The sequence below is a fragment of the Microtus oregoni genome, unplaced genomic scaffold (genome assembly GCF_018167655.1).
Source record: "Microtus oregoni isolate MIOR12 unplaced genomic scaffold, Mior012 000003F_ref0000135, whole genome shotgun sequence".
NCBI classification, from domain to species: Eukaryota; Metazoa; Chordata; class Mammalia; order Rodentia; family Cricetidae; genus Microtus; species Microtus oregoni.
In genome coordinates, this window is record NW_024543062.1 from 5,643,720 (window position 1) to 5,787,898 (window position 144,179).

At 38.9% G+C, this 144,179-nt stretch overlaps 1 protein-coding gene and 1 pseudogene across 1 annotated transcript; one reads left to right on the top strand and one right to left on the bottom strand.

Annotated features, from left to right (window-relative positions):
• Positions 1 to 49,397: 49,397 nt before the first annotated feature.
• LOC121445965 (cytochrome P450 3A6-like) lies at positions 49,398 to 103,734 on the bottom strand. Its single transcript, XM_041648171.1, is given in 14 exon segments — positions 49,398 to 49,634; positions 53,761 to 53,923; positions 55,603 to 55,829; positions 58,333 to 58,493; positions 60,851 to 60,887; positions 60,890 to 60,919; positions 61,634 to 61,761; positions 68,526 to 68,674; positions 69,481 to 69,569; positions 69,809 to 69,922; positions 86,777 to 86,876; positions 89,809 to 89,861; positions 93,790 to 93,883; positions 103,541 to 103,734. Coding segments are annotated over 14 exon segments (1,503 nt in total). The 5' UTR covers positions 103,612 to 103,734; the 3' UTR covers positions 49,398 to 49,547.
• A 31,506-nt stretch (positions 103,735 to 135,240) lies between these two features.
• On the top strand, positions 135,241 to 135,707 carry LOC121445893 (annotated as a pseudogene).
• Positions 135,708 to 144,179: the final 8,472 nt, after the last annotated feature.

Here is a 144,179-nt window from a genome sequence, read left to right on the forward strand (position 1 = left end):
TATGAAACTGAAAAGTTTCAGCAGGACAACAGACACACTTAAAAAAGACAAAAGGGCACCCTACATTATAGTTTTCAAAAATGGGAAATGTTGTACCTCAAGACCTAGCTGTATCACCCCTTGGCATATATCAAGTGATGTTCCATACTACCACAAAGACACTTACTAAGCCATGTTCATTGCTGCTCTATTTATAATAGCCAAAACAATGAACCCATATAGATCCTAAATGTTCCTCAATTGCAGAAAGGTTAAAGAAGACTTGGTACATTTACACAATGGAGTATTAATGAGCTGTTAAAAAATAACATCATGAAACTTGTAGGCAAATGATTGGAATCATTGTGACTGAGGTACCCCAGACTGAGAAAGACAACTGTGGTATCTGCTTCTAAGCTGATATTAGCTGTAAAGAATAAGAATGTCACAATCCCCAGACCTAAAGAGGCTAAGTAATAAGGAGGGCTCAAGGAGGAATATAAAGATCTTCTGGAAGGAAAAATAGAAAAAAAATTCATTGATGGACTGAGAGCTGGTGGCAATGGGGACAGAAGGGATAAGGTGGGAGATAGGGATGGAGTGAGAGAGTACTGTGAGAGGTGACTTGAATATGGGAAGGCAGATTAGAAACCTAGTGCAATGGAAATTCCATGGAATTTATGAGGTTAACCCTATTGAAGACTTTTGGTAATGTGGGATTTGGAGCATTAAATGTTCATCTTTTGTAATCAGAGACGGATTCTAGTAGTGGAACTGGTGTGTCAACACAACCACAAAGCTCTTGGCCTATAATTTTTCCTGTCTGCAACATATGTTGGGGTAAAAGTGGCCCAGAACTTGTGGGACTAGCAAACCAATGGTTAATCCTACTTGAAGCCTAAGCCAGAAGACTGAGCCCATGCCTGACACAGCCTAGATGGTAAGTAGACAGAACTGGATAGCCCAGAGATCTGGGATAGAACCAAACATGACTGTTCAAAAAAAGTCTATGAAATGATTCCTAATAATTTTCTACTATACTTATAGACCAAAGTCTAGCAAAAATTTCCCCAGGGAGGCTTCATACAGAAACTGATTGGAGAAGATAAAGAGAGCCACAGCCAAACATTAGGCAAAACTTGGGTAGTCTCAACACAGGGGGAGAACAAATTGTTGGAACCAGATGAATCATGGACATCACAAGATCATGACCCAGAGAATCAACCAAACAGGGTTCATAAAGGATCACAGAGACTGAAATGACAACCATGCAGCCTGTATTGGTCTGATCTAGATATTATATTATGCAATAGGACATTACCACTGGGATGTGGAAATTAAGCAATAATTTGTGATGTTTATGGATTTCTCAATGAGCCATCTTTGTTTAATGTCTCAATGAGGTGTAACTCCTGATACTGAAGATTTACTTGATGTTATAAGATATTTTGGAGGCATTTTCTCCTTATTTGGGGTCTCTCTTTAACTTCTGGTTACATACATATATTTGTCAAGAAGCTTTTATAGTAATAGGTTTTCAATGGCATTTATTGTTAGTTTCCCCTCCCTGTATAGTCTACTCTCCCCCTATCTTCCCTCCTTCTTCCTACTTCATTCTTTGATTCTAGTCTGCCCTCTGTCACTCCATAACAATATATTATATTTCTCTCCTTCATTAGAATATCCTTCCTTCCACCCTGCTGCCTTAGTATGTACCTACTCTCTGAGGTATTCAGATTATAGCACTCATTGAAAAGGCTTAATAGCTGATACCCTTGTATAAGACCAAATATTTTTCTTTTGCGGTCTGTGTTTCTTCACTCAGGGTGTTTTTCTAGCTTTATCTATTTACCTGTAAATTTCATTTTTCCCAACTGCTGTATAATATTTCGCTGTGTAAAAATACTGTATTTTCATTGTCCACTCATCAGTTGATTGGTCAGGAGAATTGTCTATATTCTGTCAATCATGTTTTAAATAAATGCTGATTGGCCGCACAGGAAATATAGGTGGGAAAACCAGACAGGAAGTAGAAATGATGTAATGAGAACAGGAGAATTCTGTGAAGGAGGAAGCTGATTCCTCCCACTCCTACCCAGACCACCGAAGCAGCAGGATATGATCTGCCCCACTGAAAATAGGTACTGAGCCACATGGCTAAAATAGATCAGAAAAGTGGATTAATCAAGATGTGAAAGTTAGCCAGTGAGAGGCTAGAGTTAATGGGCCAATCAGTTTATAATTTATGAAAACCTATGTGTGATTTTCTTTGGGCTAAACAGTTGTGGGGTACTGGGCAGGACAGTAACCCCAACAAACAGCCCCCCCATCCATGTTACAGTTGATGAAGAGCCAGATTATTTCCAATTTCTGCTATTTTTAATAGATTAGTAACAAAAATGAGTGAGCAAGTATCTCTACGGCAGGATGTAGAGTCCTTTTATTATAAACACACTGGTGGTATAGCTGGATCTTAGGGTATAACTATTGAAAGCTTCTTCAGAGATCACCACATGGATTTCCATAGTCATACAAGTTTGCATTCCTAGCCAGGCAGCTGATGCACACCTTTAATCCCAGCACTCAGGAGGCAGAGGCAGGTGGATCTCTGTGAGTTGGCAGCTAGCTTGGTCTAACAAGAGCTAGTTCCAGGACAGGCACCAAAGATACAGAGAAACCCTGTCTCAAAAAAAAGTTTGCATTCCTATTAGCAGTGAATCAATTTTCCTCTTTCCTCACCAGAATGAGCTGCTATTTGTTTTATTGATCTTCACCATTGCAAATGGTTAACATGAAAAATCTCCAAATAGTTTTAATTTCCATTTTCCTGGTGTTTAAAGATGGTACCCATTTCATCAGATGTCTTTTATTATTCATGTTTCATCTTTTAGAAATGTTCTTCTTACTTCTATACCCAATTTTAAAATTGTGTTATTTGTGTTCTTGATTTTCATTTTTAAGTTCAACATATATCCCAGATACTAACCTACTATCAAATATGTAATTGATAAAATCTTTTCTCAATATGTAGAGTGCCTCCTTCTATGGGTATTGGTTTCCTTTGCCATACAGAGGAGTTTACACATGTATATCTGTGTTTCCATATTAAATTCAAGATGTTTTTTTACTTTTTGTGAAGAAATGTTTTTGTTGTGTTTTGATGGTATTTCTTTGAATCTGTAGATGATTTGGGGTAGTAGGGCAGTTTTCACAACAGTAGTCCCACTGATGAGAGAATATGGGAGACGTTCCCATCTTCTGATGCAATTGTCAGTGTCTTTCTCAATGACATCAAGTTGTTTTAGTTTTCAAATACACAAGTCATTCAGTTGTCTGGTTAGAATTATCACATGACACTGATTAAAGAAGAAAAGTTTTATCTTTGTAGTCATTATCTTGCAGTCATTTCAGAAGGAGTATTAGAAAAACATATTCAACTCCTATTGACAATGCAAAGGAATTTGAAAACTTTGGGAAGGACATTTCATGCATCACACAAGACTTCAGAAATATCATACAATTTTTCTGTCGCCTTGCATCACTTTAATATTTTACTATCTGTGTGCATTACTTTTCCATAAATAATATTTAATAAAGGAAATCCCATTATATCTCTTATTTTTGACATCTATAACTGAGACTATTAGTTATTTTACTTAAAAAAGATGTATAGCTGCAAAGATATTTCAGAAGGTAACTGATACAAAAAATAAAATATTTAAATATAATAAAGTTTTAAAAAGAGTGGAATTGCATATACCAGAATGAACAAGAAAATAACTTTGTGAATCACGGAATTAATAAAATGTTTTTCAAATTCATGAGACTTTATGAACTCCATTGGCTTCAAGGAGCAGAGTAAAAGAGAGGAGCACTATGTTCTATCTCCTAAATCATCTCAATTCACAAGATGTCATATTAACCATCACCTAAATTAAGATCTTCTTTGTTGAGTGCATGGAAATAATGAATTCACATACCTTAAAATGACAAGTATCTATAGCTTTCCAGGTACAGGTAAGGGCTCTCTGTGGAGACATGTCCAAGGATTTTTCTTCATTCTGATCAACTAAATTTATTCAATTTTTTCTTTCAAAATCTTATTTTGCTACTTTGACAATCATATGGCATATTTCTGGGCTGCTGGACTTTGTTCACCTGTCTGAATGAGGACTTCACTGGGCTTGGAACTGTAATGCATTGAGGGAGACAGAACAATAGGACAACTGTGCACAAAAACAATCTAAGAGAAAGCAGGCCAGGTACCCAAAGAAGTAGATTGATGTAAAATGTTTTAGAAGCATTGAAAATTCAGTGAAGGCAGGCCTATGGCTATCTAGACTTTATGGATTAATGGTCCAATCAAAAATATCCACCATAAGTTCAAATGTTTGAATATTTGTTCTCTATTTGATCAAAACCTTTCTACTTTTATCATATGATAGGGCATCTCTTGGGTATATTCCCAAGAGTGGTATTGCTGGGTCTAGCAGTAGGTTGATCCTGAATTTCCTGAGAAACTGCCACACTGATTTCCAAAGTGGTTGCAAAAGTTGGCATTCCCACCAGCAATGGATAAGTGTACCCCTTCTTCCACAACCTCTCCAGCAAAGGCTTTCATTGGTGTTTTTGATTTTAGCCATTCTGACAGGTGAAAGATGATATCTCAAAGTGGTTTTGATTTGCATTTCCCTGATTGCTAAGGAGGTTGAGCATGACCTTAAGTGTCTTTTGGTCATTCGAACTACTTCTCTTGAGAATTCTCTGTTCAGATCAGTGCCCCATTTTTGAATTGGGTTAATTAGCATTTTAAAGGCTAGTTTCCTGAGCTCTTTATATATTTTGGAGATCAGACCTTTGTCTGTTGCACGGTTGGTGAAGATCTTCTCCCAGTCAGTAGGTTGCCTTTTTGTCTTAGTGACAGTGTCGTTTGATTTACAGAAGCTTCTCAGTTTCAGTAGGTCCCATTTATTAAATGTTTCCCTTAATGTCTATACTACTGGGGTTATACATAGGAAGCGATTCAACTATGTTCATAGCAGCATTATTTGTAATAGCCAGAACCTGGAAACAACCTATATGCCCCTCAATGGAAGAATGGATGAAGAAAGTGTGGAATATATACACATTAGAGTACTACTCTGCCATTAAAAACAATGACTTCTCGAATTTTGCATGCGAATGGATGGAAATAGAAAACACTATCCTGAGTGAGGTAACCCAGACCCAAAAAGATGAACATGGGATGTACTCACTCATAATTGGTTTCTAGCCATAAATAAAGGTCACTGAGTCTATAATTTTTTAGTCTAAAGAAGCTAAATAAGAAGGTGAACCCAAAGAAAAATATATAGTTATCCTCTTGGCTATGGGAAGTAGACAAGATTGCAGGGCAAAAACTTGGGATCTTGGGGGTGGGGTGGGTTGGGGATAAGGGGAGATAAGGGGAAAAAAGTGAGAAGAGGAGGATGGGGGAACTTGGGGAAACGGGATCATTTGGATAAAGGAAGATTGGATAGGGGAGCAGGGAAGCACAAATCTTAATTAAGGGAGCCACCTTAGGGTTGGCAAGAGACTTGAACCTAGAGTGGCTCCCAGGTGCCCAGGGCGATGTCCCCAGTTAGTTCCTGGGGTAGCTGAGGATAGGGAACCTGAAATGACCCTATCCTATAGCCATACTGATGAATATCTTGCATATCACCATAGAATCTTCATCTGGCGATGGATGGAGATAGAGACAGAGACCCACACTGGAGCACTAGAGTGAGCTCCCAAAGTACCAATGAGGAACAGAAGGAGGGAGAACATGAGCAAGGAAGTCAGGACAGTGAGGGGGACACCCACCCATGGAGACAGTGGGGCTGATCTATTGGGAGCTCACCAAGGCCAGCTGGACTGTGATTGAAAAAGCATGGGATAAAACCGGACTCTCTGAACATGGCGGACAATGAGGGCTGATGAGAAGCCAAGGACAATGGCACTGGGTTTTGATCCTACTTCATGTTCTATCTTTGTGGGAGTCTAGCCAGTTTAGATGTTCACCTTCCTAGACCTGGATGGAGAGGGGAGGACCTTGGACTTTCCACAGGGCAGTGAACCCTGACTGCTCTTCAGACTAGAGAGGGAGGGGGAGAGGAGTGGGGGGAGGTGGAGAGGAGCGGGAGGAGGGGAAGTGAAATGGGAGGCTGGGAGGAAGCAGAAATTTTTTCAATAATAAATAAATAAATAAGCCTTTCTACTATTAAATCAAATCAACTTTTAAAGCCAAAACAGTATTATATGTTCTGTGATAAATATTGAGCCAGGCACATCCTATCCTCTCAAAACTAAGAGGTAATGGGCATAGACATACATTCTCAAGAAAAACAATATTGTTCAAACCTAAACAAAGCATATTTACAAAAATAGAGATGATTTTTCATAAGGTTTTTGCATATAGTTTGTTTTTCTCTAACTGTTCCTTGTGCTGCAAAAGGGTGCTGCATACCCAAGCCTCTTTATAAAGGGTAAACCTTTGATAAGGTGTTCTTTTTCCACCATGTCCCATTGTTCTTAAGTTTTTTTTTCCAGAATTTGGAGATGAAGTTAATGTCTCCTGTGCTCCAACCTTATATATGCCAATTAATGTTGTTGCTTCTCAACCTGTCATCTCTAAATCAGAAAAATTCCCAGTGTCTGTAATAAAAGTTATTATTTTCAGATGAAAATATGAGAATCATTGATTCTCAATTAATTTTAGGTGAAATAGTTCAGAAAAAATAGGGGTCTGGAAATGATTGCATTTGTTGCATGCACAAATGATAAAGTGAAACTAAAACCTACCATTACAGTCTTCAACATCATAAGAGGTAAGAGAGTTTGCAGGCTGGATGGTCCCAGCAGTATTCTGAGCTGTCCTGAGATCTACAGGTTCTGCTCGGTGAAACACCATCTTCATTGTCCTTGTCTTCTTGAGACCCATTGGACAAACATTAGTATGCAGATCCAAAACTAGGCCACACAGTTTCAACACTTCTTCATTCTGTCTCTCTGTGATATTCCTATCTCTTTTGTTCACTCCTTCCTTTCTTTTCCACGTTTTTCCTTTCTTCATCTGTTGTTTTTTTTTATTGAGAAAAGGAAGAAACAAAACAAGTTTCCACCTCCTCTCAGCCTCCCATTTCCCTCCCCCTCCTCCCACCCTTCTCCCCCTCCTCCCATCCTTTTCCCCCTCCTATCACTCCTCTCCCCCTCCCTCTCCACTCCAAAGAGCAGTCAGGGTTCCCTGCCCTGTGGTAAGTCCTAGGTCCCCCCCCCCCGCTCTGTCCATATCTAGAAAGGTGAACATCCAAACTGGCTAGGCTCCCACAAAGCCAGCACATTGTGTAGGATCAAAACCCTGTGCCATCGTCCTTGGCTTCTCATCAGCCCTCATTGTTCGCCATGTTCAGAGAGTCCGGTTTTAACCCATGTTTTTTCAGTCACAGTCCAGCTGGCCTTGGTGAGCTCCCAGTAGATCAGCTCCACTGTCTCAATGGCTGGGTGCACCCCTCGTGGTCCCGACTTCTTTGCTCAAGTTCTCCCTCCTTATGCTCCTCATTGGGACCTTGGGAGCTCAGTCCAGTGCTCGAGTGTGGGTCTCTGTCTCTATCTCCATCCATCACCAGATGAAGGTTCTATGATGATATGCAAGATATTCGTCAGTATTGCTATAGGGTAGGGTCATTTTTGGTTCCCTATCCTCAGCTGCCCAAGGAACTAACTGGGGACCTCGACTTGGGCTCCTGGGAGCCACTCTAGGTTCAAGTCTCTTGCCAACCCTAAGGTGGCTCCCTTAACTAAGAATTGTGCTTCCGTGCTCCCCTTTCTTACCTTCCATTATCCCAATCTTCCTTTTTCCCCAAGTTCCCCCAATCTTCCCCTTCTCCCTTTTCTCTCCCCATCTCCCCTTACCCCCATTCCACCCCACCCCCAAGATCCCAATTTTCTCCCCAGCAATTTTGTCTACTTCCCATAGCCAAGAAGATAACTATATGATTTTCCTTTGATTCAACTTCTTACTTAGCTTCTTTAGGATCACCAATTGTAGACCATTGACCCTTATTTATGGCTAGAAACCAATAATGAGTGAGTACATCCCATATTCATATTTTTGGGTCTGGGTTACCTCACTCAGAATACTGTTTTCTATTTCCATCCATTTGCAAGCAAAATTCGAGAAGTCATTGTTTTTTACCACAGCATAGTACTCTAATGTGTAGATTTTCCACAATTTCTTCATCCATCTTCCATTGAAGGGCATCTAGGTTGTTTCCAGGTTCTGGTTATTAGAAATAATACTGCTATGAACATGGTTGAACAAATGCTTTTGTCATATGATAGGGCAACTTTTGGGTATATTCCTAGGAGTGGTATTGCTGGGTCCAGGTGTAGGTTGATCCCGAATTTCCTGAGAAACTGAAAAACTGATTTCCAAAGTGGTTGCACAAGATTGCATTCCCACCAGCAATGGATGAGGGTATACCTTCCTCCACAGCCTCTCCAGCAAAGGCGATGATTGGTGTTTTTTATTGTAGCCATTCTGACAGGTGTAAGATGATATTTCAAAGTTGTTTTGATTTGCATTTCCCTGATCGCTAAGGAGGTTGAGCATGACTTTAAGTGTCTTTTGGCCATTTGAACTTCCTCTGCTGAGAATTCTCTGTTCAGTTCAGTGCCCCATTTTTTAATTGGGTTAATTAGCATTTTAAAGTCTAGTTTCCTGAGTTCTCTATATATTTTGGAGATCAGACCTTTGTCTGTTGCGGGGTTGGTGAAGATCTTCTCCCAGTCAGTAGGTTGCCTTTTTGTCTTGGTGACAGTGTCCTTTGCTTTACAGAAGCTTCTCAGTTTTAGCAGGTCCAATTTATTCAATGTTGCCCTTAATGTCTGTGCTGTTGGGGTTACACATAGGAAGCGATCTCCTGTGCCCATCTGTTGTAGGGTACTTCCCACTTTCTCTTCTATCAGGTTCACTGTGTTCTGACTGATAGTGAGGTCTTTAATCCATTTGGACTTGAGTTTTGTGCATGGTGATAGATATGGGCCTATTTTCATTCTTCTTCAGGTTGACATCCAGTTGTGCCAGCAACATTTGATGAAGATGCTTTCTTTCTTCCATTGTATACTTTTTGCTCCTTTATCAAAAATGAGGTGTTCATAGGTTTGTGGGTTAATATTCGGGTCTTCTATAATGATTCCATTGGTCGACTTCTCTGTTTTTATGCCAGTACCACACTGTTTTCATCACTGTACCTCTGTAATAGAGTTTGAAGTCAGGGATGGTAATGCCTCCAGACAATCCTTTATTTTATAGGATTGTTTTGGCTATCCTGGGTTTTTTGTTTTTCCATATAAAGTTGATTATTGTCCTCTCAAGATCTGTGAAGAATTTTGATGGTATCTTTATGGGGATTGCATTGAATCTGTAAATTGCCTTTGGTAGAATTGCCATTTTTACTATGTTGATCCTCCCAATCCAAGAGCAAGAAAGGTCCTTCCATTTTCTGGTATACTCCTCAATTTCTTTCTTCAATGCCTTAAAGTTCTTTCAAATAGATCTTTCACTTCCTTGGTTAGAGTTACCCCAAGATATTTAATGCTGTTTGTGTTATCGTGAAAGGTGAAGCTTCTCTGATTTCCCTCTCTGCTTCCATATCCTTAGTGTATAAGAGGGCGACTGATTTTTTGGAGTTGATCTTGTATCCTGCCACATTACTAAAGCTGTTTATCAGCTGTGAAAGTTCTTTGGTGGAGTTTTGGGGGTCGCTTATGTACACTATCTTATCATCTGCAAATAACGAAAGTTTAACTTCTTCCTTTCCAATTCGCATCCCCTTGATCCCCTTATGTTGTCTTATTGCTATTGCTAGAACTTCAAGCAATATATTGAAGAGGTATGGCGAGAGTGGACAGCCTTGTCGTGTTCCTGAGTTTAGTGACATGGCTTTGAGTTTTTCTCCATTTAATTTAATGTTTGCTGTTGGCTTGCTGTAAATAGCTTTTATTATATTTAGGTAGGACCCTTGTATCCCGATTCTCTCCAAGTTCTTTATCATAAAGGGGTGTTGAATTTTGTCGAATGCTTTTTCAGCATCTAATGAAATGATCATATGGTTTTTTTCTTTCAGTTTATTTATATGGTGGATTACATTGATAGATTTTCGTATGTTGAACCAGCCCTGCATCCCTGTGATAAAACCTACTTGATCATAGTGGATAATTTTTCTGATGTGTTCTTGGATTCGGTTTGCCGGCATTTTGTTGAGGATTTTTGCATCAATATTCATGAGTGAGACTGGTCTATAATTCTCTTTCTTGGTTGAGTCTTTGTGCGGTTTTGGTATCAGAGTAACTGTAGCTTCATAAAAGGAATTTGGCAATGCCTCTTCTGTTTCTATATTGTGAAATACATTAAGGAGTATAGGCATTAGGTCTTCTTGGAAGTTCTGGTAGAATTCCGAATAGAAACCATCTGGTCCTGGGCTTTTTTTTTGTAGGGAGGTTTTTGATAACCATTTCTAATTCTTCGCGACTAACAGGTCTATTTAGATTGTTCAGCTGGTCCTGGTTTAACTTTGGTATATGGTATTTATCTAAAAAAGTGTCCATTTCCTTTACATTTTCCAGTTTTGTGGCATATAGGCTTTTGTAGTAAGATCTAATGATTCTCTGAATTTCCCCTATGTCTGTGGTTATGTCCCCATTTTCATTTCTGATCTTATTAATTTGCAAATTCGCTCTCTGCCGTTTGATTAGTTTGGATAGGGGTTTATCAATCTTGTTGATTTTCTCCAGGAACCAGGTTTTTGTTTCATTGATCCTGTGGATTGTTTTCTGTGTTTCTATTTTGTTGACTTCAGCCCTCAGTTTGATTACTTCCAGTCTTCTACTCCTCCTAGGTGAGTCTGCTTCTTTTTTTATAGAGCTTTCAGGTGGGCTGTTAAGTCTCCAATGTGAGCTTTCTCTGTTTTCTTTAAGTGGGCACTTAGTGCTATAAACTTTCCTCTCAGGACTGCTTTCATAGTGTTCCATAAGTTTGAGTATGTTGTTTCTTTATTTTCATTGAATTCCAGGAAGACTTTAATTTCTTTCTTTATTTCTTCCTTAATCCAGGTATGGTTCAGTAGTTGACTGTTCAGTTTCCATGAGTTTGTAGGCTTTCTGGGGGTAGCATTGTTGTTGAATTCTAACTTTAATCCATGGTGATCTGATAAGACACAGGTGGTTACTAATATTTTTTTGTAACTGTGGATGTTTGCTTTGTTACCGACAATGTGGTCAGTTTTTGAGAAAGTTCCATGAGCTGCAGAGAAGAAGGTATATTCTTTCATATTTGGGTGGAATGTTCTATAGATGTTTGTTAAGTCCATTTGCTTCATTATCCTCATTAATTCTCTTCTTTCTCTGTTAGGTTTCTGTCTGATTGACCTGTCCATTGGTGAGAAAAGAGTGTTAAAGTCTCCTACTATTAGTGTGTGCAGTTTGATGGCTGCCTTGAGTTTTAGCAATATTTCTTTTATGTATGTGGGTGCTTTTATATTAGGGGCATAGATATTCAGGATTGAGACTTCATCCTGATGAACTGTTCCTGTTATGAGTATAAAATGCCCCTCTCCATCTCTTCTGATTGATTTAAGTTTGAAGTCAACTTTGTTAGAGATTAGTATGGCCACACCTGCTTGTTTCCTAGGTCCATTTGCTTGATAAGCCTTTTCCCAGCCCTTTACTCTGAGTAGGTGCCTGTCTTTGTGGTTAAGGTGTGTTTCTTGTAAACAGCAGAATGTTGGATCCTGTTTTCGTATCCAGTCTCTTAGCCTGTGCCTTTCAATAGGTGAGTTGAGTCCATTGACATTAAGTGATATTAATGACCAGTGGTTGTTATCTCCGGTCAGTTTTTTAGTCATAGAGTTTGTGTGTTTCCCTTCTTTGATTTGTGTTGGTGAAGGGTCTCTAGATGTCTGAATTATTGTGGTCATTGTTGGACTCCTTGGTTAGTGATTTTCCTTTTATTACTTTCTGTAAAGCTGGATTTGTGGCTGTGTACTGTTCAAATTTATTTTTATCCTGGAAAATTTTATTTTCTCCATTTATAGTGAACGAAAGCTTGGCTGGGTATAGTAATCTGGGCTTGCATCCATGGTCTCTCAGTTTCTGCTGTACATCTATCCAGGACCTTCTGTCTTTCATGGTTTCCATAGAGAAGTCGGCTGTAAGTCTGATAGGTTTACCTTTATAAGTAATTTGGCCTTTTTCCTTTGCAGCTCTTAATATTCTTTCCTTATTCTGTATGCTTTGTGTTTTGATAATTATATGGCGAGGGGATTTGTTTTTGATCCAGCCTATTTGGTGTTCTGTATGCTTCTTGAACCTTCATAGGTATATCTTTCTTTAGGTTGGGAAAATTTTCTTCTATAATTTTATTAAGTATATTTTCTGGACCATTGAGCTGCACTTCTTCTCCTTCTTCTTCTCCTATTATTCTTAGGTTTGGTCTTTTTATTGTGTCCCCATATTTCCTGAATGTTTTGTGATGAGAGCTTGTTGGACTTGCTGTTTTCTTTTATCAGTGTGTTTATTTTCTCTATGGTATCTTCAGAATCTGAGATTCTTACTTCTAACTCTTGTATTCTGTTGGTTATGCTTGTTTCTGTAGACTCTGTTTGTTTACTTAAATTTTCCATGTCCAGCCGGCCCTCTGTTTGTGTTTTCTTCTTTGCCTCCATTTCAGTTTTCAAGTCTTGAACTGTTTCCATTATCTGTTTGATTCTTTTTCCTTGGTTTTCTAGGGTATTTTTCACTGATTTATTCAATTCTTCAAACTTTCTGTTATATTTCTCATCCATTTCTATAAGGGCGTTTTTTACATGCTGTTTAAGGGCGTCAATCACTTTCATGAAGTCAATCTTTTCTACTTCTTCTGGATTAAGGTGTTCATGTCCTCCCGTTGTGAGGTCACTGGTTTCTGGTGGTTTCATGTTGCTTTTCAGCTTGTTGGGCGAAATCTTGCATTGGGGCCTGCCCATCTCTTCTTCCGAATGCTCCCTTATGGATCTTCTTTTACTGGATCAGGTCTCCTTGCCTACCCAACGCTGGCTCTCCCCAATGTTGGCTCTCCCCAATTCTGGCTCTCCTGGTGCCCCAACGCTGGCTCTCCCCAATGCTGGCTCTCCCCAACGCTGGGTCTCCTGGCGCCGAGAGATCAGGCCTCCGTGCTGATGGGGCAGCTCGCAAACAAAGCGCCTACCCTACTTGGTGCAGGCAGGTCATAGAATCAAAGGAACTCCCACCCGCTAGGGTGCCCCGAGGATTCGGACCCAGTGCCCAGACAGGCTGGGCTGGGTGAAGTTATGTGCAGAAAGAGGGCAGTGGGGCCGAAGTGGGGAGGGTTCTGGATGGAAGCTGGGTGGGCTAGGAAGAAAGAGGCTGTATGCAAGGAGGAGAGGCCCTGCAGAGCCTTCATCTGTTGTTATATGTGCAATGTATATGTGTGTCTGGCTGTATGGCTTGGAGTTAGTGCTAGTGTGGTAGTCTCTACATGTGGATCTATATATGTGAAAAGTATACATTGTATATGCATGTGGAGATTCTATGCATACGACTGTCTTTCAATTTCTCCCCATTTTTGTTTTTTGAGATGGCGAGAATGGATTAATTATAGGGATCTGCCTATTAACACCTGCTCAATTTTGATGTTGTAGACACACATGACTCTGTTTCTTCACAGTGGTTCTAGGGATCCAACTCATGATCTCATGTTTGCAACTGTGGATAATATTTACAACCCTGTTTCCAACTCTTAATACAACCTTAAAAACAATGGGTTTGTCTGAAAATATACATTCCCATTTAATTTCATGGGTACCTGCATCAGTTGAAAGAGTATACCAAGGAAGAATAAACAATCTATAAAACTCAATACAGATCCTTTAAGACAAGAATGCAATTTGAGTGTGATTCCACATGCCTTTAATCTAAAAAGAAATCAATATGTAGCCTGGAGGATTACATGTTTGAAACCAACTGAGTTATATAGCAAGTTCTAGACCTAAAATAGAACATAGTGAGAATACTCAGCCCCTTCTCACCCCATAAAACGGTAGGCAAATTTTTAGCAACACATAATACTAATATTACACCCAAAATATTGAAAGTTTATACCTAGATTTTATCAGTGTTTAATAGTGAAAACATGCACCCATTTATTTTCCATCCTTATGTTTATTTATTTTTTAAGAAATATAATTTTACATATCAATTCTAGTACACTCTCCCTCACATCATACCACATCCCCAAACTTTGCTCCACCTCACCCCCAATTTATTCCTCATAGAGGGTATGGCCTTTCATGGTGAGTCACTAAATTCTATCACTTGAGGCAGGACCAGGGACCTTCCTCTAAATCTAGGCCAAAAAAAGTATCCCTTCATAGGAAATGGGCTCCAAAGAGACAGTTCATGCACCAGGGATAAATACTGGTTCCATTGCCAGTGGTCCCACTAACTTTCCATTCCACATATCTGTCACCCAAATTCAGAGGGATTACCTCAGATTTATGCTTGCTCCTGAGATGTCAGTCCAGGGTGAGTGAGTTACCACTAGCTTGAGTCAGCTGTTTCTATGGGTACATCCTTCATGGTCTAGACCCCATAGTATAGCTACTCCCTCTCTATGACTGGAGTCCAGGAGTTGAGCACAGTGGTTAGCTGTGGATTTCTGCATCACATCTGCTTCCATCAGGATGAAGGGGCTGTGATGATAATTAAGGTATTCATAATCTGATAACCAGGGAAGGACAATTTAGGTACCCTTTCTACTGCTACTTATATTCTTAGCTAAGGTCATTGTTGTGGTTTCCTGAGAGTTTCCCTAGTACCTGGTTTCTTGCTAATCCCACAATGACTCCCTTTTTAAGGTATCTCTTTCCTTGTTCTCGCTCTCTGTTCTTTCCCAGCTTTATCTTCCTGATGCCTCATGTTCTCTCCCGAGCTCCCCTTTTCCCCAACCCAGTAACCTACCACCCTCCTCCATCCCTCATTCTGCTAATTTACTAAGGAAATATTGTCTACTTACCTTTCCCGGGGGATCCATGTATACTTTTCTTAGGGTTCACCATGTTCCTATCTTCTCTGGTGTCATGGACTACAGGCTAATTATCCTTTGATTTTTGTCTAATAGCCACTTATGAATGAGTACATACTGTGTTTGCTATTCTGTGTCTGGATTAACTCACTCAGGATGGTTTTATCTATTTTGCTTTTTATTTATTTATTTTTACATTTAATTGTTTTTAAAAAAACAACCTTTTAGCCGGGCGGTGGTGGCGCACGCCTTTAATCCCAGCACTCGGGAGGCAGAGGCAGGCGGATCTCTGTGAGTTTGAGGCCAGCCTGGTCTACAAGAGCTAGTTCCAGGACAGGAACCAAAAGCTACGGAGAAACCCTGTCTCGAAAAATCAAAAAAAAAAAAACAACAAAAAAAAAACAACCTTTTTTCATTGTACATGACAATTCCACTTCCCACTCCCTCCCTTCTTCCTATTCCCTCCACCTACCCTCACACTGCATCCCCATCGCGCCCTCAGAGAGAGTAAGAAACATTGCTTTGGGGAAAGGACAAGGCCCCCCTACTATATCGAGGCTGAGCAAGATACCCATCCAAAGAGAATAGTTTCCCAAAAAGCCAGTACAAGCAGTAGGGATAAATCCTTTTGCCACTGCCAGTGGCCCTGCAGCCTTTCCCACCATACAACTGTCACCCACATTCAGAGGGACTAGTTTGGACCTATGCTGTTTCCTTCCATGTCTAGCTGAAATTGGTGAGCTCCCAGTAGCTCAGAAAACTGTTTCAGTGGGTGTGCCCGTCATGGCCTTGACCTCATTGCTTGTATTCTCATCCTCCCACTCATCAACTGGGAGCTCAGTCCAGAGTTCTGATTCAGGTCTCTGCCTCTGTTTCCATCAGTTGCTGATATTGGTGATATGGTGATATTTAAGATATTCAGCCAGATGTTGTTATAATTTTGCAGGAAAATGGATGGAGCTAGAAAACATCATTTTGACTAAGGTAACCAAGTTACAAAAAACAAATATCACATGTACTCACTCATAAGTGGTTTTTAAACATAAAGCAAAGAAAACCAGCCCAAAATATCACAATCCCAGAGAACTTAGACAACAATGAGGACACTAAGAGAGACATACATAGATCTAATCTACATGGGAAGTAGAAAAAGACAAGATCTTTTGAGTAAATTGGGAGCATGGGGACCTTCGGGGAGGGTTGAAGGGGAAGGTAAGGCAGGGAGGGGAGCAGATAAAAATGTAGAGCTCAATAATAATCAATTTAGAAAGATATTCAGCCAGGCAGTGGTGGCGCATGTCTTTAATGCCAACACTTGGGAAGTGGAGACAGGCAAATCTCTGTGAGTTCGAGGCCAGCCTGATCTACAAGAGCCAGTTCCAGGACAGGCTCCAAAGCTACAGAAAAACCATGTCTTGAAAATAAAAAAAAACCAGGATATTCATCAGTCTGACTACAGCGCAAGGCCAGATCTGGTACCCTCTCCTCTACTGCTTAGGGTCTTAGCTAGATTCATCCTGGGGATTTCTGGGAATTTCTCTAGTGCCTGGTTTCTTGCTTGCCCAATTATGGTTCCTTAAGTCAAAATATATCTGTCCTTGCTCTCATGTCTGTGCTTCCTCCTTCTAGACTATCTCATTGTGCCCTTGTCTTCCCCTTCTGAGCTCTCTATTCCCCTCACACCCATGCTCCCAATTTTGTCATGTGATCTTATCTATTTCTCCTCTCCAGGTGGATCTTTGTATGTTATTCTTATGGTTTACCTTCTTACTTAGCATCTCTAAAATCATCAAATACAAGCTCAATATTCTTTGCTTTATAGTTAGCATCCACTTATGACTGAGTACATACTATGGTCATCTTTCTGACTCTGGGTTACCTCACGCAGGATGGTCTTTTCTAGTTTTATTCATCTGCATGCAATTTTCAAGATGCCATTGTTATTTTTTACCACTGAGAAGTACTCTAATTTGTAAAATTGCCACAGTTTCTTTATCCATTTTTCAGTTAAGGGGCATCTAAGTTGTTTCCATGTTCTGTCTATTACAAATAATGCTGCCATGAACATAGTTGAACAAATGTCCTTGTAGTGTGATTGAGCATCTTTTAGATATATGCCCAAGAGTGGTATTGCTGGGTCCTAAGGTTGGTTGATTCTCAAGTTTCTGCAAAACTGCTGTACTAATTTCCAAAGTGATTGTACAAGTTTACATTCATACCAACAAATGGAAGAGTGTTCCTCTTACTCAAAATCCTCTCCAACATAAGCTATCATTGGTGTTTTGATCTTAGCCAATCTGACAGGTGTAAGATGGTATATCAGACTTGTTTTGATTTGTATTTCCCTGATGGCTAAGGATGTTGATCATTTTCTTAAGTGTCTTTTGGCCATTTGAAATTCTTTTATTGAGAATTCTGTTTATTTCTGTACCCTGTTTTTAATTGGGTAATTTATAATTTTAATGTCTAACTTTTTGAGCTCTTTATATATTTTGGAGATCAATCCTCTGTCTGATTTGGGGTTGGTGAAGATATTTTCTCATTCAGTAGTCTGCCTTTTTGTTTATTGACTGTGTCATTTGCTTTACAGAAAGTCCCATTTGTTAATGGACTCTCTCAGTGTTTGTGCTACTGTGGTTGTATTTAGGAAGTAATATTCTGTACCCATGCACTGAAAGCTACTTCCCACTTTCTCTTCTATCAGGTTCAGTGTGATCAGATTTATATTGAGGTCTTTAATCCATTTGGACTTGAGTTTTGTGCATGGTGATAGATATGGATCTATTTTCATTTTTCTACGTGTTGACATCCAGTTATGCCCGCACCATTTGTTGAAGATGCCTTCTTTTTCCCATTGTATATTTTTAGATATATTTCAAGCTTCTTTCTCAAAAATCAGGTTTTCATAGGTGTGGATTAATATCTGTGTTTTTGATTCAATTCCATTGGTCAACCTGTCAGTTTTTATACCAATATCAAGCTGTTCTCATTAATGTAGTTCTATAATAGAGCTTATATGATGCCTCGGGAATTTTCTTTATTGTACATGATTGTTTGGGCTATATTGGTTTTTGTGATTTTCTATATGAAGTTGAGTATTGTTCTTTCAAGGTCTGTGAAGCACTGTGTTGGGATTTTGTTGATAGTTACATTGAATCTACAGATTTCTTTTGGTAGGATTGCCATTTTTATTATGTTGACCCTACCTATCTAAGAGCATATGAGATCTTTCCATTTTCTTGTATCTTCTGAACTTTCTTTCTTCAACAACTTAAGGGTATTGAATAGGTCTTTCACTTATTTGCTTAATGTTAGCTCAAGACATTTTATATGATTTGTGGCTATTGTGAATGGTGATGTTTCTCTTATTTCTTTCTCAGCTTCTTTATCATTTGTATGTAGGAGGGTTACTGATTTTTTTAGTTGATCTTGTATTCTGCCACAATAGTAAAGGTATTTATCAGCTTTAGGAGTTCCTTGGTAGAGTTTCGGGGGTCACTTATATACACTATCATATCATCTGCAAATAACAAAAGATTGACTTCTTCCTTTCCAATCTGAATGCCCTTGATTTCCTTTTGTTGTCTTTTTGTTCTAGCCAGAAGTTCCTGATCTGTGGTGAACAGATATAAAGAGGGTGGACGAGTTTATCTTCTTCCTGATTTTAGTGGATTCACTTTGAGTTTCTCTCCATTTAATTTGATGCCGGCTGTCAGCTTGCCATACATGGCTTTTATTATGGTAAGTTATATTCTTTGTATCCCTGTTCTCTCCAAGATCTTTATCTTGAAGGGGTTTTGACTTTCTTGAATGCTTTATCACCATATAATGAGATGATCATATGTTTTTTCTTCTTTTACTTTATTTATATGGTGAATTACCTTGATAGATTTTTTATATGTTGAACCATTCCTGCATCTCTGGGATAAAGCCAACTTATCATGGTGAATGAGTTTTTACATGTGTTCTTGGATTTGGTTTGCCAGGATTTTATTGATTACTATTTTTGCATCTATGCTCATGAGTGAGATTGGTGTGTAATTCTCTTTCTTGGTTGAGTCTTTGTGTGGTTTTGGTTCAGGATAACTGTAGCCACATAAAAAGTGTTTGACAACCTTGCTTCTGTTTCTATTATGTGGAACACTTGGAGGAGTATAGGTATTAGCTCTTCTTTGACGTTCTGGTGGAATTCCGCACTAAAACCATCCATCCTTGGGCATTTTTTGGTTAGAAGACTTTTGATGACAGCTTCGATTTCCTTGCAGATTATAGCTCTATTTAAATTGTCCAAACTGGTCTTCATTTAATTGTGGTATGTGATATCTATCCAGAAAATTGTCCACTCCTTTTATATTTTTTAAATTTGTGTAGTGCAGGTGTTTGTATTATGACCTAATGATTCTTTGTATTTCCTCACTGTTTGTTGTTATGTCCCCCTTTTCATTTCTGATTGTTTTAATTTGGATGTTCTCTCTCTGCCATTTGGTTAGATTGTTTAAGAGTTTGTATATTTTGTTGATTTTCACAAAGAACCAGCTATTTATATCATTGATTCTTTTTATTGTTTTCTTTCTTTCTATTTTATTGATTTCAGCCCTCAATTTGGTTATTTCCTGTCTTCTACTCCTCCCGGGTGATTCTGCTTTTATTTTTGTTCTAGAGCTTTGGGGGATGCTGTTAAGTCATTAGTTGTGAACTTTCTCCACTTTCTTAATGTTCACACTTAGTGCTATGAACTTTCCTCTTAACACTGGTTTCATTGTGTCCCATTGATTTGGGTATGTTGTGCCTTCATTTTTTTTTTGAATTCTAGGAAGTTTTTTAATTTTTTTTGGTTTTTCGAGACAGGGTTTCTCTGTGGCTTTGGAGCCTGTCCTGGAACTAGCTCTCTAGACCAGGCTGGTCTCGAACTCACAGAGATCTGCCTACCTCTGCCTCCCGAGTGCTGGGATTAAAGGTGTGCACCACCATCGCCCAACTCTAGGAAGTTTTTAATTTCTTTCTATATTTCTTTCTTGACCCAGAGGTGGCTCATAGAATGCTGTTTAATTTCCATGTGTTTGTGGGCTTTCTGAAATTAGTGTTGCTGTTGAATTCTAATTTTAAACCATGATGATCCAATAAGATACCGGGGTGTTGTGAGTGTCCCTTCTTCAGATCTTCTGGTGTGGGGATTATCTATTGCTTGTGTTTTTATGGTATAGTTTTTTTCCTTGGGTTGGGGTTTTCTTTCTAGTACTTTTTGCAGGGCTTAATTTGTGGATAGGTATTGTTTAAATCTGATTTTGTCATGGAATATCTTGTTTTCTCAGTCATGGTGATTGAAATCTTTGCTGGGTAGTCTAGGAAGGCATCAATGGTTTCTTATTGTGTGTAGAAAGTCTATTCAGCTTTTGGAGTTTCCATTGAGAAGATGGGTGTAATTCTGGTATGTCTGCCTTTATATGTTACTTTGTATTTTTCCTTTGCAACTCTTAATGTTCTTTATTTATATGCTTGTGGTTTTGATTGTTATGTGATGAGGGCTCTATTTTCTGGTCTAGTCTATAGGGTCTTCTGTCAGATTCTTGTCCTTTATAGGCATATCCTTCTTTAGGTTGGGAAAGTTCTATCATTTTGTTGAAAATATTTTCTGTGCCTTTAAGATGGATTTCTTCTTCCTCTTCTATGCTTATTATTCATAGGTATGGTCTTTTAATGTTATGCCAGATTTGCTGGATATTTTGTGTTAAAGATTTGTTGGATTTAACAATTTCTTTGATCAATGAGTCTATTTTTCTCTATTGTAGCTTAGACACTTGAAAGTCTCTCTTCCATCTCTTGTATTCTGTTTGATATGCTTTCATCTATAGCTCCTGAGTATTTACCCAAATTTTCCATTTCCAGTATTCCCTTGGTTTGTGTTTTCCTTATTGTTTCTATTTCAGTTTTCAAGTCATGAACCATTTCCTTTGCCTGCTTAATTGTTCTTTCTTGATGTTCATAAAGGGATTTTTTGATTTCTTCTATTTCTTATTTGTCTTTTCCTCTACTTCTGTAGGGATAAGTCCCACCCCTTGGGGGGGGGGCATTTTCGCCTCGGGCTAATGTCTGCCTATAAATTTGGTGAGCGTGCTCCCAGCCATCACTTCTGCTTTCCTGGTCTCCCCGGGAATGGTGGTTCTGTAAGTCTATTTCTACATTAAAGCTATAGATATATATATTTTTACAATCTGTCTGCATTCGTTTACGCTGTTACATTTTGGCGTCCAATGTGGGCTATTTTGCCCCAGACTCAAGCGGGTAGCCCGCTAGCTAGCACAGCACCCTCCTGGGTGCTGTTTTTTAGTTCGTGACTTGGGCCCCAGTGCTGAGTCCAAGACACACTCAGCCACACAGGCCCATTCTGCCCTGCCTGCTCGCCAGAGCAATTAACCCCTCCCTGCCTGCCTTGGCTAAGTTTGGAGCAGATCCCCACTGCCTGAATTAGCAGAAACTCAAGTACCTGTGGTTTTGCAACAAAAGCCGCCACAGTGGCAGATTTGGTCTGATACAAAGGGACGTGCCCGGTGGTGGTGGCGCACGCCTTTGATACCAGCACTTGAGAGGCAAAGTCAGGTGGATCTCTGTGAGTTTGAGGCCTGCTAGGCAGTGGTAGCACACACCTTTAATCCCAGCCCTTGGGAAGCAGAGGCAGGCAGATCTCTGTGAGTTCGAGACCAGCCAGGCGGTAGTGGTGCACGCCTTTAATCCCAGCACTCTGGAGGCAGAGACAGGTGGATCTCTGTGAGTTCGAGGCCAGCCTGGTCTACAAGAGCTAGTTCTAGGACAGGCTCCAAAAACACAGAGACCACCACTGGCAGGAACCGATCATTGCTGGTAAAAAAATTTTCTTTTATAAATAAAATGTCTGAACACATTAGTATTCAAGAATTTAACAGTTTTTTTTAATTGTACCATGTGGGAGATTTTATAAGAGGTGTCTATCACCCCACATCTATGGATCCCTCTGGGATTCGTAGTTTTCATTGGCACTAAATGGTTTGATAATAGAAATATGATGAAGTCTTTACGAGTTAAATCCAGGATTTGTAAGGCAGAGATTGAACGCTTAAAAACAATTGAGAATCAGTTTGAAGTTCTCCAGGCTGATGTTAAGGAGAAATTCATTACTATGGAAGAGGGAACAGCTGATCTGGATCGTAAGCTTCAATCCCTTTCTGTAGGAACTGAAACATTAGTGGCTGATATTAAGGAGAAATTCATTACTATGGAAGAGGGAACAGCTGATTTGGACCATAAGATTCAGTCCCTTTCTGTAGGAAATGAAACATTAACTGAGAGAATCAAAACTGCTGAATGTGACAATCAGATTTTGTCTAAAGCTTATGACAGATTGGTGGAAAGACTGTCAATACAAGAAGGCACGGTTTATGCCATAAAAATTATGTCCAAAGATGAGATGTTATCTCTAACAGACAAACTTCATACTTTAGAATCCTCAGTGAAGGTTTTGGAACATAATTCTGGACAGGAGATTCAGACATTGCAGAAGGCAATGGTGAATAGAATTGAAAAGATTGAGGAATTTCTAAATTCGGATGAAGAAGAGCAAAGGGTAGAAAGGCAAATTTTAACTACATCTATGGGTAAATCTCTCCAGGACAATTTCCACAAAGCTCTACCTACAGCTCTACCTGCCTTTCCAGTAATAACAACAGAGAAGGTGATTGGTTTCAGAAACCCTAGGGTCATCAAGGAGGATACAGGGGAGCCTGTCCGTATGAATGATCTCAAGGAAATAAAACAGGCTGTCATGACTTTTGGGATGCAAGCCTCTTTTGTTAAAGAGATGCTAAGATCTTGGGCCACGACAAGCAGAGCAACCCCCTCGGACTGGCTCCAGCTGAGCTCTGCGATACTTGAGAGTGGACCGCAATTGAAATGGAAATGCTCATTCAGGCAAGAGGCTAGACTTTTAGAACAGCAGGAAAAAGCAAAGGGAATTGACATTTCCCTAGATAAAATTCTAGATGAAGGGCTCTTTTCCGACCCTCAGGAACAAGCTAATTAGGATGAAAACACACTCTCCATGTGTACTACAGCAGCCTTAAGGGCTTGGGACAGGGTACAAGACCCAGGACAGAGAATGGAATCATTTGTCAGAGTTAAACAGGGTCAGAGAGAACCCTTTAGTGACTTTTTACAAAGATTAACTAAGGCTGTACAAATGGGGAGATCTGACCCAGAAACAAGACGTATAATTATTGAGTCTTTGGCTTATGAAAATGCAAATGTGGAATGCAAAAGGATTTTGGGGCCTTTAAAGCTCAGATCAGCGCCCTTGGAAGAATGGGTCTTGCATACACTCAATGTTGATACATTTGATTATGGCACTGAAGCATGGGTAGAAGAAGCAATTTCCAATGGTAAAAGGAGACACCAGAATACCAAATGTTTTAATTGTGGAAAAATGGGTCATATGAAAAAGAATTGTAGATAACAGATTTTCAGAAATAATAATAATAATAATAATAATAATAATAATGCATCTTTCAGAAATAATAATAATAATGCATCTTCCAGAAATAACAGAAATACGAGGACTCAGCCTTCAGGTTTATGTAGAAGATGTGAAAAAGGCAGACATTGGACAAATGAATGTAGGTCTACAAGAGATAGACAAGGCAACCCGATACAGTCGGGAAACGTGAGGGGGGGGGCTCACAGGCCCCCATGGCAAACATGGTTCAGTCATTTCCAGTTTCTGCAGAGAACGTGCCTCATCAGGACAATTAGGAAGCCCCATGTCTACTGTTACAAGCAATAATGATCAGAAAGATGAGTTATGTGTGTTTTGGCAAACTTCTATAAATAATCAAAGACCTAAGCTGAGAGTGTGTGTAAATGGCATTTTTATTACTGGCCTGCTGGACAGAGGTGCTGATGTAAGTATCATTACCCCAGAATCTTGGCATTCGTATTGGCCTCTTCAGAATGTAAATGTTCAGCTCCTGGGAATTGGAACCCTATCTCAAGTAAGGCAGAGCACGAGATGGGTTGAATGTATAAGGCCAGAGGGACAAATAGGAAAATTAAGGCCATATGTAGCCAATATCGCAATGAATTTATGGGGTCGTGACCTATTACAACAATGGAATACCGAAATTAATATTCCTGCTACTTCTAGAGCCTATATTTCTGAGAATAATATTAAAACATATTACAAACGGAGAAAACCGGCCATTCGGGCTGTACAAGAACAAGCAATGTATGTCCCTTCAGAGATACCAACAGCCTTGCCTCTAAAATGGCTGACTGAGAAACCAATATGGACAAAGCAATGGCCTTTAGCTGAGGAAAAGTTATAGGCTTTAGAACAGCTGGTACAAGAACAATTAGATGCTGGACATATAGAAGAATCTACCAGCCCTTGGAATTCTCCTGTATTTGTGGTTAAGAAAAGATCAGATAAATGGAGAATGGTGACAGATCTCAGGGCCATCAACAAGGTCATTCAACCTATGGGCCCTCTGCAATCTGGAATTCCTTTGCCCTCTTTATTATCAAAAGGATGGCCTCTCATAGTTATTGATTTAAAGGATTGTTTTTTCACTATACCTTTGCAAAAAGAAGATAGAGAAAAATTTGCCTTCACAGTGCCTACTTATAACAATTCTCAACCTTCGAGGAGGTACCACTGGACCGTCCTCCCCCAGGGTATGTTAAATAGCCCCTCCGTGTGCCAATATTTTGTGAACCAACCATTGCAAATAATACGCAAAAAATTTTTCAAATCTATTGTATACCATTACATGGATGACATTTTGTTATCATATTCAAACATGGATACCTTGAACAGACTGTTTGAAGAAATAAAGATACTTTTACCTAAATGGTGATTGCAAATCGCTCCTGAAAAGATTCAGAAGGGAGATTCTGTTAATTATTTAGGTTATAAAATAGGTTTGCAAAAAATTAAGACACAAAAAGCACAAATTAGGTGAGATCGCCTACGGACTCTCAATGACATTCAAAGACTGTTAGGAGACATTTCCAGTCTACGACCAGCTATTGGAATAACACCTGATCTAATAATTCAATTGAACAAAACCTTGGATGGTGATAAAGATTTAAACAGTCCCAGAGAATTAACAGCTGAAGCAGAAAAGGAACTGACAATGATTGAGGAAAAATTACAACAGACACATGTGGACAGGGTGAATCCAGAGATTGATTGTATACTTGTCATACTACCATCAAAAATTTCTCCTACAGGAATTTTAATGTAGAGAAATGGTATTATTTTGGAATGGATCTTTTTACCACATAAACCAAGTAAGAAACTGAAAACTTATGTGGAAAAAGTCTCTGAGTTAATAAAAAAAAAGGCAAGCTGAGACTTCGTCAACTAGCAGGCAGAGACCCAGCAGAAATTATAGTGCCTTTCACTGCTGATGAGCAAAAGAAATTATGGGAAGATAATGAACCATGGCAAAGAGCTTGTGCAATTTTGGGGGAGACATTAATAACAACTATCCAAAAAGCAAGAGGCTTAACTTCATAAAGAGAACTTCTTGGATTCTTCCTCGAATCATCCGTGATGCTTCAATAACTTGAGCCCGTACATTCTATACTGATGCCAATAAATCAGGGAAGGCAGGTTACAAATCAGAAGACTTTGGTAAGGTGGAACAAAGTCCGTATAATTCTGTCCAGAAGACAAAATTATATGCCATTCTTATGGTGCTAAGGGATTTTAAAGAACCTATTAATATAGTTACAGATTCACAATACGCAGAAAGAGTTATTTTACATATTGAAACTGCTGAATTTATACCTGATGATACAGAACTAACCTCATTGTTTCTCCAGGTTCAAGATTTGATCAGGAACAGGCTTTGCCCTATGTACATAACACACTTCCGATCCCATATGGGTCTGCCAGGTCCTCTAGCACAAGGTAATGCAGAAATTGATCAATTATTGATTGGTAGTGTGCTACAAGCCTCTGAATTTCATAAAAAACATCATGTTAATAGCAAAGGTTTGAATAAAGAGTTTTCAATTACATGGCAACAAGCTAAGGAGATTGTAAAGAAATGCCCTACTTGCTCTTTCTATAACCAAACGCCACTGCCTGCAGGGGCTAATCCAAAGGGCACCCAAAGGAATGAAATCTGACAGATGGATGTGTTCCACTTTGCAGAATTTGGCAAATTAAAATATGTTCATCACACCATTGACACTTATTCAGGCTTTCAGTGGGCAACTGCTTTAAGTTCAGAAAAAGCTGATTCAGTAATCACTCATTTATTAGAAGTCATGGCTATCATGGGTATACCTACACAAATAAAGATGGATAATGGTCCTGCTTATGTTTCTAGGAAAATGAAACGGTTTTTTGATTATTACAATATCAAGCATATTACAGGTATACCATACAACCCTACAGGTCAAGCAGTCATAGAGAGATCAAATCGAACTATAAAGGATATGTTGAACAAACAGAAAGGGGTGGAAAACACCCCCAGAAATAGGTTACATAATGCTTTGTTAACCTTGAATTTTCTCAACGCAAATGAGAAGGGAACAACAGCTACAGAAAGACATTGGATAACGGAAAAGTCTACTGAACTACAACAACCAGTTTATTTCAAGGATGTGCTGACCTCACAATGGAAGCCAGGACATGTGCTACATTGGGGAAGGGGTTTTGCTCTTATCTACACAGGTGAGGAAAAATTGTGGATACCATCAAAATTAATAAAGGTTCGGTTTGAAGAAGAGAAGCCACTTGGAAAAGATAAATAACAATTCTTTCTTAAGGATGGCGAGCATACTGATGGAAAGAAATACAAATAGGTTGGAGGCAGGGTTCTTTTCTTATCTCCACAGGAAAATACTCATCTTCAAAGAAATTAAGGGACCCTGAATATTTAATTACTGATGGATGGACACATTTTTGTAAGTATTAATTATATATATATATATGTGTGTGTGTGTGTGTGTGTGTGTGTGTGTGTCTTATTAAACATTTCTTTATAAATACATAGAGCTGGTTTTGAAGTTGGACTCTGGCTCAGTCCCTCTCCAATTCCAAGCCTGTTAATAAGAGAAAAACCCAGAGTTTCTGGAGATTCTGTCTCATGTCAAGAGCCATGATATGGGACAGAAAGAAATATGAGTTTAGAAAACATCTTTGCTTTTCTCCATATCTATCATACTTTTCATTGAATATATCTATCATGCCTTTCATTGAATATATATATATATATATATATATATATATATATATATGTCTATATTATTAATGTTTAAGTTTTTCACAATGAGCAATGAGTTTTTCCTGAAGTGACATTTGAAGTTTCCAGGAAGAAGATGGGGCCCCACAACAACTCAACCTGGTTGATATGACGTCATGATACTGATAGCTCTACTACAAGATCTGTTTTGGATACTAGCTGCACAAGACAATCCCAACTTGGTTAGCTGAAATGGTGCACATCTGGTACAACATTCTGGCCAGACCACATCTAGTACAACATTCTGGCCAGACCTCCACAAAATACTCAGAAACTATTTGCAATTTTAAAAGACATTGATCTTGAAATTTAACCATCATTTTACTTTCACAGGATCCCCCAGAAAGAACGTCGCCCCCATGACAGCTGGAAGTAATTCTAGAGGACTACATCCTCTCTCCCAGTAAAGTTTACCCCTGGGTTTAGGGACATCATTTAGGGGTTGGGAGGTTGGGGGGGAATTTTATAAACTCAGGGATAATTTTGAAAAAAAAAAAAGAGGGAATGATGGGATAATAGATTTATAATTGTGAGTTACTGCTTTTAGACAAATATATTGGTATCGATTCTTGTATATTGATACAAAGTTAAATTATATTGACTATTGTATGCATGCATGTTTCTACCTCTGTTTAAAACATTTTTATGTATTGACATATATTGTATTAATATATATATAGTATATATTACCATATTGCAGTGTACATTTCTACCTCTGATTAAGAAACTTATATAATGTTTATGTATTGATATATATTTACCATATAGCAATGTATATTTGTACAGTGTTTATATTTGGAGGTCATTATCCTCATTTGTTTCACAGTTGTTTATTGTCTTAGTCTTTAAGTTAGAGAGTTATTGAGAATTATATAGATAAATAGTCATCTAAGTTTGTCATTTATAATTAGACTAATCAGGTTTTTTAGATAAATAGAGATTATACTCAGTATAGATAGATAATCTTCGACCTCTTCAAAGAGCTGTAGAAAATGGCCTTTAATCTAACTCAGAGTTTCGTGATGGTGAGACACAATTGCTCCTGGCAACACCGCTCTATTCCCAAGAGAATGTTGAGCACCAAAGACACTCCACCTGGAGCCTTTCTATTTGGCAGGACTGGCCTTTGGGCAAAGAAATGCCCATACCTCAACCACTGACAGAGATACAGAGCTTGCATCAATGGATAAAACAGGACTGTCATATCCTGCCAAGACAGGGTAAGATAGTTTTGAAAAGTTCCTTGCCTTTAATAATGGTATGTCAGTTATGTTAGGCCTTAGCCAAAATTGGTTGACTCAACATTGCAAACGAGACTTTGGGTGATCGCCCAGGTAGTCAGATGTCTCTGTCAATTGTTGAACATTTTGGATATATCTTGTTTGTTGAGTAGTGTTTATTCCCTTCTCAGATCTTTGACGGAGTTGAAGATTATATAATTGTAGTTACTCTCTACATTATTTGGACTCATTGAGATAGAATGTTTAGCAAAGATTTTGTTCTCAATATTGTTTGTTATATTTATTATTTGTTGTTATTGTATATAGTTGTATTTGGTTTGGTTCTGTCTTATTTAGACAAAAAGGGGAGATGTAGGGATAAGTCCCTACCCTTGGGGGGAGTGTTCGCCTCGGGCTAATGTCTGCCTATAAATTTGGTGAGCATGCTCCCTGCCATCGCTTCTGCTTTCCTGGTCTCCGTGGGAATGGTGGTTCTGTAAGTCTATATCTACATTAAAGCTATATATATATATATATATATATATATATATATATATATATATAAATATTTACAATCTGTCTGCATTCATTTATGCTGTTATATACTTCTTTAAGGAAATTATTAATTTCCTCTTTAAAGGCCTCTATATTCTTCATTAAGTTATTTTTAAGGTCATTTTCTTCTTTTTTATCTGCATTGTGATGTTCAGGTCTTGCTAGTGTAGAATAACTAGTTTGTGGTGGTGCTATACTGCTCTTTATGCTGCTGAATGTTTTCTTACACTTCTTTCTGCCCATCTCTCCCTCCAGTGTTGAGGTCTAACCTTGACAAAAATACCACTTGCAAGAGTAGGAGCATGGGGATTAGAAATATAAGTAAAGAGTAGGAAGACATGAAACTAATAAAACAGATCACATCTGCCTTAGGTTTCCCATTTCTCAGACATTCCAACTATTCATGCCCATATCTTAGTTGCCCGGAGGGTGTGAAAAAATCAAATCTGTCTCTTACTACTGACCTCTGTCATTAAAGGAGTAAGGGAGAAAGTACCTCTCGGCTCTGGGTCTCTGAGGCAAGTTTCTGTCAAGAGAGTTCATCAGCAATTAGCTAATGATAAGCAAGGAGACAATACTTTGTGTTATACATACTTCTATGACTATAGTATCCCCTAATTAAAGGAGTGGAGGATCATCAGGATTGTGAATGCCCCTTTTGAATTGATATAGAGTGTTTCTTAACAGTACTCAGCTTATCAAAACCTAGATTTATTTTATTAAACATATAAAATTCAAGAATTCATTGGTAATGTCTAACTTTTCTTAGATAAGTTCTAATCTTTTTCTAACCATTAACATCTTATAGTTAACTAAAGCATTAACAGTCAATACCATAACACAATTTGTTAAATCAAAATTCTCTTAAATCCATTCTAACAAAAAGACAGGAAAAGGTTTCTATGATGGGTGAGAGTCAAATTAAAATGGAGCTTTTAAGCAATTGTTTCAGTCTCTGAGTAGTAGCAAAATCCCTTAGGCTACCCTCCTCATATCTGAACAGGGACTTCAGTTACTCTTGGTAATGAGTCTTTTTTTCCCTGATAGGAAAGTTGAGATAGCAGTTTTTAAGTTCTTTCGACATTTCAACAGCAGGTTAAACTCAGATTTTATCCTGAAATCTATATATAAAGTATAAAACAGTCAACGTTCAGAATATGCTTCTGGTCTCATTCCAAAGTAAACAAGACTTAATAGGTCTGGTAGTTTGTTCAGCAGGTCTATAAAGAGGCTGGGACTCACCATCACCATGATCTTCTTTCTCTTCTCAGCATATAGCATGTTATATGTCAGGATCATTGGTTCAGTTACCCCCTTCCTCAGCCTGCAGCATGGTGGTATGAGGAAGTTAAGAATATAGAGTCTCATTTTGACTCTTCTGTGGGAACATTAGCAGCTACAATGTCATCAGAGTTGGCACAATCTGCTGGATGCATCAAACCAGACATTCTGGAAGCCATCTCACTTGATCCTCATCCTGTGAAAAAACACAGACTTGGCTTTGACCCCATATTAGAACAGGGTCCTTTCCATAATCTAGTGTAAGAGTTTCTTCACCTTGCTTTAGCAAAGGTCACCATGGTGCCATCACACCAAAATCTGTCAATAGCAGATTGCTTATGAGCATCCATAAAAGGTGCATGTCTTAAGGCATTATGTGGCAAATTTTACTTCTCCTGATTTCATTATTTTAGGTTGTATTTTTAAGGAGTCATGGGCATGCTCCAAAATTCTTTTTCCTTGAGAATTATAAAGAATTCCTGCCTTATGTTTGATATTCCATTGGGAACAAAATTGATGAAATGCTTTACTAATATATGCAGACCCATTATCCATCTCTATGAATTTGTGGTCCCCATATCTGGGAAGCATTATTAAGCAATGAGCCAATGCATGCTTTGTGGCTTCTCAAATTTGTGCAGTGGCCTTCAAGAATCATAAATATGTATTAATTGTCACATGAACATATCTTAATTTGTCAAACCCTGCAATATGAGCAACATCCATTTGCCATAAATGATTAGGAAGTAGTCCTCGAGGATTTGCTCCCAGAAGAGGTACAACTAAATGCTAACTAAATATAACATTTCTAACAATTTGCTGAGTAGTTACTCTTGTTAATCTAAATTGTTTTCTTAAACTTAGCCCATTAACAACATATGCAACTCTTTTATTGGAAGAACAATCTGTAAAAATTAACATAGCATCTTGAGTTTGCTACAAGTTTAGAAAACTAAAGGAATATAGTTGCAGTTACAGATCAGCTGGTTAAAGATTATTAATCTGACCTTCAAATTGAACAAACACGATTGCCCAAGAATCACTATTTTTTTTGAAACAACCAATCAATCTGTTGCTTAGTATGAGGAACATTGATTACAGCCAGGTCTCTGCCAAAATATCTCCTAGATTCCATCCTACTCTTCTGTGCTAAGAAAGCTACTGCTTCAATATAAGGCTTAATAACTTATTTTGTATCTGTATCCATAAAAGGAGACTATTTTGCCATAATACTGCTGTAGAAGTAAGTTTTATAGATAATATGCATGCATGTCAAGGCTGAATGTAATTAATATAATGTACTTGCTTGTTTTGAATAGCATACTGAACCTGCATGAATACCTGTCTGGTAGCTTCTGGAAGTTGTCTAGTAGAACTGGTGTTGCAGGAATTCCTTCCACTCCTTCATCCAATAGCTGCTGAGATACCAGCCCACTGAGGCATGGTCTCACTCTCTTTAAAAAAAGCAGCAACTGCCCTCCCCTTGCTCTCTGACTTCCAGCGCTACTTCCAGCCACTAGACTCCTTTCCTAATTGCGCAGAGGGCTGTTGTCTGGGATGGTGATCTGTAAGTTTTTTTCCCTTTAAATATATAACCATTCTATTAATTATAATTCCAAACTGGTGTGGGATTGTTTGTGATTTATACCTTCATCTGGTGCCCAAACGTTTGGTTTTGGACCCCTCCTTCCCCCCACTTGACTGCCTGCCACCAGCTCCACTTGGCACGAGCCCTCCCTCAGCCACAGCCTGTGACCTGTGCATGGAGTCAGCAGTTCAATATGAACCACCACGCAGTGGCTTTTCTTGCTGCAATTCTTTATATTTTCTCTTTACATGCCTTAGATTGGCATCAAGTCCCCACACACCCTATCGCTTGCCTCCTCACATGGATTTAAACTCCACAGGACCGGACAGTCTCTGCTCACTTGGTTTGTTCTTTTCTGAGTTGGTTTTAAATCTCCCTTGCAAGTGCAGTGCTTAAATGGCACAATTCAGAGCACAAGCGGTTGCCATAAGCTGCAACCCCTTGGGGCAACTCTGTCACATTGAGGCATACGTGGCTTCCGGGTTGCTCTTTTCTACTCCTAGGTTTTTGACTCTGAGTTTTTGATCCATGTATGGAATTGATTTAATTCCATTTACTTTGTTGAGCAACTCATATTTCCCAGTTTTGAACAAATACTGAAACAGGACCCCATTTTCATCACCTTTGCAGTTGTCTAGTCACGACTTGGCAACAGTGCCACCTGCTGGATAATACAACAGTTTTCATTTCCAACACAAATTTTACTGCTTTCTTTACTAATACAATAGATTATATCATGCAAGGTTTATATGAATATGGTGATACCTTAATTTACTGGTTACCATGTTTCAGTTTTCTTTTCCATATTCTATCATGAAGGAAGAATATGGCGCTCCTAAGAATGATACAATCTTTACAGACTAATGATGAACAACTAGTTGAAAGGATTTAAATTATTGAAAACCAGAGGTTATCTGAACAAGTGGATGCTATGATAGACAAACTTGACTCCATATCCAAGGGTACTAGGAAGTTACCTGAAAGGGTTCAGGCTGTTGAATTTGATATTCAGATGTTATCACAAAGTTTTGATAAGGTAACAGACAGAATGTACCTCCAAGATGGGAATCAACATGATACAAGAAAAGTTTAAGAAGGACATGTTATCTTTGAAGGAAAAAATTAAAGCCTTGGAATCACAGGTGCAGAATGGGGACCAAAAAATTGATACCTTAGTGAAATCACTAGAAACACATGCAGGTCAGGAGATTCAGGATTTAAGAGAGACAATGATAAAAAGATTTGAAATGATTGAAGAAATTATTGAAGCTGGTGAACAGAGAAAAAAGGACAAGGACAGGATACAATGCCACCACCAGCTATTAGAACTGGCTTACCCAGGGTTTTAGTGACATACCCTGTAATTTATTCTGACAAGGCATCAACTTCTAAAGGCTCAAAGGGAGTCAAAGAAGCTAGATTGATGCCAATAGGAATGAATGATCTAAAAGAAATTAAGCAAGCTGTTGTTAATTATGGCTTGCACTCTGCATTCGCTAAGGAAATGATAAGGACTTTGGCTTCTAATTTCAGAACTACGTCCCATGATTTCTCTCAGTTAGTGTCTGCAGTTTTAGATGATGGACCTTCCTTGATGTTTGGAAATTAATTCAGAGAAGAATCCAGACATATAGGGCAGCAAGGAAGAGTAAAAGGTGAGGAAGTTTCCCAAGATCAAATTCTTGGTGTAGGAGCATATGCTGATCCACAGGTCCAAGCTATTTACAACAAAGAAGTATTGTCTCTATGTCACAAAGCAGCCTTAAATGCTTGGAATACAAAAACAAGATCCAGGCAAAAGGGTTGAAACATATGCCAGGATTAGGCAGTGACAGAGAGAACCCTTTACTGACTTTTTTGGAAAGGTTAATTAAGGCTCTGGACATAGGGGTAACAGACCCAGAAGCTAGGCAAATACTTCTTGAATCTCTGGTTTTTGAAAATGCAAAGATAGAATGCAAAAAGATAATTGGGCCTTTAAGGTCTAGATCAGCACCTATAAATGAATGGATTCAGCATACAATGAATGTTGAGACATTTGGCTGTAATGATGAATCTTGGGTAGGAGAAGAGATTTCCAAAGCTATGAGGAGACATCAAACTGCCAGGTGTTTTAATTGTGGCAAATTAGGACATCTGAAAAGGGATTGCAGGCAAAGGATTTCTAGGAATAATATCTCCTCTGGGAATGTCAAAAATAGGAGACCTCAGCCTTCAGCTACATGTATGTAGGAGATGCAGTAAATGCCGACATTGGTCCTACAAATGCAGGTCAGCAACAGAAAGACAAGGAAACCTGATACCATTGGGAAACCCCTTGAGGGGCCTCTCACAGGCCCCCAAGCTAAAAGTGGCCCAGTCATTCCCAGTTACAGTGGAGAACGTATCTCACCAAGAAAATTAAAAACTCCAATGTCTGCTGTAAAAAGTAATACTGGTCTAAATGATGAATTACATGTGGAGGATGAGTCAAATAATCCAGTAGGACAGAGTAAATGGATATTTTGGCAGACTTCTAGTAACAATCAAAGACCAAAGCTAAGAGTCTGTATAAATGGCATTTTTATTGAAGGCTTATTAGACACAGGTGTGGATGTAAGTATCATCACTACAGAATCTTGGTATCTGAATTGGCCTCTTCAAGAGGTAGATGTTCAGTTCCTGGGATTTGGAACCTTATCTCGTGTAAAACAAAGCACAAGATGGGTTGAATGCATAGGGCCTGGAGGGCAAATAGGAAGACTAAGGCCATATATAGCCAATATTGCAATAAATTTATGGGGCTGTGACTTGCTACAGCAATAAAATACCCAGATTAACATTCCTGTAGTTCCAGGAACTCATAATTCTGGGAAGATTATAATGAGTTATTATGGAAAAAGGTCACCAGCCATTCAGGCTGTACAAGAACATACAGCAAATAGCAAATCTTTAGGGGTACCAACAACTATAAATTTAAAATGGTTAACTGAGAAGACAATATGGATCAAGCAATGACCACTAGCTGGAGATAAATTACAGGCTTTGGAACAGCTGGTACAAGAGCAACTAGATGCTCACCGTATTGAAGAATCAATCAGCCCTTGGAATTCTCCTGTGTTTGTTGTAAAAAAGAAATCTGGTAAATGGAGAATAGTGACAGATCTAAGAGCTGTCAACAAGGTAATTCAACCTATGGGTCTGCCACAATCTCAAATACCTAAAGGATGGCCTCTTATAGTTATTGATTTGAAAGATTGATTTTTCACTATACCTTTACAAGAAAAGAATAGAGAAAAATTTGCCTACACAGTGACTACTTATAATAATTTTCAGTCTACTAGGAGATATCAATGGACTGTCTTCCCACAGGGGATGCTCAATAGTCCCATATTGTGCAAATATTTTGTAAGTAATCCATTGGAAATAATTCATAAGCAATATCCCAAGTCCATAATTTATCATTACATGGATGACATTTTGTTATCTAATTCAAATAAAGACACCTTAGAAAGGATGTTTGAAAAAGTAATGAAAGTCTTGCCTAAATGGGGATTACAAAGTGCTCCTGAAAAGATTCAAAGAGGAAATTCTATTAATTACCTAGGATATAGAATAAGCTTACAGAATATTAGTATGCAAAAGGCACAAATTAGGAGAGACAGGATATAGACTCTTAATGACTTCCAAAGATTGTTAAGAGACATTTCCAGTCTATGACCAGCTGTTGGGATAACACCTGATCTAATTGTTCATTTAAACAAAACCTTAGATGGTAAAATAGATTTGAATAGTCCCAGAAAATTGACAGCTGAAGCAGAAAAGGAACTGATAATGATTGAGGAAAAATTACAGGAGGGACATGTGAATAGGGTGAACCCAAATCTTAGCTGCATCCTAGTCATATTGCCTTCTAGAATATCTCCTACAGGGATTTTAATGAAGAGGGAAGATATTATTTTAGAGTAGATATTTATACCTCATAAACCAAGTAAAAAATTAAAAACTTATGTGGAAAAAGTCTCTGAATTAATTATAAAAGGTAAACTGAAACTTTGTCAACTAGTAGGTATAGACCCAGCAGAAATTATAGTGCCTTTTTCTAATGAAAAAAGAACTTATGGAAAGACAATGAACCATTGCAAAGAGTCTGCACTAATTTTGGGAGAAATTAATAGCAACTATCCCAAAAGTGATAGATTTAACCTCATAAAAGAACTTCTTGGATTCTTCCTAGAATTGTACGTGATGCTCCAATAACTAGAGCCCATACGTTTTATACTGCTGCAAATAAATCAAAAAAAGCAGGTTATAAATCAGAAGAATTGAGTAAGGTGGAACAAAGCCCTTATAATTCTGTCCAGAAGACAGAATTATATGCCATTCTTATGGTGCTAAGGGATTTTATAGAAGCTCTTAATATGGTTACAGATTCACAATATGCAGAAAGAGTTATCTTGCATATTGAAGCCACTAAATTTATACCAGATGACACAGAGTTGACTTCATTGTTTATCCAGGTACAAGACATAATTAGGAATAGGCTTTGTCCAATGTACATAACACACATCCAGTCCCATAAGGGTCTGCCTGGTCCTCTAGCACAAGATAATGCTGAAGTTGATCAATTATTGATTGGAAGAGTGTTGTAGACCTCAGAATTTCATAAAAACATCACGTCAATAGTAAATGCTTAAAGAAAGAGTTTTCCATTACATGGCAACTCGCTAAGGACATTATAAAGAGATTTCCTACTTGTTCTTTCTATAATCAAACACCGTTGCCTGCAGAGAGTAATCAAAAGGGTACTAAAAGGAATGAAATCTGGCAGATGGATGTGTCCCACTTTATGGAATTTGGTAAATTAAAATATGTACACCACACCATAGACATGTATTCAGGTTTTCAATGGGCAACTGCTCTGAGCTCAGAAAAGGCTGATTAGGTAATCACACATTTATTGGAAGAAACTGCCATTATGGGTATACCTGCACAAATAAAGACAGACAATGGTTCAGCATATGTATCTAAGAAAATGAAATACTTTTTTGCTTATTATAATATAAAACATTGCTGGGCAGTGCTGGCGCACACCTTTAATCCCAGCGTTCGGGAGGCAGAGACAGGCAGATCTTTGTGAGTTCGAGGGTAGCCTGGTCTACAAGAGCTAGTTCCAGGACAGGCTCCAAAGTTACAGAAACCCTGTCTCAAAAAAAACGAACACACAAAAAAATATATATAAAATATATTACAGGTATACCAAATAATCCTACAGGTCAGGCAGTTATAGAAAGATCAAATTGTACTATAAAGGATATGCTGAACAAACAGAAAGTGATGGAAAATACCCACAGCAATAGATTGCATAATGCTTTATTAACCTTGAATTTTCTTAACGCTAATGAGAAAGGAACAACAGCGGCAGAAAGACATTGGATAATGGAAAAGTCTGCTGAACTAAATCAACCAGTTTATTTCAAAGATGTGCTGACATCTCAATGGAATCCAGGAGATATGCTATGTTGGGGAAAGGGTGTTATTCTTGTTTCAACAGGAGAAGAAAAATTGTGGATACCATCAAAATTAATAAAGGTTTGATTTGAAGAGGAGAAACCTCTTGGAAAGGAAAATGACAGCTCATCCACAATGATGATGATCATACAGGTGGTAAGAAAAACATTTAGAATGGAGACAGGGTTCTTTTTTTATCTTCAAAGGAAAACACTCATCTTTGAAAAATTCAAGGGACCCTGAATGTTTAAATACTGACAGATGGAAAAATAAGTACTCAATAGGGACTTTCAAGAAAACTGAACAGGTTCTGTAAGTACAAAACTCTAGGATATACTATATTATATTTCTAAATTTATAGAGCTGGTATTGGAGTTGGACTCTGGCTCAGTTCCTCTCTAATTCCAAGCCTGTTGATAAGAGAAAAACCCAGAGTTTCTGAAGTTTCTGTCTCATGTCAAGAGCCATGATATGGGACAGAAAGAAATATGAGTTTAGAAAACATCTTTGCTTTTCTTCATATCTATTGTACCTTTCATTAAATATATCTATCATGCCTTTCATTGCATATATGTATGTCTGTATATGTCTATATAATTAATGTTTAAGTTTTCCACAATGAACAATGAGTTTTCCTGCAGTGACATTTGAAGTTTCCAGGAAGAAGATGGGGCCCCATAACAACAACTCCACCTGGTTGATATAACGTCATGATACTGATAGTGCTAATACAAGACCTGTTTTGAGTACCAGCTGAACAAGATGGTTCCAACTTGGTTAGTTGAAATGGTGCACATCTTTTACAACATTCTGGCCAGACATCCACGAAATACCCAGAGACCTTTAGTAATTTTAAAAGACATTGATCTTCAAATTTACCCATCATTTTACTTTCACAGGATCCCCCAGAAAGAACGTCACCCCCATGAGAGCTGGAAGTAATTCTAGAGGACGATGCCCCCTCTCCCACTAGAGTTTGTCCTTGGGTTTAGGGAAATCATTTAGGGTTGATTATAATTAGTATATGGTTGAGAGTTGGGGGAGAAATTTTATAAGCTCAGGGATCTTTTTTTTTAAAAAAAATAGTGGGATAATTGGATGATGGGATAATAGATTGGTACTTGTGAGTTATTGTTTTTAGACAATTATATTGGTATCAATTCTTGTATATTGATACAAAGTTAAATTATATTGACTATTGTATGCATGCATGCTTCTACCTCTGCTTAAAACATTTTATGTATTGATATATATTGTATTGATATATGTACATTTACTATATTGCAGTGTACATTTCTATCTCTGACTAAGATACTTATGTATTGTTTATGTATTGATATATATTTACCATTTTCAATGCATATTTGTACATTATTTATATTTAGAGGTCATTTTGTACTCATTTATTGCACAGTTGTTTATTTTCTTAGTCTTTAAGTTAGATAGGTATTGATAATTATATAGGTCAATAGTCATCTAAGTTTGTCATTTATAATTAGACTAATCAGGTTCTTTAGATACATAGAGATTATATTCAGTATAGATAGATAATCTTCAATCTCTTCAAAGAGCTGTAGAAAATGGGCTTTACTCTAACTCGAAGTTTCATGGTAGTGAGACACAATTGCTCCTGGCAACACCAATCTATTACCGAGAGAAAGTTGAGCACCAAAGACACTCCACCTGGAGCTTTTCTTCTTGGCAGAACTGGCCTATGGGCAAAGAAATGCCCATACCTCAACCACTGACAGAGATACAGAGCTTGCATCAATGGATAAAACATGACTGTCATATCCTGCCAAGACAGGGTAAGATAGTTTTGAAAAGTTTCTTGCCTTTGAAAATGGTATGTCAGTTATGTTAGGCCTTAGCCAAAGTTGGTTGCTTCAACACTGCAAATGAGACTTTGGGTGATTGCCCAGGTAGCCAGTTGTCTCTGTGATTTGTTGCATGTTTTGGAAGTTGTTTGATTGCACTTCCTAATTACTCAGGTAACATTATTTTCTTTCTCAGATCTTTGATGGAGTTGAAGACTATATAAATGTAATTACTTTCCTCTCATGACTTGGCCAAGTTATTTATTATACAAGACCTAAGCTAGTTAGAATAGGATATTTGTACTTATTGTATATAATTTTGTAGTAGGTTTAGAACTCTCTTACTTAAACAAAAGTGAGAGGTGTTGTGGGAGCTTCTTCTGCTCCTTCAGCCTATAGCCGCTGAGATACCAGCCCACTGGGGCATGGTCTCTCTCTCTTTAAAAAAGCAGCAACTGCCCTGTGCTCGCTCTCTGATGTCCGGCTCCACTTCTGGCGACTAGGCTCCTTTCCTGATTGCGCAGAGGGCTGTTGTCTGGGATGGTGATCTGTAAGTTTTTCCCCCTTAAATAAATAACCATTCTATTAATCATAATTCCAAACTGGTATGGGATTGTTTGTGACTTATGCCTTCAAACTGAGATCATTGCATCATTTAAAAATTATAGCTGGTGGCTCAAGATCTCCTATAGAATATTTAAATAAGATCTCTACCATTGGATGTTTTTATTAAAAGTTTGTAAGCTTTCTTTTAATCCAAGCTGCAAGTCTGTTTAGTTGATAGAGGTAACTTGCTCATTTACATTTTCACAGACACCAGACAAATGTCTGGGCCTGGAGCTATAGTTCATTGAGACTACTTTTTTATTGTTTTTATTTATTTATTTATTTATTTATTTATTTATTATTTATATTTTTTCAGCTTGGCTGTCAGGCTAGAAACCAGAATCTTGGCTTACAACTGAAGCTGGGACATACAGTGGGTCGAAGCCATGCTGTGTCTTCTTAGTAGTGTCCTGCTGGGCAGATAGAACCCTGAAGGCCAGTCCCTCATTGCCTGCTGTGCCTGGGAATGGCACAGGCTCTGTTTAGCAGTTCTGCCATAGATGTGATCAGCTGATAAACTTAGTTCCTGTGCCCAGCTGCCCGCCATTTTAGCGTCTCAAAGACTGCCACAAGCTTAGGCAGGTAAATCATAATTTTTCTAACTATCCTTGTTTTTTTATTTTAAATCTTGTAATCATAAAATTAGGAGAATTCATGAGTCCTCTGCTCTGTTAATCGCCATAGACTTGTCCATACAGGCTCCTTGGATCATGGGTCAATTAGCCTCTAGGCATTTACATTGTCTGGCTCTGGATGCTGACTGTGGGAGGTATAGTCCCCTAAACTTGTTTGTCTCCTGCCTTTCCTGGCTCCACTGCACAGACTCATCTGGCTACAGCACATGTGCATGGGTCAGACTCAGCAGTAAACCAGGCCATTACTGGGCTATGTACCACATTCCTTCTACTCTTACTACCCAGTAAGCATCCACAGAGGCTGTAGCTCAGAGACTACAGCACTGCAACTTGCAAGGGCAAATGCAAGGGCTCCCTTTGGCCTCTCCAAGTCCTGGCGCACCTTGAAAGTGGCAGTGGATATGCCACCAATACAGAGGCAGGAATATAATATTTACAAACATTAAAAATTCTCTGCCTTTGTCTTTGATCCATTTCAGCTCCTCTAGCTATCAAAATAATCTAGACAACTGCACAGATAATTGAATACTAGTTCTTTGTCCCATATTTATACATATTTACAGTTTTACTCCCATTCTATTTTTTTTATTGAAAAAAAAATTTCTGCCTCCTCCCAGCCTCCCATTTCCCTCCTCCTCCCCCCCACTCTTCTCCCCCTCCCTCTCCAGTCTGAAGAGCAGTCAGGGTTCCCTGCCATGTGGAAAGTCCAAAGTCCTCCCCCCTCCATCCTGGTCTAGGAAGGTGAGCATCCAAACTGGCTAGGCTCACACAAAGCCAGACATGAAGTAGGATCATAACCCAGTGCCATTGTCCTTGGCTTCTCAGCAGCCCTCATTGTCCGCCATATTCAGAGAGTCCAGTTTTATCCCATGCTTTTTCAGTCACAGTTCAGCTGGCCTTGGTGAGCTCCCAATAGATCAGCCCCACTGTCTCCATGCGTGGGTGCACCCCTCTCAGTCCTGACTTCTTTGCTCATGTTCTTCCTCCTTCTGCTTCTCATTGCCATCCCATTTTTTTGCCTTGCCTTAGTTTTTCCTTTTTTATTCTCTACTATTTATTTCTGAGTGCTCATTACTCACTTTTATGCCTGTGGTACATTTTTCTTACTGGGACACTCATGTGATCCCTTGTGTGCCTGGCCACACTTCTGTGCATTTTGGGTTTACCAGTTGCGCCCGTGTAGTAGCACCATATGTTGCAGACCAGCCTCAACACAAACTACAGCTGCCATGATAGGGGAGTGGGGATTAGAAATATACGAGTATGAAGATAGGAAAACAATGAAACAGAAAACATAGAATAGTACCAGAAGAGAGTTCCAGTGTATACTAAAATAGCTCACATTTAATTTCTAATTGCTTAAAATACCCTAACCCTAAGAGGTAAGAGTAAGATTTTTAAAAACTGCATTAAAACAATACGAAGAAATGAACAGACCAGTTGAAGGTTGTGGGTTACATTCATATTTAATAATCTGTTGCTAGAACAAAACAAGTCACACTCATACCCTAGACCAAAACATTCTATAGGTAAACCACTCCCTGAGTGGAATCCAATGTTATCTCCTTAAGGTGAACTAAAGACTTAGTTGGATCCCTAGACTTTTTTTTCAAAGTAGAAAAATATCTACTTCTCTATTCTTGAAATACAAGGTCTGGATATGAGCCACACCTATGGACAATAACTTTGAGAAAGCAGAACTCTCTGCTCTAAATCTAGGTGGGACCTTTGTTTGAGGTAGAAACAGATGGTAACCTGGAAGGAATAGAGGTAAGTTCCAACTCCCAGATCTTTTGTCAAGGTGGAAATAGGCTCACATAGATTGGGGCCTCTACACTCCAGTGTGTGAAAGTGGGATCTGTGCTGCAGGAGGTCCCTCTTCTTCAAATTGATGCCAGTATATCCTGTGGTTTAGGTGTTCTTCCTCCTTGTGCAGGTAGTTTCATGCTTTTGGTGGATACTGGCATAGCACTGATGCTCCTCCAGGGGTTGGCAGGGCTAAGACTCTAGTGGATCCAAATGCCATTGTGGGTAGAGAGGTGTGGGTGGAGGCTGCTCCCAGGTCTTCTGGGCTCTGGTGGTTGGGGTAAGGCACAGGATGTGTTTCTGGGGCCTATGTTCAGGAGATTAGGGCCCCCTAACTGGTGAGCAAGATGGGGGCAGGGCCTATGACCTTGTAATAGCAGATGCCTTGGGGGTAGTTGGGGATGTGGGGAGGCTACTTCCAGATCTCTAGGTCTACAATGGGTGTGGTGTGGCATGAGATGTGCCTCTGGGGACTATGGCCTAGAGTAAAGCCCTCCAGCTGGTGAGTCAGATAGTCACCTTTCCAAGTGGGGGTGGCACCCGTTTCTTCATACATCAAACTATACATTGAGCACACACATATCCTAGATAAGGCACAAGACAATATCATGAGGGAATATCTTCTTTACTGATTAAAATTTTTTATGATGTAAAGAGAGATTCATTTAGACTCAACTGTAGAGGTTCGAGTCTGAGGTTGGGCTTTTTTGTTGGCTTAGGCCAATGGTCACATATTGTGGGTGGAATGAATATTAGAATGAACACACATATCTCATTCCAGGACATAGACAGAATAAAGATGGCCCAGGGATTTAACATTGTCTTTGGGAAACATCTCAAGTGACATTAGAACTCTCAGATGCTTCATCCCTGCCCAACAGAACCAATCCAGGGACCATGCCTTACACATGGGCCACTAGAGAGCAATCATTTAACTATAACAAGAAACATTATGATTTCTGACACTTAACTTTTTAATACATCATTTGAAGTCCTCTTAGTTTAAATCTTATGATGTGTAATACCTTTCTGTGTGCTGTGAATGTTTTATTGTGATTGGTTAATAAAGAAGCTGCTTTTAAGCCGGGCGATGGTGGTGCACGCCTTTAATCCCAGCACTCGGGAGGCAGAGGCAGGCGGATCTCTGTGAGTTCGAGACCAGCCTGGTCTATAGAGCTAGTTCCAGGACAGGCTCCAAAGCCACAGAAGAAACCCTGTCTCGAAAAACCAAAAAAAAAAAAAAAAGAAGCTGCTTTTAGTCAATGTCTTAACAGAGTAGAGCTGGGCAGAAGATACAGGCAGAGATGTAGGGAGAGAGTAAGCAGAGCTGGGAAGAAGCCTTGTAGCTGTCTGAGGAAACAGACATCAGACACCAGATTGAACTTTACTGGTAGGCCACAACCATGTGGTAATACACAGATTCATAGAAATTGGTTAATTTAAGATATAAGAGCTAGCCAATAAGAAGCTTCAGCTGATATACCAAGCAGTGTTGTAATAATATATAGAGATTTTGTGTGATTATTTCAGGTCTGGCCATCCAGGAAACAAACAAGCAGCCTCCATCTAGAAAATGATGCACAAGTGTGTGGGGCTGATGACCTCCAACCACTTCAGATACAGATGCTTGTGTGTCCACTTGGGGTTGGGAGGAAAATAGCTGGGACCATGTCTGCAGTTCAGTGTCCCCTGCCTCAGCAGGCAGTGTGATCAGGTCTACTAAGAGTGCACAGGCAGGCGAGCATGGTGAATTCCGTCCTCCATACATACAGCTATTTCCTGGCCATGCAGTGTGCTGCATGACAGATTTTACTTTTTCACAAATAAAAAGTGTTTATGTGCTGCACGAGCTACCCAAAGTTGAGGTGGTGAGGAGGGCTCCCATCTGGCAGTCTCAGAGGCAGTGAATGTCTACCTTTGTCATGTTGGACTGAGCTAAGCAAAAGGCAATACAATCTTGGTCTTAGCCATGCCACCTAGCATTTTAAGAAGCACTGCTGGACAGAAAAGGATTTCACATATGCAGTAGGACAGATTCAGACATAAAAGACCTCGAAAAGAGACAGTGTGTTTTTAAAAATGTACATAGACTTGGGAGAGAGATGAAAAAGAGTATACATAGTTATAAAAAGAAGTAAATCATTTAAAAGATAAAACAACGTCTTCAAAATGACAGAGTACAGGCAGTTATAGATTAAATGAGTAAAGAAAAATAAGCCACATAAAGATGGATTATACACAGAGAATCTGAATTATGTATATTATTGTGTTTTCTTTGAATCTTTTGACTGTGAATGAGCTAAGTATAAAGAGACATTTTATTGTATGTGTTGCTAAGCTAAACCAACATGTATATTTTAAAGTTATTTTGACTTCAAATTTTGAGTCTAAATGATATGTCACTTTGAAAAAGAGGTTCTGCATTTTTATCAACAGAAGATGAGAACCTTTGGATTCCTTCCAGACTAATATGGTTCAATGGAACAAGACCCCCTGAAAGGTCTCTATAAACTCCTAAAATTACTTTGTCCAGCAAAATGAGGAAGCAGTATGGAGAGAGCTACACCCAAATTCCCAAATACTGTTTATAAATGTTTGTTTATCTTTAAAGGGAGATATGCTACAGACATGAATTCTTGGCATTGGTATGGATATTGGTTTATTGATACAAATTTAAGATCAATTCTGTTATTTATATTTCTACTCTTTATTAAGGTATTATGTTAGTGCAGCTCATTTAAAAATATAGTGTATAATTAAAAATATAGGTTAATAGATAATCACCTAAATAGTCAAACTTGTAGTCATCGTAATATATATATATATATATATATATATATATATATATATATATGTAGAGAGAGATTTCACTTAGATAGGTATTCCTCAAGCCTTTAAAAGATTATCAGAATATGGGATTTAAAATGTGTTAAGAGCTTAAAACTTTTCATTACAATGAGACACATATGCTCTTGGCAGCACCATTCTACTTCAAGAGGATGATGGGCAACAAAGAAGTTTCTTATGGCGTTTGTCAGCCATTTGGGCAAAAAAAATTGCTCTTTCCTGGACTGCTTGATGTTATGCTCTATGAGCTGGACATGCAGGACCCACAGAGAAATGACGGCTGTTGAATTTGCCTAAAGGTAAGATGTTTCTTTGGGGTTCCTCTTTCATGAAAGAGTCTGCCAAACATTCTGCAGGACATAGAAAAAGTGATTGACTCACTAGACATATAGGTGGAAATGTCTTTGAAATTTTCTGCTTCATGGGAAAGTCTGCCAGATACTATGGGCCTGTAGGCTGAAGTTACAGAAGAACTTTGGGTGACTGTCTAGGCAGCAAGATGTCTCTGTCATTTCTAGAGTTTTGCAAGTTGCTTACAATGTAATTCCTGTTCATTTAGCTAATATTATATTCTTCTGGAAGCTTTGATGGAGTTAAAAATTATAGTTATGGTTTTCCTTAGTTATGATAAAAGATAAAATAGATATAAATATTGTAATCATAATTTTTTCTTGATAAATGTTTTGTTGTATGTATTCTTGTTATGTTAAAGATAAAAACCTTCCTTATATTTAGACAGAAAAAAAGGAGGTGATGTGAAATTCCCCTCTGTATGCTGTGAATGTTTTATTTTCATTGGTTATAAAAAAGCTACTTTTGGCCAATGGCTTAAAAGAGTAGAGCTGAGTGGAAGATCCAGACTGAGATTTAAGGAGAAGGAGAAAGTAGGCAGAGTCAGGAAGAAGTCATGTAGCCACCGCAGGAGACAGATGCCAGACACTGGACAGAGCATTACTGGTAGGCCACAACCACATGCAATGCACAGATTAATAGAAATGGGTTAATTTATGATCTAGGAGTTAGCCAATAATAAGCTTGAGCTAATAATAGGCCAATCAGTGTTGTAATAATACAGTTTCTCTGTGATTATTTTGGTTCTAGGTGGCTGGAAAACAAACAAGCAGCCTTCACCTACAATCTTATATTTAAAAATCAAGTCAATCAAAGTATATACAAATATATTACAAGGATGTATGATGCTTTAGATTAACTTTGCACGCTATAAATTAGTGACACATGTTTTGAAATTTAACCAATTTTTATATTTTAATTAATATCTCTGCACTTCATATGATACAGTTTAATCACATTCATCTGACTCCCCTGCCCTGAATAACCAACATATCTGCCACAAATCCCTATGCCCACCAAAGTTAGCGTCCTCTATTTTATTAAGCTACTGAGACCAGTAGTAGAGCCATCTACTGAAGTACAGTTAGTCCACTAGGCAGCATTACCCTTAAAGAAAGTGGATTCTTCTGATCCCCAAAGCTACCTGCTGTCTATAGCTCTACTGGGGGCTTGTGAATCCCATCACCTTTTGTGCTAGAATATTTACTGGCTTGAACTTGTTTAGATCCTATACAAGCAGCCACAGTTGTGGACAATTCAACAATGCAGCCACCCTCTCACATATGGAAGACACTCTTGCACTCTAACCCTTCCTGACCTTTGTCCTTTAGAATCTTTTAGGTATGACCTCTGTTATAGTCCATGAGTTTTAAGGATATGGCAGAGGAGGAGTTGCAGAAAGGAATAACTATGACTGATTATGCTTGGAAAAGCCTGATGGAAAGCTAGATTTTGATCATCTTACATGTATATATGAAAATATGGACTACGTTGAGAATTATACAACTTTCAGAAGCCAAAGGTGTCTGATAAATAGCCCATTAACAGATGTAAGATATCTAAACTCAGATTTTTCATCAGAGTTGTCCTGAAGACCACATAAAAAACAGGATACTGCAATTGTTCTTGGTTTCTAATCATACCATGAGAGTAAGATCTTATTGCAGAAGACATTAAACATACTGTTTGTCACAGGGAAGTTCTGCTGCTTAAAGCTGATATTCGTCATGTCCAGACATCTCTGAGTTTTGCACAAATGGAAGAATCCTTTCCCCAAGCATGGCTTCCTATTCTCTGCCTGACCTTATTTGGAAGCTGTCCCTGAACTTAGATGCTTGACACATCTTAAGAGTGACCTTTAGCCAGGCTGTGTTGGTGCACACCTTTAATCTTAGCAGAAACAGAGGCAGAGGCAGATGGATCTCTGTGAGTTCAAGGACAAGCTGGTCTACAAGAGCTAGTTCTGGGACAGTTTCCAAAACTACAGAGAAACCCTGTCTCAAAAAAAGAGTGACCTTTAATACAGTTCCTTGCAAATTCTCTCCCCCTGCTACCCATATCCTAAAATGTGTTGTATTCCAATCTGTATGATGGGACTTTACTGATAAATGTAAGCAAATCATCCTATGAGCACCTTCTAGAAGATTCCCTGGCTTTTGTCCCCATCCTATATAGTGCCATCACTCCCTGAGATAAAATTAAGTTGTCTCACTGATATTGACTCAGGAATTTTTTTCTCTCATACTCACAGCTGTAAAAGCCCTGTTAACCATTCTGATCCCTTTGGCCTCGTTGCCTGGTGGCCAGTGTGCCATGAGAAAAATGGAGACCCCACAGTTGGAGCCGCTGAATGGGAATTTATAGAATGCACAGTTTGTGAGCAGCCCCCCCCGCACAGAGGGTAGTGGCATTTTTGACTGATACCGTGGTTCCAGGATCAGTCATCTCTCCTCATATGTTTGCTCTATTTTTCTTTGAGCCTTTGGAGGGAGTGGATACAATTTGTGAGCAATGGAAACAAACCCTGATGAAAGCTACACTTTGCTAATCTTTACATGTACATATGAAAATTGCTCTACATTGAAGATTGTGCGCCTTCCAGAAGCCAAATAAATAACCCTTTATTATATGCAGGATATCTACACTCAGATTGTTCATCAGACGTGTAAAGCAAAATACTGCCATTGATCTTGGCTACTAACTAAAACATGTGAGTAAAGTCCTCTTGCAGAAAACAGTAAACATATGGGTCATAGGCTATGTCAACAGTGTACTGACCAGGAAACTTTTTCCTTGATGGCAATCTTTTATAGTACTGGAAGATGCTTGAGAGGATTTTTTTGGGGGGTGGAGAGTAATCAACAGTCTTAACCAGCAGTTAATCCCATGAATTCCTATAATGATCAACATGGCAAAGGAGTGTATATATAGAATAGTGTCATGAATATTATGGGGGTAACAAACCACTTTCTGCTCATATTTCAAATCCATTCAGTGGGAGTAAACACATGCTGCATTTCAGGCCAACGACCTATGATTTTGGAGTTTACAGGCCCAAGAATGAACCTACTATTTATTATTCTGATAAATAGTCTTAATATCAAATTGCCTTCTAAATTTGAATCTTCTTTGAATACACTATTATATGTCTCAGATCTAAACAAAAGATTTTATTTGTGATGTGGATGTTGGTTAACTCATGAACTTACAACTCATCAAAATGTAAGGAATAATTGTTGATGGAATACTCAACTAATAATGATAAATTAAAGAATTTATAATTGAAACAATATTAACAAAATTAATAAAAATATTTATCAGAATTGAAATGAAACATATACTACTATTTTGGGTATGGGAAAACTTTAATATCAAAGAACATATGGATTGCTAATTAATCATTTTCCATTCATACACAAGAATGAAGTCTCTCTCAAGTCAATGAAAAATAATTGAAGATTCAGTCATGAACTATGGTAGATTAAAGTTATATTCATCTAGGTTTTCTTCAGGAGTAATTAAAATCCAGGTACTTAGAATGAACACCTTGAAGAACATATCAGAACTTGTAGTAATAGGGGCGGCGGGGCTGCGTTCCCAGCACCCCGGCCGCCTGCCGGGCTAGCTCAGTCGGTAGAGCATGGGACTCTTAATCCCAGGGTCGTGGGTTCGAGCCCCACGTTGGGCGCTAAAATGAAGGCATAAGTCACAAACAATGCCACACCAATTTGGGATTATGATTAATTGGGTGGTATTTATTTAAAGGGGAAAAAACTTACAGATCACTGTCCCAGGCAACAGCCCTCTAAGCAACCAGGAAAGGAGTCTAGTCGCCGGCGGAGCAGGAAGTGAAGAGAGAGAGGAGAGGGAAGTGGCCGCTTTTTTAAAGGGAGAGAGACCACGCCCCAATAGGCTGGTATCTCAGCGGTGATAGGCTGGAGGAGTGGGAGGACCTCCCGCAACAAGAACTTGAGATAAAAATCAACCTTCATTTATCTTCATTTCTTGATATAATTTTCAGGACAATAGGTTTTTCTGGAGTAAGAATCAATGTCTTTCCTAATTTCAAGGGAACCTAAAATAGTTAAAAAAATACATTGGTAAGTTCAATGAATCACTGAATTCCACTGAAGACTGATAGAACCAACATATTAAGAACAATAGCTACTTATTCCTGTGTTATCACATGGCTATTACCCTAGCATTCAGGATTTAAAAGAAGGAGGCAGAATACAAAATTAAGGCTTGCTGAGCTACATAGGATGTTCTGTATCACACTGAACCTCATGGACTGCTTCCTAGAAAGTAAGAAATCTATCATTATAGGTGAATAAATGACTTTTTGTCAATGTGGTGGTTTGATAAAACATGGCCACCAAAGCGGGTGGCACTATTAGGAGGAGGTGTGGACTTGTTCAAGAATGTGTGGTCTTGCAGGAAGTAAGTCACTACAGAGATGGGCTTTGAGGTATCATATGTTCAAGTCATGCCTATTGTCTCAAGCCACTTCCTCTTGCCTTTGGATTAAGATGTAGACTTCCCTGGTACCATTTCTGCCTTTACACCACCATACTCCCAGCTGTCATTCTCCCTAGAGTAAATCTCTGAAATTCTATACCACAACCTCAATAAAAATGTTTTGGTCTTTAGGAGTTGCCATGATCATATTGACTCGCCACAAAATAGAGATCCCTACTAAGACAAACACAGAATCTTGAATTACTTGCATTAAATATGAAAGCATGCTTCAATCTATTCATACTTCAACATACAAACTGACCACCTATTCTGTAAAAGGCCTGAAACAAAAATTGTATATGTCTTCCCTAGTAATATAAATTTTAACTAAAATGTAGAAGTTTGAACCTTGTAAAGAACATTTGTGAACACATAGAAAACACATTTTAACAGGTTATATAAAGTTAAGTTTTATTCAGTAAAACTGGAAAGACAACCACAAGGAGGTTTTGTACATGGCAAATGCTATTGTCTGACTCTGATTTCTAAAGAATTTCTAAAGAAATTTCTAAACCTTCCAAACTGATACTTGTGGGTTAATGATACTGGAAGGGCTTTGGCAATATTTAAGGTGTGAGTTCTCTGTATCTCTGTAATTCAAGGATGAAGCCGGGCGATAGTGGCACATGCCTTTAATCCCAACACTCGGGAGGCAGAGGCAGGTGGATCTCTGTGAGTTTGAGACCAGCTGGTGTACAGAGCTAGTTCCAGGAGAGGCTCCAAAGCCACAGAGAAACCCTGTCTTGAAAAAAAGAAAACAAAAAAGTGCCTCTACTAATTAGCATTAAAATTCAAGGATGGTGCTTAAAAAAGAATTTTCACTCATTTTACTAATTTTTAAAATGATATTGCTGTCAGTTTGTGGCAGAGATAGCCATCCAATAGAATAAGAATCCCATAGGAGCATAAAAATGTACAAACAGGTTGTCTCTTAGTTTAAGAAAGTCATCTTGTAGGTAGCTAGAGCCATCCTTTAGATTCCTAGACGCCTAAAACATACCTATGATCGTAATAAAATCATTCATCTGTATTGTGTTTGTGTATGGAACAGAAAGACAGCTACCCTCATGTTACCAAAGGGAAAATGACCATATTGTATTTCTCTTCTATGATGATAATCTACTGACTTGTGAGTGTCATTTAATACAAAAATCATAATGTTAAACTTCTTGGGCATTGCTTCATTTAAGTTAATGACAACACATTCTTAAGTTCTCCAGAGGAAACATTTCAACCATCTTTCTAAATGTGATACCTTCCATTAAAAGTACACACAGAAAAGATCTGAGGAATTGAATTACCAGGTGTATTTCCCATAAGAACATGTGTAAACTCAAATCACAATGGTGTGCTTGTATCCCTAGGCTGAGGATCTTTACTCTTTGATCACTGCTGTGAAATGCAGTCTGTTTTCTTAAGGCTGTGATCTCTCTTTAATCAGCAAGATTCCAGACCAGACCCCAAAATAAGAGCAATCATCTAACACAAAATAGACTTCATTGACTTAAATATTAAGGAGAAAAAATGGAGATAGAGCACAACATTGAGTGTGACATGAGGTGAGGGTGATCATGGGATAAATTATAATAAAAAAGTGAATGTTATCAAAATGAAATGTATGAATTCTTCAATAATTAATAAAATATTTTAAAGAATACATAAAAATGCATCTGTTAAAATAATTTTGTAAATTTTTTATATTTAGAATAGTTTTAAGATGTTTCAATGTATTTATTGGTGGATTTTAATATACAAAATGTCTTTAAGGAATCATTTTAAGTTTTGGAAAGAAGAAAATTAGGTGATTTAGAAATAGAGGATGCTTTAATGAATACAGAGAAAATAAAAATGGAAAGTGCATGTGTTAGTTAATGGGTTATGGGGGTAGAGGCAGTGGCAGCCGGAAGAGAGTATATCTAAAAGACAGGAGTAAATTTCACAGTGAAAACCTACTGAAAGTTCTTGGCTTGGAGGTAGCTTAGTTGATTTGAACTTGCAGGATAAGATATCATGATGGATGAAGAAGGAAAGAAAACACATGGTTATATAAAAATGTAGGTGGATGCCCGATTGTCTAGACCAGTGTCCCCAAAATACATGGAAAAGTGCACAAAATGGCTAAGCAAAGGAGTCTTTTATATTCATGAATAATGGTTTAATGTATGGATTTTTGTCTGTGTTTATTAATGGAAACTACTGTGGAACTTTGAAAGCCTTTGGATTGTTGAAGGATTTTTGGATAGACATTCTGATAGGACACAAGGATAATAGGTGACCATTATACCTCTTGGAAATGAAATTATATATATATATATATATATGTGTGTGTGTGTGTGTGTGTGTGTGTGTATAATTGTGTTTCAGATTAACTATATATATGTAAACATAATTTGAAAATTAATATATATTTATAATTTAAAAATATGTTCCATGGTTTGGGAGCCAGAGGGGGCAAGGATACTAGTGAACATGTACCAAACTATCAACTAAACATATATCATAGGGGCTTAGAGACTGAAGCAGCAATCATAGAGCCTGCATGGGTCTGTACTAGGCCTGTTGCATACATGCTGGGGTTGTTTAGATTGGGGTTTCTGAGGAACTCTTAGAAGTGGGAATAGGAATGGATGTCTCTGCTTCTTTTTCCTGCTTGTGGGGCAGATTTTGTGTCACTGGCTTGTTCCACCCAGCCTTGCTATAAGAGATTATGCCTAGTCTCATTGCATCTTGTTATGCCTTGTTCAGTTGATATCCCTAGGAGGTTTGATCTTTCTGAAGGGAAATGGAAGATCAATGGATCTTGGGGATAAGTGAGGTGAAGGGGACTTGGAGAAGGGGAGGAGAGAAAGAGGAGTGATGGGGGAGAGTCTTCTGGCTTGTGTTAATTTCATTGGTTAAATAAAGAGACTGCCTTGGCCCTTTAATAGGACATAAAATTAGGTAGGCAGAGTAAACAGAACAGAATGCTGGGAGAATGAAGCTGAGTCAAGGAGTCGCCATGATTCTTCTACCGGACACAGAGGCAGGTTAAGATCTTCCTTGGTGAGACACCTCGTGGTGATACAGGGATATTAGAAATGGGTTAGATCGATATGTAAGAGCTAGCCAATAAAAGGCTGGAACTAATGGGCCAGGCAGTGTTTAAAAGAATACAGTTTCCGTGTAATTATTTTGGGTAAAGCTAGCCGGGTGGCGGGATGCAGCCCAGCCCTGCTGCTGCAATTACAACAGAGGAGTCTATGGTAAGGATGTATTTAATCAGATGAGAATAAACAAAAGAATGTCTGTTCCATGTACGATATATACAAGTATAAAAAAATCCATAACAAAGTCTATTATTTTGTCGAATATTCATATAAAGGTAACAAAAAGAATTACTCAGCTTCAATAATACTATACATAATCATATAAGGAATATCTTCATTTAATATTCATGATCTTTCATTTAAACTTACATAAAGACTTATTGCTCCAGAACTCAATGGCCCAAGAGCCCACACATGGTTTTATAAAGATCTCTCAATAGAGAAAATATTAGGTAACAATAAAACAGTATAATCCATATATAAATATATTTATTCAATATGTATTATATATATTCAGTATTACATATACATATATGTTTATAAAATGCCTATAAATAAAAAACAAAAGCATACTAAAAAGGATATGTTCTGTCTCACCTCTGTTTTTTCACAAGGCAGCACGGAAAAGTTCTGCAGGATTTTGACAATAGAAAGCTTCATGTTAATGAGAGCAAACCTCATGCCAATGCAGCTTCTAGGCCCATATCCAAAAGGCAGGTATGTGCAAGGATTAATTCTATCTTTATTTTCCTTGCTGAACCTGGTATCACAGTTGAACAAGAACATGAATAATGAAACACGAAATGCACAAGAGCAACATGTTTGCAGTTTTCAGTTTTCACTTACATCCCTCTGCCAGCATCATACAGGGCACCTCAGGGTGTTCAATATTCCAGTCATGGAGTGTTTAATTCATTATGAGATTTGTAAGTTAATATTCTTTCTATAACTTTATGGTAAAGGATCTCCTAATGTTAAGAAGATGATGTGTCATGAATGCTCATTGGAATGAAATGTGTCTTTGAAATTTAAAATATTATAGATGTTGTGTGTTATCAGTGTGCAAACATCACAAAGTACTTGTGGGGGAGAAGGAAGGAATTGCCCTGACACTTGAGTTGGGGATTTGCTCACTGTGGATGGAGGAGATACATGTTAGCAATGAATTGTTTCTATTCCAATCCCTACTCTCCTCACCATCCTCTCTTTACTTCCTATAATTGTTTCATTCCATTCAGCCTAATCTCTTTCCTCTTCCTCATCCTATTTCTCTTCAGCCCCATTTTTCCTCACTACGGTCCTTTCACAAAATCTGTGACTACCTCACCCACCTCCAAAAGCCATTCGATGAAGTAGTTAGCAAGGACACAGCTGCTTCTCTACTCTGTTATCCCTGAATTTTGTGTCCATCCTTCCCATAGGGGAAATGCTGATTCTGGAAATGCTCTAGAAGACTTTTAACCATTTATTCTGTGAGAGTTATTAAGTATCAAGGAAAATTTATGAAACAATTTCTAAGCTATTTTATAGAACAGCTTTGGGGTCAGGTGAAGGTTGTATTGGTTTGTGTGTACAAGTTGAGCTTGGTGGAAAACTCTTGGGGAAGAGTACATACACACACATGATAGACACTGGGGTTTCTGTAGACTTCTTCTATACTATGTTTGATTACAATCATAATATTTCTTTACTTTTCTTTAAGACAGCGTTTCTCTAAGTAGCCTAGGCGCCTGTCCTGGAACTTGCTCTGAAGGCCTGGCTGGCCACAAACTCATAGAGATCTGCCTGCCTCTCCCTCTTGAGTGCTGGGACTAAAGGCATGTATTACCAATACCTGAACAGTAACAACATCTTTTTAACTTTTTCATTCCTCACTTCCTGGCCTAGTCACTGATGCTCCCTGAGTCTATATTATCTGAAAGTTGGAAAAACCATAGAAATGAATAATGAATGCTGTCTGATTCTATAGTCACTAAGAAAAAGTGTGTATATGTGATGGCTATATAGATGGGACATAGAATCAACCTGATCAGAAAATAGGAGCAAGTCAATTCTTCTTGACTAATAAGCACTATACAGAGAACAACTGCCAACACCAGAGATGCACGGCTAAGAATACAATATCTTAGGCATCCAGAACATTATGATAGAGGTGACTGTATGTATAAATTTTTGGTCTCCTAATTTAACTGCATCTATCTTAAACTATCATTTTCATATGAGGAGCATGATATGAATTAGACAGGTTCTTTATTGAAATATATATATATATATCCATACCGATACATATGAGCACCTAAATAATAATTTGAGAAAAAAAGAGGTTATGTACTTGAAGAAGTATGGAGAGAGGAATATAGGAGAGAAAGAGACTGAGCATATTAACCTTCTTAGAGAAGTCTGATTCTGTGTACATTCCCCCTTTCTGAGTCCTCATACCTTTCAGGACGGAACTGCTCAGGCTCTGGCCAGTATTTTGGATCTTGGTGTAGAGCATAAACAGGCATAATCACCACAGTCCCTTTGGGAATGAGTGTACCATTGATTTCAACATCTTTCTTATTGATTCTGCTAACCCTGTTACCAACAGGATATAATCTCATAGCTTCACTCACTACCATGTCAAGATATTCCATCTCTAGCAGGGCTTCATAAGTGGCAGGTGCCTAGGAAGATTAAAAAAAAGATTTTGCTAATTTGATATTTGAAACTAACTTTCATGCCAAACTAATAGAGTACTTTTATGTTTGTAGGAACTGCTCATTCAACCATATTAGTGGCTGGATTTATCACTGATAAGTTTACAATAGTCATGTGTGTTGACATGCTAAAGGGCCACCAAAATACATAAAGAAGTGAATACTGAAGAATATTCAGAGAAGCTTATACTTAGGTCCAAATCTTCAGTGTTCTTTTGTATGATTTTCCTTTTCAGTAATAATGAATGGCATATTATGTCAATCTCTTCGACATAAATTAGCTATTGAGGGTGTGATAACTTATAAAGGAAAGAGGCCACAAGTTCAGAATGTGGAAATATAATGTAAAGAATTGTACTTTCTTTTTTAAAACTCCATATCAATCCTTTCAGATGATAATTCACAGTTTTTAATCCTGTGTTTAAATTTAACATTACTATAAATGAGTAATTTGAATGTTCTTATTAATCAATGCCATAGTAAACAGGAATAGTATATAAAATTACAGTGACTAGCATCAATAAGATCTTTTTTCTTTGAAACTCATCATGGTTAAATGGATAAAATGGAGACTAATTGAGCAAAAATTTCTATTCTATTGAAAAGTCCAAACAACTCTATGCTTAGTTCCTGAAAAAGAACTTCCACTGGTGCTTAAAATGGTGTTCTAATAAATTTTAAACTTCCAATATCCCACAGCCTAGTCACCTGAGAAGGAGGTCTAGATTAAAGATTAGAAATTACTAGATTAGATTTGTTTGTGTATATCTGGGAGAGTAGTCCTGATGGTTCATTGATGTAGCAGGGTCCCACCAATTGCAAGTGGTACTGTATCCTTATGGATAAACTTGGGTTGTAGGAGAACATCTAAATGATGGTCAATGAGTGGACCAGAGAGCAGCCAGCATCCTCCATAGTCCATTCTCTGCTTCATTGGCTGTGAGGGAGTATCTTGGTCAGAAACATTGCTGAGTGGAGTGGCAAGCAGCCCTGTCTATAAACGACTGTCTTGAGTTCCCTTATTGACTTTCCTCAGTGAGAGATTATCCTGTGAAAACATAAGCTGAAGTAATTGTTTACTTCCCATAGTTGTTTTGGGTCATGGTATTTGTTACAGTGATATAATGAAACAAAAACAGAGGATGAGGATCAAGCCTGAAGATGCTTTGAGTGCACCTCACTGACAACATAGCCGATCCCAGAATATAGGTACCTTGTTGACTGAGGTTTCTGTCCTGCCCGGTTCCTGCAGTCATTAAGTCCCAAACAAATCACACAGAGGTCTTCATTAGTTATAAACTGATTAGCCCATTAGTTCAGGCTTCTTATTTACTAATTCTTATAACTTACATTAGCCATAATTCTTGTCTGTTAGCCACATGGCTTTGTACTTTTTTGGCAACGCAGTCTTACTTCTTCTGTGGCTCGGTCACGGCTGCAGACTGCAGGATCATCTTCCCAGAATGCTCCTATTCTTATTGCCCCACCTATACTTCCTGACTGGCTACCGGCCAATCAGCATTTTATTAAACAGGTCAAGAAACAAATGTTTACAGGATAAAACTGTTGTTCTTCCCAGAATGCTCCTATTCTTATTGCCCCACCTATACTTCCTGACTGGCTACCGGCCAATCAGCATTTTATTAAACAGGTCAAGAAACAAATGTTTACAGGATAAAACTGTTGTCCCACAGTAAGTACCTCACATCTCATTGCATCCAATTTTGGGCAGAGATGAGAAAACAGCTCATATGATATGTAGCTGTCACTTTGTGAGATACTGAAGCTACCATAATGGAGAGGTGAACAGTGTAGCTTGAAAGCCACCATGATCTGCTTTGTTCAAACTGAATTATGTGAGCAATAATGAGAATAGCTGAATCAGTCTGCCCAGCAGAGACAACACAAGTGTCCATTAACAACAGTCAGACAACAGCATTCCCACTAAAAATATTAGACGTGTCAGGTCACTTGTTTGAGGTTCTAGGGGAATGCCTCAGTGGTTAACAGCATTGTTGGTTCTTGCAGAGGATGTGGGCTCAGTTCACAGTACCCACATGGTGAGCATATTTCCTAGAACTTTAGTTCCTGGGAATCTGATGCCCTCTTCTGGCTTACTCACATTTCAGACATGAACATGAAAAACAGATAAATGTATGTAGGCAGAACATCCATTTAAGTTTAAAGAAAATACTTGTCTGACACGTGCTTATCATTAAAAATCTAAAGAGATTTTATGCATGGTTTAGACTGTGTTATGTAGTTAGAAATAGTAGATGTTACAGACTCTGTACAGATTTACAGAGATTAATTTTTCTGTACATATACTTTCCCTCTGTTGAATTTTCAGACACTATTGCTGAAAGAATCAGTTCTTACTGTACTAACTATAATTCCAATTTCAAGTATGGAATTTTTTTCATGTTGAGGTTTCACCTTTTCCCTCTATCTCCAGGCACTATCAACTCACCTTCTTGGGTAGGGCTAAATCAATTTCATGCTGGAGTTTCTTTTGGACATCAGAATGAGTTGACAGTAAATACATAATAAAGGAAAGAGTAGTGCTTGTAGTCTCATAGCCGGCAAAAATAAATGTGATTGATTGGGCCGTGATCTCCATATCAGAAAGAGCTAAAATAAAATTAGACATTGTGTGTCAATTACCAAGACTGATGCCTACATAGACACTTCACCTATTTTATTCTACCATATTTGGTACAGTAAGATACTCTGCACTTTATCTATAATGATGTTCTGCCTGCCAGATATGCAGAACAATGTTGATACAATACTTGTGGGAGTAAAAACTAATAACTTATTTGACTTAAGACCTACTTCATGAGATGGAACCAAGACTTGGCACTATTCAATTGACCAACAACCTGGGACTAGATAGAGTGGGGATCAAGGGCAAAATTCAACAATACTGGTGTAATAGAAAAGAAATGATTTGACTCATTGATATTTCACTATTCTTGTAGATCAGCGCCTTGATCAGTCATCTTCAGAGAAGCTGCCTCCTGCAGCATGTAGGAATAAATGTAGAGAACCATAGCCAGATATTAGACAGAGAGTGACAGTCTTTGGAATATTCAACTCTAAAGGGGATGTCTCCACTAAATACCTTTCTTCAAGACTCAGCAACTTCCATCAAAAAGAAGTCAAGAAAAGTATAAGAGCCAGGGGAGGTTGAAAAAATAAGAATACAAGGCCTTTGAAATCAACATGAATAAAACTCATAGAACTCACAAAGACTGAGGCAGCATGGATAGGGCCTCCATGGGCCTCCACTAGTTCTTCTCTTCATATATTATGGCTTCCAGTTTTGTATTTTTGTGGGATTCCTGAGTGTGCAAAAGAGTGGTTTCTGACTCTTGTGTATTTCCTTAGAATCTTTTTTTTCTGTTGGCATGTCTTTCCCAACTTTGATATGTTAGTTTTTTTGTCTTATTATAGTTTATTTTGTTACATTAAAATTATGAATGAAAATATAAAAACCTAGCTACTGGTGAAAAGGTTAACAACTGAACTGTCCTGTTGGGGGAGGGAATATCAGTTTTCTTCAGTAGAATGATACTGCACATATCAACTACTTCAGAGCATGCCTCATGTTCAGGAGTAGATGCCCAACATACAATGGACACCTCAGTTTGTGAGTGAATTTGTGTGTGTGTGTGTGTGTGTGTGTATGTGCACATGCATGTCTGTTCATGTACATGCGTGCTTTGATTAGGTTAATTTGGTGTTTGATTTTTTTGTATAGTTTTATTTATTTTACTGATTTGGGGTAATTTTGTTCTTACATTGTTTTTTTATTTGCTCTTAGGAAAAAAATATAGTTGGGTGGGTGTGGAGATCTGGAAGGCCTTGGGAGATGGAAAGAATATGATCACAATATATTTAAAATTAGAAATTGTTTTTAAAAGTACCAAAATTTGTTACTGACTTCAAATATGCAATTAACAATGGGATTTAATATTAAAAATTTCCAAAAGATACTTTGAGGTACTAATGTATGAATAGAAGCAGTACTCTGAAATACTAAATACAAACACAGTGAATAAAACGTTAGAGAGGAAACATGTTATAAACACCAGTTTTCTTCTTTAATGTACTGTTATTGTAAAAGGAAAAATACATTTCCACAGTCCCTTAGGCTAGAGAACACACTTCCAATGATTGAACTGTAGTGAGGGTAGTATTTTGAGACTGTTCTTCCTGTTTGGATGCTGTGGAAACAGATTTGCAGGTAGAGGATCTGATTCAGTGACTCTTTATGAGGTTGAGACTCAACATTGGACTCATGCAGGTGACCCCGTATTATTGAAGGCTTTTGGGGTATGAAAGACATAATCAAAATAGATCTTCAGATTTTAATTTTTTAATTAAAATATTACTTCATTTCCTTTTTTTCTCCTCACTCCTCCAATTTTAATGCCACACATTTTTCCCCAAATTTAGCAAGGAGTACTTTAACAATTTTTATTAATATAAAAATAAAAAAATCATATAAATACAATGTGCTGAGTTTTGCCTAGCCCTCTTGTATTTGTTTCTGGGTTGACCATTTAGTATTGGAAAAACAATCATAGACTCATTCCTGATGAAAACTAATTATCTCTCTCTCAGCAGTTGTTATCTATCTGTACCTCTTGAACTAAAGTGGGTTTTCATGAAATTTTCCCCATCTATGTTGGAATGTCAGCTGTTGTTGGGACAATTTAGGTCTTGTTTAGGCATTTGTGCTGTTGAGAATGCATGGTTGTGGCTTTCCTGTCATAGATGGAATGTACAATAATTCGGTATTTTCTTTATGCATATACTCCATGATTTTAGAAAGTTCCTCAGACTGATGCTTTTAAAGTACATGTCTATGTCTCGTTGCAATTTAACAGGATGCCTTCTCTGCTTAAATGACCCAGTCAACATTTCAAAGACAAGTCTCTCCCTCTGTGCTTCTCTTTAGACCGTAAAGCAGCCTTTATTACCTTTATGGTACTTCACATCTTTCAAATTCTGGGAGTTTGAAACATCACCTGAAGAAAATCCACTCGGTGCTTATAAGAGACAGAAATATCAAAGTCAGAAGTTGCAATGTTAAGTCAAAAATGAATATGAAATGGAGACCTTAAATTCTTTTATGAATAATGACTTATTTAAGGCCAGTCTATGGTTAAGTTTGCCTAAATCACCAGTTACAAAAACTGTTAAATACAGATTTTGGAGAACAAGAAGTCTATCATACTCTAGTATCATGCTCCCATGTCCAACACCTTTTCTCGGGGATTTTCCTCATTCTCAGCATCTGAAGTTACTGATGACAGACCCCTGACTGGATGGTTGCCAGTTTCATTTTCTGTCATATGCATTTGTTTAGCAAAATGTCCTGAATATCAACCTGTAGTTTACTTAACATATTCTTAAATAATATCCCATATTTTTTGATGGCTGTTTCTGAAGCTCATTGTTGGATTTTATGTGATTATGTGCAAATATTCCAAATATCCAGAGTAATAAAAATTTGATTAGATACTGATTCTTTGGCATCTTACTGACAGTTACTTTCTGCCATGCACTGGTCTCATTAGGCAAACCTGTGTTATTCAAGTGGCACTCTTAATGCTCAAAGTAATTGCACAACTCAATGGCAAGCCACAACACAGATTAAACAGAATGAATTCATCAAATATCTTAATGAAATTTTCCATAGGGAATTTTTGACCTGTGACAGAATTGCCTTGAAATTGAAATAAACTTTTTATACATTTTACCTCGTGGTTATCTTTTAGCCGATCTTTTTTTGCTTTATTCACAAAATTTTGTAAAAAACTTGTAGCATCACTAGGAAAAATGCAGATATTTAGCTTTTCATACAGTCCTTTAAGGAATGGAAAGAGTGCTATAGAGAAAAAGAAATACCATGATGAAAATGTTAACTTAACCTATTGGCAGTTACTTTATTCATCAATGTTAAAAACTGTATAATTAAAAAAATAAAACAATCAAATCATGTAACAGAAACAAAAGGCAGAAACAAGCTAAAAAATACAATTGCAATATACATAAAGCTTATATATCACATCTGAATATGTTAAATCTTTTAAATAAATTCATTTATTTATTTTATATCCTTTCTACAGTATCTCCTCATTCCTCTCCTCCAAATACCGCCCCGCACTCCTTGTTCATACCCGGCAATCTGTTCCACCTTCTTTTCTGTTTAAAAGGGCAGGTCTCCTATGACTGTCAACAAAGCAAGGCATATAAAGTTGCAGTAAGACTAAGCACCTCCCTATACATTAAGGCTGGGCAAAGTGACCCAGTATGAGGAGTAGGTTTCCAAAAGTGAGTAAAAGTGTTGGAGACAGCCTTTGTTCCTACTGATAGGAGTCCCACAAGAGGATCATGCTACACAACTGTAACATACATGCAGAGTGCCTAGATCAGTCCCATACAGGCTTTCTCATTGGCAGTTCAGTTCCTGTCAGCCTGTATGAGCCGAGGTTATTTGATTCTGTGAGTTTTCTTGTAATGTTCTTGACTCCTTTGTCTCCTATCATCCTTTTCTCCCTAATCTTCAGGATTGCTTGGGCAGGAGAGTAAGACCACGCAAATATTGCCTAGAGTGTCAGGACCTACAGACCTAAGATAGAATCAAACATAACAGGAGAAAAAATATCTTTGTCAGTGTAAAGATGTTGAAGTCTTAATAAAAACATGTATACAAAAATACATTTTCTCCACAGAAATTTAGTATGGACTTCTACTTAAATATTTAGAGAAAACCAAAACCAATTCTTCACAGATGTCCAAAACTTACAAAATTACAGAAAGATTCAGAATTCATTTTAAAGGCTAATACTATCTTCTTAGTCATACCAGAATATGTCATGCAAAGTAAAATTGTATCAAATGTGACTTATACATAATATTGGAGACTTCATCAATAAAATACTTTCACCTTGATGCATGCTATCCAAAGAGGTACAAATAGAATAAAATCAAATTGCACACAAACACATTGAATGAAATAATCTGAAAATTAAGAACAGGGTCTCAATGTTCAGGGAATTCTCTTAACTTGATAAAATATTGTCTATGAAAACAAAGAGTTTACACAGAAATTTACAGAGAAAATATTTCCCATTGAGTAAAAATAGAGACCATGATAGCTTGTTTTCTTTATCTTCACCACTCCTCAGTAACTATAACCAAAAAGCAGGTTTGTATGTCTACCAGGGTACAGCATCAATATACAAGGATACACAAGCTACAACCATGAGATCTGGCACAGTCATTATTACATCCCTCTTAGTGCTGAGGGGGAGAATCACATTTTTGAGGAGCAGACTAAATTACTAAATATAATCTGGAATAAAAAAAACAAAAATTTCATTGTTAATGGTGACATAAGCAGCATTAGGTATGCTAGCAAAGCATGGTACCACGAAGTTTCATCCCTGGGTCCTGTGTTTGAAGAAGAATCTTGCTCTTAGGCTTAGTAGGTCAAGAATTACAGTCATCCTGCCTCTATATCATTACCACAGGAATTCAAAGCATTCACTGATACAACTGACACAAAAACTGCTCCTTTAATTAATTGTATGCATATTTAATGGAACAAAACAAGCCCAATGTGAAATTAGCAAAAAAAACACCATTCACAAAATCATTAAACATAGTCATAGCCCCCACTACACACTCATCCTCCTCGCCCCATAACCTTCATTAGGCTGAGCCAGGACACATCTTGATGATGAAACTCAACATCAAATATATTCTTGGAGCAGGACTTAGTGAAGAGAATAATGCAGAGAGGGTCCTCCTTTGATGAGATAACCTGATATTCTGACCAGGATATTTTCTTATCTAAATTTTTCCACAGTCTTACTCTCCACTACAGCTATTTATTTTTTTTACCATGTCCAATGTCAATATAGATTCCTGCTTTTCTCACTTTTATGTTATATGATTTCTTTGTTTAACAAAGCTTTTTCTATAACCTTTCTTCCTTTTTAGAACATAGACTGGTCTCATTCCCAGTATCTCTGTGACTCAGCTTTCTGAGAGATGAGACTGTTTTATACGATATGAGTGCACAGCTTTAATCTTCTGATTCCAGTCTGCATTTAAACAAAATTTCCACATCTTTCCTCATCTTTTTCTTGTCTCTATCTTTTTCTTTCTATATACTCATACCTCCTCTATTTCCTACTAAGAAACATTCAACTAACTGTCACTAGTTCCTCCAAAGTTTACTTCTTACTTTTCTTTCCTTCTTTTCTCACTTATAGTACAAATAGCTAAATAGTAGATAGAGAATTGAATATGCCTTAGTTGCTAAAATATTTGGAACTTAAAGACTTTCTAATGATAGCTTCTTAATTAACCACTAATATATTTTTATGGCAGTCTTACTGATGGATAACAACTCATGTTGAAGACATTGATCAACTGACTGAGAATGACTGAGTGGAGATCTTGGAGCCCTGAACACAAGGCTAACAGGAGAAAACTCATCTCAACTCTACTCATAGCTAGACTTCCTTTAACACAAAACATTCCCACTGAAGGAAGAAAGATGCTATGAATTAAATCAACAAGAAACTTCTGAAACCTATGAACACCTGATTTTTGACAAAGGAGCTAAAAGTATACAATGGAAGAAAGAAAGCATCTTCAACAAATGGTGCTGGCATAACTGGATGTCAACCTGTAGAAGAATGAAAATAGATCCATATCTATCACCATGCACAAAACTCAAGTCCAAATGGATTAAAGACCTCAATATCAATCTGAACACACTGAACCTGATAGAAGAGAAAGTGAGAAGTACTCTACAACACATGGACACAGGAAACCACTTCCTACGTATAACCCCAGTAGCACAGACAATAAGGGCAACATTGAATAAATGGGACCTCCTAAAACTAAGAAGCTTCTGTAAAGCAAATATAACTGTCATTAAGACAAAACAACAACCTACTGACTGGGAGAAGATCTTCACCAACCCCGCAACAGACAAAGGTCTGATTTCCAAAATATATAAAGAACTCAAGAAACTAGACTTTAAAATGCTAAGTAACCCAATTAAAAAATGAAACACTAAACTGAACAGAGAATTCTCAAGAGAATTTCAAATGGCCAAAAGACACTTAAGGTCCAGTTCAACCTCCTTAGCAATCAGGGAAATGCAAATCAAAACAATTTTGAGATACCATCTTACACCTATCAGAATGGCTAAAATCAAAACCACCAATGATAGCCTTTGCACAATGGAATATGGAGTAAGTGGAACACACATCCATTGCTGGTGGGAATGTGAACTTGTACAACCACTTTGGAAATAAGTGTGGCGTTTTCTCAGGAAATTCTGGATCAACCTACCCCAGGATCCAGCAATACCACTCCTGGGAATATACCCAAGAGATACCCTATCATACTAGAAAAGCATTTGTTCAACTGTGTTCATAGCAGCATTATTTGTAATAGCCAGATCCTGGAAACAACCTGGATGCCCCTCAATAGAAGAATGGATAAAGAAAGTTTGGAATATGTACTCATTAGAGTACTACTCAGTGGCAAAAAACAATGACATTGTGAATTTTGCATGCAAATGGATGGAAATAGAAAACACTATCCTGAGTGAGGTAACCCAGACCCAAAAAGATGAATATGGTATGTACTCAGTCATAAGTGGATTCTAGCCATAAATAAAGGACATTGAGCCTATAATTCGTGATCCTAGAGAAGCTAAATAAGAAGGTTAAGCCAAAGAAAAACATAGTTATTTTCCTGGAAATTGAAAGGAGACAAGATTGCCAGGCAAACATTGGAAATTTCGGGGTGGTGGTGAGGTGGGGTTAAGGGGAGATGGGGAGAAAAAAGTGAGAAGGGGAGAATGGGGAGAGCTTAGGGGAATGGGACAGTAGGGATGAAGGAAGGGTGGTTATGAGAGCAGGGAAGTATATATCTTAATTAAGGGAGCCATTTTAGGGTTGGCAAGAGACTTGACTCTAGAGGTGTTCCCAAGTGTCCATGGACATGTCCCCAGATAGTTCCTTGGGCAGCTGAAGAGAGGGAGCCTAAAATGGCTCTATCCTATAGCCATACTGATGAGTATCTTGCATATCACCATCTGGTGATGGATGGAGATAGAGACAGAGACCCACAATGGAGCACTGGACTGAGCTCCTAAAGTCCAAATGAGGAGCAGAAGGAGGGAGAACATGAGCAAGGAAGTCAGGACCGCGAGGGGTGTGTCCACCTACTGAGACGGTGGGGCTGATCTAATGGGAGCTCACCAAGGCCAGCTGGACTGGGACTGATGGAGCATGCGATCAAACCGGACTCTCTGAACATGGGGGACAATGAGGGCTGAATGAGAAGCCTAGGACAATGGGACTGGGCTTTGATCCTACTGCATGTATTGTCATTGTGGGAGCCTAGTCTGTTTGGATGCTCACCTTCCCATACCTAGGTGGATGGGTGAGGACCTTGGACTTCCCACAGGGCAGGGAACCCTGACTGCTCATTGGAGTGGAGAGGGAGGGGGAGGGTGATGGAGGGGGGGAGAAATGGGAGGAGGTGGAAATTTTTAATAAAATAAAAAATATGCATCAAAAAAAGAAAACTTCTGATGCAAACTCAGATGGAAATATCTCAGCAGTACAGCACTAGTAAGTTGAAAAACCAAACCAATTTTCCTTCAATAATTATTAAGTTAATAGCAACTCTTAAGAAGATAAGCAGACATAACTCCAGATTAGAAATCAAAATGATTATTCATTTTTTTCAAAAAATTCAAATAGCACATGCCTATCTTCTGAATAATACCAAGAAAATACTAAATGCTGAAAGAATTAAGGAAATTGAGGCAACATATTAAAATAAAATTTCACAAAAAGATTGAATACAGAAGGGAGACAACAATGAGATGATGACAGAAATGAAAAATTTAATAACTCAAATATAAGATTCAGTGGAAAACATCAAAGAAAAATGAGTAATATATGAGAAAAGATGAGGACTGAGAGACAAGACAGAGGAATAGGACCATTCAGTTATGGTTAGTGATCAGTTTGCTCAAGAGGGTAGGTAATACTTGTGAAGGCTTTTGGGAGATCAAGAAAAAGTCTGTGCGTTTCAGCATAGAGAAATGAAAAAATCTTCATGTCAAAGTCATATAATATATTCCCAATAAGAACATAGAAGAAAACTTTCCAAACCTAAGAAAGACATTTCCATGTAGATACAAAAGTGTAGGGAGAACATCACATAGACAAGAGCAGAGAAGAAACATCCTATGTTGTATTAAAGGTAAAAGCTCACAACACACAGAATAAAAAAAAAGTGTACTGAAACAAGCAAGAGGGAAGCAAAGTAGATACATCAGTGTCACAGCTGAATTCTCAGTGCAAATCATGTAAGATCAGAGGGCTTAGAAAGATGTATTTCAGCCTATGAAAATCAAGACCTGCTGAAAAATATTAACATACCAACAAACTATTTATGATAATCAAAGAAGAAAGAAAAATCATTTGGGATAAGTCAGGCTAAATGATTTTAGCCATGTTACAGAACACACTGGAAGGAATATTTCATCCTGAAGAAAAATATAAACACATTCAAGAGTCTTGAGGGGAAAAACAATACTAAGGCAGTTGTTAAGGAAAAGACATTAAAGAAAATATAGACAGAAGGAAATCAGCAATGTAACAAGAATTAAATTACATTCATTTAAATTTCATTCCAATGATGGAGGGATGGTTCAGTACATGTAAATGTATAAATATAAATTCTGACATAAACGGGCTCAAGGCAGAAATCATAGGTTTTATTCATATTTAACAACTCCACATTAAACACGCACCAAAACTGATAAAAGCATGTGTAATATGCAAGGATAAAGGAGGATATTGGGTCAGAACATTCAATAGAGACATGGGAGAGAATATAGTGTAGTGTAGTTTGTATCTGTGTATGTGTGTGTGTGTGTGTGTGTGTGTGTGTGTGTGTATGCGTGTGTGTGTATGCCATGAGTATTTTTACTTTACATGCTAGCTAAAAAAATTAGAATATTGATAGACTTTAAAAAAAATACCCTACAGAGCTATAGCGAAAAACCAAAATGTTAAATGCTTTCTGGTATTTTTCACAAAGGAAAACTGGGGTTGTTGAGGGAATTCACCTTTATTCCAAAGATGTGATAGAGACTTCTACACTCACTGCTAAAATAAATGTACTACTATCTGTAATGAAAAACAGAAACATTTGAAACGGATCACATTAAGTTAAATTTCATTCAAGAGATGGAGGAATGAATTAATGTATATAAATATATAAATATAAGTCATGAGTTTAGTAGATTAAAGACAAAAATGCCATGATCATCCAAGGCGTTTCATAAAATATAAAATATGTGGCAGTGATGGAGAACCACATGTGTTATGAAAATACAATGGGTGATAAGAGAACCAGATCATATGGGAGTGAAAGCAAGATGGGGGATGCAATGGGTGATATGAGAACCAGATCATATGGGAGTGAGAGCAAGATGGGGGATGCAAAAGGGTATGTATATACTATGAGAAATATTTTTGCTTTATATGTTTATTAAAATATGTCTAATATCTTAATATAGTTGAAAAACAATCTACATACCTGTAGAGAAAAGCAATGGATTGAAAATGCCAAATGTTAAAAGCTTTTTGGTGTTTCTCACAAAGGGATCCTGGGAATTGTTGAGGGAATCCACCTCCACTCCAAATGAGGTGCTAGTGATCACATCCATGCTGTAGGGTCCAAAGATCCTGAGTCAAGAAACAGGAGTTAGCATGTGACCCACACAGGCCCTGTCTTGAGCTCATAAAGCATGCAAACTACTCAAACTCTTGGAGACTGTGATACCCTGGAAGAAGTCATCCCGTGTGATATAGGAACTAAGGATGTTTCTGAGAAAAATATAAAAATAGACTCACCAAGTTTTTAGTACATTAGAGTTATTCATAGTTTGTATTCAGTATGCTCAGGACAGCCTAAGATTAACACTTTGATGCCATCATAAGATAACAGGGTTTTACTAAATTCTCCATTTCTGGAACCTTCTTGCTTTAAGTTTGATGGAGATGTGGGAGAAGATTTTTTTCTTATGGATATTTTTCTATGTACCTCAACAAAAACTATGATTTTAGATTGTTCAATGTTACAATCTGTAACACTCTTAGCCAAACCAACTCCTGAGTATGTACCACATACACTCTCCTCCCACAGTTCCCAATCTCCACAACTGTAGCTGTCCTAAGATTATGTTCTTTCTAAGATATATTATAGTTTGTCTTCCAGAATATTCAAGATGACAATAGTTAATCTAATGTTGTTTCATGTACAGCTTAGGGGGTGAGACTGTGTTAACCAAGGTAATTTTGGAGTTTATCTTTCTCAAATAGTCCATAGCTGTGTAACATTGCACCGAACATTTACTCTAGCTCTGGGTTAATTCAACACGGGGAATATTGTTCTGGAATAATCAACACAGGGAATATTAGTAAACTGGCAGACTGGGGAAATCTCCAGATGTGTCAAATAGGCCCCAGAAAATGCATTCAGCACTACTCACTCTTTCATGTTAACAGGCCTGCCTTCCTCTGCCTTCTGACCAATGTGTTTCACCAGTGCATCTCCATAATGTTGGATGATGGGGAACATCTAATTACAAAGACAACACAGTCTGTTGTTAATGTAAGGTTCTGAGTCCCAATACAACTAGGCTTTCAAAATGATGAAAGGCCAGTCATATATTCTAATGGTCTGTGTAAGACCTAGAAAGAACAAAAGTCATTGTGAAGAATATTATGCTCAAAGGACTGTGACGACTATGATATTACTCTACCTGTCCTCAGACACAGTCTTATACATTTACAGTGAAAAGTCCTCCGTTTTCTTACCTCCTTCAGTTTTCCACTGGAGAAGGTTGGAGACAACAATGTTCGGATTCTCTTCCATTCTTCGTTCTGACACCTAGTGATACTACTTTTCATAAATCCACCTGGACCAAAAGACTACAATACAAATAAAATATATTTCCCTCCATGAGATTGGTACAAAACATGTATAAAACAGTCACTACTTCTTTAATAGATACTGACCATCTTCCTGGTAGCAAGTTTTATGCTTAATTTTCAATAAATATTCATTAAAGGAGAATCAAACTAGGAACAGAGAGAAGACTCATCTGTTAGGAGCATATGCTGCTATTGCAGAAGATCTGAGTTCAGCTCCCAGCATCATGTCAGGTGGCTTAAAACTGCCTGCAGTTCCAGATCATAGGGATCAAACATGTTCTTCTGGCCTTTGTGTCCATTGCACTCATGTTAACAAACCCGTACACAGACATACATATGTGCAAATAATTAAAATAATATCTTAAAAAACTTAGAGTCAAGCTGAACTGCTAGAGACGTGGGAACAGCCACATTCTCGGTCTTAGAAGGCTATTGCAATCTAAAAATCTCAAGTCTCAAATTACCTGCAAAAGAACTGCATAAGCTATGACCCAGGAACACTCCACTATTGGGAAGAGAAAGACTCATGTGGTCCTTTCTTCTTGAGGATTTATAAAGAGATAATGATTGTTAGGGAAGGAAGAAACATTTCATTTAGTAGTGAATACATAGACAAGGTGCTGTGTTCCTGCAAACACCTTTCAGTGTACATGCTTATTATAGTCATTGAGTCACCAAAACCTCTTAAAAAAATCTGAATAGAAGGAAGAATATTTTGGAATAATAAGGTAAACAGCAAAAGTGGTAGAAGAAAAAATTATGTTATAGTAAATAATAATAAGCAAAATACATTATATATGGAAATATTATGCTAGCATGTTTCATATATATTACAACAATGCTATAATGAGCCTATCATACACACACACATACACACACACACACACACATATATATATATATATGAACAAAACTGAAAACATAGAAATATGTAAAAATTCCTATCACTAAAAAAGCAAAATCATGGTTGTGTTGGGAGACAGGCCATCCCAAGCTTTCTTTGAGGTCCTAATATTAAGAAAATGGGCATAGATGTTCAAGATTGAGACTTTGTCTTTATGGATTTTTTGTGATGGTATGAAATGTCCTTCTCCATTTATTATGATTGATTTCAGTTGAAGTATATTTTTTTAGATAATAGGATAGCTATTTCTGCTTGTTTCTTGGGTACATTTGATTGGGAAATCCTTTCCCAACCCTTTATTCTGAGCTAATGTCTGTATTTGTGGTTGAGGTATTTTTCTTGTATACAGCAGAATGATGGGTTTTTTTTTCATATCCACTTTTTAGCCTGTGCCTTTTTATATGTAAATCGAGTCCATTGATATTAAGAGATATTAACGAACAGTGATTGCTAATTCCTATAATTTTTTTGGTGATAGTGTTTATGTGTTTCCCTTCTTCAGGATTTGCTGGTGTGAGGTTATCTGTTGCCTGTGTTTTCATGGGCTTGGTTAGCTTCCTTGGGTTGGACTTATAGTACTTTCTGTAGGGGCTGGATTTGGGGATAGGTATATTTTAAGTTTGGTTTTCCCATGAAATACCTTGTTTTCTCCATCAATGGTGGTTGAAACCTTTATTGGATATAGAATGGGCTTGAATCCGTGGTCTCTTAGTGTCTGCAGCAATCTGTCCAGGACCTTCTGGGTTTCAGAGAGTCCACTGAGAAGTTGGGTATAATTTTGATAAGTGTGACTACAAGGACAATTGATCAGCTATGTTCATAATAGTATTATTTATAATAGCTGGGTCAGACTGTGGAGTCATTGTCAGTGAGACCAGGTTTTATCCCTACTGCTTTTTCGGTCTTTTTGGGAACCCATTCTCTTTGTAGGGTTACCTTGTTCAGCCTAGATATAGTGGGGAGGGCCTTGGTCCCTCCTTAAATCAATGTGCTACATGTTGTTGACTCCCCATAGAATGACTTACCCTATCTGAAGAGTGGGTGAAGACATGTAATGATGGAGAAGGTGGAGGGAATGGGAGGAGGGAGGGAGTAGAAATTGGGATTAGTATGTAAAAGAAGAAAAAATAGTTTTTTAAATAAATATATAAAATAATACATATTTTAAAAAGAAAAAGGAATAAAATTTTTATAATCTGCTTTTAGTGCAACATTGCTTGATTAGCTTCCTTCTCACTTGTAGGGATAAGTCCCGCCCCTAAGGGGGCGTGTTTGCCTCGGGCTAATGTTTGCCTATAAATTTGGTGAGCATGCTCCCAGCTGTCCCTTCTGCTTTCCTGGTCTCCTCAGGAATGGTGGTTCTGTAAGTCTATTTCGCCATTAAAGCTGTATATATATTTTTACAATCTGTCTGCATTCGTTTACGCCGTTACATTTTGGCACCCAACGTGGGGTTATTTTGCCCCCAACTCAAGCGGGTAGCCCACTAGCTAACACAGCACCCGGGTTTTTAGTTCACGACTCGGGCCCCAGTGCCGAGTCCGAGACACACTCGGCCACACAGGCCCATTCTGCCTGCCTTGGCTAAGTTTGCAGCGGAACCCCACTGCCTGAATTAGCAGAAGCTCAAGTACCTGTGGTTTTGCAACAAAAGCCGCCACAGTGGCAGATTTGGTCTGATACAAAGTGACTTGGCCGGGCAGTGGTGGCGCACATCTTTGATACCAGCACTTGGGAGGCAAAGGCAGGCAGATCTCTGTGAGTTTGAGGCCAGCCAGGCGGTGATAGCGCACGCCTTTAATCCCAGCACTTGGGAGGCAGAGACAGGCTGATCTCTGTGAGTTCGAGGCCAGCCTGGTCTACAAGAGCTAGTTCTAGGACAGGCTCCAAAAACACAGAGACCACCACTGGCAGGAACCGATCATTGCAGGTAAAAAAATTTTCTTTTATAAATAAAACGTCTGAACACATTAGTATTCAAGAATTTAACAGTTTTTTTAATTGTACCATGTGGGAGATTTTACAAGAGGTGTCTATCACCCCACATCTATGGATCCTTCTGGGATTCGTAGTTTTCATTGGCACTAAATGGTTTGATAATAGAAATATGATAAAATCTTTACAAGACGAATCCAGGATTCGTAAGGCAGAGATTGAACGCTTAAAAATAATTGAGAATGACAACAATCTTCTCAAGAATCAGTTTGAATTTCTCCAGGCTGATGTTAAGGAGAAATTCATTACTATGGAAGAGGGAACAGCTGATCTGGATGGTAAGCTTCAGTCCCTTTCTGTAGGAAATGAAACATTAACTGAGAGAATCAAAACTGCTGAATGTGACAATCGGATTTTGTCTAAAGCTTATGAAAGATTGATGGAAAGATTGTCAATACAAGAAGGCTCGGTTTATGCCATAAAATTTATATCCAAAGATGAGATGTTATCTCTAACGGACAAACTTCATATTTTAGAATCCTCAGTGAAGGTTTTGGAACATAATTCTGGACAGGAGATTCAGACATTGCAGAAGGCAATGGTGAATAGAATTAAAAGACTGAGGAATTTCTAAATTCTGATGAAGAAGAGCAAAGGGTAGAAAGGCAAATTTTAACTACATCTGTGGGTAAATCTCTCCAGGACAATTTCCACAAAGCTCTACCTACAGCTCTACCTGCCTTTCCAGTAATAACAACAGAGAAGATGATTGGTTCCAAAAACCCTAGGGTCATCAAGGAGGATACAGGGGAGCCTGTCCGTATGAATGATCTCAAGGAAATAAAACAGGCTGTCATGACTTTTGGGATGCAAGCCTCTTTTGTTAAAGAGATGCTAAGAACTTGAGCAATTCGCTTGGACTGGCTCCAGCTGAGCTCTGTGGTACTTGAGAGTGGACAGCAATTGAAATGGAAATGCTTATTCAGGCAAGAGGCTAGACTCTTAGAACAGCAGGAAAAAGTGAAGGGAATTGACATTTCCCTAGATAAAATTCTAGATGAAGGGCTCTTTTCCGACCCTCAGGAACAAGCTAATTTGGATGAAAACACACTCTCCATGTGTACTACAGCAGCTTTAAGGGCTTGGGACAGGGTACAAGACCCAGGACAGAGAATGGAATCATTTGTCAGAGTTAAACAGGGTCAGAGAGAACCCTTTAGTGACTTTTTACAAAGATTAACTAAGGCTGTACAAATAGGGATATCTGACCCAGAAGCAAGATGTATAATGATTGAGTCTTTGGCTTATGAAAATGCAAATGTGGAATGCAAAAGGATTTTGGGGCCTTTAAAGCTCAGATCAGCGCCCTTGGAAGAATGGATCTTGCATACACTCAATGTTGATACATTTGATTATGGCACTGAAGCATGGGTAGAAGAAGCAATTTCCAATGGTAAAAGGAGACACCAGAATACCAAATGTTTTAATTGTGGCAAAATGGGTCATATGAAAAGGAATTGTAGACAACGGATTTTCAGAATAAATAATAATAATAATAATAATAATAATAATAATAATGCATCTTTCAGAAATAATAATAATAATGCATCTTCCAGAAATAACAGGAATAGGAGGACTCAGCCTTCAGGTTTATGTAGAAGATGTGGAAAAGGCAGACATTGGATGAATGAATGCAGGTCTACAAGAGATAGACACGGAACCTGATACAGACAGGAAACGTGAGAGGGGAGGCCTCACAGGCCCCCATGGCAAACATGGTTCAGTCATTTCCAGTTTCTGCAGAGAACGTGCCTCATCAGGACAATTAGGAAGTTCCATGCCTACTGTTACAAGCAATAATGATCAGAAAGATAAGTTACGTGTGTTTTGGCAAACTTCTATAAATGATCAAAGACCTAAACTGAGAGTGTGTGTAAATGGCAATTTTATTACTGGCCTGCTGGACACAGGTGCTGATGTAAGTATCATTACCCCAGAATCTTGGCATCCGTATTGGCCACTTCAGAATGTAAATGTTCAGCTCCTGCGAATTGGAACCCATTCTCGAGTAAGGCAGAGCACAAGATGGGTTGAATGTATAGGGCTAGAGGGACAAATAGGAAAATTAAGGCCATATGTAGCCAATATCACAATGAATTTATGGGGTCGTGACCTATTACAACAATGAAATACCGAAATAACCATTCCTGCTACTTCTAGAGCCTATATTTCTGAGAATAATATTAAAAGATATTACAAACGGAGAAAACCGGCCATTCAGGCTGTACAAGAACAAGCAATTGATGTCTCTTCAGAGATACCAACAGCCTTGCCTCTAAAATGGTTGACTGAGAAACCAATATGGACAAAGCAATGGCCTTTAGCTGAGGAAAAGTTACAGGCTTTAGAACAGCTGGTATAAGAACAATTAGATGCTGGACATATAGAAGAATCTACCAGCCCTTGGAATTCTCCTGTATTTGTGGTTAAGAAAAAATAAGGTAAATGGAGAATGGTGACAGATCTCAGGGCCATCAACAAGGTCATTCAACCTATGGGCCCTCTGCAATCTGGAATTCCTTTGCCCTCTTTATTATCAAAAGGATGGCCTCTCATAGTTATTGATTTAAAGGATTGTTTTTTCACTATACCTTTGCAAAAAGAAGATAGAGAAAAATTTGCCTTCACAGTGCCTACTTATAACAATTCTCAACCTTCGAGGAGGTACCACTGGACCATCCTCCCCCAGGGTATGTTAAATAGCCCCTCCATGTGCCAATATTTTGTGAACCAACCATTGCAAATAATACGCAAGAAATTTCCCAAATCTATAGTATACTATTACATGGATGACATTTTGTTATCCGATTCAAAAATGGATACCTTGAACAGACTGTTTGAAGAAATAAAGATACTTTTACCTAAATGTGGAATGCAAATCGCTCCTGAAAAGATTCAGAAGGGAGATTCTGTTAATTATTTAGGTTATAAAATAGGTTTGCAGAGAATTAAGACACAAAAAGCACAAATTAGGAGAGATCGCCTAAGGATACTTAATGACTTTCAAAATATGTTAGGAGACATTCCCAGTCTACGACCAGCTATTGGAATAACACCTGATCTAATAATTCATTTGAACAAAACCTTGGATGGTGATAAAGATTTAAACAGTCCCAGAGAATTAACAGCTGAAGCAGAAAAGGAACTGAGAATGATTGAGGGAAAATTACAACAGGCACATGTGGACAGGGTGAATCCAGAGCTCGATTGTATTCTCGTCATACTACCATCAAAAATTCTCCTACAGGAATTTTAATGCAGAGCGATGATATTATTTTGGAATGAATCTTTTTACCACATAAACCAAGTAAGAAACTGAAAACTTATGTGGAAAAAGTCTCTGAGTTAATAAAAAAAAGGCAAGCTGAGACTTCGTCAACTAGCAGGCAGAGACCCAGCAGAAATTATAGTGCCTTTCACTGCTGATGAACTAAAGAAATTATGGGAAGATAATGAACCATGGCAAAGAGCTTGTGCTAATTTTTTGGAAGACATTAATAACAACTATCCAAAAAGCAAGAGGCTTAACTTCAAAAAGAGAACTTCTTGGATTCTTCCTCGAATCATCCGTGATGCTCCAATAACTGGAGCCCATACATTCTATACTGATGCCAATAAATCAGGGAAGGCAGGTAACAAATCAGAAGACTTGGGTAAGGTGGAACAAAGTCCTTATAATCCGGTCCAAAAGGCTGAATTATATGCCATTCTTATGGTGCTAAGGGATTTTAAAGAACCTATTAATATAGTCACTGATTCACAATACGCAGAAAGAGTTATTTTACATATTGAAACTGTTGAATTTATACCTGATGATACAGAACTTGTTACAGGAGGTCCTCCCACTCCTCCAGCCTATCGCCACTGAGATACCAGCCCATTGTGGCATGGTCTCTCTCCCTTTAAAAAAGCGGCCACTTCCCTTTCCTCTCTCTCTTCACTTCCTGCTCCGCCGGCGACTAGACTCCCTTCCTGGTTGCGCAGAGGGCTGACGGTGATCTGTAAGTTTTTTCCCCTTTAAATAAATACCACCCTATTAATCATAATTCCAAACTGGTGTGGCATTGTTTATGATTTACGCCTTCAAGAACTAACCTCATTGTTTCTCCAGGTTCAAGATTTGATCAGGAACAGGCATTGCCCTATGTACATAATACACATCCAATCCCATACGGGTCTGCCAGGTCCTCTAGCACAAGGTAATGCAGAAATTGATCAATTATTGATTGGTAGTGTGATACAAGACTCTGAATTTCATAAAAAACATCATGTTAATAGCAAAGGTTTGAAGGAAGAGTTTTCAGTTACATGGCAACAAACTAAGGAGATTGTAAAGAAATGCCCTACTTGCTCTTTCTATAACCAAACGCCACTGCCTGCAGGGGCTAATCCAAAGGGCACCCAAAGGAATGAAATCTGACAGATGGATGTGTTCCACTTTGCAGAATTTGGCAAATTAATATATGTTCATCACACCATTGACACTTATTCAGGCTTTCAGTGGGCAACTGCTTTAAGTTCAGAAAAAGCTGATTCAGTAATCACTCATTTATTAGAAGTCATGGCTATCATGGGTATATCTACACAAATAAAGATGGACAATGGTCCTGCTTATGTTTCTAGGAAAATGAAACGGTTTTTTGATTATTACAATATCAAGCATGTTACAGGTATACCATACAACCCTACAGGTCAAGCAGTCATAGAAAGATCAAATCGAACTATAAAGGATATGTTGAACAAACAGAAAGGGGTGGAAAACACCCCCAGAAATAGGTTACATAATGCTTTGTTAACCTTGAATTTTCTCAACGCTAATGAGAAGGGAACAACAGCTACAGAAAGACATTGGATAATGGAAAAGTCTACTGTACTACATCAACCAGTTTATTTCAAGGATGTGCTGACCTCACAATGGAAGCCAGGACATGTGCTACGTTGGGGATGGGGTTTTGCTCTTATCTCCACAGGTGATGAAAAATTGTGGATACCATCAAAATTAATAAAGGTTCAGTTGAAGAAGAGAAGCCACTTGGAAAAGATAAATAACAATTCTTTCATAAGGATGGCGAGCATACTGATGGTAAGAAATACAGATAGGTTGGAGGCAGGGTTCTTTTCTATCTCCACAGGAAAATACTCATCTTCAAAGAAATTGAGGGACCCTGAATATTTAATTACTGATGGATGGACACATTTTGTAAATATTAACTTATATATATATATATGTCTTATTAAACATTTCTTTATAAATATATAGAGCTGGTTTTGAAGTTGGACTCTGGCTCAGTCCCTCTCCAATTCCAAGCCTGTTAGTAAGAGAAAACCCAGAGTTTCTGGAGATTCTGTCTCATGTCAAGAGCCATGATATGGGACAGAAAGAAATATGAGTTTAGAAAACATCTTTGCTTTTCTTCATATCTATCATACTTTTCATTGAATTTATCTATCATGCCTTTCATTGAATATATATATATATATATATATGTGTGTGTGTGTGTGTGTCTATATATGTCTATATGACTAATGTTTAAGTTTTTCACAATGAACAATGAGTTTTTCCTGAAGTGACATTTGAAGTTTCCAGGAAGAAGATGGGGCCCCACAACAACAACTCTACCTGGTTGATATGACCTCATGATACTGATAGCGCTACTACAAGACCTGTTTTAAATACCAGCTGCACAAGATGATCCCAAATTGGTTAGCTGAAATGGTGCACATCTTGTACAACATTCTGGCCAGACCTGCACAAAATACTGAGAGACTATTTGCAATTTTAAAAGACATTGATCTTGAAATTTAACCATCATTTTACTTTCACAGGATCCCCCAGAAAGAGCGTCGCCCCCAAAAAAGTTACTGCTTTTAGACAAATATATTGGTATCCATTCTTGTATATTGATACAAAGTTAAATTATATTGACTATTGTATGCATGCGTGTTTCTACCTCTGTTTAAAACATTTTTTACGGGTTGGATGGGGGAGCACGGAAGCACGGTTCTTAGTTAAGGGAGCCACCTTAGGGTTGGCAAGAGACTTGAACCTAGAGTGGCTCCCAGATGCCCAAGCCGAGGTCCCCAGTTAGTTCCTTGGGCAGCTGAGGATGGGGAACCTGAAATGACCCTATCCTAGAGCAATACTGACGAATATCTTGCATATCATCATAGAACCTTCATCTGGTGATGGATGGAGACAGAGACAGAGACACACACTGGAGCACTGGACTGAGCTCCCAAGGTCCCAATGAGGAGCAGAAGGAGGGAGAACATGAGCAAAGAAGTCGTGACCACGAGGGGAGCACCCACCCACTGAGACAGTGGAGCTGATCTATTGGGAGCTCACCAAGGCCAGCTGAACTGTGACTGAAAAAGCATGGGATAAAACTGGACTCTCTGAGCATGGCGAACAATGAGGGCTGATGAGAACCCAAGGACAATGGCACGGGGTTTTGAACCTACGTAATGTGCTGGCGTTGTGGGAGCCTAGCCAGTTTGGATGTTCACCTTCCTAGAAATGGACGGAGGGGGGAGGACCTAGGACTTACCACAGGGCAGGGAAATCTGACTGCTCTTTGGACTGGAGAGGGAGGGGGAGAGAAGAGGGGGGAGGCGTAGAAGGGTGGGAGGAGGGGGAGAAGGGTGGGAGGAGGGGGAGAAGGGTAGGAGGAGGGGGAGGGAAATGGGAGGCTGGGAGGAGGAGGAAATTTGTTTTTTTTTCTTTTCTCAATAAAAAAAAGAAAGAAAAAAAGAAAAGAAACATGTAGAGTAGGAATGATATCTTAGGAACACACTGTAAACATTTTCCATAATTAAAGGTCTCTATGTAGAAAATAAAAAAAAACATTTTTTATGTATTGACATATATTATATTGATAAATATATATTGTATATATTTACCATATTGCAGTGTACATTTCGACCTCTGATTAAGAAACTTATATAATGTTTGTGTATTGATATATATTTACCATATTGCAATGTATATTTGTACAGTGTTTATATTTGGAGGTCATTACCCTCATTTGTTACACAGTTGTTTATTGTCTTAGTCTTTAAGTTAGAGAGATATTGAGAATTATATAGATAAATAGTCATCTAAGTTTGTCATTTATAATTAGACTAATCAGGATCTTTAGATATATAGAGATTATACTCACCCTTCCCACGAGGGGAGCACCCACCCACTGAGACAGTGGAGCTGATCTATTGGGAGCTCACCAAGGCCAGCTGAACTGTGACTGAAAAAGCATGGGATAAAACTGGACTCTCTGAGCATGGCGAACAATGAGGGCTGATGAGAACCCAAGGACAATGGCAGGGGGTTTTGATCCTACTTAATGTGCTGGCTTTGTGGGAGCCTAGCCAGTTTGGATGTTCACCTTCCTAGATATGGACGGAGGGGGAGAGGACCTAGGACTTGCCACAGGGCAGGGAACCCGGACTGCTCTGTGGACTGGAGAGGGAGGGGGGAGAGGAGTGGGGGGAGGGGGAGAAGGGTGGGAGGAGGGGGAGAAGGGTGGGAGGAGGGGGAGAAGGGTGGGAGGAGGGGATGGGAAATGGGAGGCTGGGAGGAGGTGGAAACTTGTTTTTTGTTTATGTTTTTTTTCTTCTTTTTGCAATAAAAAAAAAAAGAATACACAAGTGATCCCAAAATTCTACCAGGGAACTTCTACAATTTATAAACACCTAATGTGGTTGGATACCAGATTAACTTTAAAAATAGGTAGCTTTCCTTTATACAAATGATAAATGTGCTGAGGAAATTCAGAGAATCAACATGCTTTAAAATAGTCACAAATAATATAAAATATCTTGGGGTAACTCTAACCAAGCAACCTCTAAGACAAGAACTTTAAGTCTTTGAAGAAAGTAATTGGAGAAGAGATCAGAAAATTCAAAGATCTGCCATGCTCATGGTCTGGCAGGATTAAAATAGTAAAAATGGCAATCTTACAGGAAGCAATGTGCAGATTCAGTGTAATCTCAATCAAAATCCCAACACAATTCTTCACATCCTTGAAAGAATAAATCTCAACTTCAGATAGAAAAACAAAAAAAACCTGAATTGCTAAAACAATCCTGGAAAATAAATTAATTTCTGGAGGTATCAGTATCCCTGACTTCAAGCTCTCCTAGAAAGCTATAGGAATATAAAGTTTGGTACAGCATAAACACAGACATGTGGATCAATGGAATGGAAATAAAGACTCTGACATAAATCTTCATATCTATGAACACCTGATTTTTGACGAAGAAGTCAAAATTATACAGTGGGAAAATAAAAGCATCTTCAAAAATAGTGAAGGCATAACTGGATGGTGACATGTAGAAGAATGAAAATAGATCCGTATCTATTGCCATGCACAAAACTCAAGTCCAAGTATAAAAGATCATAACATAAATCCAGCCAAACTGAATCTCATAGAAAAGAAAGTGGGAAATAACCTTGAATGCATTAGCACTGGGGACTACTTCCCGAATTAACACCTGTAGCCCAGATACTGAGATTGACTGTTAATAAATGAGATCTCCTGAAACTGAAAAGATTCTGTAAGGCAAAGAACATTGTCAATAAGATAAAATAGCAGCCTAAATTATGGGAAAAGATCTTCACAAACCCCACATCTGACAAAGGGTTGATTTCCAATATATGTGATGAACTCAAGAAACTAGATATCAAAATACCACTTAAATTAAAATGGTGTGCTTGTTTAAAGAAAGAATTCTCAGTAGAAAAATTTTGAATGGTCAAGATACATCTAAAGAACTGTTCAATATCCTTAGCTATCAGGGAAATGCCATCCAAAGACTCTGAGATGCCATGTTACTAATGGAGTGATGCAACCAATAATCCTATTTAGTTATATTGCCTATGAATCAAGACAAGAACTCTCAAGGCAAGTTATCTATAAAAGTGAAATAGTGGCACTCGCATCTTGGTAATAACCAACAGCTATCTAATTGGATGGAAAACCTTTTCAAAGTTGGGAAATGATGCCTGGTACTGGAAACCTAGATCAATATAAAAAATTAGGAAAGTTATGTATCTGAGATGCCATGTTACAATTATTAGAATGACCATGATAAAATGCTAAAGACAGTCTATGTTGGAAAAGATGTGGAGTAACAGTAATACTGCTCCACTGCTGGTGGGAGTGCAAACTTGCACAGCCACTTTGGAATTCAGTATGTCAGTTCCTCTGAAAATTGGGGATGAATATTCCTCAAGACCCAATGATAACACTCTTAGGAATATACCCAAAGGATGCTCAACCATACCTCAAGGACACTTGCTCAACTATGTTCATAGCAGCATTATTCATAATAATCAGAACCTGAAAACAGCTTTGATGCCCCTCAAGTAAAAATTGAATAAATAAAATGTGGTATATCTATACAATGGATTATTACTCAGAAGGATAAAGAAAAAATTAATAAAATTTGTAGGAAAATGGGTGAAATTAGATAAAATAATCCTGAGTGAGATAACCTAGACCAAGAAAGACAAAAATGGTATGTACTCATTCATAAGTGGATGCTACATGTAAAGAAAAGGATAATAAGGCTATAAACCTTAGCCCCAGAGAACCTAGGTAGCAAGGAGGACCCTAAGAGGGACACAAAAATCTCCATGGGCTGTGGAAGTAGATGGATGTGCAGAATAAACCAGGGGTTAGGGAAATAGAGGAAAGGGCATAGGGGATGTGAACATGAATAATCAGGACGGTGTGTTGTGGGTGGGATGAAGGGAGGATGATGGGGCGATATCTTGATAGAGTAGAATATTGTGTGGTTAGAGAAAAGTCTGGTGCTAGGAAGGCTCCTGGGAACCCACAAGATGACTCCAGCTAAGACTCCTAGCAATACTGGAAAGGGTTCCTGAACTGATCTTCCCCTGTAATCACATTGATGACTGCATTACTTATCATCATAGAGCCTTCATCCAGTACCTCATGGAAGCAGATGCAGAGATCAATCTCCAAACACTGGGCCATGCTCTGAGAGTCAAGCTGAAGAGAAGGTAGGTGGATTGCATGAGCAAGAGGATGTCAAGATTGTGATGGAGAAACCAACAGAGACAGCTAACCTGAACTTGTAGCTCACAGGTTCTGGATGGACAGCTAGGGAGCTGGCACAGAACTGACCTAGGCCCTCTGCATCTGGGTCATAATTGTTTTGCTTGGTGTTTTGTGGGTCCCCTAGCAGTGGAACCCACGGATGCATGAGCTGACTCTTTGGAACCTGTTCTCTATGGTGGAATGCCTTGTTCAGTCTTGCTTCGGGGGTGGGGGGAAGAGGAGCTTGGTCCTGCCTCAGCTTGATGTGCCATGCATTTTTCATTCCCATGTCAGGCCTTACCCCATCTAAGAGGTGATGGAAGAGGAGTGAATCTAAGAGCTGATGGAAGAGGAGTGAATGGGGACTAGAGGTGGAGAGGGAGGGAGAGAAGAGAAGAGAGAGGGAACTGTGGTTGCTATATACAGTAAATATATAAATAAATAAATAAATAAATAAATAAATAACAAAGACAGTAAATCTTTAAAAATATTTAGGGTCAATAGAAGTGACAGAGACACAGGAAAGCTGGCTGCTGGAACTGGCAAGGCCATTATATTCTGGAAATCCCAACATCTGCAATTACCTGCAAATGAAATACAAGGGCTAGGATCCTTGAACATTCTACCAGGAGGAAGAGAAAGGTTCATGAGGTACTATCTTCTTGAGGATTTATAGGTAGGTAAAGGTTGCTAAGTAAGGAAGAACTATTTCATTTAGCAGTGAACACACTGGTAGGGTGCTATGTTCCTACAAGTAGCCTTTCAATGTACACACTCTTGTAATTAATCCTTATAATATTCATTGACTCACAAAAAATATTTCAAAAGATATCAGAATAGAAGGAATAATAGTGTGTAAAAGGAAGGAAAACTGCAAATAAATGAACAAAATTGCATAATAGGAAATAAATATAAGCAAAACATATTACATACTATCATATGTGCATATATTAACATGTTTTACTTTTATTACAAAAAAGTCCATCATACACATACATATTCATACACTAATGGAAATCAAAAATTATATGAGAATTTCTAACAGTAAAAAAATAAAAATCATAAACCATGGTGGTGTTGGGAGTTAAAGTATCCCAAGCTTTCTTTGAGGCCCTAATATATAGAGAAGAAACACACTTCTGATATCCTGTATTTTCTTTGTGCAACATTGCTTGATTAGTTTCCTTCTCACTTCATTCCATTGTATGATAGCTCTCTGCAGATTTTGTCCAATTTCTCCCCTATGTATGCTCAATTGGCATAAGACATAATTCATGCAAGACCCCCAAAACCCAACTTTTTCACTTTCCTTATCTTTTGATCTTCTGATCGTTCCTCTCAGGAGCCTATCAGGGAGAATGACATATTAGTCTACTTTGAATGGCACCCAATCAGGGACACCTGAGTACAGAAGAAAGAATAAGTACTGTCATAACATATAGATAAATAAGTGGGGTCAGGTCAGAAACACTGCCTGTAGAAAGAAGCAAAGATAAGGTGGGGGTAAAACAGAAGGCAGTGGAGGAGAAGGAAAAGAAGAAGAAGCAGGAACAGGAGGAGGAGGAGGAAGAAGAGGAGGAAGAGGAGGAGGAAGACAATGACAGCAACAACAAAAGAACCAGAAGTGGAAATTGAGCAAGAAGAAGAAGTGAAATTATCTTTATTTGCAGACTATTACACAAGAAAAATTGTAGCAATATTCAATAATTTCAACATTGAGCCAGGATGCAAAACCAACTTAGGAAATGTGTAGTCTTTCTCATACCATCATGCTGAGATGTAGATCATGGACACATTTCCTGTCACAGTAACCTCCAAGAAAATATCCCTTGGAATCAACCTAACTAAGGAGGAGAAAAACCTCTACAATAAAACCTTTGAAAAGACATATTTAGACACCAGAAAGTGAAAAACATCCTATACTCTTCAGGTGGAAGAATTGATATTGTGAAATGATCAGCCTACAAAAGCAATTTACAGATTCAATGCAAGAAAAGCAAAATCCCCACCATGTTCTTCATGCAAATAGAAAAAAAGAATCCTAAAATTCAGAGGGAGCCAAAAAATATTGTAGATAAACAAGCAATATTGAGTAAAAAGAACAATATAGGAGGGATTATAGGTCTAATTTCATACATAATTACAGCTCTCAATTTGATTATTTCCTGCTATCTAGTTCTCTTAGGTGACTTTGCTTCTTTTTGTTCTAAAGTTTTCAAATGTTCTGTTAATTTGCTAGTGTGGGATTTTTCAAGCTTCTTTATGTAGGTATTTAGTGATTAACACTGCTTTCATCGTGTCCAATAAATTTGGGTATGTTGTGTGGTCATTTTCATTGAATTTTAGAAAGTCTTTTATTTCCCCCATTATTTCTTCCTTGACCCATTGGTTATTCTGGTGAGCTTTGTTTAATTTCCATGTGTTTGTGGGATTAAAGGTGTGCACCATCATCGCCCGGCTTCTAATTCTATCTAGTGTAGCTAGCTCTGCTTTCTGATCTTCAGGCAAGCATTATTTGTTACAGCACAAAAAAATATCACCACAGGTTTGAATATAAGCACTGATGACACCTGCTAATAAAGCCTTAAAAACACTGCCAAATAAAGCAAACAAACAAGAAGCAAATGACCTAAGAAACACTGAAGGAGAAAGAAAATCACTAACTTTAAGATTAATTGTGATTACCAAAATTCCTTATGAAATCTGAAGTGACACAGGAATAAGGAAATAGTGTCTCCCTGAGATAGGAGAGCTAACAAGAACTTCTGACTTCTGTTCTATGAACCTGCATGTACCTCCTTTCTCTTGAAAGGGCCACATTTGCTCTTCGAGGATGAGAAGTGACCATCACCAATAACCACTGAGACAGTGTCCCCATTAAGTGTTTTATTGCTCTGAAGAGATACCATGATCATGGAAACTCTTATTAAAGAAAACATTTATTTGGGATGGCTTAGAGTTTCAGAGGTATAGTCCAATATCTACATGGCAGAGACATACAGGGAGCCATGATGCCAGTGAAAGAGCTGAGAGTTCTACATCTTGGTGCACAGGCAACAAGAAGTGAACTGTGTCTACACTTAGTGTAGCTTGAGCATAGGAGACCACACAACCCACACTCACAATGATACACTTCCTGAAACAATGCAAAACATACTTCAATAATGTCATACCTCCTAATAGGGCCACTCGATATGAGCTTGGGGGGCAGTTACATTAAAACTACCACAGACAACAAGCTGTTTGATAAAAGTAACCTTGTCTTAGCCTGAAACATGTACACTTTACCTTCTGTAAAACTTTTCTATCTATAGAGAAAATGTACTTCAAGGCTGGGGAATCAAAAAGCATTCTAAAATGGTCAAAAGACTATGATAGTATCTAGACCACTGGCCCAGTCTTGGCCACTTTTAGAAATAGAGGCCGTAGTTAGGAGTTGATAAGAGAAATTATCCTTTATTGCCAACAGTTGAGAATTTTTTTAGGGAAGATTTAGGACCCCTCCTTTAAAATACAGCATGAAGAGTACATAGAATCTACTTGTATATTGTATAGTGATTCCATAATTCCTTCATGATATTAGGTTTGTAGGTTTTGTGATACTTGTGTCTGAACCCCAGATCTTATACATGTCAATAAGCCCTATACCACTGAGATATATCCCCAGATACTCATAATTAAAATTTTAAATAGTCACATTCTTATTTTTGATTATACTAAAGTTTGTCCCTTTCCATTTTTTCCTCCAACCCCTCCCATATATCTCTTATTGCAGTTTTTCATACTGATGGTCAATTTTTCTTATTAATTGTCATATATATACTTTCATTTTCATAATTATAAACTTTCAGTGTGTATATTGCTCATATTTTTAAAAAGAGAAATACATACCCGCCTATTTGTGAAGACAGAATAAAATTCCTTCACTAGCACATCTTTTATCAATCCTGGCTCTGCGATGGCAAGGACAGGCTGCAGCCCCTCATATAGCCTGTATCGTGAAAACAGATATGGTTAAATTTTGATGCTGATATTACTGTTGGTTCTACAAGACACAACACCTTAGGCTTTCCAACACAAGAAGCCACTGCTTAGTTCAGGAAATGAATAGAAACATAACCCAGGCAAGGACGAAATATATGACAACAAAAGAGCTATCTAAATTCATCACAGTTGAGCTAACATGGAGGAACTGAAACCCCTGAAAATAAACACACATGAACAAACCATACTATTCTTTGTAATTTATGTTCATGCACAATTTTATTAGACATTCAGAGGAAAAGAGTAACAGAAGGAAGCTGAAAATCCCAACAGTGGTCAAGTTGAAAGAAAACAGAACAAGAGTCATAATTTTCTAAGTTATACAGAAAGGTCAATGAAAGAGTGAGAAGCCCCCAAAAATGTCACAGAGGGCAGGAGTGCTGAGAATGACAAGATGCAAATCAGAGTTCAGATGACACCAAATCTGAGGCTTCTATGTTCCAGGGACAAGGAGAGTGAGAAAATTAGACTCATGATTAGGCAAAGCAATAGATACAGCTGATCAAGGATAGAAGCACCCTGACAGCATTGAAGTTATCTGTTAATATGAGGTAAGAGCCAAAAATGCATCTGACTATGCAGTGTGCAGGATTTGGTAAGCACTTTCTTACCAAGATTCTAAAATGTGTGCTTCCTATCATTATATTATCCACATATGCTCTCCTACTTGGATGGAGCCCAAGTGAGGAAGGGCTTCCATTCTGCTTCTGCAAACAGTGTTCTTTAATATGTCCATCTTGGTGGGTAATTAACTCGATATTCCACTGTCAGGATTTATCCATAAGAGCTATGGTACAAGAAATATTTGGGGGACACAGAGGTGATGACAAATCAGTCTTCTGTAACTATTTTCATCCAAAGAAAGAAATAGTCTTTGACTAAGAAGAACACGATTCTTTTTCAATAAAATAAAAAATCTATTAGTTGGAGAGGAGACCTTGGATTTTTCAGGAGTAGAAGATATCTGGAATCCGCGTATCTCTGCAAGTTTAGTTTATTCAATAATAAAAATAATTCACCATGTTTGGAATATAGGCAGGTAATAGAGTCCTTCCTACATTTTAGAATAACATGAGCAGGTGGATTTTAATATAAATACATAGAAATAAAAATATTACAATATATGAATCATATTTGAATTTAACCATAAAATAATTTTATTGTATATTTTAATTTGATATGTTTAAGCATATGTCTGAGCATATATATGTATACAATGTACATAATGAAGCCTGCGAAGGTCTGAAGAGGTTTTGGATTCCCTGGGTTTTGAGATAGAATGTGGGTACTGGGAAAGAAATGATATGTCTTCCACAGAATAGTAACTGTTTTACCTTATTGATCCAACTTTCCAGACTTTAAAACAAAATATTAACATCTGACAGGCAATGATGATACAAGAAGCACTTTCTTTGAAACCATTGGAAATTCATCACAGCGTGCCCTTGGCGATGGGTTATGTGTTCTTATTGACCATGTCAGTTCAGCAGACCCTGTGTTTAATACTGTGGTTTCTGACGATGGATATGAAGAGATGAAGAGGCAGAACCTCCTCCACCATGCATGTGGTACACAGCACAGTGATGTCACCACTTCCCAGACTCTTACTAAACCTCCAGCATCTCTAAAAGTGTAAGTTTAATAATTTTGGCCCAAACAGCACACAAAGTAATTAATGAAACAATTCCAGAAGGAAATGGTATGCAGTAACATATCCTGATTTTCAATGTCAGAAGTATGTGGTGAAAGGAAATATTCATATGCATTCTTGCTACACAGCCATCACCTTATATCAAGTAGAAACTGAAAACGGAGAGAACTAGACAATTCAGCAATGTGTGCTGTCACAGAACTCTAAGAGAGCAGTCAGGAATGGAAGACGGTGAGTTCTAGACCAGGCTGAGCTTCATTGTAAAGTTCAGGTCAACCTTGGTATACTGAGACCTGGTCTCAAAAGTCAACATGGAAAACTTAAGAGGTGTCTAGCCTACTAAAGGAACTACAAGCAAGAAAGGAATCTTAGGGATGGGAGAACTGTTCTTCCCCAGGGAAGAGCACACATTATTTGCTATCAATTATCAAATGGTCAGCACTGAAAATGCTCATAAATATCATATATAGACCAAGAAGGATATACTTAGAATATGTCTATTAAAATATAAATTTATGAATTGTATAATATATGTAATATAATATGATGTGGGCATTTATATATATGCATATATATGCGTAACAACAATTAGTGAAAAAAGATACCATAAATTTGAAAAAGAGCAAGGAGGCTATTATTGAAGGTTTAGGAGAGTACAAGGGAAAGGAAAAATGATGCAATTATATTATAATCTCAGACAATTAAAGAAATATTAAAAATATTAATAATAAAAATAAAATCAACAGGTAATTTAACATAAAATATCTATAAATCCCTATATTTATTTTTACTCCAGCCTATATTTGAAAAGTACATAATTACTGCAAGTATTTTTTATAAGAATGATTTTTATTTTACTCAGGGTGAATCACTATGGGAGGGAGAACACTCTCCTGAAATATGATCACATATTACATATCTCTGGAATAATGCATTTCACACAATTTAAAGGAGCTTAAGGAAGGACAAATAAAGGTAAAATGCCTTATAAGATATTTGACAAAAGTAGCTGCTTGATCATCGAAGGATGCAGACAAATGATTATTTGCAACTTTAAGACTGAAGGTTACAACATAAACTGGCATATGCCACCCTTGGTAGACGGACTTGCAAACACTATAAAATAGGCAATGCCTCCCAAGTAACTTTGCTGACAAGCTACTCATGCCGTTTGGTGCCACATCACGATATCACAATACTATCTGATGGACATTTCCAGAATACTCACCCCCACATATCCCCATACTTGTTTCGGCATTCTACATCAAATATTGGTATACCCTAGAAAGAGAAATAACATGAAAAGTTATTATTTTTCTATGTGTGTTGACCACTAATGAAAAGACACGGAACAAATCCCAGGACACAAGCTTCTTTATTTAACTCCTTCAAAGGCAGTGGAAAGAAAGTCTCTGAGGGAGAAGAAGATGCAGGAGACCAATTACATGAAGAAATTAAAGTTATTCATGATTTCTTTCCCAGGGTTTTATGCATTTCAAATGTTTCCTTCTCTATTTAAACTAAGAATTTGTTCATTATCTGCTGTACTGTTTTGATAATGTATTGACTCTGAAATCCTGAAACAGTCCATCTTTTCTACTCTTTGGGTGCCTGAGGGCACCAAGAATCAGGAAGATTGCCAAAAATATGCAAAATCTATTTTTTTCTCAATTACTGACACTATCACCTAATCACTTACCTAGAATTCTAGTAGTAATCAGTAAATTGAACATATAATTTATGCTTGGAGTATATTAGATTTATATAAATCTTATTGGTCAGATTAACTGAAAAGTAAGCAATAAAGTATAGGCAAAATAGGTTGGCCTTTTAGTGTACATACTCAACATGGAAAGATGAGGAATACCAGTTTACATAAAGCAAACAAAATTTGAATAATCGGTCTGCATTTACACCTCTAAAACCTTGGGATATATATAATTTGTAGTTAGGTGGTACTGTAATTTTGTAGGATATAATTACATGTAACTCAGTGTACCTCAAACTCTGTGTGTATCATAAGGGTGACCTGAATATCCTTATCCTACTGATTTTATCGCCTATCTACTGGAATAACAGATTTGTGCAATGGCCAGTGTGTCTATTTCTGTGATTAAGCTGAGCGAGCTAGACAGAAAACTTCAGAATAAATTTCCTCTTCAGCAATGTTAATTTCAGCTGTGTGAAATTAGGTAACTGGGCAGATTATGGAGTTCTGCCTGTGGATTATTTGCCTCATGCTGAGAACCAGGCTCGTGTAAGGTTTCTCAGAGGTCATAATGAAAGGAGAAGGAAACATGAGTTCTGTGTGCTTGTCCAGTAGCAGACTTGGCTGGACTAGGGCTGGAGCCTGATCCTTGAAGGAGTTAAGGTTGTAGTTTATTGGGATCAGATTCTTTCCCCTGAGCTGTGATTGTCAGTCCTAAAACAGCTAGATCTGGGATATCTTGCGTTCTCTTTGCCAGTGTTGTTTGATTTACCTCTCTGCTGACCTTTGCCATTAAGCCATGCAAATAGTATTTAAAAAAAACAATGCTGTTTAAGACACATGCTTGTCATGAGTTGTCAGCTTATGTAAGACTCTCGGTCTCAGTTATGTGTCTTCTCTACTTCTTGTCTCCGGTCCTTACCCTCCACATCTCACAATCTTCACATTTGGGACCCCACTTCCTGCAGATTAAGGTGACGTTTTGCCCAACATGGGGCTCAAGTATAGGAAAAATCAAGAATGAGCACTGTCACAATGAATATATAAAATGAGTCAGATCGGGGACTGTTTATATGAAAGAAAGGTAACAGAATATGTTAGAGTTTCTAGCGAGCACTTTCTTTTCCTTCATAGGCTTCCTTTGTCTCTGGATTCATGTTCTAGCTAATACTTGTAAAACATTTAGAAAAGTTACTTATATTCATTTAAAAAATATCTTCTTGGTTCCCTGAAGAATGTTCTGGAAGTGTAAAGACATGTAAACGTGTAAATGAATGGTTAAAAATACAATACCACCTATGAAGGTCAAGAAAGTTTCCTATTCATGGATTTATGATGAAACAATACCCAGTTTTTTGTGTCTGTCTGTCTGTCTTTCTTTTTTCTTCCTTTCTTTCCCTCTTTCTTTCCTTCTTTATTTCTCCTCTCTCTTTTTCTTTCATTCTTTTACTTAGTTTGTCTTTCTCCTTCCTTCCTTCTCTTCCCCTTCCTTTCTTCCTCCATCCTTTTCTCCCTCTTCTTTCCTACTTCCTTCCTTTCTTTCATTTTTCCTTCCTTCCTTTCTTTCTTTCTTTATACATTTCTCATTCTCAGTCTTCCCCATCAACACCTCACCATTCAAGACCCTCATTCCTTGGATTAGAATCAATCTAAAATATGCAAAGCCTTGGATTTGATACCCAACTCCCTATAATTAACCCCATAATTAAGATATATTTGTACACACAAGTGATGAGTAAGCAGGTACAGGAAACCATGGCCATCATCTATACAGCAAGCTTGTGGCCAGTCTTCACTACTTCTTGAAACAAAACCCAAAACAAAAGAAAACATAATGCAAAAAAGTGTATTCCAAAGGAAATAAATTTAAAATGTCATCTGAAAAATGAAGGGAAAATGATTGCTTATTTTCAGTTTCATGAGAGTATGGAATTATTAGTAAATTAAGCAAAAAATTTCAGTTTGGACAAATTATGATAAGATCAATAGGACTCAAGTTTTTGGAAAAGGATTTTTTCCAGCAGTAAAGCTTCACACTGACACTGTTGTAGGCCTCCTGACTGTGAACCTAGGAATGACATGTAGTAATATGAGCGGCGGGGCTGCGTCCCTGGCAACACAGCCGCCTGGCTAGCTTATGCCCCGAAATAACAACACACAAACTGTATTCATTTAAACACTGCTTGGCCCTTTAGCTCTAGCCCTTACTGGCTAATTCTGATATCCCGATCAACCCATCTCTAATAATCTGTGAGAACCGGTCTTATCAGGAAGATTCTAGCCTAGTCCATCGTGGGTCGGAGCTTCATGGCATGTGTCTGCCCGGGAGCGGGGCAAGGCATCTCTCTGAGGCATCTGCTCCCGAGAGGAGAGCTGTGGAGTCTGAGCTCACTTCCTCTTCCTCCCAGTGTTCTGTTCTGTTTACTCCTCCCACCTATCTTCTAACCAATAAAAAGGGCCAAGGCAGTTCCTTTATTAGCCAATGACCTTCATCCATCAATGACACTCCAGGAGCCCGTTTTTTTAGAAAACATCCACAAAGGCTCTTTATAAATTTATAGGTCTAATTATATATGTATCTCTTTATATAAAAATACATTAAACACTTTATATCTCTGTGTGTATATATGTATGTATACATATATACATGCTTATATGTATGTATATATAAATATATATATACATTCCTCTCACCAAATCTAATTTTTGCCTTTTTATGTTGTCAAATAATGCATTTTTTGAATATCAATTCTGCTTCTGTTTCAAAGCACAAAACTCACTTAATGGTTAAATATCAGAGGTTGACAGGCAACATCATCCCATCTCCCATAATCCCACACCTCAGCATCCTGTATAAGGTTCTACATTGAAGTGCAAAGGAGTAAAACCTTTTGTTTGAGCTCTCAGTGCACCCCCACTTACAAACAAAAGAAATCATAAGTGACAAAAACGTAGCTAGAGACTTAAAAATAATAACAAGATATGTAATGGTTATACTAATAATTAAATTATGTGCATATTCCTCATAAGTAACTGTGTGCCTTTATAAACATGCACTAGGGATACTCAGTATGAAGGGCAAATGTTAGTAGTCAACTCTCATGTGACTACTCCATTAAAGATGCTGAGATGCAGCCCAAGATCCTTGATATGTATTTCTTCAAACACTGAATCAGAGAAACTGTAATTTTCTGGAATCTGTACTGAAAATACTTAAATCTGATGCTTCCAAATTCTGTATTTTCAGGTTTTTAGCATCTGGAAATACTGTGTATACATTTAAGACTAATACCTGACACAAAATTCAGGTCCCCCAAAAATTCATGTCTAATCTTGCCCACGATAAATGGTCAAAGATCAGTGTGTAGCACCAACTATTCTGAAAGCTGTAAAATGTAGCTTCCAATGACCATATACACTGATGAACTGACATAATCTCATGACATTCATGAAACTGTCACAGACACAAGAACTAAATTAGGGATTACAAGCATAACTCACCTTCCTATATTCAAGCATTGTCCCAACAAAAGGCAGAGGTTTGGGGCCAGGAATCCCCAACTTCTTAAAAAGTCCATGTGAAGAGGTTCCATACCTAAAACATAGAGGAAGAAACCAGGTCATGAGCTTGTTAACACACATATGTATCCATGCATGTACACACATTAACCATGAATATACATAAATGAGAACATATGTGAATAAGTGTATATGTGCTTCTGAATGAGAGAATATGTATATTCAAACATGTACATAATATTAAATATTAATATTTATTTAATTATTTGATTAATATTTATAATATTATTTAATATTGTGTGGTACATAATATTAAACTATTATACTACATGCATAAATATACATATTCAGTCATTCAGAAACATAAATACACTTATTCACATGTCCTCATTTATGTTTATTATTTAGTAGTATGTATTGATTTATTTCCCCTTGGATACAACTATTGACAACTACAAAAGTCTATCTCCTGAGCGAGAATCTAACATAAATGTGTGGTACAATAATCCCGTTTACACACAATTTATTATAAACTTTTAGGTTAACTCTTGAAGACCCCAGACCTGGAGTTAATATGTAATAAAACTTTCTAACCCTAAATTTGAATGTTATTGAGAGGCTCACTAGAGTTAGCAAGTAAGCCAACATCATCAGTGTGAGTAACAGCAATGCAAGATTCACATGATTCCTTCTCTTGGCATCCGAATTGGCCTCTTCAAGAGGTAGATGTTCAGTTCCTGGGAATTGGAACCCTATCTCGTGTAAAACAATGCACAAGATGGGTTGAATGCATAGGGCCCGAAGAGCAAATAGGAAGACTAAGGCCATATATAGCCAATATTGCAATAAATTTATGGGGCCGTGACCTGCTACAGCAATGGAATACCCAGATTAACATTCCTGTAGTTCCAGGAACTCATAATTCTGGGAAGGATATGATGAGGTATTATGGAAAAAGGTCACCAGCCGTTCAGGCTGTACAAGAACATACAGCAAATACCAAACCTTTAGAGGTACCAACAGCCCTACCTTTAAAATGGCTATATGAGAAGCCAATATGGATCAAACAGTGGCCTCTAGCTGAAGATAAATTACAGGCATTAGAACAGCTGGTGCAAGAGCAACTAGATGCTCACCATATTGAAGAATCAACCAGCCCTTGGAATTCTCCTGTGTTTGTTGTAAAAAAGAAATCTGGTAAATGGAGAATGGTGACAGATTTAAGAGCTGTCAACAAGGTAATTCAACCTATGGGCCCACTACAATCTGGAATTCCTTTGCCTTCTCTGTTACCAAAAGAATGGCCTCTTATAGTTATGTATTTGAAAGATTGTTTTTTCACTATACCATTACAAGCAAAGGATAGAGAAAAATTTGCCTTCACAGTGCCTACTTATAATAATTCTCAGCCTAATAAGAGATATCAATGGACTATCCTCCCACAGGGTATGCTCAATAGTCCTACATTGTGCCAATATTTTGTAAGTAAGCCATTGGAAATAATTCGTAAATAATTCCCCAAGCCCATAATTTATCATTACATGGATGACATCTTGTTATCTGATTCAAATAAAGATACTTTAGAAAGGATGTTTGAAGAAGTAAAGAAAGTCTTGCCTAGGTGGGGATTACAAATTGCCCCTGAAAAGATTCAAAGAGGAAATTCTACTAATTGCCTAGGTTACAGAATAGGGTTAGAGAAAATTAAAACGCAAAAGGCACAAATTAGGAGAGACTGGTTAAAGACTCTTAATGACTTCCAAAGATTGTTAGGAAACATTTCCTGTCTATGACCAGCTGTTGGGATAACACCTGATCGAATAGTTCATTTAAACAAAACCTTAGATGGTGATAAAGATATGAATAGTCCAAGAAAACTGACAGCTGAAGCAGAAAAGGAACTGACAATGATTGAGGAAAAATTACAGGAGGCACATGTGGATAGGGTGAACCCAATCTTAGCTGAATCCTAGTCATATTGCCTTCCAGAATTTCTCCTACAGGGATTCTAATGCCGAGGGAAGATATTATTTTAGAGTGGCTGTTTATACCTCATAAACCAAGTAAAAAATTAAAAACTTATGTGGAAAAGTCTCTGAATTAATTATAAAAGGTAAACTGAGACTTTTTCAACTAGTAGGTATAGACCCAGCAGAAATTATAGTGCCTTTGACTACTGAAGAAATAAAACAGTTATGGGAAGACAATGAACCATGGCAAAGAGCTTGTGCTAATTTTTTGGAAGAAATTAATAGCAACTATCCCCAAAGTGGTAGACTTAACCTCATAAAGAGAACCTCTTGGATTCTTCCTAGAATTGTACGTGATGCTCCAATAACTGGAGCTCATACGTTCTATAATGATGCAAATAAATCAGGGAAAGCAGGTTACAAGTCAGATGAATTGAGTAAGGTGGAACAAAGCCCTTATAATTCTGTCTAGAAGGCAGAATTATATGCCATTTTTATGGTGATAAAGGATTTTAAAGAGCCTCTTAATATAGTTACAGATTCACAATAGGCAGAAAGAGTTTTCTTGCATATTGAAACTGCTGAATTTATACCAGATGACACAGAGTTGACTTCATTGTTTATCCAGGTACAAGACATAATCAGGAATAGGCTTTGTCCGATGTACATAACACACATACGGTCCCATACAGGTCTGCTTGATCTTCTAGCACAAGATAACACTGAAATTGATCAATTATTAATTGGAAGCATGTTGCAGGGCTCAGAATTTCATAAAAAGCATCATGTCAATAGTAAAGGCCTAAAGAATTTTCCATTTCTTGGCAACAAGCTAAGGACATTATAAATAGATGTCCTACTTGTTCTTTCTATAATCAAACACCGTTGCCTGCAGGGAGTAACCCAAAGGGTACTAAGAGAAATGAAATCTGGCAGATGGATGTGTTCCACTTTATGGAATTTGGTAAATTAAAATGTGTACACCACACCATAGACACGTATTCAGGTTTTCAATGGGCTACTGCCCTGAGCTCAGAAAAGGCTGATTCAGTAATCACACATTTATTGGAAGTTATGGCCATCATGGGTATACCTGCACAAATAAAGACAGATAATGGTTCAGCGTATGTATCTAAGAAAATGAAACACTTTTTTGATTATTATAATATAAAACACATTACAGGTATACCAAATAATCCTACAGGTCAGGCAGTTATAGAAAAATGAAATCCTACTATAAAGGATATGCTGAACAAACAGAAAGGGACTGAAAATACTCCCAGAAATAGATTACATAATGCTATATTAACCTTGAATTTTCTTAATGCTAATGAGAAAGGAACAACAGCAGCAGAAAGACATTGGATAATGGAACAGTCTGCTGAACTAAATCAACCGATTTATTTAAAGATGTGCTGACCTCTCAATGGAAGCCAGGAGATGTGCTACGTTGGGGAAGGGGTTTTGCTCTTATTTCCACAAGAGAAGAAAAATTGTAGATACCATCAAAATTAATAAAGTTTCGATTTGAAGAGGAGAAACCTCTTGGAAAGGAGAAATAACAACTCATCCACAATGATGATATTTATACAGGTGGTAAGAAAAACATGTAGAAAGGGGGCAGGGTTCTCTTCTTATCTCTGCAGGAAAACACTCATCTTCAGAAAATTCAATGGACCCTGGATGTTTGAGTACTGACAGATGGAAACTATTTACAACCCAATAAGATACAGCAAGAAAATCAAATAGATCTCTTAAGTAAAAATATTATACTCTTATCTTTAAATATGTATTAATGTGCATTTACTTATAAATATATAGAGCTGGTTTTGAAGTTGGACTCTGGCTCAGTCCCTCTCCAATTCCAAGCCTGTTGATAAGAGAAAAACCCAGAGTTTCTGGAGTTCTGTCTCATGTCAAGAGCCATGATATGGGACAGAAAGAAATATGAGTTTAGAAAACATCTTTGCTTTTCTTCATATCTATCATACTTTTCATTGAATATATCTATCATGCCTTTCATTGAATATATAAATATATATGTGTATATATGTCTATATGATTAATGTTTAAGTTTTTCACAATGAACAATGAGTTTTTCCTGAAGTGACATTTGAAGTTTCCAGGAAGAAGATGGGGCCCCATAACAACAACTCCACCTGGTTGATATGACGTCATGATACTGATAGCGCTACTACAAGACCTGTTTTAAATACCAGCTGCACAAGACGATCCCAACTTGGTTAGCTGAAATGGTACACATCTTATACAACATTCTGGCCAGACCTGCACAAAATTACTCAGAGACTATTTGCAATTTTAAAAGATATTGATCTTGAAATTTACCATCATTTTACTTTTACAGGATCCCCGAGAAAGAACGTCGCCCCCATGACAGCTGGAAGTAATTCTAGAGGATGACGTCCCCTCTCCCAGTAAAGTTTGCCCTTGGGTTTAGGGACATGATTTAGGGGTTGGGAGGTTAGAGGAGGAATTTTATAAGCTCAGGGATCATTTTGAAGAAAAAAAAAAGAGGGATGATGGGATAATAGATTTGTAATTGTGAGTTACTGTTTTTAGACAAATATATTGGTATTGATTCTTGTATATTGATACAAAGTTAAATTATATTGACTTTTGTAGGCATGCATGTATCTACCTCTGTTTAAAACATTTTTTATGTATTGACATATATTGTATTGATATATATATTGTATATATTTACCATATTGCATTGTACATTTCGACCTCTGATTAAGATACTTATATATTGTTTGTGTATTGATATATATTTTCCATACTGCAATGTATATTTGTACATTGTTTAAATTTGGAGGTCATTGTCCTCATTTGTTTCAGAATCGTTTATTGTCTTAGTCTTTAAGTTAGATAGATATTGAGAATTATATAGATTAGTAGTCATCTAAGTTTGTCATTTATAATTAGACTAATCAGGTTATTTAGATATATAGAGATTATACTCAGTATAGATAGATAATCATCAACCTCTTCAAAGAGCTGTAGAAAATAGCCTTTAATCTAACTCAGAGTTTTGTGGTAGTGAGACACAATTGCTCCTGGCAACACCGCTCTATTCCCGAGAGAATGTTGAGCACCAAAGACACTCCACCTGGAGCCTTTCTTTTTTTCAGAACTGGCCTTTGGGCAAAGAAATGCCCATATCTCAACCACTGACAGAGATACAGAGCATGCATCAATGGATAAAACAGGACTGTCATATCCTGCCAAGACAGGGTAAGATAGTTTTGAAAAGTTTCTTGCCTTTGAAAATGGTATGTCAGTTATGTTAGGCCTTAGCCAAAGTTGGTTGCTTCAACACTGCAAATGAGACTTTGGGTGATTGCCCAGGTAGCCGGTTGTCTCTGTGATTTGTTGCATGTTTTGGAAGTTGCTTGATTGCACTTCCTAATTACTCAGGTAACATTATTTTCTTTCTCAGATCTTTGATGGAGTTGAAGACCATATAAATGTAGTTACTTTCCTTTCATAACTTGGCCAAGTTATTTATTATACAAGACCTAAGCTAGTTAGAATAGGATATTTGTTCTTATTGTATATAATTTTTTAGTAGGTTTAGAACTCTCTTACTTAAACAAAAGTGGGAGGTGTTGCGGGAGCTTCTTCTGCTCCTTCAGCCAATAGCCGCTGAGATACCAGCCCACTGGGGCATGGTCTCTCTCTCTTTAAAAAAGCAGCAACTGCCCTGCGCTCGTTCTCTGACATCCGGCTCCACTTCTGGCGACTAGGCTCCTTTCCTGATTGCACAGAGGGCTGTTGTCTGGGATGGCGATCTGTAAGTTTTTCCCCCTTAAAGAAATAACCATTCTATTAATCATAATTCCAAACTGGTGTGGGATTGCTTGTGACTTATGCCTTCAAACTGAGATCATTGCATCATTTAAAAATTATAGCTGGTGGCTCAAGATCTCCTATAGAATATTTAAATAAGATCTCTACCATTGGATGTTTTTATTAAAAGTTTGTAAGCTTTCTTTTAATCCAAGCTGCAAGTCTGTTTAGTTGATAGAGGTAACTTGCTCATTTACATTTTCACAGACACCAGACAAATGTCTGGGCCTGGAGCTATAGTTCATTGAGACTACTTTTTTATTGTATTTATTTATTATTTATTTATTTATATTTTTTCAGCTTGGCTGTCAGGCTAGAAACCAGAATCTTGGCTTACAACTGAAGCTGGGACATACAGTTGGTCGAAGCCATGCTGTGTCTTCTTAGTAGTGTCCTGCTGGGCAGATAGAACCCTGAAGGCCAGTCCCTCATTGCCTGCTGTGCCTGGGAAGGGCACATGCTCTGTTTAGCAGTTCTGCCATAGATGTGATCAGCTGATAAACTTAGATCCAGTGCCCAGCTGCCCGCCATTTTAGTGTCTCCTAGACTGCCACAAGCTTAGGCAGGTAAATCATAATTTTTTTAACTATCCTTGCTTTTCTTTTTGAAATTTTGTAATCAGAAAATTAGGAGAATTCCTGAATCCTCTCCTCTGTTAATCGCCATAGACTTGTCCATACAGGCTCCTTGGATCATGGGTCAATTAGCCTCTAGGCATTTACATTGTCTGGCTCTGGATGCTGACTGTGGGAGGTATAGTCCCCTAAACCTTTTTGTCTCCTGCCTTTCCTGGCTCCACTGCACAGACTCATCTGGCTACAGCACATGTGCATGGGTCAGATTCAGCAGTAACCCAGGCCATTACTGGGCTATGCACCACATTCCTTCTACTCTTACTACCCAGTAAGCATGCACAGAGGCTGTAGCTCAGAGACTACAGCACTGCAACTTGCAAGGGCGAAAGCAAGGGCTCCCTTTGGCCTCTCCAAGTCCTGGCGCACCTTGAAAGCGGCAGTGGATATGCCACCAACACGGAGGCAGGAATATAATATTTACAAACTTTAAAATTTCTCTGCCTGTGTCTTTGATCCATTTCAGCTCCTCTAGCTATCAAAATAATCTAGACAACTGCACAGATAATTGAATACTAGTTCTTTGTCCCATATTTATGAATATTTATAGTTTTACTCCCATCCCATTTGTTTGCCTTGCCTTAGGTTTTCCTTTTTTATTATCTACTACGTATTTCTGAGGGTTCATTACTCACTTTTATGCCTGTGGTACATTTTTCTTACTGGTACACTCATGTGATCCCTTGTGTGCCTGGCCACACTTCTGTGCATTTTGGGTTTACCAGTTGCGCCCATGTAGTAGCACCATATGTGGCAGACCAGCCTCAACACAAACTACAGCTGCCATGATAGGGGAGTGGGGATTAGAAATATACAAGTATGAAGATAGGAAAACAATGAAACAGAAAACATAGAATAGTACCAGAAGAGAGTTCCAGTGTATACTAAAATTGCCCACATTTAATTTCTAATTGCTTAAAATACCCCAACCCTAAGAGGTAAGAGTAAGATTTTTAAAAACTGCATTAAAACAATACAAGGAAATGAACGGACCAATTAAAGGTTGTGGGTTACATTCATATTTAATAATCTGTTGCTAGAACAAAACAAGTCACACTCATACCCTAGACCAAAACATTCTATAGGTAAACCACTCCCTGGGTGGAATCCAATGTTATCTCCTTAAGGTGAACTAAAGACTTTGTTGGATCCCTAGCCTTTTTTTTTTTTTTTTTTTTTTTTTTTTTTTTTTTTTTTTTGGTTTTCGAGACAGGGTTTCTCTGTGGTTTTGGAGCCTGTCCTGGAACTAGCTCTTGTAGACCAGGCTGGTCTCAAACTCACAGAGATCCACCTGCCTCTGCCTCCCGAGTGCTGGGATTAAAGGCGTGCGCCACCATCGCCCGGCTAGACTTTTTTTTTCAAAGTAGAAAAATAACTACTTCTCTATTCTTGAAATACAAGGTCTGGATATTAGCCACACCTATGGACAATAACTTTGAAAAAGCAGAACTCTCTGCATCAATGGATAAAACAGGACTGTCACATCCTGCCAAGACAGGTTAAGATAGTTTTCAAAAGTTGCTTGCCTTTGAAAATGGTATGTCAGTTATGTTAGGCCTTAGCCAAAGTTGGTTGCTTCAACACTGCAAACGTGACTTTGGGTGATTTCCCAGGTAGCTGGGTGTCTCTGTGATTTGTTTCTTGTTTTGGAAGTTGTTTTACTGAACTTCCTAATTACCCAGGTAACATTATTTCCCCTCTCAGATCTTCGATGGGGTTGAAGACTATATAAATGTAAATGTAGTTACTTTTTTCTCATTACTTGGCCAAGTTATTTATTATACAAGACCTAAGCTAGTTAGAATAGGATATTTGTACTTATTGTATGTAATTTCGTAGTAGGTTTAGAACTCTCTTACTTAAACAAAAGGGGGAGGTGTTGTGGGAGATTCTTCTGCTCCTCCAGCCAATAGCTGCTGAGGTACCAGCCCACTGGGGCGTGGTCTCTCTCCCTTTAAAAAAACGTGGTTACTTCCCTTCTCACTTTCTTTGCTTCCTGCTCTGGTTCTGGTGACTAGACTTCTTCCTGATAGCTCAGAGGGCTGTTGTCTGGGACGGTTATCTGTAAGTTTTTTCCTCTTTAAATAAATACCACCCTATTAATCATAATTCCAAGCTGGTATGGCATTGTTTGTGACTTAAACGCCTTCAAACATTATGTGAACAGTCAATAGTGAGGTTGCTCAGTGGTGAAGGGCAGTCCACCAGCACAGTCGCTTGAGAAGACTCTAATTTGTTCTGTCCCTCAGAATGAAAATTGTGCATAGCTTCCCAGATGCAGCTTTTAGACTAGAATTATGGCTTTGCAACTAAGAGCAATTGCTGCTCTTGAAGGGGACAGAGGTTCAGTTACCAGCAGCCACATGACAGCTCACAACTGTCTATTATTCCAGGGTCTTGGAAATCCAATGCATTATTTTTAACCTCAATGGGCAACTGAAATGCAGGTGGTACATATACATACATGCAGGTAAAACTGTCATATGCACAAAATAAAAATAAATATATTTTCAAAGATGTAGATTTTGAGTCATCTTCTGTTTAAGAATAAAATTTTGATGCTGCAGCTGTCTTTGCGCCATTCCTGCTCTTGCAATAAAGATCTCAAACAAATTCCTGTAATAACCGCATAAACTCATGTTTCTGCAAGGTGGACTTTAGACAAATGTCTACCTTGGTCTTTCAGTGGTGCCCTACTGAGGTGAAATATTGTTTCCTCTCGTCTTTCCAGGAAAGATTGAACAGCACTATGCTGTGCCCAAATGAAGTGACTAATTCTACCCTGTTTTCATAAATAGCACAATGCCAGCTTTCTGTACTAAGATGATCACTCACAAGACATTTAGGTATGAACTGTTGTCTGTAATCCAACAATATCTATATCAATACTCTCAGAGAAGGCAGGCCTGAGTCTAAGTAATAATTAAGAGCTCATATGTAGATTACTACATTGTGGGTTCTAGATCCTGCAAATCCTCCAATTCTATTGTGACAAACTAATGACAAACAAATGGCAGGAAAAGTCCTATAGAAACAGCTCAGTCTAACCATTTTAAGCCTACTGGAACTTTAACTGTAGTTGAGTAATTTTGACTGAAAAGCACAGTGAGATGCACGCTTTCATTTATAGGCAAAATGTATTCAGCTGTGGCAGTATTAATTTCCACTGGATTATATCTTATGGTTTTCAGATAGGTAAAAAGGGTCTGAGAATCATTCCAACTCTAGGACCACAAAGGAGAGGCATCAGCCCTTACTCACAGGTAGAAGAGCACCAGGATGGTAGCCAACAGGGCCCATGTTTCCATGGAAAGGTTTAGAATCAGGTCCATTGCTCTTTTCTTCCAAGAAATCTGCTCTCTGACTTTTCCTTGTAGGTGAGGACTTTAGTTCTCCTTCTGAGACCAGGGATGAAACTGTGAAGCTAAGCCACAGTATTTATTTTCTAGGAAAGGGGGTGGAGCAGTTGATACTGCCAGTAGAAAGATCAAGTGTGTATCTGTCATGGGTCTGGAGATATCGGTGTCCTCTTCACTTGGCATTTCACAATAGTTCATGCTGACCCACATTTTGACTTCTTCACTGTTCTTTTCTCTAGGAAATTAATAAATAATTAAACCAATGCTCTCAGTGAGACCAGAGGTCATAGATGTTTATCAGAATTGAGGTAGACTGATTGACATTAAATTTCTTTTAATGTTTCTGTGGCTGTCTTCACTGATAAAAACATTAAATCTTTGCATACAAATATCATCTCTAAATCTTTATACATGTGTATTCCTTTCTCTGGAATTCCTGTGTATTATAGAAGGAATATTATAATTCATAAGCACTTTTGGCAAAACAATCCCTTCAAAATCTAAAGTTCATCTTGCATTACTTTTATTGTCTTTTTTAATTAATGAAATATTCTTTTTTTCATTTCTATATTATATTTAAATACTTTTTTGATTACAGAGACAAGCAATGAGAATATACACAGTTATGTATGTTTTAGGTCATGCCAAATGCAATAAACAGATACTTGGGAATAACCAAAGTAATTTAAAGTCTTGAAAGATGCTGTCTAAGTACAAACCCTTCAAGTGTGCCCAGTTCTAAACCTTGTTTTCCAGAGAAGCTTTAGTTTCTTTTCTCTATTTTGAAGGTGTTTTTTTTTTCGATTTTCAAATACTTGTTCAAATATCTTTTTTTTTTTTTTTTTTTTTTTTTTTTTTTTTTTTTTGGTTTTTCGAGACAGGGTTTCTCTTGTTCAAATATCTTAATGACAATTTTATTTTCTGAAACTTTAGAACTTATACTTTAGCCAGGCAGTGGTGACACACTTTAATTCCAGTATTTGGGAGGGAGAGATGGTAGATCTTTGTGAGTTTGAGGCCAGGCTGGCCTACAGAATGAGTTCTGGGACAGTCAAGGCTATACAGAGAAATCCTGTCTTGAAAACCCAAAAAGTTTTCCTTTGATGTGAAGACCCCTTTCACAGCATCCTGTGTAAACAAACACTAGATTTTACTTGAATCACCATTTGCTTTTGTACCATAATTATGAATAGTTACAGTCATAATTAAATGTTATGGGAGAAACGCAAGACAAAAACCTGCCCATAACCCCATGTCTTGCTACAGGTAAGTGTGTGTATATATGGATTTAATAATACCCTCAGATTCACAGAGATGCTTCACTCATATGTTCCCAGTCCTGTGTCAGTTAAATATATGAAAGATAGTTTCAGAAGTACCCAAATATACTGGGACATCACCATTGGATTAACTTGATCAAGAGAAATCCCCAAGGTTGATTTCTCCACTTTTTCTCTTGTGACTTGCCTCCGTATGCAACAGATGGTGTTCTATCTGAGATTTATGCCTGTTTTTCTGTCATGAACTATTGCTCATGTATGAGTTCCTAACAAACGACTTCATTCTATATTTGTTGAACATTACATAAACCATAACATGGGAAAGAGATGATCGATCTTTTTACCGAATATTTTACAATTTTACATGAAGAAATCTGATTTATTGACCCCCAACAAACATTGCAACACTCAGAAAACCAAAAAGTTTTGTAAGCGTACAACTGTCAAAGTACATCTATGGGCTGCTTGCAATGCTTATGATACATATTTATCTATTGGTTTGCTTCCAAAATGTTGGCCACTTTAGCTAATGATTACTACACCACACAAATACACACATGCACTACTCTTAGTCTGTGGCATGATAGGATACATAATTACGATTTAAACTGTGCATTAGCTTAGATAATAAAGGCTCATTACATAGGAACCCCAAAGCAAATAAAGTTGTTTGGGACATTGTTGCATTAAAGGCAGGTTATTAAACAGGGTAATTACACAGTAGGGTACCAGGATAAGTCTTGTGCAATATGAAGGTATATTATTAACTTGGCTGTCAGTCTAAAAATGTTCAGTCTCTTCAATACTAAGGGTTATAAACTGAATAAGATATATAGAGTTGTGTCAATACACAGTCTTGATCAGATTAGATATCCTTAAGTGTTTGTTTAACTGAGTTGAAGGGATTATTAACTTTCAAATAATTTTGCAATTGGTTAGGAAATGGAATGATTTACATGGGTGACCTAAATGATGTCTTGACTGATGCTTAATTCAAAGAGAGAAATAACCAACTTAGAAGCATGAAGTCATACATTTTATGATATATTGAGTTTCACCGTCATCTGTGAACACATACCACACTCCTAATGTGATGTCTTAGGAATCACACAGGAGGAACTGAAGAAGATTCTCTGTAGTTAGCAAGTCTTTCTGGTTCAGTCAAAAGAACAGGAAAGTGGCCCATTGGCCCTCATAAATTTCCTATATTCTTGGCTCAGATCCTAAAGACACAACCAACTAACTATTACCTCTTCCTGACATACTGCTCACCCTCTTTCTAGGCTCTTTTCCACAACTTGAACAGTTAGACTGCTCAGGTACAGGCCTAGCCAGTAAAAAGGACATGTGAAGGTTATAGCAGTTGAGAGAAGAGATAGGCAAACTCAACTGCCAGAACTTCAGATAGGGGGCCCACATATATAATTACTCTGTTCTCTTCACACCCATCATTATTAACAATATCACCAGTGACCCCTTTCCTAATCACCATGTACCACCATTAACTTAACATTAAGAGACTCTCTGCTTGACTAGATATCAGACCTGATGCCTGAATATCAGACCAGCAGACCATAGAAGACCAATGAGGAAACAGAAATGAAGGAACACAACAACCATCCAACAAGGACAAACTTAGATGTAAGTACCTAGACCTGTAATCATCCCAAACCTATATGCCTAAACTATGGAAGAATACAATCAATAACATCAAGGGCTATATGTCCCTACCAGAAACCAGCTATCCTACTATGACAAGATCTGACAATTCTGACACAGCTGAAGCACAAGAAAATGACCTTAAAACCAACTTTTCAAAGATAATAGAGTTTCTTTACAAGTAAAATAAATTTCTTAAAGAAGGGCAGGAAAGAAAGACAAACAAACAAATAGTTAGAGGAAACAAATAACATGGTTTAAGATTTGAAAATGGAAATAGAATCAATAAAGAAAACACAGCTATAGGGAATTCTGGAAATGGAAAACCTAGGTAGTGGATATAAACTACTGGTGCAAGCATTACTAACAGAAGACACGGAAGAGAGGATTTCTGAAGAAATTGACACATTAGTCAAAGAAAATGTTAAATCTAAGAAATTCCTAGCCCAAAGATCTAGGAAATATGGGACCAAACCTAAGAATAATAGGAATAGAAGATTTCTAGTCCAAAGGCCCAGAAAATATTTTCAACAAAATCATAGAAGAAAATTTTTGTAGCCTAAAGAAGGACATACATATAAAGGAGAAGAAGCTTATAGAATACCAAGTATAATGGACCAGAAACGAAGACCCCCTTGTCACATAATAATCAAAATAATAAATGTCCTGAACAAAGAAAGACTATTAAATGTGGAAGAGGAAAAGACCAAGTAACATATAAAGGTAGGCCTATGAGAATTACACTTGACTTCTTAGAGCAGACTCTAAAATCCAGAAGGCCCTGGAGAAATGTACTGCATACTCTAAAAGACCACAAATTTCAGCCCAAATTACTATATATGCAAAACTTTTAATCATTATAGATGGAGATAAATGATATTTCATGATAAAGTCAAAGTCAAACAATATTTATCTAAAATCTGTCCCTAGAGAAGAAAACAAAAGAGAACTCCAAAGCAAGGAGATTGAAAAACAAGAAATAAGAAGTCTCATACCAACAAAAGTTAAAGAAAGGAAGCTAACTCATAAACCCCATCACCACCGCCATCACCACCATGATCACCAACAACAACAAATACTAGGAATTATCAATCTATTGGTCACTAATATCTCTCAATATCAATATTATTCAATAAAAAGACACAGTCTAGCAGAATGGATGCAACATATGATTCATCATTCTGCTTCATTTAAGAAACATATATTAACATCAAAGATAAATATTACCTCATAATAAAGTGTTGGAAAGAAAGATATTCCAAATAAATGTACTTAACAAGCAAGAGACTGCAGCTATCCTACTATTTAACAAAATAGATTTCAAACCTAACCTAAGTCAAAAGAGATGGAATAAAAATATTTCATACTCATCAAAGGAAAAATCCATCAAGATGACATTTCAATTTTTAACATCTATGCCTTAAAAGTAAGGGCAACTACATTTGTAAAGAGAACATTACTGAAGCTTAATCGGACATCAACCCTCACACATTAATATTGAGTGATTGCAATCACCTTCTCTCACCAATGGACAGGTTATCAAGACAAATACTAAAGAGACAAATAGTGTAACTAATAGATGTTGTGAACCAAATGGACCCAAAAGATATCTACAGAACATTCCACCTGAAAACAAAAGCATATACCTTCTACTCACTACCTCACAGATATTCTACAAAACGGACTGTAGTGATGAGGTGCGCAGGTCTGCTTTTTGTCCTGCCTAGCTCCTGCACAGCTAGCTTAGCCCCAAAATAATTACACAGAAACTATATTCTTTTAAACACTGTCTGGCCCATTATATCTAGCCTCTTCTTGACTAATTCTCACATCTTCATTAACCCATTTCTAATAATCTGTGTAGCACCACGAGGTGGTGGCTTACCAGGAAAGATCCAGCATGTCTGACCTGGCAGCTGGCTCCATGCGTCGGACCAACTATGCTTTCTTTATCCCAGCATTCTCTGTTCTATCTACTCCACCCACCTATGATCTGATCTATCAGGCCAAGCAGTTTATTAATTAACCAATGAAAGCAACAGATAGACAGATGAACCTCCTCCATCAACAGACTACAAAAGAAATCAGGGAAACAACTCCCACAATAGCCACAAATAATATAACTTATCTTGGAGTGACACTAACCATGCAAGTGAAAGACTTATGAAAATAATTTCAAGTCTCTGAAGAAAGAAATTGGAGCAAATATCAGATGAAAAGCTCTCCAGTATTCATGGATTGGTAGAATTATTGTAGTAAAAATGGCAATTTTACCAAAATCAGTCTGTAGATTCAACACAATCTTCACCAAAATTCCAACACAAACTGAAAGTCATGAGGATACCTATGGGCCATGCTGCTGCCAGTTCCCAAATTTAAACCAATGGCTTATACTACCTCCTTAGACCATGTTGATGTCAGTGGTCTATGATGCTGTAATATCCATGGCCCATGTTACCCTGTAGGCCATAGCAGATGTCTGTGGTCCAAGCTGCCACATGAAGCACTGTTGTTGTCTGTGGGCCTTCTGCCACCCGAAGCCATGTTAATTTGAGTGCCTTATCCTGCCACCTGAGGGCATGTTGATGTCCTCGACTTGTGATGCTGCCAAGGGCAATGATGGTGCCCATGGCCTATGCTGCAGCAGAAAGCCATGCTGATGTTCATGGTCTGTTCTGTTACTGTAGATCATAATGAGTTCCATGACACACGATAGTGCCTGCCACAATGAAAAAGTCCATTGATTCAGGCTACTGATGATGGTAAAGATCAAGGAGGCTACTTTTTCTGTAGCATTGATGACTTCAGACTCACATTTAAGAGAGAGGGAAATAGAAGGTCTATTGATGACCCCTATACGTTTTCCTCAAAAGTAACAACCTAGAAAGAAAGCCATCAGGGAACATTCTTAAAAATTGTGATAAGGATGCTGAGGTATTTCTTGACTGATGGATTTCAACAGAGGTACATGTAAGTAAAAACTCTATTTTCTTTAAGGGGTGGCCACCAAGACTTTGATCATGCTTCAGTAAGTATATGGGCAACTTAATTTGCAGTTTTTCCTTATTCTCCTCATTTTATTCCTTTTCCACCTTCTTTTTGTCATGGGGAATTCACTAGGGAGAGGGGGTGGACCTGTGGATATTGGGAAATGAGTGTAATCAGGGTGCATGTTGAGAAACTCTCAAATAATCAATAAAAGTGATATGAAAATAAACTCTAACGTAATTCTTTACAGACCTTGAAAGGACAATATTAACCTTCATCTGGAAAAAAAAAAGCCCAAATAGGAAAAACAATCCTGTACAATAAAAGAACTTCCAGAGATACCACTGCCCCTGATTTAAATCTGTACTACAGAGCTATATTAATAAAAATCCACATGGTATTGCATAAAACCAGACAGGTTGATCAAAGGAATTGAACTGAAGATTCAGATGTGAATCCACACATTTATGGGCAGTACACTTTTTTATTAAGGAGCCAGAAATAAAATATTGAAAAGGAAAGCATCCTCAACAAATTGTGATTGTCTAACTGGATGCCTGCATATAGAGGAATACACTGGCACCAAGATCAACAATTAATACATGGAACATTATGAAACTGAAAAGTTTCAGCAGGACAACAGACACACTTAAAAAAGACAAAAGGGCACCCTACATTATGGTTTCCAAAAATGGGAAATGATGTACCTCAAGACCTAGCTCCTTGGCATGTATCAAATGATGCTCCATACTACCACAAAGACCCTTACTAATCCATGTTCATTGCTGCTCTATTTATGATAGCCAAAACTTTGAACCCATATAGATCCCAAAAGTTCCTCAATTGCAGAAAGGATAAAGAAGACTTGGTACATTTACACAATGGAGGATTAGTGAGCTGTTAAAAAATAACATCATGAGACTTCCAGGCCATCCTACAGGGGCTATACTGCCCAAACCGCCTCTCTATTTCTATCCCATTCAGCTTACATCCAGATCCCCACACCCCCTGTCTCCCTCCCTCTCTCCCTCCTTTGGGGCATAGCGCCTCCCTACCCAGCCTGCTAGGACGCTGGGACCGAACCAGGAGGACAAAGGGGTGGCCGGTAGCTCCTTTGTTCCCATAGCCTGCCCGCAGCGAGCGGGGTGGGCCCTTTGTTCGCGAGCTAACCAGGCAGCACGGAGTTTCGATCTGGGCACCGAGTGAAACATCATTGTGGTGAGTGAGTGCTGCGGCAGCTGGGAACATACCTCAGCCCGCCCACACTTCCAGGCCATCCTACAGGGGCTATACTGCCCAAACCGCCTCTCTATTTCTATCCCATTCAGCTTACATCCAGATCCCCACAACCCCTGTCTTCCTCCCTCTCTCCCTCCTTTGGGGCATAGCGCCTCCCTACCCAGCCTGCTAGGACGCTGGGACCGAACCGGGAGGACAAAGGGGTGGCCGGTAGCTCCTTTGTTCCCATAGCCTGCCCGCTGCGAGCCGGGTGGGCCCTTTGTTCGCGAGCTACCCAGGCAGCGCGGAGTTTCGATCTGGGCACCGAGTGAAACATCATTGTGGAGAATCATCTCTGGGGAGTGACATCACTGGGAAGGTACATCAGTGGGCAAGAAGACCTGATCCTGTAAAAGAAGATCCAAAAGGGAGTATTGGGAGGAAGAGATGGGCAGACGCCAATGCAGGAATTCTCCCAACAATCTGAAAAACAACACGAAACCACCAGAAGCCAGTGACTCCACAACAGGAGGAAATGAACACCTTAATCAAGAAGAAGTAGAAAAAACTGACTTCATGAAAGTGATTGACAGCCTTAAACAGCATATAAAAAACGCCCTTAAGGAAATGGATGAGAAGTATAATAGAAAGTTCGAGGAATTGAGTAAATCTGTGAATGATACCCTAGGAAATGAAGGAAAAACAATCAAGCAGATAAAGGAAACAGTTCATGACTTGAAAACTGAAATGGAGGCAAAGAAGAAAACACAAACAGAGGGCTGGCTGGACATGGAAAATCTAGGTAAACGAATAGAGACTACAGAATCAAGTATAACCAGCAGAATACAAGAGATAGAAGAAAGAATCTCAGATTCTGAGGATAACATAGAGAAAATAAACGCACTGATCAAAGAAAACAGCAAGTCCAACAAACTCTCATCACAAAACATTCAGGAAATATGGGACACAATAAAAAGACCAAACCTAAGAATAATTGGAGTAGAAGAAGGAGAAGAAGTGCAGCTCAACGGTACAGAAAATATACTTAATAAAATTATAGAAGAAAACTTTCCCAAACTGAAGACAGATGTACCTATGAAGGTTCAAGAAGCATACAGAACACCAAATAGGCTGGATCAAAAGAAAACATCCCCTCGCCATATAATAATCAAAACACAAAATATACAGAATAAAGAAAGAATATTAAGAGCCGCAAAGGAAAAAGGCCAAGTTACTTATAAAGGTAAACCTATCAGACTTACACCTGACTTCTCTATGGAAACCATGAAAGCCAGAAGGTCCTGGATAGATGTTCTCCAAAAACTAAGAGACTACGGATGCAAGCCCAGACTACTATATCCAGCCAAACTTTCATTCACTATAAATGGAGAAAACAAAATTTTCCAGGATAAAAACAAATTCAAACAATACGTAGCCACAAATCCAGCCTTACAGAAAATAATAGAAGGAAAATCACTAACCAAGGAGTCCAACAATGACCACAATAACTCAGACATCTAGAGACTCTTCACCAGCGCAAATCAAAGAAGGAAAACACACAAACCCTACTACTAAAAAAGTGACCGGAGTTAACAACCACTGGTCATTAATATCACTTAATATCAATGGGCTCAACTCACCTATGAAAAGGCACAGGCTAAGAGATTGGATAAGAAAACAGGATCCAACATTCTGCTGTCTACAAGAAACACACCTCAACCACAAAGAAAGGCACCTACTCAGAGTAAAGGGCTGGGAAAAGGCTTATCAAGCAAATGGACCTAAGAAACAAGCAGGTGTGGCCATACTAATTTCTAACAAAGTTGACTTCAAACTTAAATCAATCAGAAGAGATGGAGAGGGATATTTTATACTCATAACAGGAACAATTCATCAGGAAGAAGTCTCAATCCTGAATATCTATGCCCCTAATATAAAAGCACCCACGTACGTAAAAGAAACATTACTAAAACTCAAGGCAGACATCAAACCACACACACTAATAGTAGGAGACTTCAACACTCCTCTCTCACCAATGGACAGGTCAATCAGACAGAAACCTAACAGAGAAATTAGAGAATTAATGGAGGTAATGAAGCAAATGGACTTAACAGACATCTATAGATTATTCCACCCAAAGAGGAAAGAATATACCTTCTTCTCGGCAGCTCATGGAAACTTCTCGAAAATTGACCATATACTTGGTAACAAAGCTAACTTACACAGTTACAAAAAAATATTAGTAACCACCTGTGTCTTATCAAATCACCATGGATTAAAGTTAGAATTCAACAACAATGCTACCCCCAGAAAGCCTACAAACTCATGGAAACTGAACAGTCAACTACTGAACCATAAATGGATTAAGGAAGAAATAAAGAAAGAAATTAAAGTCTTCCTTGAATTCATTGAAAATAAAGAAACAACATACTCGAACTTATGGGACACTATGAAAGCAGTCCTGAGAGGAAAGTTCATAGCACTAAGTGCCCACCTAAAGAAAACAGAGAAAGCACATACTGGAGACTTAACAGCCCACTTGAAAGCTCTAGAAAAAAAAGAAGCAGACTCACCTAGGAGGAGTAGAAGATTGGAAATAATGAAACTGAGGGCTGAAATCAACAAAATAGAAACACAGAAAACAATCCAAAGAATCAATGAAACAAAAAGCTGGTTCCTGGAGAAAATCAACAAGATTGATAAACCCCTATCCAAACTAATCAAACGACAGAGAGAAATATGCAAATTAATAGGATCAGAAATGAAAAAGGGGACATAACCACAGACACAGAGGAAATTCAGAGAATCGTTAGATTTTACTACAAAAGCCTGTATGCCACAAAACTGGAAAATGTAAAAGAAATGAACACTTTTTAAGATAAATACCATATAACAAAGTTAAACCAGGACCAAGTGAACGACCTAAATAGACCTGATAGCCACGAAGAATTAGAAGCTGTTATCAAAAACCTCCCTACCAAAAAAAGCCCAGGACCAGATGGTTTCAATGTGGAATTCTACCAGAACTTCCAAGAAGACCTAATACCTATACTCCTTAATGTTTTTCACAATATAGAAACAGAACAGTCATTGCCAAATTCCTTTTATTAAGCTACAGTCACTCTGATACCAAAACCACACAAAGACTCAACCAAGAAAGAGAATTACAGGCCAATCTCACTCATGAATATCGACGCAAAAATCCTCAACAAAATACTGGCAAACTGTATCCAAGAACACATTAGGAAAATTATCCATTAAGATCAAGTAGGCTTCATCCCAGAGATGCAGGGCTGGTTCAACATACGAAAATCTATCAATGTAATCCATCATATAAATAAACTGAAAGAAAAAAAAAACATATGATCATTTCATTAGATGCTGAAAAAGCATTTGACAAAATCCAACATCCCTTTATGATAAAAGTAGTGGAGAGATTAGGGATACAAGGGTCATACCTAACTATAATAAAAGCAATAATTAGCAAGCCAACAGCTAACATCAAATTAAACGGAGAGAAACTCAAAGCCATCCCACTAAAATCAAGAACACGACAAGGCTGTCCACTCTCTCCATACTTCTTCAATATAGTGCTTGAAGTTCTAGCAATAGCAATAAGACAACATAAGGGGATCAAAGGGATTCGAATTGGAAAGGAAGAAGTTAAACTTTCGTTATTTGCAGATGATATGATAGTCTACATAAGCGACCCCCAAAACTCCACCAAAGAACTCCTACAGCTGATAAACACCTTTAGTAATGTGGCAGGATACAAGATCAACTCCAAAAAATCAGTTGCCCTCTTATACACAAAGGATATGGAAGCAGAGAGGGAAATCAGAGAAGCTTCTCATTTCACGATAGCCACAAACAGCATAAAATATCTTCGGGTAACTCTAACCAAGGAAGTAAAAGATCTATTTGACAAGAACTTTCAGACATTGAAGAAAGAAATTGAAGAGGATACCAGAAAATGGAAGGACCTCCCCTGCTCTTGGAATGGGAGGATCAACCTAGTAAAAATGGCAATTCTACCAAGGGCAATTTATAGATTCAATGCAATCCCCATCGATGTCCCATAAAAATTCTTCACAGATCTTGAGAGGACAATAATCAACTTTATATGGAAAAACAAAAAGCACAGGATATCCAAAACAATCCTATACAATAAAGGATATACTGGAGGCATTACCATCCCTGACTTCAAACTCTATTACAGAGCTACAGTAATGAAAACAGTGTGGTACTGACATAAAAACAGAGAAGTCGACCAATGGAATCATATAGAAGACCCGGATTTTAACCCACAAACCTATGAACACCTCATTTTCAATAAAGGAGCTAAAAGTATACAATGGAAGAAAGAAAGCATCATTAACAAATGGTGCTGGCACAACTGGATGTCAACCTGTAGAAGAATGAAAATAGACCCATATCTATCACCGTGCACAAAACTCAAGTCCAAATGGATTAAAGACCTCAATATCAATCTGAACACACTGAACCTGATAGAAGAGAAAGTGGGAAGTACCCTACAACAGATGGGCACAGGAGATCGCTCCCTAGGTAAAACCCGAGCAGCACAGACCTTATGGGCAGCATTGAATAAATGGGACCTACTAAAACTGAGAAGCTTCTGTAAAGCAAAGGACACTGTCACTAAGACAAAAAGGCAACCTACTGACTGGGAGAAGATCTTTACCAACCCCTCAACAGACAAAGGTCTGATCTCCAAAATATATAGAGAACTCAGGAAACTAGACTTTAAAATGCTAATTAACCCAATCAAAAAAATGGGGCACTGAACTGAACAGACAATTCTCAACAGAAGAAGTTCAAATGGCCAAAAGAAACTTAAGGTCATGCTCAACCTCCTTAGCAATCAGGGAAATGCAAATCAAAACAACTTTGAGATATCATCTTACACCTGTCAGAATGGCTAAAATCAAAAACACCAATGATAGCATTTGCTGGAGAGGCTGTGGAAGAAGGGGTACACTCATCCATTGCTGGTGGGAATGCAATCTTGTGCAACCACTTTGGAAATCAGTGTTTCGGTTTCTCAGGAAATTCGGGATCAACCTATCCCTGGACCCAGCAATACCACTCTTGGGAATATACCCAAGAGATACTCTATCATATGACAAGAGCATTTGTTCAACTATGTTCATAGCAGTATTATTTGTAATAGCCAGAATCTGGAAACAACCTAGATGCCCTTCAATGGAAGAATGGATGAAGAAAGTGTGGAATATATACACATTAGAGTACTACGCTGCGGTAAAAAACAATGACTTCTCGAATTTTGCATGCAAATGGATGGAAATAGAAAACATGATTCTGAGTGAGGTAACCCAGACCCAAAAAGATGAACATGGGATGGACTTACTCATAATTGGTTTCTATCCATTAATAAGGGTCACGGAGTCTACAATTGGTGAACCTAAAGAAGCTAAGTAAGAAGGTGAACACAAGGAAAAACATATAGTTATCCTCTTGCCTGTGGGAAGTAGACAAAATTGCCGGGGAGGAAAGTGGGAACTTGGGGGTATGGTGGCTTGGGGGTAAGGGGAGATGTGGTGAGAAAAGTGAGAAGGGGAGGATGGGGGGAACTTGGGGAAACAGGATGATTGGGATAAAGGAAGGTTGGATAGGGGAGCACGGAACCACAATTCTTAGTTAAGAGAGCCACCTTAGGGCTGGCAAGAGACTTGAACCTAGAGTGGCTCCCAGGAGCCCAAGAAGATGTCCCCAGTTAGTTCCTTGGGCAGCTGAGGAGAGGGAACCTGAAACGACCCTATCCTATAGCAATACTGACGAATATCTTGCATATCACCATAGAACCTTCATCTGGTGATGGATGGAGATAGAGACAGAGACCCACACTGGAGCACTGGACTGAGCTCCCAAGGTCCCAATGAGGAGCAGAAGGAGGGAGAACATGAGCAAGGAAGTCAGGACCACAAAGGGTGCATGATGGAGGAAGGTCATTGGCCAATAAAGAAACTGCTTGGCCCTGTGGGTGGAGTAAACAGAACAAAATGCTGGGAGGAAGAGGAAGTGAGTTCAGAGTCTCGACCACTCTGCTCTCAGGAGCAGACGCCTGAGAGAGACGCCATGCCCTGCTCCCGGGATGAAGCTCCGACCCAGGATGGACTAGGCTAGAATCTCCCCGGTAAGCGCACCTTGGGGTGCTACACACAGATGATTAGAAATGGGCTAAATTAATATGTGAGAATTAGCCTAGAAGAGAATGGGCCAAGCAGTGTTTAAAAGAATACAGTGTCCATGTAATTATTTCGGGGCATAAGCTAGCTGGGCAGGCGGCTGGGGTGTTGGGGACGCAGCCCCGCCGCCGCCCTTATTACTTCATATGGCGCCCACGTGGACAACTGCTTCCACATTAAGCCTGAGACAGCTTGGGAAGTAATTCTAGAACAAAATGTAAGCATTGTGCCTGGTTTCTTGGTAGCAACAATTTCTCGGTTCTACTCTGCTTGCTAGAGGCAAGCAAGCGCCTCATCTAAGAGAGGCTTCCTGACTCAGCTTTAGCTGCAAAGCCTGCAGCTCATTAAGAGGTCCTGCCACGAAACACTTAAACGGTGTTGACAAAAAGCTGAACACATGCTTTTCGGTTTTCAGCCGTAGCAGGAAAAAAGCTGCGCCGTTTAAAAATGCCGGCTTTCTGGGCCATCCTGCCAGGGCAAACTCTGACTGTTTGAGGCAGGAGGGCCGGCTACCGAGAGAGGACTTGAGTGTTGTCTGTTGTAGCTCACTTGCTGGCAGGGACCTTGAAATGCCATACAGTTGTTGCAGTAAACATGGCTACAGCCTGTATATCTGCCATGAGGCTGGAAAGCTAAGGAATGGACTGGATCTAGCTGGCAAACCCACGCCTTTAGTCCTACTGAGAGTGCTTGGTAAATTAAAGATTCATGTGGTCAGAAAAAGAGAGATATACAGTAAAGAGAGATTCAAAGACAGAGAAAATTTCTAAATGGTTTGAAGTGTGTTAAAAATATATGCAGACTAAAAGTTGAAGTTCTTAAAGTAAAAAACAAAAAAAAGGAAGAGAGTTGTTGTGTGTGGTAGCACACGCCTTTAATCCCAGTGCCTAGAAGGCAGAGACAAACAGATCTCTGTGAGTTCAAGGTGTAGTAGTGTACACCTTTAATCCCGAATGCCTGGGAGGCAGAGACAGGCGGATCTCTGAGAGTTCAAAGACAGCCTGGTCTACAGAGTTACTTCAGGTCAAAGATACAGAGAACCTGTCTCAAAAAGCAAAAAGTTAAAAGTAAAAATAAACAAAATAGAGGTTAAAACAAAGCTGTACAAAGATGGAAAATAGACAGAGAATTTTGATACTGTATGCTATCATGCTCTCTTTTAATTGTTTGAATGCTGAGGAAGGAGCAACAGATGCTAAAGGATATTTATTTATAAATACTGCTGAACTAATCCAACATAGATATTTTGAATTTAGATCTAAGGATATGATACTTTGGAAAGGAGTTTCTTATTTTGTTTTCACAGAGGATGAGATACTGTTCGTTTCTTCTATTCCGATTTCGTATGATGGACCACGCCCTCCTGAAGGATTGGTGTGAACACCTTCAGAAAATTGCTTCGCTCAACTGCCAACTGAGATGAAACTAGCACACAGGTTACACCATGAAAGACCTAATTAACGACGCCCCCATTCAGCAGGAAGCAGTTTGGAGAGAAAAAACTGTGCCCATGTTCCCAAATATGGTTTATAAACGTTCTTTTACATTTAAATGGGGATATGATATAGATATGAATAATTTACATTAGTATAGATTTTGCTTTATTGATAGATATTTAAGGTCAATTTTGTTATATGTATAAGTGTTTCTGATTTTGATTAAGGTATTGTGATTGTGTAGTTCATTTAAATATGTACTGTATAATTAAGAAATATAGGTTGTTAATGGATAATCATCGATAATAGTAAAGCTTGTATTCATGTTAATTAGATTTTCTAGATATATAGAGATATATTTTAGATAGACATTCTTCATGTCTTTCAAAGATTACAGAATAGGACATTTAATGTTTTAATAACTGAGGACTTTTCATGACAATGAGACACTCTGCTCCTGGCAGCACCAATGTACTTCAAGAGGAAGATGGGCATCGAAGAGGCACCTTATGGAGTTTGATAGCCATTTGGGCAAGAAACTGCTCTTGCCTGGACTATTGCATAAACTGGACACAGAGAACCCACAGAGAGAGGACTACTAAACTTGCCTAAGGTGAGATGATCTTTCGGGGTTCCTGATTCGTGAAAGAGTCTGCGAGACATTCTGCAGGACACAACAGATAGTGACTGAACTGACTTAGAATTCTCCTGCTTTATGGAAATGTCTGCTGGATACCATGGGCCTGAAGGCTGAAGATGGATGCCCCAACGGTACAAAAGAACTTTGGGTGACTGTCCAGGCAGCGAGATGTCTTTGTCAATGTCTTTGTCATTTCTAGAGTTTGAAGTTTCTTAGTTCTTGTTTACTTAGATAATATTATATCTTTCTGGAGTCTTTGATGGAGTTAAGAATTCTTAGTTATAGTTTTCCTTAGTTATGATAAAGATTATTGTAACTTTTACTTGATAACTGTTTTGTTATATGTAATTTTGCTATGTTAAAGTTAAAGCCTTTTTTTTTTGTTTAAACCGAAAAAGGGGAAATGATGGAGGAAGGTCATTGGCCAATAAAGAAACTGCTTGGCCCTGTGGGTGGAGTAAACAGAACAAAATGCTGGGAGGAAGAGGAAGTGAGGTCAGAGTCTCGACCGCTCTGCTCTCGGGAGCAGACGCCTGAGAGAGACGCCATGCCCTGCTCCCGGGATGAAGCTCCGACCCAGGATGGACTAGGCTAGAATCTCCCCGGTAAGCGCACCTTGGGGTGCTACACACAGATGATTAGAAATGGGCTAAATTAATATGTGAGAATTAGCCTAGAAGAGAATGGGCCAAGCAGTGTTTAAAAGAATACAGTGTCCATGTAATTATTTCGGGGCATAAGCTAGCCGGGCAGGCGGCTGGGGTGTTGGGGACGCAGCCCCGCCGCCACCCTTATTACTTCAGGTGCACCCACCCACTGAGACAGTGGGGCTGATCTATTGGGAGCTCACCTAGGCCAGCTGGACTATGACTGAAAAAGCATGGGATAAAACCGGACTCTCTGGAGTCTTAAGCTCCTAAACTAAGGCGACCCACCCAGAGCGGTGAGTGCCTGCCAGCCGTGCAGGCCTCAGGGTCCCCTGTAAGGGAGCCGGGCACCTTCAGCTCCGGCGCCAGGCTTCCTGCGCGCTCCTGGATACCACCCCTTCCCCCCCTGCTCCATTCATCCTGTTGGCCCTGGATCATTGGGCTACCGGCGGCCCTGTTTAGTTGCTGAGGAATCCCATCAGGACGGGACCAGTGCTCAACTACATTCTTAAGCTCCTAAACTAAGGAGACCTACCCAGAGCGTTGCTGAGGAATCCCATCAGGACGGTTGCGGAGGAATCCCATCTGGACGGGAACGGTTCCTGCTTCTACACTGAAGAGATATACCCTGAGAGTCAATCACAGCAAAGTCTGGACCAAGAGACCAGGCCTCTCCTGGCTCCATTTGAAGGAAGAGATGGGAAGGCGCCAATACAAGAATTCCTCCAACAATCTGAAAGGCAACATGACACCAACAGAAACCAGGGATCCCGAAATAAGAAGAATTGTACACCCTACTCCTGAAGAAATAGAAGAAATCGACTCAAAAGTGAACTATATGAAAATAATAGAGGACCTTAAACAGGAGGTGAAAAACTGCCATAAACAATTAGAGATTACAAACAAAAAGGTAGAGGAAATGAATAAATCACACAAAGACACGCAAGAAATCCAAGAGAAACAAGAAAAAGCAATCAAACAAGTTAGGGAAGCGGTTCAAGACATGAAGAATGAAATGGAAGCAATGAAGAAAGCACAAACCGAGGGAAGAATGGAGATGGAAAATCTGGGTAAACGAACAGGAATGACAGAAACAAGTACTAACAACAGATTACAAGAGATAGAAGAGAGAATATCAGACACTGAAGATACCATAGAAAAAATAAACACACTGATCAAAGAAAACAGCAAAACCAACAAATTCTCATCACAAAACATTCAGGAAATTTGGGACACAATAAAAAGACCAAACCTAAGAATAACTGGAGTAGAAGAAGGAGAAGTGCAGCTCAATGGTACAGAAAATATACTTAATAAAATTATAGAAGAAAACTTTCCCAACCTGAAAAAAGAGGTACCTATGAAGGTTCAAGAAGCATACAGAAAACCAAATAGGCTGGATCAAAAAAAAACATCCCCTCGCCATATAAAAATCAAAACACAAAATACACAGAATAAAGAAAGAATATTAAGAGCCGCAAAGGAAAAAGGCCAAGTTACTTATAAAGGTAAACCTATCAGACTTACACCTGACTTCTCTATGGAAACCATGAAAGCCAGAAGGTCCTGGATAGATGTACTGCAAAAACTAAGAGACCATGGATGCAAGCCCAGACTACTATATCCAGCCAAGCTTTCGTTCACTATAAATGGAGAAAACAAAATTTTCCAGGATAAAAACAAATTCAAACAATACGTAGCCACAAATCCAGCCTTACAGAAAATAATAGAAGGAAAATCACTAACCACGGAGTCCAACAATGCCCACAATAACTCAGTAATCTAGAGACCTTTCACCAGCGCAACTCAAAGAAGGGAAACACACAAACCCTACTACTAAAAAAGTGACCGGAGTTAACAACCACTGGTCATTAATATCACTTAATGTCAATGGGCTCAACTCACCTATAAAAAGGCACAGGCTAAGGGATTGGATACGAAAACAGGATCCAATGTTCTGCTGTCTACAAGAAACACACCTCAACCACAAAGACAGGCACCTACTCAGAGTAAAGGGCTGGGAAAAGGCTTATCAAGCAAATGGACCTAAGAAACAAGCAGGTGTGGCCATACTAATTTCTAACAAAGTTGACTTCAAACTTAAATCAATCAGAAGAGATGGAGAGGGATATTTTATACTCATAACAGGAACAATTCATCAGGATGAAGTCTCAATCCTGAATATCTATGCCCCTAATATAAAAGCGCCCACGTATGTAAAAGAAACATTACTAAAACTCAAGGCAGCCATCAAACCACACACACTAATAGTAGGAGACTTCAACACTCCTCTCTCACCAATGGACAGGTCAATCAAACAGAAACCTAACAGAGAAATTAGAGAATTAATGGAGGTAATGAAGCAAATGGACTTAACAGACATCTATAGATTATTCCACCCGAAGAGGAAAGAATATACCTTCTTCTCTGCAGCTCATGGAACCTTCTCGAAAATTGACCACATACTCGGTAACAAAGATAACTTACACAGTTACAAAAAAATATTAGTAACCACCTGTGTCTTATCAGATCACCATGGATTAAAGTTAGAATTCAACAACAATGCTACCCCCAGAAAGCCTACAAACTCATGGAAACTGAACAGTCAACTTCTGAACCATACCTGGATTAAGGAAGAAATAAAGAAAGAAATTAAAGTCTTCCTTGAATTCAATGAAAATAAAGAAACAACATACTCGAACTTATGGGACACTATGAAAGCAGTGCTAAGAGGAAAGTTCATCGCACTAAGTGCCCACTTAAAGAAAACAGAGAAAGCACATATTGAAGACTTAACAGCCCACCTGAAAGCTCTAGAAAAAAAAGAAGCAGACTCACCTAGGAGGAGTAGAAGATTGGAAATAATCAAACTGAGGGCTGAAATCAACGAAATAGAAACACAGAAAACAATCCAAAGAATCAATGAAACAAAAAGCTGGTTCCTGGAGAAAATCAACAAGATTGATAAACCCCTATCCAAACTAATCAAACGGCAGAGAGAGAATACGCAAATTAATAAGATCAGAAATGAAAAGGGGGACATAACCACAGACACAGAGGAAATTCAGAGAATCATCAGATCATATTACAAAAGCCTGTATAACACAAAACTGGAAAATGTAAAAGAAATGGACACTTTTTTAGATAAATACCATATACCAAAGTTACACCAGGACCAGGTGAACAATCTAAACAGACCTGTTGGTCGCGAAGAATTAGAAGCTGTTATCAAAAACCTCCCTACCAAAAAAGCCCAGGACCAGATGGTTTCAATGCGGAATTCTACCAGAACTTCCAAGAAGAGCTAATACCAATACTCCTTAATGTATTCCACAATATAGAAACAGAAGGGTCATTACCTAATTCCTTTTATGAAGCTACAGTTACTCTGATACCAAAACCACACAAAGACTCAACCAGGAAAGAGAATTACAGGCCAATCTCACTCATGAACATCGACGCAAAAATCCTCAACAAAATACTGGCAAACCGAATCCAAGAACACATTAGGAAAATTATCCATTATGATCAAGTAGGCTTCATTCCTGAGATGCAGGGCTGGTTCAACATACGAAAATCTATCAATGTAATCCAGCACATAAATAAACTGAAGGAAAATAACCATATGATCATCTCATTAGATGCTGAAAAAGCATTCGACAAAATTCAACATCCATTTATGTTAAAAGTCTTGGAGAGATTAGGGATACAAGGGTCATACCTAATTATAATAAAAGCTATATACAGCAACCCGACAGCTAACATCAAATTAAACGGAGAGAAACTCAAAGCCATCCCGCTTAACTCAGGAACACGACAAGGATGTCCACTCTCTCCATACCTCTTCAATATAGTACTTGAAGTTCTAGCAATAGCAATAAGACAACATAATGGGATCAAGGGGATTCGAATTGGAAAGGAAGAAGTTAAACTTTCGTTATTCGCAGATGATATGATAGTGTACTTAAGCGACCCCCAAAACTCCACCAAAGAACTTTTACAGCTGATAAACAGCTTTAGTAATGTGGCAGGATGCAAGATCAACTCCAAAAAATCAGTCGCCCTCTTATACACAAAGGATAGGGAAGCAGAGAGGGAAATCAGAGAAGCTTCACCATTCACGATAGCCACAAACAGCATTAAATATCTTGGGGTAAATCTAACCAAGGAAGTGAAAGATCTATTTGACAAGAACTTTAAGGCATTGAAGAAAGAAATTGAAGAGGATACCAAAAAATGGATGGATCTACCTTGCTCTTGGATTGGGAGGATCAACATAGTAAAAATGGCAACTCTACCTAAGGCAATTTATAGATTCAATACAATCCCCATCAAGATCCCATCAAAATTCTTCACAGATCTGGAGAGGATAATAATCAACTTTATATGGAAAAACAAAAAACCCAGGATAGCCAAAACAATCCTATACAATAAAGGATCTTCTGGAGGCATTACCATCCCTGACTTCAAACTCTAGTGCAGAGCTACAGTAATGACAACAGTGTGGTACTGGCATAAAAACAGAGAAGTCGACCAATGGAATCATATAGAAGACCCAGATTTTAACCCACAAACCTATGAACACCTCATTTTTGATAAAGGAGCTAAAGTATACAATGGAAGAAAGAAAGCATCTTCAACAAATGGTGCTGGCACAACTGGATGTCAACCTGTAGAAGAATGAAAATAGACCCACATCTTTCACCGTGCACAAAACTCAAGTCCAAATGGATTAAAGACCTCAATATCAGCCCGAACACACTGAAAAGGATAGAAGAGAAAGTGGGAAATACCCTACAACAGATGGGCACAGGAGATCGCTTCCTATGAATAACCCCAGAAGCACAGACATTAAGAGCAACATTGAATAAATGGGACCTACTAAAACTGAGAAGCTTCTGCAAAGCAAAGGACACTGTCACTAAGACAAAAAGGCAACCTACTGACTGGGAGAAGATCTTCACCAACCCCGCAACAGACAAAGGTCTGATCTCCAAAATATATAGAGAACTCAAGAAACTAGACTTTAAAATGCTAATTAACCCAATTAAAAAATGGGGCACTGATCTGAACAGAGAATTCTCAACAGAAGAATTTCAAATGGCCAAAAGACACTTAAGGTCATGCTCAACTTCCTTAGCAATCAGGGAAATGCAAATCAAAACAACTTTGAGATATCATCTTACACCTGTGAGAATGGCTAAAGTCAAAAACACCAACGATAACCTTTGCTGGAGAGGTTGTGGAGGAAGGGGTACCCTCATCCATTGCTGGTGGGAATGCAATCTTGTGCAACCACTATGGAAGTCAGTGTTTCGGTTTCTTAGGAAATTCGGGATCAACCTACCCCTGGACCCAGCAATACCACTCTTGGGAATATACCCATGAAATGCCCTATCATATGACAAAAGCATTTGTTCAACTATGTTCATAGCAGTATTATTTGTAATAGCCAGAACCTGGAAACAACCTAGATGCCCTTCAATGGAAGAATGGATGAAGAAAGTATGGAATATCTACACATTAGAGTACTACTCAGCGGTAAAAAACAATGACTTCTCGAATTTTGCATGCAAATGGATGGAAATAGAAAACACTATCCTGAGTGAGGTATCCCAGACCCAAAAAGATGAACATGGGATGTACTCACTCATAATTGGTTTCTAGCCATAAATAAGGGTCACGGAGTCTACAATAGGTGAATCTAAAGAAGCTAAGTAAGAAGGGGAACCCAAGGAAAAACATATAGTTATCCTCTTGGCTAAGGGAAGTAGACAAAATTGCCGGGGAGAAAATTGGGATCTTGGGGTGGGGTGGGTTGGGGGTAAGGGGAGATGGGGAGAGAAAAGTTAGAAGGGAAGGAGGTCGGGCCTTGGGAAAGCAGGAGGATTGGGATAAAGGAAGGTTGGACAGGGGAGCACGGAACCACAATTCTTAGTTAAGGGAACCACTTTAGGGTTGGCAAGAGACCTGACCCTAGAGGGGCTCCCAGGTGCCCAAGCTGAGGTCCCCAGTTAGTTCCTTGGGCAGTTGAGAATAGAGAACCTGAAATGACCCTATCCTTGAGCAATACTGACGAATATCTTGCATATCATCATAGAACCTTCATCTGGTGATGGATGGAGATAGAGACAGAGACCCACACTGGAGCACTGGACTGAGCTCCCAAAGTCCCAATGAGGAGCAGAAGGAGGGAGAACATGAGCAAAGAAGTCGGGACCACGAGGGATGCACCCACCCACTGAGACAGTGGAGCTGATCTATTGAGAGCTCACCAAGACCAGCTGGACTGTGACTGAAAAAGCATGGGATAAAACTGGACTCTCTGAACATGGCGAACTATGAGGGCTGATGAGACGCAAAGGACAATGGCACGGGGGTTTGATCCTACGTAATGTGCTGGCTTTGTGGGAGCCCAGCCAGTTTGGATGTTCACCTTCCTAGATATGGACGGAGGTGGGAGGTCCTAGGTCTTACCACAGGGCAGAAAACCCTGACTGCTCTTTGGTCTGGAGAGGGAGGGGGAAAGGAGTGGGGGGAGGGGGAGAAGGGTGGGAGGAGGGGGCGTAGGGGGGGAGGAGGGGGAGGGAAATGGGAGGCTGGGAGGAGGTGGAAACTTGTTTTTTTTTTCACCTTTTCTCAATAAAAAAAAAGAAATAAAAAAAAAAACCGGACTCTCTGAACATGGCGAACAATGAGGGCTGATGAGAAACCAAGGACAATGGCACGGGGTTTTGAACCTATGTAATGTGCTGGCTTTGTGGGAGCCTAGCCAGTTTGGATGTTCACCTTCCTAGACACGGACGGAGGGGGGCGGATCTTGGACTTTCCACAGGGCAGGGAACCCTGACTGCTCTTTGGACTGGAGAGGGACGGGGAGAGGAGTGAGGGGAGGGGAAGAAGGGTGGGACGAGGGGGAGGTAAATGGGAGGCTGGGAGGAGGGGAAAACTTTTTTTTTCCTTTTCTCAATTAAAAAAAAAGAATATTGCCCCCCAAAGTGCTATTTCACAATACAAATTAAAATGGGGCAGGAATGCAAGCAGAGGATCAAATAGTCAATTTGCGCCCAGCAGTATAACAATTCGTATTCTTGAGTGATACATTCTCCCCACATAACTGTGGGATAGAGATTAAAATCTCTATCAGCATCCCAACACCAAGGAACAGGTTTGGGACCATAGGTATTATACAATACTAACTGGCGTTAAAAGTGGGGGGTTTCTCACCAGACTCCCCATCACTTATAATTCTGTTACTATTACCAGAGTCACCTGATGGAGGAAGGTCATTGGCTAATAAAGGAACTGCCTTGGCCCATTTTATTGGTTAGAACATAGGTAGGTGGAGTAAACAGAATGGAACGCTGGGAGGAAGAGGAAGTGAGCTCAGACTCCACAGCTCTACTCTCAGGAGCAGACGCCTCAGAGAGACGCCATGCTCCCGGCTCCTGGGCAGACACACGCAATGAAGCTCCGACCCAGGATGGACATGGGCTAGAATCTTCCCGGTAAGACCGGTGCTCACAGATTATTAGAGATGGGTTGATCAGGATATCAGAATTAGCCAGTAAGGGCTAGAGCTAAAGGGCCAAGCAGTGTTTAAAAGAACACAGTTTCCGTGTAATTATTTTGGGTAAAGCTAGCCGTGGGGGCAGCCAGGTGCCGGGGACACAGCCCCGCTGCTCTTATTTACTACAGTCACCACCTGAAGCAGAAGGATTGTCGCAGTCTTCATCCTGGGTCACTGGCCTTACGCTCTGCTCTGGCACCCAAATTAGTTCATCAACTGCTGGAGGAAAAACATATACAGCCCCCCTCACCTTTGCCAACAAGTGGGTTGGTTCCATCCATCTTCCTGTTTGCAGATCTTTCCAAAAAACCCATCCTAGGCTCTGAGCCCTAAATTGTGTATTGCGCTCCATAGGTGAGTGCAGCTTCAGCATCCACAGTCAAAAAATTTAAAATAAAGAGAATGGTGGATAATTGAGTTGCTGGGGAGAATATGAACTCCCCCCTTTTTATTTTTTGAAAATATTGCTTGAGCATCTGATTGGCTCTTTCCACAATTGCTTGACCCATTGGGTTATATGGTATGTCTGTTTTATGGGAAATTTCATAGAATGAACAAATGATAAAATATTTTTGCTGATATATGCTGGGCCATTATCTGTCTTAATAACCTCAGATTTGCCCATATAGGCAAAAGCAGATAGGCAATGTGTAATGGTATCTTTTGCTCAATCTCCTGAATGCAAGGATGCGAAAATTACTCCTGAAAAGGTGTCTACTGATACATGGACAAACTTAAGTTTCCCTGAGTCAGGCAGGTGTATAACATCCATCTGCCATAATTGATTTGGTCATAACCCTCGTGGGTTAACTCCTAAATTGGGGCTGCTTAGGAAAGGAGCACACTGAGGACAAGATGATGCAATGGCTTGTGCTACTTCTCAAGTGCATCGAGTATGATGTTAAAGGGAGCACGCATTAAGGTGAAATTTATCATGTATTTCTTGAGCGTGGTCAGAAATAAAGCAAACACGTATATATTTATCAGCTAAATCATTACTTGCTGACAATGGCCCAGGCAGCTGGGTATAAATGTGGATATGTCTGACAAACAAAGGCTCAGTATGCTGCCAAATCAAATGCTGAACACAGCTGAGCAAATGATGGACCTTAGAGGTAGGTGATATATATGCAGATGTCTGCAATGGCTTAAAGATGTGGGCCATATACACACTTCAGTATAAAAATTTACAGGTTCCCCAGGGACAAGCTGGAGTGCAATGATGCAGGCTGTTACCTCTGCAGCTTGGGCTGGTACATCTCCCACAGGAGGTTTCCATACTTTTCCTCCAGAAACCACTACTGCATTACCTTTAGGGGAAGCATCTGTAAAGACAGCACGAGCTGAGGGTATGGGAGATTCTTTAATCACTCGGGGGAATATAACGGGATGATTTTTGAATAGGACCATTAATGGATGCTGAGGATAATGATAATCAAAACTTCCAGAAAAGGAGGTGAGAAAAAGGGTCCACTCATCATGGTACTGCTGTAAATGTACTAGCTGGTCTTTAGTATAAGATGTTATAATCTTGTCAGGGCACTTCCCAAATGTCTGGACAGCAACCTTCTTAGCTTTCCAAAGTAATTGTAATATAGCTTCATAGTATGGGGTGACTACCCTCACTTGAAAGGCAGGCACGTGTACCCATAAAATAGGCCCATCCTGCCAAAAGACTCCCATAGGGGCAAAATTGGAAGCAAGAACTGCAAAATTTAATGATTGATCATAATTAATCTGCTGGAGATGGGCCCTTTCAATGTTGTCCAGAAGAAGCCTTGAGGCCTGCCTGGCTGCAGGCATCAATATTCGGAAAGAAGTTGAGTTGGGATCTCCCAAGAGCATATATAAAAAGGTCTTAAGTCACCTGTTTTGATTGCTAGGGAGGGGCGTATCCACTATACGTCTCCCAGGAACTGCTGTCAATCATATAAGGTTTTAAGATGAGAGGTGTCAATAGTTAATTTTTTTGGTTTAATTCCATCCATGGCCAATTGGTACCCAAGGTAGGAATATGGGACTTGCGTTTGGACCGTCTCAGGAGCTTGATCAGCCTCGCCTTCTTTAAATCCTATTGCATTTGAACATAAGCCTTGAGCAGTTGATCTTGATCAGGCCCTGCTATTAATAAATCATCCATATAATGAACAATATATAACTGTGGAAGCTGACAGCGGACAGGCTCCAAGGCAGCAGCTACCTAAGTTTGACATCTGGTAGGACTACTTGCCATTCCCTGTGGGAGTACAATCCAACAGAATTACAAAGCTGGTTTCTTAAAATTAACTGAAGGGAGCCTAAAAGCAAAATGACAGTAATCCTGTTTGGCTAGAGGAATAGTAAAAAAGCAATCCTTTAAATCCACTATAATTATATGCCAGCCCCACAGTATGACTGAAGGGAAGGGCAATCCCTGCTGAAGAGGCTGTATAACCTAATTGATGGCCCTAAGGTCCTGTAATAGTCTCCATTTTCCAGATTTCTTTTTAATGATAAATATGGGTGTATTCCAAGGGGAAGTAGAGGGGACAACGTGCCCTGCCTGCAGCTGATCTTGGACCAAGGCGTGAGCAGCCTGCAATTTCTCTTGAGTCAAGGGCCACTGTTGCACCCAAACTGGATCATCAGATTTCCAAGTTATAGGAATTGGGGCAGGCTTGGAAACAGTGACCCTAACTAAAAATGGCCTAGACTGCTTCGGTCTCCCAGCGGTCTGGTAATTTGTTTATCTGGTGTCGCTGGCTGCAATTGGCCCTGCAGATTTTTTCCCAGCCCCTGTCCTGGTCTCCATCCCAGTTGCTGCATAATTTGGGACACTGGTGGTGGTGGTGTGGACTGAGTGGTCAAGACAGCTCCCATCTCACTCAGGACATCTCTTCCCCAGAGATTAACAGGTAGTCCTGGGAGGACATATGGCCGAAAGTAACCCTCATGGCTTTCATTATCCTGCCACTTTAATATTTTTGCACTCTTCTTGGGACTTGCTTGACCTATTCCTTGTAGGGTGGCAGTACTACTTTCTAATGGCCACTTCTTAGGCCAGAATTCTAAGGACAGGACAGAGACATCAGCTCCAGAGTCTAAAATCCCAATAAATGACTTCCCATCAATAATCAATTCCAATCTTGGCCTTTCTTTCACATGAGCTACCCAAAAGGCTACAGTTCCAGATGACCCAAAACCCTTAAAACTCAGACTGGACCTGGCCACGGGGTTGGAGGTGTTAACTAAGGGTACCAAGACCAATTGGGCAATATGATCCCCCTGAGGAATTACTGTAACTCCTTGAGTAACTGATGTCATAATTTTTATTTCTCCTTGATAATATGCATCAACAATCCCAGGATGAATTTGAATTCCCCTCAAGATGATACTGCTTCTTCCTAAGATAAGCCCCAAGGTCCCTCTAGGGAGCAGCCCAAAAACGTTAGTGGGTAAAGCTTGAACCCCCATTTGGGCTGTCAAGACTGCTTGGGTGGAGGTACTGAGTTCCAGTCCTGCACTTCCTGGGGTGGCATGGGCAAGGTCTGCAATGCAAAAGGATTGCCCTTGGAACAAACTGCATGTAGCCACTGCTGGGGTGGGATTCCCTGACTCCTGGTGTCATTGCTCCATATATTGAGGTTCTGGAGCCCTGGAGCAGGGCCCTCCACCAGTGTCCCTGCTGTTGGCCTTGGATAGGCATAGGCCTTCCATCTATATCTGTCTTAGATCTGCAATCATTTGCCCAATGGGCCCCCCTTTTACATCGTGGGCACTTTACTAATCTGGCAGTAGTTCCCTGAGTGAGTCGTGGACATTCCTTTTTAAAATGTCCAGGGGAACCACAGTTAAAACAGGTTTTATCCCCAGTTGTCCGGGGTCCTCCCCAGGCCTGATGGCAGCAGCAATCACCTGGCCCTGAATGAAGTGTCCATCAATATCCAGGAAGATCCAGATGTATTCATTTAAGCTTTTTGCCTTATGTGGCCGCAAGGCTTCCTTATAGTATTTATTGACATTCTCAAATGCCAGCTGCTTAACGATGGGCATAGCTGTGGTCACATCACCGAACAATCTCCCTGCCAACTGCAATATCCTATCCACATAGTCCTGAAATGGTTCTGAAGACCCTTGTAAAACTTTTGACAGCTGATCCCCTGTGGCCTTGTTTGGCAGGGTTTTCCAAACTTTGGTAGCCGCAGCTGCCATCTGGAGATATACGGCAGGATAGAGCACAATTTGATTGGCCAAGTCAGCATAAGCTCTTGCTCCAGTTAGCATGTCTAGATTGTGCTGTGCCTGTCCCGCTTGCGCATTTAACCTAGCCATTTGTAAACAATTTTCTTAATATCTCCCCTCCACAATAAGTAATCTCCTCCTGATAGTACTGCATGGCATAGCTGCTGCCAATCACTAGGTGTAAGATTCAATGCTGCAAAAGACTCTACCATGGCAAGAGTAAATGGGGCCTGAGAGCCGTGTACCACCACGGCCTCTTTCAATTGCTTCATCTCCTTGAAGATCAAGGCCACATGTTGTCTCGGCATCTGTCCTTGATTGTTAGGATCAGGTACCTCTATAACCGGAGGAACTGTGTGCCAGGGCCGAAAACAGACACCTCCTCTTCTTCCTGAGCCCTCTTCAGCCTCCCTGTCATCTGTCAGTTCCCAACAGTACTCCCTCCTTCCCCAGTCCTCATTAAAAGCAGGTGGGGCTGACAGCACACATAAGAAATCCTTCGCCTTACAGTGCTTCAGCCTTTTCTGAAGTACCTTAATTTCCTGCATTAGCTGTTCTTCCTCATCAGATAAACTATTCTCTGCATTAGAGCTGAGGCTGTCTTCCCAATTTTCTGACTCAGAGGTTATTGTTATCTGGTTTTGTGCCCAAAAGCGTGCAGATTTGGTGCTAGCCTTGGTCCCGCACCAGATTCCAAAGTTCCCCCTGGTACCCCTGACATTTCCTTTCAGTTCCTATGAGACTCCTCCGCCGAGCCTATGAACTGGTGAGTCTCCTCCTCCTGTATTTCTTCAAGTATTTCTTTAGCCACAGCGAACTCTGGTCTCACTTCCACTTTATCGTTGTTGTGATCTAGCTGCCCTCATTCCCCCTGACCAACAGCATAACTTCCTTGTGCTCTGTAATTGACAAGAATGTTTGTGTTCTTTCTGATCAGAGGTTTTCCACAGAAGCAGTAGAGGTATAAAAGGTTTTAGCTGAAGCAAAATAAAGCTTGCTGTTCTTCTACCTGAAAAGAAACCTCAGTGTCTGAATCCAGACACCCCAAACAGTCTCGGCATCCAGGCTGCACTGGCTGCGGCAAAGTGGAGTTCTCACTGAGATCTGGAAAGTAAGAATTCATGAACGGGGTCACTCCATCGGCCAGATAACTCGAGGAGCATATTGGGGAAGGTAACATGTCTTCTTTTCATCCCCAGAGATACTCTGAAAGACACCCTCCAAAAGACTAGCAATTATAAAGAAGAGACAGGAGGGTGAATTGAAGGCCTTAAAAAGTAACTGAAACTCTTAAAGCAACAAGGCATCGAAGTAACAAGGAAGACAGCCAAAGAATTCATACAAACAATAGCTCAAGTTAGCCCCTGGTTTATTATGGGAGGAGGTTTAAATGTTCCAGACTGGGAACAAGGCAAGTCAGATTAAAGGAAGTATGTCTTTCTTTGTAGCATGTGCCATGGCGCCGTCATTTCGTGGGTGTGTTGGCACGGAGCCTGGGCGCCATTTGCTGTTCCATGTTAAACTTGGTAAACAACTTGTGCGCATGCACGCATGCTCCCCATAGGGCGGGGAGTCTTTCGATCTGGCCAATCATAATTTAGCACGATCACTCCATTCTGGCCTGAGCCATTGGGTTGATGACACATCAGGGCTTTGTCTGGCACTGTATATATTCTTTTGCTTCCATGGGGACGGGGTCTTCTTGCCTCTCTCAATTCTCAAGTGTAAGCGCTCCAATAAAGTGTGTTCTGAGAAGAATCCTGTTGTAGTCGTCTCTTCTGCTGGCGGAAGCGGTGTGCCGCATTTCTTCATCCCCAGAGATGCTCTGAGGGGTGCCCTCTGGAAGATTGGCCAGTAGGGAAGTAATAAAGATGAGGCAGGAGGGTAAATTGAAGGTCTCAGAAAGATAGAATGTGTACAGATGTATGTTCTTGTGTTGATTGTGTTGTCTTTTATGTTCTGGACTGGAAAAAGACATTTGATTCTGGGAACTGCTAAGAAAGGTATTTTGTCTTTAAAATATGGGACTAAGGATTTGATGTTTTGGAAAAGAGGTTCTACTTTTGTCTCCACAGAGGATGAGAACCTGTGATTCATTGCAAATTTATTTGGTTTGAATCACTGAGACCCTCTGAAATGTTGATATAAAATACCCCCAAGAATGCAGCACCCTCACTCAGCAGGAAGTAGCCAGACAGGTTGACAATGCCAAAATTCCCTAAAGTGAAGCCCCTTCAATGGTTTAAGAGCAGGAACAGTGAGCCTGCTTCCCAGAGTTCTGCTCTGCTCCATGAAGCAGTTTGGACCCAGAAAGCGTGCATCTGGGGCCAGAAGTCAGCTGGAGAAGAGCTTTGCCACCACAGCTACTGCTGCCAGAGTTGCTCTCTCCCAGACTGTGCAGAGAGCTGAGACTGTCAACCAGCTGGCTGAAAGAGTCAGCAATTTTTTGGACATTCAAAATGATCTTAATGGACATATTCAATTGGGCATATTGACCTTGAACCAACAAGTGGCTCTGGTTCAGGAGCAAGTGGACTATCTTTGGGCTTTTCAAAGGCTAACATGTTCCAGCTTTTATCATATTATATGTGTTACTCCTGGCACTGTATTGCATGCTTCTGCTACTGTTATGGAACTTAACTGTCATATGAGCGTGGTTTGGAATACTGCTTTTGGCAATTTTACCACCCAGTTAGTGCATGCTAGATGGTTGTGGCGCTGGTCTGGTTCGTTGGCGCTGTCAGTTCTGGGGATATTTGGTTTAGGGCTATGTGTCTGGGTAGGATGGGCAATATTAGAGGGCTATTCCCCTGACAGGCAAGGAATAAATAAAACAGGAAGTTGTTGTGATCTAGCTGCCCTCACTCCCCCTCACTGACGGGAACTTTCTTGGGGTCTGTAATTGACTAGAATGTTTGTGTTCTTTCTGGCCAGAGGTTTTCCATAGAAGCAGCAGAAGTATAAAAGGTTTTGGCTGAGGCAAAATAAAAGTTGCTGTTCTTCCACCTGAAAAGAAGCATCTATGTCTCAATTTTGGCACACCCTGTCAGTCTCAGCATCCAGGCTGCTCTGGCTATGGCAATCGGTAAGCAGGGCATCACAGACCAGGTGCCATAGTAAAAGGGTAGAAATAGAGAAGCACCCTCCTTTTGCAGTCGTTTCTGAAAGTCTCTTTTTACCTGTTTCCAATAGGAGATGTTCAAGCCCACACCTGTCAAAACCCATGGGCTTACTGAGGCTATAGTCTTAAGAAAATCCTCTATAGTTCTCTGTTTAACTGTGGTTCCTTGTTGCTCTAACAATTTAGATTTCTGATATATCAGGTCCCTCTTACTGCTTGTGGATTCCATTTTACCCCAATCTGTCCTTACCAGCTAGGACAACCCCATCTGCTACCCCTTCTTTCTCAGATCTTGTTGGGACCTTCACTTTGCCATGCCAGCATAGCAACTGTAGTTATCTGAGCAAGGGATATCAGGATTAACACACAACACAACTTCAAATTCTGCAAATAAGCCTTATTCCACTTTCTCACACAGTATATATAACCCTCAGCAGGGGAGGCCAAGCCAGCAAAAGCAAGAAGCTAATCACTGTAGGGGTAAACATCATTAGAAACATTGCTGAAAACAACAGATTGTTCTTGTTTTTGTTCTTGTTTTCAGAACAACCAACCACAAGAGTGCAAAACAGAGCTTTTCCGAGTCGCCGCCAAGATGGCCGAAGTGGAGCAGAAGAAGAAGCGGACCTTCCGCAAGTTCACCTACCAATCACACCTTGGACCTGGACCAGCTGCTGGACATGTCCTATGAGCAGTTGATGCAGCTCTACAGCGCCCGGCAGAGGCAATGCCTCAACCGCGGCCAATGTTGGAAGCAGAATTCGCTGCTCAAGTGCCTGAGAAAGGCCAAGAAGGAGGCGCCACCCATGGAGAAGCCCAAGGTAGTGAAGACCCACCTCTGGGACATGATCATCCTGCCCGAGATGGTGGGGAGCATGGTGGGCATGTACAACAGCAAGACCTTCAACCAGGCTGAGATCAAGCCAGAGATGATTGGCCACTAGTGGGCGAGTTCTCCATTATCTACAACCTGTGAAGCATGGTCAGCCTCACAATGGTGCCACCCGCTCCTCCCGCTTCATCCCCCTCAAGAAGCTGTGGCCAATAAAGACTCATGTTTAAAAAAAAAGAGTGCAAAACAGATCAAGTGGGGGTGAGAAGGCCTGTCCTCAAGGGACCCAACATAAGCTAACATTGGTGTTTTTGATCTTAGCCATTTGGACTTGTGTAAGAATGTATCTCAGAGTCATTTTGATTTGCATTTCCCTGATGACTAAGGATGATGAACATTTCCTTAAGGGTCTTTTGGCCAGTTAAGATTCTTCTGAAAATTCTCTGTTTAGAACTGTACCCCATTTTTAATTGGATTATTTGGAATTTTCATGTCAAATTTCTTGAGTTCTTTATATATTATTGGAGATCAGTCCTCTGTCTGATGTGGGGTTGGTGAAGATCTTTTCCTTCCCATTCAATAGGCTGTCTTTTTATCTTAGCTGCCGAGCTGCCAAATCCCTTCCCTCTTTCCCCTTCTCCCTTCCCCCTTCCCCAGTTCCCCCTGCCCGAGTTTCTTGCTGAGGAGTATTTAAGACTCAAGCTTGCTCCAATAAATGGAGACTTTGACAAGAGAATTTTGCTTGGTCTCCGTTTCTCTCTCTCGGCCATGTTCTTTCAGATAGCGCCCCTTCAGACCCTGGAACTGGACCTGCTGGGCGGGTACACTCTGATTCCTTCTGTTGGTAATTCATTTGCCAATATTAGGAGACATCTGCTTGTATGTGGTTTATCTAGAGCTTGTAAACATTAAGGCACAAATAACTCACCTGGCTATAAAAACTAAAAGGGGAGAGCAGTCCTGTTTGATCCAGACTAATTCAAAGTTCTCTTAGATACTATTGCAAAAGGACAAAAGTCATATTAGTTCTGTGTCCCTTCTAAAAAACAGACAAGCTTCTATCCATGTCTGGAGCCAAGGCGTCTTAGAACTTAAAGCTTCCAGGGATCCTACTCTTTTCTTTGGGTTGTGGTTATCAGACCTAAGGTAGCTGTGCCTGAGGTATCCTGGGTTCTCTTTGCCAACATTGTCTGACTTAACTCCCAGCAGACCTTGGCTATCGCCCCCTCTGAAAATAGAATGCAATAAGTTATGCTGAGTAACAAACTTGCTTGGCATAAGTCATCAGCTTATGTAAGGCCTCCAAGTCCCAGAGATCTGTCTTTTTTATTTCTCTCTCTCAAGCATCCTTATTGAAACCTTACCTTGGGACCCTTGTTTCTGTAGGTTTGGGTATGCACAGAATAACCCCAGCCTTAAAATTAGCACTTATTCACCTATAAATAAGATATCATGGTGTTCACAAGCACTGATTAAGAATATTAAATAATCTGTGATCATCCTCTGAACAGCAAGTTTGAGACCAGTCTTGTCTACAGGAGACACTACTAGAAACAAAAACAAAACCTAAAAAGAAAAGATCACCCCCCAAAAAATGCTAGGGGAGTTATTGCTTTTTCAAATGGGGCAGAGCATGGAATTCTTAGGAACTTAAGCGATTAATGATGTCCTTGGTTTTGAAGAATTATGATCTGTTAAGTAAAGCTCGAGCAATCAGAAGAACAAATCTTCCAAGAGCTGCAGTCTGCACAGGGGCACTGCTCCTGGGCATGAGCTTAGGGATAACAGGCCAATAGCCCATCCTTTAGAAAGCATTCAGAAAGACTCGCGTAAATTCAGTCTATATTTTATAGGTACATGTATATGCATATATGTATGCACTTATGCATATGATAGTCTGCATACTACACATGATTTTTCTCAAATTTGTCAAATCATGCTTTCAGCTATATTTAGAAAGAGAAAATACAAGAGACCTGAGAGCTCGTCAAGCCTACTGAGCAGGTGGTATGGGATACGTGGTGCCTGCATTGCTAACAAGCACGGGTCTCCTAGATAAACACCTCTGTGGAAGGCAGGCTGGAATCTGAGGCTCCTGCTCATTAAACCTGGGATAAAGGTAATGGAAGGAAAACTGTTACCACCTCAAATGTAGGGAGTGGCCATGCTTTCCAAAAATACCCTGAAAACTGTGCGCTATCAAATCGGCTCACAGGCATTCTCGACTCCAATTCTTCAAGACCCGTGAGTTCTTGTGAAGTTAAATGAAGTTTTTTCCCAGCAAGTTTGTGCCCTGAATATGTATGCACCACCTCTGTGCCTGCCTGGATACCCAATAGCATGTCTACAGCTGCAAGGCTAATTGTACTGACGTATACAATATACTAGAGATACTGGTATGTGTCAGAGAATAAAGGCATACTTCTAAAAAAAAATCATGCTTTCATTAGTGATTTTATATAAGTGATTCTGCAACCATTTTAAGAAACAAAACTCTGAATCTGGTTAAACATCTGAGGTTCACAGGCAACATCACCTTACCTCCCATATTTCCACTCCTTAGAGTCATGCATAGGGCTCTACATCGAAGTGAGAAGGATTGAAGGCAAAACTTCTTCTGCGTGGGAAAATCTTGGCTAGAGCTCTGGGAATAATAATAAGATTAAAGAGTTCAATTGGGAATTCAAGTTTGTGCATATTTCCCCAAAGGAACTATGTGCTTCCTGGTAGGCGCATGCCAGAGATACTCAGCATGGACGCTCAAGGTTGGTGAAGTGCTGCTGGGTGGCCTTACCTGTATTTATTTAAATACTGATTAAAAATAACTGTACTTCTCTAGGATCTGTAATTTAAAAAAAACAAATGAAATCTTTGATGCTCCCAACATCTGCACATCAGCATTTTAGCATCAAGTCCTAGTGTGCCAATATCCAGAGTCCTCACCTGACCTGTCACAATCCTGAGGTCACAAACACATGTCAGAAAAATCCAAGGATAAACTGGCAATGATTCTGAGTGTGACACATACAATTCTGCAAACTGAAAGCCTTACTATTAATCCCAATGGCCATTTGAATGGATGAGCAGAGCTTAATGACATTTGTGTAAGGGACATAATCACAGAAACAAAGTTGGGAACCCAACAGCACTCACCCTCCTGTAGTTAAGCATTGTCCCAACAAAAGGCAGAGGTTTGGAGCGAGAAACCTCTAGCTTCTTAAAAAGTTCATGAGAAGCTGGGTGGTGGCAGCACACACCTTTAATCCCAGCACTTGGGAGGCAGAGACAGGTAGATCTTTGTGAGTTCAAGGCCAGCCTGGTCTACAAAAGCTAGCTCCAGGACAGGATCCAAAGCTACAGATAAACCATGTCTTGGGGAAAAAAGTTCATTAAAAGAGGTTCTATAACTAAAACACGGAGGGAAAAAATCATGTCATGGGCTTCTTAATCATACACATAAATATTCATATTCACACAATAAATAAATACACACATCCACATATATAAATATGTATATTGATATATATATACATTAACTCATGTATATTCTTGACTCAATATATGTGAGTAGATGTACATGTGTATATGTATATATATTTGGATACAAATACTGAAAAGCCCTGTTTAGGTGCTGAGGAGCTCCATCTGGATGGGTGAGTGTGTGCTATCCAGGGGCGGATTGTCCCAGAAGAGAGCACAAACCCCCCTCGCCCAGCTCCTTCTGCAGGGCTGTCTTTCTTACACACGACCCCCCACCCCAAGCCTGCGTGGTCTGCAAGGTCCTTTGCTCAGGAACAGATTTCTGCTCCTACACTAAGGCTACCCACCCAGAGCGGTGAGTGCCTGCCTACCGGGAAGGCCACTAGGACCCCCAAAGGGAGCGTGGGCACATTCAGCTTGCATGGCAGGGTCTCCGGTGTTCTACTCGACCCAGCCCTGCCCCCCAAGTTCGCCTGTTTGTCCACGGGTCATTGGATTACCAGGCATCTATGTTTCGGTACTGAGGAGTTTCATCTGGACGGGAACGGTTCCTGCTTCTACACTGAGGAGATACACTCACAGCAAACTCTGGACCAAGACACCAGGCCTCTCCTGGCTCCATTTGAAGGAAGAGATGGAAAGGCGCCAATGCAAGAATTCCTCCAACAACCTGAAAAGCAACATGACATCACCAGAATCCAGGGATCCCAAAATAAGAATTGTACACCCTACTCCAGAAAAGCTAGAAGAAATCTACTCAAAAGTGAATTATATAAAAATAATAGAGGACCTTAAACAAGAGGTGAAAAACTGCCATAAACAATTAGAGATTACAAACAAAAAGGTAGAGGAAATGAATAAAACGCTCAAAGATACCCAAGAAAACCAAAAAAACAAAAAAAAAAAACAAGAAAAAGCAATCAAACAGGTAAGGGAAGTGGTTCAAGACTTGAAGAATGAAATGGAAGTAATGAAGAAAACACAAACCGAGGGAAGGATGGAGATGGAAAATCTGGGTAAATGAACAGGAACTACAGAGACAAGTACTACCAACATTACCAAGATTACAAGAGATAGAAGAAAGAATATCAGACACTGAAGGTACCATAGAGAAAATAAACACACTGATCAAAGAAAACAGCAAAAACAACAAATTCTCATCACAAAACATTCAGGAAATCTGGGATACAATAAAAAGACCAAACATAAGAATAATTGGGATAGAAGAAGGAGAAGTACAGCTCAATGGTCCAGAAAATATATTTAATAAAATTATATAAGAAAACTTTCCCAACCTAAAGAAGGATATTCCTTTGAAGGTTCAAGAAGCATACAGAACACCGAATAGACTGGACCAAAAAAAAAAAACATCTCCTCACCATATAATAATTAAAACACAAAACATACAGAATAAAGAAAGACTATTAAGAGCTGCAAAGGAAAAAGGCCAAGTTACTTATAAAGGTAAACCTATCAGACTTACACCTGACTTCTCTATGGAAACCATGAAAGCCAGAAGGTCCTGGATAGATGTACTGCAAAAACTAAGAGATCATGGATGCAAGGCCAGACTACTATATCCAGCCAAGCTTTCGTTCACTATAAATGGAGAAAACAAAATTTTCCAGGATAAAAACAAATTTAAGCAATACATAGCCACAAATCCAGCCTTACAGAAAGTAATATAAGGAAAATCACAACCCAAGGAGTCCAACAATGCCCACAATAATTCAGACACCTAATGACGCTTCACCAGCACAACTCAAAGAAGGGAAACACACAAACTCTACTACCAAAAAAAAATAATAATAATAAAATGACCGGAGTTAACAACCACTGGTCATTAATATCACTTAATGTCAATGGACTCAACTCACCTATAAAAAGGCACAGGCTAAGAGATTGGATACGAAAACAGGATCCAACATTCTGTTGTTTACAAGAAACACACCTCAACCACAAAGACAGACATCTACTCAGAGTAAAGGGCTGGGAAAAGGTTTATCAAGCAAATGGACCTAAGAAACAAGCAGGTGTGGCCATACTAATTTCTAACAAAGTTGACTTCAAAATAAAATCAGGGAGAGATCGGCATGGAGAGACACTCGGCGGCACAGAGCGAAGCGCGGCGGCACGTGGAGACCAGCACAGAAACGCGGCAGACACGCAACACCAAGAGCAGATCGCCCCACAACAATTAAATCAAAGATGTAGGCCTTTTATTGTCGAGGTCCCTGGCAAACAGGGAGCCTGGTTCTGTTCCTGAAGACCCCTCTGAGTGGTGAGAGGGATTGTGGCCTGCGGCAGGAACAAGGAAACGGAGTGAGGGCATTTTGTAAGCGGAGCCACTGGCCAGCAGGGAAACCTGATCAGGTATTAAAGACCCATTAGATAGCATCAATAGGAGAAGATGGGCAGGCGCGAAGGCAAGAAGTCACCCAACAATCTGAAAAACAACATGAAAACACCAGAACCCAATGATCTTAGAACAGAAGGACTTGAACACCCTAACACAGAAGAAGTGGAAAAAATTGACTTTATGAAAGCAATAGAGTCCCTTAAACAACATGTAAAAAATGCCCTTATAGAAATGGATGAGAAGTATAACAAAAAGTTTGAAGAAATGAGAAAATACATACATGATACTCTGGGAAACCAAGAAAAAAAAAACGATCAAACGGGTAATGGAAACAATTCAAGAATTGAAAACTGAAATGGAAGCAAGGAACAAAACACAAACTGAGGACCAGCTGGATAAGGAAAATCTAGGTCAACGAGCAGAGTCTACAGAAACAAGCATAATCAATAGAATACAAGAGGTAGAATAAAGAATCTTAGATTCTGATGACACCATAGAGAAAATAAATGCACTGACCAAAAAAAAAAAAAAAAACAGCAAAGCCAACAAATACTCATCACAAAACATTCAGGAATTATGGGACACAATAAAAAGACCAAACCTAAGAATAATAGGAATAGAAGAAGGAGAATAGTCACAGCTCAAAGGCCCAAAATATGTTTTTAAAAAAATTATGGAAGAAACCTTTCCCAGCATACAGAAAGATATTCCTTTGAATATTCAAGAAGCATACAGAACACCAAAGAGACTGGATCAAAGAAAAACATCCCCTCACCATGTAATAATCAAAACACAAACTAAAATCAATCAGAAGAGATGGAGAGGGACATTTTTTACTCATAACAGGAACAATTCATCAGGAAGAAGTCTCAATCCTGAATATCTATGCCCCTAATATAAAAGCACCCACTTACGTAAAAGAAACATTACTAAAACTCAAGGCAGATATCAAACCATACACACTAAAAGTAGGAGATTTCAACACGCCTCTCTCACCAATGGACAGGTCAATCAGACAGAAACCTAACAGAGAAATAAGAGGATTAAGGGAGGTAATGAATCAAATGGACTTAACAGATATCTATAGATCATTCCATCCAAATAGGAAAGAATATACCTTCTTCTCGGCAGCTCATGGAACCTTATCGAAAATTGACCACATACTCGAAAACAAATCAAACTTACACAGTTACAAAAAAATATTAGTAACCACCTGTGTCTTATCGGATGACCATGGATTAAAGTTAGAATTCAACAACAATGCTACCCCTAGAAAGCCTAAGAACTCATGGAAACTGAACAGTCAACTACTGAACCACACCTGGATCAAGGAAGAAATAAAGAAAGAAATTAAAGTCTTTCTTGAATTCAATAAAATAATAACTCAACATATTCAAAGCTATGGGACACTATGAAAGCAGTGCAAAGGGGAAAGATCATAGTACTAAGTGCCCACTTAGAGAAAACGGAGAAAGCACACATTGGAGACTTAACTGCCCACCTGAAAGCTCTAGAAAATAAAAAGAAGCAGACTCACCTAGGAGGAGTAGAAGACTGGAAATAATCAAACTGAGGGCTGAAATCAACAAAATAGAAACACAGAAAACAATCCAAAGAATCAATGAAACAAAAAGCTGGTTCCTGGAGAAAATCAACAAGATTGATAAACCCCTATCCAAACTAATCAAACGGCAGAGAGAAATATGCAAATTAATAGGATCAGAAATGAAAAGGGGGACATAACCACAGACACAGAGGAAATTCAGAGAATCGTTAGATCTTATTACAAAAGCCTGTATGCCACAAAACTGGAAAATGTAAAAGAAATGGACATTTTTTAGATAAATACCATATACCAAAGTTAAACCAGAACCAGGTGAACAATCTAAATAGACATGTTAGCCGCGAAGAATTAGAAGCTGTTATCAAAAACCTCCCTACCAGAAAAGCCCAGGAGCAGATGGTTTCAATGCGGAATTCTACCAGAACTTCCAAGAAGACCTAATACCTATACTCCTTAATGTTTTTCACAATATAGAAACAGAAAAGTCATTGCCAAATTCTTTTATGAAGCTACATTTACTCTGATACCAAAACCACACAAAGACGCCACCAAGAAAGAGAATTACAGGCCAATCTCACTCATGAACATCAACGCAAAAATCCTCAACAAAATACTGGCAAACTGAATCCAAGAACACATTAGAAAAATTATCCATTATGATCAAGTAGGCTTCATCCCAGAGATGCAGGGCTTGTTCAACATACGAAAATCTATCAATGTAATCCATCATATAAATAAACTGAAAGAAAAACCCATATAATCATTTCATTAGATGCTGAAAAAGCATTTGACAAAATTCAACATCCCTTTATGATAAAAGTCTTGGAGAGATTAGGGATACAAGGATCATACCTAAATATAATAAAAGCTATTTATAGCAAGCCGACAGCTAACAAAAAATTAAACGGAGAGAAACTCAAAGCCATCCCACTAAAATCAAGAACACGACAAGGCTGTCCACTCTCTCCATACCTCTTCAATATAGTGCTTGAAGTTCTAGCAATAGCAATAAGACAACATAAGGGGATCAAGGGGATCCGAATTGGAAAGGAAGAAGTTAAACTCTCGTTATTTGCAGATGATATGATAGTCTACATAAGCGACCCCCAAAACTCCACCAAAGAACTCCTACAGCTGATAAACAGCTTTAGTAATGTGGCAGGATACAAGATCAACTCCAAAAAATCAGTCGCCCTCTTATACACAAAGGATATGGAAGCAGAGAGGGAAATCAGGGAAGCATCGCCTTTCACAATAGCCACAAACGGCAAAGAATATCTTGGGGTAACTCTAACCAAG